At 39.9% G+C, this 109,688-nt stretch overlaps 6 protein-coding genes across 6 annotated transcripts; 3 read left to right on the forward strand and 3 right to left on the reverse strand.

Annotated features, from left to right (window-relative positions):
- The first annotated feature begins 3,699 nt into the window (after nt 1–3,699).
- Nucleotides 3,700–6,550, forward strand: LOC129092718 (amine sulfotransferase-like). The gene is made up of 6 exons (XM_054600737.1): nt 3,700–3,853; nt 5,052–5,260; nt 5,328–5,454; nt 5,790–5,884; nt 6,141–6,315; nt 6,432–6,550. Exons 1-6 carry the CDS (start codon nt 3,700–3,702, stop codon nt 6,548–6,550), a joined length of 879 nt encoding a protein of 292 aa, XP_054456712.1.
- A 22,686-nt stretch (nt 6,551–29,236) lies between these two features.
- On the reverse strand, nt 29,237–30,121 carry olig3 (oligodendrocyte transcription factor 3). Its single transcript, XM_054600678.1, has one exon. The coding sequence runs from the start codon at nt 30,119–30,121 to the stop codon at nt 29,237–29,239; it is 885 nt and encodes a 294-aa protein (XP_054456653.1).
- Nucleotides 30,122–46,545: 16,424 nt separating this feature from the next.
- On the reverse strand, nt 46,546–54,201 carry si:ch73-52p7.1 (uncharacterized protein LOC100321084 homolog). Its single transcript, XM_054600545.1, has 2 exons — nt 54,130–54,201; nt 46,546–49,018 (listed from the first exon to the last, which is right to left on the reverse strand). Exon 2 carries the CDS (start codon nt 48,926–48,928, stop codon nt 48,071–48,073), a length of 858 nt encoding a protein of 285 aa, XP_054456520.1. The 5' UTR covers nt 48,929–49,018; nt 54,130–54,201; the 3' UTR covers nt 46,546–48,070.
- Nucleotides 54,202–55,106: 905 nt separating this feature from the next.
- Nucleotides 55,107–70,291, forward strand: ifngr1l (interferon gamma receptor 1-like). Its single transcript, XM_054599979.1, has 7 exons — nt 55,107–55,300; nt 63,187–63,310; nt 63,941–64,122; nt 65,844–66,022; nt 66,271–66,439; nt 67,476–67,591; nt 67,765–70,291. The coding sequence occupies exons 1-7, from the start codon at nt 55,234–55,236 to the stop codon at nt 68,077–68,079; spliced, it is 1,152 nt and encodes a 383-aa protein (XP_054455954.1). The 5' UTR covers nt 55,107–55,233; the 3' UTR covers nt 68,080–70,291.
- Nucleotides 70,292–73,760: 3,469 nt separating this feature from the next.
- On the forward strand, nt 73,761–78,576 carry il22ra2 (interleukin 22 receptor, alpha 2). The gene is made up of 6 exons (XM_054600601.1): nt 73,761–73,843; nt 74,808–74,928; nt 75,508–75,689; nt 76,356–76,498; nt 77,017–77,174; nt 77,793–78,576. The coding sequence occupies exons 1-5, from the start codon at nt 73,780–73,782 to the stop codon at nt 77,164–77,166; spliced, it is 660 nt and encodes a 219-aa protein (XP_054456576.1). The 5' UTR covers nt 73,761–73,779; the 3' UTR covers nt 77,167–77,174; nt 77,793–78,576.
- A 4,576-nt stretch (nt 78,577–83,152) lies between these two features.
- Nucleotides 83,153–109,087, reverse strand: map3k21 (mitogen-activated protein kinase kinase kinase 21). Its single transcript, XM_054600242.1, has 10 exons — nt 107,467–109,087; nt 94,238–94,418; nt 93,924–94,072; nt 93,181–93,356; nt 91,646–91,886; nt 90,877–90,999; nt 88,749–88,899; nt 88,396–88,490; nt 87,202–88,029; nt 83,153–87,120 (listed from the first exon to the last, which is right to left on the reverse strand). Exons 1-10 carry the CDS (start codon nt 108,257–108,259, stop codon nt 86,750–86,752), a joined length of 3,108 nt encoding a protein of 1,035 aa, XP_054456217.1. The 5' UTR covers nt 108,260–109,087; the 3' UTR covers nt 83,153–86,749.
- Between the last annotated feature and the right edge of the window lie 601 nt (nt 109,088–109,688).

Here is a 109,688-nt window from a genome sequence, read left to right on the forward strand (position 1 = left end):
AAAATGGCTGCGGCCGGCCAGTCGTATATGGCTTGTTGCTGATAATCGGCGGCGTGGCGTGGTGCGGCGTGCGGCTGACAGATGCCTGCTCCAGCTGGTACAGGGGGGGTTTATCGCCCGGTTGGATCGCGGGTCCTCACACCCCTCCACTGTGCTGGCCACCGTCGCCGTGTTTAATGAGTCACGAATTGCCTGTTTGTCTTCTGCTCCCTGCTGTTTCTGCACTCCCGCTTCCAGAACAATCCCTGAAACACATGCTGCTGCGCTCCGCAGAGCAGCCAGACAGGCAGCCTCAGCCAAACTGTTGTAAAGAACAAAGTTGTCATTTTTTATATCTTCCCTTTTTTTGTCTTTTTCTTCTTCTTGGGTGTTCATCTAAGAGAGGGATGGCTTGTTCTGTAATAAAGCTGGCTTATTCAGATGCTGTGCCTGACCTCGCCAATATGGCTACCCCGAGAAACCAGTGCCCATTTGAAGCCCCTGACAAATACATAAATGGCTCTATAATTGGGCCGCTTTGTTGTGCGAGGTGCTGGCTCGCCTGAAAGTGCCGCTCAACACTTTGTGGTAAACGGAGTTACATTATGACAACACATGGCAGTTGCTAAAGGAGTAGAAACTGGCACACTGATAAGACATAAGCAGGTGGTGTTGACACAGAAATGGTTTGTTTTAAGTCACTAGAAAAACCACAATTTAAAAAAAATAGTTTTCTGAGACAGTTTAGCAGATCACAAATTCATCTCCAGGCCAGCGACAGAGCTGTGTGACTCTGCAAGAGAGGAAGGATCTGCAGTCCAAGTAAACACACGGAGACGCTTGGATGACCATCAAATGGACCAGAGCGTGCACAGACACACACACACACACACACACACACACACACACACACACACACACACACACACACACACACACACACACACACACACACACACGTACACATTCACAGAAGGGGTGTTTGTAGCCCTTGTTAGGGGATGTTCTGCAAGCTGCCCAGAGCTTTGCCTTAATCTCACCTGTTTAATCTGCAAGGTTGTGTGACAGCTTCTGTAGCAGGAACAGGTGGCTCAAACAACTGCTGCCGGACAAACTTAGAGAGCCCGTTCTGGAAAACATTGATTAAAGCCCGGATCTGATTTCTTTTTACGATTTTAATTGGAAATTTATACTTTTATAATCTTGAGGAGAAATACTTTGATGGGCAAGAAACTTCTTGCGCTTCTAAGTTATTTAATTGGAAGTTTGTCTCGGTTTCATTGTTGTGGAATACGTTTACGAACTGGGATTTGAGTGAGCTTGTGCATCAGCCACACTGTCCATTTGTTGACCTTAAAACCTATACATTTAAAGCATTTCTCCTTCTTCGTAAGATAAACAAACACACGCACATACACACACACACACACACACACACACATTTACTCAGATCGTCTGATGATCAGAAGAAGCGAGAACTATCCGTGGAATCTTGGCAGCGTCCGGATTCGGCCCAGTGCCGTGAAATCCTCATTTGGCGGGGCTGCTCTTTGTGGCCGGCTCTGGGTTTCTCGGAGCGGCATTCTTCTCATTGTACAGGTCACCGAGACAGAGGCGGGCCGGCCTGAAAAGATCCTCGGTGGGGGGAAGAAATGGCTTAAGGCAGCCCATAAATGTCTCCTGTTCGGCTTCGGCCCATTGACTCTTTGCCTCCCCGCCAAGCAGGGCCCTGTCAGACCAGCCCATCTCTCTAACAGCTTAATTAGCAGAAAGAACAACAATGTCGGAGCCTGTTTCGACTGAAATAAAAACAAGAAAAGACCCGAAAGCTGCTTGATCCGCCTCTCATTGTCCCCTTGCGGCCTGCGATAACAGAGCTCTGACTTTTCTGTTCAACTTAGTACAAATGAAACAACATTCCTGCACTGTTCCATGAGGAGCATGACGACCGACTGATGGTCCAGCAAATGGGGGGGGGTCTCGGCTCTGATCGTGTGAATTAAAAAGGATGTTTCGGATTTACTTTGACGCAGTATGTTAGGATTAAGTGTTAATATGAAAATAGTGTGTTTTCCCGTGAGTTTGCAACTCTTTGAGAGGTGAAAGAGATCACCTTCACATTCCAGAGGGGTGACTCCTTCATCTTGAGCTGTCCGTCTGAGTGCTTTTGCTGGAAACTCAATATCATTTTCATTTTTCATGACAATGGCGATGGCGATGATGATAATGCAGTTTGCATTGTGATGCTAATGCAAGCTCCTGGCGTCACAGGGAGAATGTTCGAGGAGACGCCGCACTTGTGTCCACCGTGCATGGCTTTGAGCCCTCGATGTGTGACTGACTGATGGATGATCGTGTCTGACTGAAACACTCTGTGTCCGTCTATCACTTTGTCCTCCTACGTGCATGTTTCTGTCAATCAGATGGTTTGATTTTTGTTTGTCTGCCTTTCAGCCTCTCTCCTCACTCGCGTGTTTCCATAGAATTATGTGTCATCTTTAAGTCTTGCCTGTCTGCTCTGGTTCCGATAGCGTATCCTAAACGTAGCGCTCTCTCGCAACTCTAAATACCTCTATATATATATATATATATATATTTTTTTTTATCGGTCTTATCCATTAATATCCTTGTCCGTTTGTGCCCCATCTTTCCATTTCTGGCCGCTGTCCTTCTTTGTTTCTTTTCTTTTATCTGCGGTTCACATCAAACACTGGCACCAGATTGATTCTCATGTGAACAAGGCTGCAGTGGGGGGCCAGGGACCTCTTCCCCGGTCTTTGAAGCTCCTTCCCATCCTGTGGACCCCCCCAATCCCGACACACACACACCCTCTTCCCACTCCTAACCCAGTCCACTGTGGAAACACATTGTCTTTTACTTTGCCATTTCAGAGGCAAACAGAAAAAACTTGCCTATCATCAGCTTGCACATGCACACACCTACAATAATTGCATGTGCAATTATCTGACAGTCTACAGCCAGCAGCTTTATTGGGCAGGTAGCAGGAAAAACTGGAAATCTGAGTTACATTGTAAAACATTGTTCAACCCACAATGTCCCCTTCAATAAATAGTTTCATGTCAAGCTCACGACTTCATTCAGCAGTGGAAGAAAGGCAGCAGTGGATCCCTTCAATTGCTTCTCTTGACGTGTTCACCTGCTGTAGAGGCATAAGTAGTAAAATATTAACTAATGGGCATGGATGTAACAGCCATGAGGAAACTCTACTGAGAACCAGTGACGTTCAAACACTTAGATGATTCCTGCATATTCTGGATTTCAGGGCCTTTCTGTTCTGGACACAATGTTAAATAATATACACATATTGTTTACACATCTGTGATTGACAGGACCTCAGAGGGGAAGTTGTGAAGCTGTGTGCTATCCTGGGAAGACATTTGACAGTTTGAACCGGTTTCCCACCACATGTCAAGTACCTGGTAAACCAGAACGTGTTCATCTTGCGTCACATACAGTAACATACATAAGTGACACTTTGATCAACCCACAATGTCCCAATAAATAGTTTCATGTCAAGCTCACGACTTCATTCAGCAGTGGAAGAAAGGCAGCAGTGGATCCCTTCAATTGCTTCTCTTGACGTGTTCACCTGCTGTAGAGGCGTAAGTAGTAAAATATTTCCAACTGAATACCCAATTTTATACGAGAATACTTTTATTTTGATGAATTCACTCTCATTTACGTTTAAGTTTAGCGCCCATGGATTCTCTGGACTTGGTGAGCCCTTACCTGTTCAAGCACAAAAGGAGGAACTTTCTGGTCAAGGAAAAAATGCGACCCACCGACCTCGATGCTCTGAGGCATTTTGAGATCCGTCCTACTGATATCTTCCTTGTCACGTACCCCAAGTCAGGTCAGTGGTTTGCTATAAATTTGAGCTAAGATTGAAACTTTTACAGCTTCTGTGTCACACAACTGATTACAAGCATATATTTATATATACATTAGTGGATAAGGTGAATGAAAACGCTGTAAAGCATGCATGCTTTGAAAAGTGGTCAATAGTAAAATAAAATATATACATTTATATCTAACAAATTATTTAAATATAGCAAATAAACTTTAAATAATATGTTAAAATTCTATGTAGGTATTCCACTCTCCCAGTTTCAATTTTTTTACTCAATTCTATTGTCCTTTTATGAGCTAGTAACAGTAATTCACAATATATATTCAATGCTATGCAGTGGTACAGTAGTACTTTTTTCAGCCCTGAGTAAAGTCTGCTGTTTTTTTCCGTCAGGCTAGGTCAACTTGTACCAATCTTCAGAGGCAATGCTCAGGGCTAAAAACTTGCAATGAGCATTTTTCTGCTGCTTGTAAAGCTCATTGCTGTGAGAGCGCATGAAGGAAAGAATCCAATAAATGTAAATCATGGCAGCTCAGATGAAACTTCAGAAGACAGGTTTCAGTGAGTCATTCAAACAAATATGTTACCTCTTTCCTTGGTGCAAATGATGCCTTTGGATAAAGTTAAGTTGACTACAACATGCAGCAAAAGCTTTTAAGATGAACAAAGTTAACGCTAGATAAACCACGCACATCCAAACTGTGTCTTTATTACATTATACGTGTAAACTATAAACAGGTTACAGAGCATCTAGTATTTTATTGCAGTGCAACAGAATGACACTTACAAACGTGTTTATCTGCAGGATGACATCTTCTGTCGGGACTTTCCAAACATGTTGTGAAGAATTGTTAAAGAATAAAAGTTATGAGTTGGTTTCCTCTAGTTGATCTCTGGTTTCTTGAGCCTTCAAGCGTGGCAAGCATGTTTTCTCAAGTCAACATCGCTAAGCCCTGCCCTCAAACACAGACTGGTCAATCATAGCGTAGCAACAGCTCTGCTCCATAGACTCTCATGCTGTTGTTTCAGATTTTTTTATCTTTTTATTTCAAACTGTTTTTTGGGATTTTGCAACTGACAGGTGTTTGTGTTATTCATTGTTTCCATCACATTTCTATCAATGATGGTAGACTGAATGACATAAACACAACTTACTCCTCTGTTGTATTTGAAACATCCTATACTTTATTTGACCCTGCAGGCACAGTCTGGATGCAGCAGATCCTGGTCCAGATCATGGATGCTGCACACCCTGACTGGGCAGAAGATGCTACCAACAGGACCAGAGTTCCTTGGCTGGAGGAGAGATCTGTGGACAACCCTACCAGAGAAAGAGCAGATCCTCAAATCTATGGCTCGCATCTCCCCCCCGACATGTTACCTCAGGGAGTGAAAGACAAACAAATCAAGGTAATTCACTATATGCAATATTCAGTTGTTGCCGAATTCACAAATAAACTCGTTTTTTTTGCTTTAGGTTGTGTATGTTTGGAGGAATCCCAAGGACATCCTGGTGTCCCTCTATCACTTTTCCAACAGTTGGATGTTACTGGAAACACCTAAGAGCTTTGAGGATTTCTTTCAGCAGTTCCTGGATGGCAATGGCAAGTTCAGTATAACGGAGTTAGTTAAATATATCATAGTAAGAATACAGAACAGAAAACAGAATCACCGTTTCACAACTCTGGTTTTGCATCTATTTGTGTAGGATCGTCCGATTTTATTGCAGGATACAACAAAGAGTTATATATATTATATTTGAAATGAGGTATTTCACTTTTCAAATAAAACATCTGCTTATGTATCTCACTTTAGTTTTGTAAGGTTGGTATATTTAGTTAAATGTTAGTAAACAAACTTCAACCCTGATGCAATACCAGCAGTAACACTCACCCTTTGTTTTTATTTTCACCGCTGACACAAATCATTTCTCCAACAGTTTACATGGGATCATGGTTTGATCACATCCAAGATTATCACAAAGTACGAGATCAACTGAACATCCATTTTGTGCAATATGAGGACATGTTGAAGGTTGGCAATCTTCTTTTTCTATTCTAGTTTCTAATAGAACATTTGACCATGATAAACATATATATAAATTAGTTGAGTACTGTAGCAATGATTAACTAATGGGCATGGATGTAACAGCCATGAGGAAACTCTACTGAGAACCAGTGACGTTCAAACACTTAGATGATTCCTGCATATTCTGGATTTCAGGGCCTTTCTGTTCTGGACACAATGTTAAATAATATACACATATTGTTTACACATCTGTGATTGACAGGACCTCAGAGGGGAAGTTGTGAAGCTGTGTGCTTTCCTGGGAAGACATTTGACAGATGAAGCCATCGATCATGTTGTGGACACGTCCACCTTCAAAAACATGAAGACCAACCCCAAAGCAAACTACAAGGACTTGGTTGAAACCAACCGCTACAAGACGGAAACCATGCGTAAAGGTTTGTTTACACTACTTTTACAGATTAGAAAATGCCTTGTATTGGTAGGAAATGACTTACTATTATACCATATACAGACAGGTACATCTCAGATTTGTTTTTCCGTGTCTGAACAGGTATAGCAGGTGACTGGAAAAATGTCTTCACAGTGGCCCAGAATGAACATTTTGACAGCGTGTTCAGGGAGAAGATGAGCAACATGCCGCTGAACTGCATCTGGGAGATTAAAGAATAGCTCCCAGCTCCGAAAAACAGATCTGTCCCCAATTGGAGAGAGTCTCTCTCGATATGTGTCTGGAAGTGAAAGTGAATGTGAATCACTCCCTAAGTTATTCTTTCTACATACTTGAACCTTTATATGCAGGGACTGGTGGAAACTTGCCAGAAATACTTAATTTTACATATTTTTCAGTTCAATTCTCTCCGTGCTGATCAGTGTGATTAGTTGAAAGGATTAAGCTAAAAGAAAACGCCCCTGTGAAATCATGCAAAATTGCTTTTCTGAAATTTGTGTGCACTTACCCTTTAACACAAAGGGTAAGTGCAAAATAATGATGAATTATCCATACAAGCAGTACAATAGATCACTATAGTAGTGTGTGTGCAGGGCCATAATCCTGTGTTTCTCCTTCTATCTAAGCCATGTAATGCTTGAACTATGTTAATGTTTTAACCATTGAGTTTCTTTTAGAGCAACATCTTTTCTTATTTTATTGTCACAGAAAGGTCAAGTTATCACTATAGTTTTGAGTTCAAAGAACTTGAAGATGAATATAAGTATTATATTGGCTTGGTCATTGTGTTGACTTCACACCTCTCGTCTAGCCGGGGCTTTGATGAGCCGTCAATAAATCCACCAGAAACAAGTGATGTTGTGACTCTTTTTTTCAATTGGACGGTCAAGCATGAAGTTCAGCCCTGGGACAGCCTTGTGCCTCACTGCACCAGTATTGTCAATTTCCTGACTGCATGAAGACATACAACCCACATAACTTATTTTTTTAACAGCAAGGCTCTTTGAGAGCGTCCGTGGCTGAACCATATTTAACCTTTCTGTGTCAGACCACCCGCTAGTGGCTGGGCCTCTGGCGGCCCATTCACCCCCCCACTGGCACCGACAAGCTAGCCGAATATGATATAGAGCCGGACCGCTGGACGGACGGCACAATTTATTCCCCACGAAACGCAAACATCTTTAGAAGATGTGTTGTGCGCTGCCTCACAATGGCTCCGTAGGCCACAATGTCACAGCAGCAGCATAAATTACCTTCAGTTTGAGGTGGTGGGTTTTATGTAGAGGACGTCCACACCCTGCTCTAGTTCCCATGATTTAAAAAAACCCCCACTTTTTCCCAGGTTATATCACACACAGGGGGTAAAGCAGAGTGATTAGGGACTAGTAGTAGCTATTGTAGAAAGAGATTTAAGTTTACACAAACCTACAAACATTTTAAAATATCTGGTAAAGTAAACTTGAATATATAAATGTTGCCAAGGACCAAAGTTTTGAGATTAATTAATCACATTTGGAACATTTAAGTGTTTGGAACCGCTAAAAAATATTTTCATAATCGATTAATCTGCAGATTGTATTTTCTCATTTGTTTTGTCTTTAAAATGTCAGGTAATAGGAAATAAAATGCCCGTCATCATTTTCTGAAGCCCAGTTCAACATGCTCTTAAATGAAGATAGGAAAAAAGCAATATTCAAAAAAAGGTAGTAAATAATTCATTTGTGAAAAAGGATAAGTAATAAAAAAATGGGTTCTGTAGATTTTAACAAACGTTACTCAAACAGGAGTAAATGGGGCATTATTTGGGGTAAACTCTCAGCCGGGGATTGATACACATTTGGAATTTTAGTGAGTATTTACAACAGATGTGTGGTGTGTGTGCAATTGACTCAAAACAAACCACAGTGTGTGTTCTCCTCAAAAAATCACACAAAAGCAAACTAATAAGTCGACTTATCGACTAAGAGGGGGCAGCACTACGTATTTACTAGTAAAAAAGTAATAACGTTACTTTACTAATAACTCAACAGCAAAATAAATAAGTTGCACAATTTGTTAATTTTCTTTGTTATACAGCACAAATTCTAGTCTAATTCTAATCTGTTTATATCCTTGACAATAAGAAAAATATAACCAGATTATCCTTTAAATGTCTGCACAGAGAAAAGAAGTGTGTAATCCATGATCCACGCCTCTTGTTGTGAAAGTGGTCAGATTTTCCAGTTGGATTTTAATTCATCAGTCAGTCTCTCTCTCAATGTTTCTATTTTCACTCTATAGCTCCTTCTTCACCACCGTGTTGCCTTGTCATGACCTTTGCAGATTGACACTCAGCAGTCCCAGATGACCAGAGGACTGCGGGACAATCCCAGTAGGTTAATAATTACTCCCAGTCCACAGCGAGGGAAGCCTGACCCCAAGCACGGCACAGCAAGGCACTGGGCAGCCCACGGCACGGCTGATAAATGAACGACAGCTACCGTGGCTTCTCTCGTTTGTGTGTTTTGAAAGGAGAGTGGGCAACATACCTTCACTGTGTCCCCATTTTTGCACAATTGTAGGAGTACAAAGACGTTGTGGGAATGAGTGGGCATGTCTGAATGAAGGTTCGTAAGCAAAGGTACATTGGGAAGGAATTTAAAGAAAACTGTACTTCTCTGCAGCATCACAGTTCTACAAGTTATTGTTGATATCAGTGTCCATCTGATATGTCTGTAGAGCTGATAATTGTAGCTTGGAAAAAGGGATATTTTTCCAGGAACTGACCCTTATAGAGACTTAAATTTTGTTTGGTGATTTGTGTGCGTGCATGTGTGTTTGATAGACAGAATACCGCATGGAGATGGCCAAGTTGCATGGAGATAAAAGTCCGACAGAGAGAAGAGAGAAAGTCCAGCAGAGAGAAAATGACAGAGCGAGGCAGAAGCAGCGAGGCAGAGGCCGTGGCTTTTCTCAGAGATGAACATTAATAATATGACGGGCCACAATGGAAGCACTGAGATCAGAGAGATCACCTCCATTGTCCTGCCATCTCCTACTGACAGCCACCGCTCTGGTGAGGGAAGAATAAGAAGAATAGAGGAGCATAACCTGGCCGCTCAGCATGCCCCTCTCTTTAAGATACATAATGGCCTGTGGTCCTCTGCTATTGCTTTTAAGATAGTGTTGGGTTAAGGAGTGATGTGCAGAGATGTGGAGGTATAGGCCATGTTTCAGCTCAAAGTCAGCACAGACTTTACTGTGATCTCCCTCTGTAGAGTCTGAAACATTCAGAGAGTAGTGCTTTAATTTATTTTTATGTTCAGTTTATTTGCACATATGCATGCCACTCTTCTACAACACTCAAAAAATGTACTTGAAGAAAACATGCAACATTAACGGTGACAAACAAACCAATGAGCTTCTCAAACATCTGCTAAATCAAATCAAATACAATAAGCATTTTGAGAATCCAAATATAGTGTATTTATGGAGTTCAGGGAATAAAATCCTGATTCTGAGAATGATTTAATTTAACTCGGACCATGAAACATTGAAGTTTCTCATGCATGACCAGTTTGAAAGCTTGTCATTTTTTTAATCAGCAACCCAAACTGCAATAAGTTGTAGAAATGTGTAAAGTGTCAGCAGTACACCTGCTTTAACACATCCTCAATGAGGTACCTTTACTATTCAATCACTGATAGTAGACTCTGCCTCCAGCCACGTTCTCCAAGCCTGTTCATTGCCGTTCTCCACCTGATCTAGTCACCTGACTCCTTTTGTCTGCATTTGAGCCCTTGGCACTCATCAACCACGATTTTGTGAGAATATTTTGAATCATTTTTTAAATTTAAATTAAGATGTTTTAAAAAAGTGTCTGTATCTTGAAACAAGCGATTACATAGGTGGTAACTGCACTACAATTATGAAAAAGTTTATATACACCAATTTTCTTAAAACTATCACACTGCATCTTTTAAGAAAATAAAACTTTGATTTAAGTGTTAAAGACTCAACATCTTTTTAAATCTCTGAACAATGCATCATGTTTCAGAAGCTGAAATGAATTTAACAGAATCTGTAAAATCTGCAAAATATTCCAATAGATAGCTGTCAGATAAATATAGTGCTATAAAAAGTGTAATATCACCTTTAGAAATGTGGTGGAGTACGAGTATAATATGATAATACTCAAGTAAAGTACCTAAAAACTGTACTTATGTATGGTACTAAAGAACTTCCCACTACAGCCACGTAGATGATTTGAATCAGCAGAAAGTAGAATTAGCTTTTATAAAGTGTCATCACAACAAAAACATACATGTAAACCCATAATAAAACATCTGAAACCATTAGTTAAATAAATAAAAGGTAACACTTTAGCTCTGATGCCTATCGTAACATGTTTAATTTGTAGGATGTCCATGGGGATCTGTACACTATTGAAGTCTCAGTGAGGCCCTGAGGTGCTGCAGAATATCACTAGTGAGAGGTGGACCAGTGTCAATAGAGCAGAGGTTCAGTGGTCATTAATCATCGGACCGGACAGCATCAGACACAGGTGGACAGGTCCGGGCCGCTGGACGACAACACGTCCTTGACCCTTATCCATGCTTTTATCTTCTTTATATTTTCGTGATTTGTTTTTAGACTTTATTTGTTACGTGATTTTAGCATTTTCTTGGTCGTTTTCTTGCATCTTCATGGCTGAAACATGTCGTGTGGATACATTTTGATTGATTGATTAACTGCTAAAATGAAGAAAGGTATGTCTTCTGTTGATAGGACCCCCGTATCACAGAGGGCAGCGTCCCAATTTAGCTTTTCTGATGTTATTGGCTGCTAAATCAGTGTGAGCCCTAAAGCAAAGTTGCTCTAAGATTGGGTCGTGACCTCAAGGTGGGTCACAGGAAGATTATTATAGATTATTTTAGAGGGGTTCCTATCTGAAGCTGTAACATAACAACATTTGCTATCTTGTCAAAAGATGCCCATTTGTGAAAAGAAAGTTTAAAAAGCAAAGAAAACCATTTAGACCACAGAGTTTGGAGCTTAAACGTGATAGGAACTTCCTGCCCCATTACTTTTCTCTGTCATCTTTCTTCCAGCCGTGTTTCCTCTCCTGATGCTTTCATGTTCATCTTCCTATCTTTCACGAGTGTTTATTCAACGCGTGATGGACCTTAAAGCCTTGCACACTCAAAGCTCAGCCTTCCGTCTAAGCATAGCCACTTTGGAAAAATAAAGAAGATGAATGTGTACAAATCTGAAAGCAAACAGCCGAGATTGTCAGCACCGCGGGAACACGATACGGGGCCAAGTGAATGATGATGTCGCTTAGCTCGCTGACAGATCACTTAGTGAGCTTCAGAAGGCTGCCTTCACACTCTCCTCTCCTCTCCAGGGACGGAGCTTTCGTCCAGAGCCATTTTTCAGCCAATTTATTTCTTGATGTGGTCTAACCTGGGGCATCTCCCGCTGGGGAGGCTTTATGCGGTGATTAATGACGGGTATTTAGCCCAGGTACCTGGGGGAGCTGGAGCCCATCTGCACAACACTGACAGGTACAACGCTGCACTCCAGGACCAGACAGGACAGGACAGGCCTGCAGCAGACTGGAGAGTGGCGGACAGGTGTGACGAGTGTCACTGTGCCACCACCGACCACGGTTACGGTTTATTGCTGTTGCCAAGTGGTTGCTGCCTTGTTTAACCTGCTAAACTTAGCAGAATTACACAAATTCCATCTCCATTTCTCCCTCCATCTCCCTTTATCTTGTGTGTTTTTCAGATAGTTTCCCATGCATACTTCCAGAGCATCTCATGAAAGAGCAAGTGGACCCGCTGGCTGAGGCCAGATGATTTAGACATCTATTATACGCTTGAACGCCTTGTCTTCTTCACTCCATCATAGACCATCCCTCAGCAGAACCGGCCCAGATGCCAGAAGGACCCTAATGAGATTAGTCCGCGGACAGGTTGGTGGCCAGTAGCTGTCACAACTGCTCTGTCTGTGTATGGAGCGATTAGTGTGTGTGTGTGTGTGTGTGTTTGCATACTTGTGCGAGCTCACATTAGTGCACGTATGCGATACACAAGCCTGTGTGAGCAAGTGCACGCAGGCTGCCACGTTGATGGTGATTAATGAGCGAGGTAATCCATAGTCTCGTTCTGTCAGTGATAGACACATCAGCAGACCCCCAGAGCCTGATGAACAGACTGTGCAGCTCCATCAGTCAGCGCACACACGCGCACACACACACACACACACACACACACACACACACACACACACACACACACACACACACACACACACACACACACACACACACACACACACACACACACACACACACACACATGCAGGTAACACAAATATGAAGTGCTCACTCCATGTCAGTGTTTGTGACAGACTCCTGGTTGTTCTCCAGTTTATTATTGGATCAGAAAAATCAAATTATGCCCAGATAATTGATGATTAATCTTAAACAGACAGCTAGTTTTACTTTTCTTCTGAAGCATTAATTGTCTTTAACCCTTTCACGCAACTTTGTGGACGTACACCTCAACACTAACAGCTAAGACCGCAGTAATACAATGCTAACGATAGGCCGTTCATAAAGCCAGCAGTCTGTGCACAATGCTTGAAACCCTGTGGCCTCCGACTCCTTTGAAGCCCACTGAGATCAAAAAGCAATGCTCCATGGAGCACAGAGTAGGTGAGGAGTATGGGCAGAACAAGAGACCAATGGTTGGGAGCAAAGAGGGAGGGACGGAGGACAATGCCTGGAGGACAGGGCTGCCGACTTCCGAAGATAAAATCATATTTCCAGGGCAGGCGTCCAAAACTCCCCGTCTGCCTTCGTCCGCCCTCCTGCCTTCCCTCCTTTCTTCTCTGAATATGGACAATGACTGTTTGCGTTTACAGAACCATAAATCAGAGGTGCCCATTGCCACAGAGCAGCTGGCACGTTTGCCAATAATTATAATTATTAATCATGCCAATTTCACGGTCTTCAGCGGGACGGCAGGAGCCTGCACGGGACAGGGTGCGGCTGGCGCCTCCGGGACTGCAAAGCAGGCTGGGAAGGGAAGGGAAGGCCTGCAGGAGAGTGGGGGAGGAGGAGGAGGAGGGAGGGAGGAAAAGGAGGAGGAGAGCGGTTAGAGATAGGGCTGGAATAGAAGCAGCCAGGATGAAGAATCAGTAGAGCAGGAACATAAATAAAGATAATCCGAGACTATGTTTCTTATAAACTTTTTTATTTCACAAGAGCATCCGTTGAAGTTTAAGTCATGATGAGGGAAGCAAAAGAAGGAGGTCAGGTGACTTTTTTATATGGCGACAAAGTCTTTGTAAGAGGGACGGATGGCTCAACAAAACCCTGAACATGGGAGAACGCTATTGTTTTAGTTATTATTAATAGTATTAATAATAATACATTTTATTGTATAGCGCTTTAAAAGGAACTCAAAGGCACTTTACATGGTAAAGACAGAAACAATAAAATAAATAACAATGTAAACAATGCAGAAAGTTGACATTATAACAGAAATAAACCAAACAACAACAAGAAAAAAGACATACATAGAGTAACTCGCAGCACAGGTTAAAGGCAGATTTAAATCTTTGTATGTACTGTATCCATGACGACGAAGGTTCCCTAAGTATTTATTTGATCCAAAACCTTTCCCCAAATCCCAAAAAGTAATTTTAAATGCTGTCAGATAATTTAAAAAATGGTTTTGTTTGTAACTTCAAACAGTTACAACCAATGTATTTTATTTGAATTTGTTTTAGAAACTCTTTTCCTCCCACGGCTCTCATTTCCATGTTAGTTTCTTCCTCGTGAAGGAATATAAAGCTTCAGGTGATTGCTCCCGAACACCGAGCCTCTGGAGGACTTGTGTTTAACTACTCGCATTCATTCCAACAGCTGTTGCCGGTTCCCTCCTCCTACTCAGGCCCTCTGCTAACCAGCTGCCCTGCAGAGCTCGGTAAAGCATTGTGAGGAACTGCCAGCTTGTGTCATCTGCTTTTCACTTCTACAATACTGTAAATACGCGGGCGACTGTATAATTAGACGGTTAATTAGTGGAATATGGTGTTTTCCTTGTTATGGTGTGTGCGTCTTGGGAAGCTTGCCACGTTTGTGTTCCTAAACTTGTGCGAGAATATGTTAATTTGCTTTTGTCTGTGTGTCTGTAGTCATACTTTATGTATTCATCAGTGTCCTTACATGTACAGCTCGAATCGCACGCCGGACAGATGGGCTCTGCATGGGTGTGATCAACGGAGACCTGAACCCTGTTGTCCTGATCTCCAGTACAAACCCAACAAATACCATGAGACCTGCAGGGTCCGGCTTTGGTCTGAGGTCAACACATGTCTGTGCTGGCACAAACACGCACTGAACAGATGTGTTATGCAAATCTGGGGAAACATAGCAGCTCAGAGAAAAATGCCTCGTTCTCTGTTTTAAAGCGGCGTCGCAGCTATTCGGGTTTGATTATTAAATCCTTCAAGGCAAACTGAAATTTGAATTCTCCTCCCTTTAGAGTAAGAAAACTTAAATAGCAACCTAATGCAGCTCATGTGCATAATTATCATTTATCAGAAGAGGATGAAATCCATTACATTATCACTGATACTTATATAGTTACTTCTGGTTCAATCGACTTTCTACACCTGCTTTGTCATCGGCAGCCCTCACACAATCATATATAATTCATAATTCAATAATTTCCCATTCACAATATATTTTATTTATTTCATTTTATAAATTTTAATTGGTAAATGAATCCATGATACAGTGCCCTAAAAAATAACAAACAGGGGGTTTATTTAACAACAAATGCAGGGAGCACCATAAAATAAATTAAATATCTTCTTTTTGGTCGAAATTGGTCAAAATAAACACAAAGGATTGTGTGCAGATTTCTATTACCAATGAAAACTGTTTTTAATTTTTTTCTAGTTTGAATCTAAACTGTTACTGTCTGTTTTTTATTTCCAGCTTTATTAAATCTCTCTCTGTCCTTCTCCCTGTGTCTCCGCAGGAGGGGAGAAAATTGACAGCAGGTTTGATGGATGACCTCCAGCTAACTCTCCTTCTCCATCTCCTCTGCTCTCCGTCCTTCCCTTCTCCTCCTCTCTCCGTCGCTCTCCTCTGGCTCTCCTTATCCTCTCCATGCATAACACAGCGTCCCCTGGGCAGGCCTCGGACAGGGGGCCGGTCTGGGAGGCCAGACCCAAAAAAACAAAGCACTCTCTGCCATTCGAATGCCCCCCCCCCAGGGCCCCTGTCCTCCAGGGAGAGTGCTCTCCGCTGGGCTGGGGCTGTTAATAAGCTGCTAATGAGGAAACAGACCTCCATTCTCTGCTAACATCAAGACAGATGGACACACACGACATGTTGGTTTTAAACTTCCTACTGATATGATGGATTAGACGGCAGAGAGGCTCTGATTGGGCCAAGTGGCTGGATCTGGAGGATTTTGAGTGCACTATTATCAATAATTAAAGTAACTTTAATTTTAATAAAGTAAAGTATAAAAGCAATGTTATTGTGTGTTTTTTGTGACTGTTTTCTAATTTCTCTAGCTGTGTTAAATAATTTAGAACTCAGGGCTACTGTTGCTCCAGGAGAAACTGGGAGAAAGTTTTTGTTACCACCTTACACACATTTCTTTTTTATACCATCAGCCAGTATAGATAAAGACCAGCGAAGCCGTAGCAGGAAACAACATGGATAGATGTAGGTGGCAGTGTGACTCTGAAACAAGACCCGTTTCAAGATTTAATTAAGAAAAGGCTGAATAGATATTCAGACAAAAATTGGTACGTGAATAATTGTTTCCAGAAAGCATATTGTGAATCACTGCATACTTTACAAACTCTTCAACAATACAGTTTGTTTCCATGTGTGTCTTTGCCCTCACACACTTTCTCTTCACCTCTGTGTAGCCTCCTTTCTCTCAGCGTGTTGGAGGAAGTGGCATGCTGTAAAACTCTGCAGGCCAGATGTGATCCAAAGAGACAACTGATGGTGTTAAAGACACCAACAGAACTAGGAAGTGTGCCTTTTCAAACTCTGCATTGTCTACTGAGGTCCATCAGTGCAACAGGAGGACTGACAGGAGGTCCGCGGTGAAGTGCCACGCTCGCATTGAAGCCCCATCCCCTCTCTGCCTCGACAGGAGGCCCATGCAGTGCTGTCTGTGCCAGGCAGGCAGCCTGGCTGTGTCTGGCGGTGGGAGGCATAACAGATAGGTATTGATATGGATTTCCCTCCAGTAGGCCCCAGCGGAGAGCCCAGGGACTGTTAATGGGCCTCTAACGGGATGACCAGCGCGTGGACGGCCCCCTCCGACCCCCCAGCACTTGTGGAGAAGGGGAGATGATAACAGATGGAGAGGGGGGGTGAAAGGCGCTCCTCCTGTTTGACGGACAGACGGAGAAAGGTGGTGATGAACTGGGGGTTCATTGGGGGTGAGTGACAGGTCCTGGTGGGGCGTCAGAAAGCGACAGTGCTCTTGTTTTGGTGTTTTTGCTGAGGGAAACTTTTCCTTTCTGTGGCACCTGTTGAAAGAGTTTGAATACATGTGTTGGGAAATATTTTGACAAGTTGAAGTTAGATTTCAGACTTTTGAAAGGTTTGCATGCTGGTTCTGCTGCAAATGGGGAAAATACACTTATTATGCCAGTGTTTACTGCTTGTGTTTTCGTTTGATCTCTTTAGGCCCCTTTTTCTTTTTTTTAAATGTGATTTTTCCCAACTAGATCAAGACAGAGCGAAAGCAGATCTCCACTGACATCAAAGTCTGTTTGCAGGTCTTAGTTATGTAACCAAACTTAACAAAACAGGTTAAAATAGAAAAGATTAATGTTTTTTGGGGGAGTTTCTTCTCATCCCACGTGAGGGTCAAAGAATAGAAGATGCCGTATGTTGTACAGATTGTAAAGCCCACTAAGGACAATTTCATGATTTTTTATATTTGGGCTTTACAAATAAAATTGAGTTGAAAATTGAATTGAAGTTATTAACTATTTAACTATTGACTTGGGTTTTTACTTAATGCTTTTATTTCTGTTATAAGACACTACAGTTGTGATAACTTTGTTAAACCTTTTGATTCAGCATACTAAAATCAACCGGAAGTTCTGCAGTGCCGTTTGCGAGCACGCAGGAAAAGACCGCGATGTCGGTCCCTCCAAGTTGCCATGTTGAGCAACAAGTAGTTTGCACCATGTAACAAAGTTGGTTTCACGAAAGAGCAATTAGGTCAAAACAGTTACAGAAGTTGAGCCGTGACCAGGAATCCACTAGACTGAAGAGCCTGATTAATCTGAATAAGTTTCAGTTCACCTGGCTCAAATATTTGCTATTTTCTATTTGACTAGTTGTGCTGTGAATTAGAAACTAGTTTTGTCCATATAAAGCCTATTAGAGCATTTTACAGTGGATTGTGAATATGAAGTGTCTAAAAGGGAAACATATTTGATGTTTAAAGTGTAAATTTCTTAGTGATATATACCATTAAAAGAGAAAAAGGAAAAGGGAATTTCTTCTCATGAGGATTTCTCAATCGCTTAATGTTAATCTACATGTTGCTAGAGATGATTAGTGGATTTTGTCAAGCAGTGTTTTGATAATAAATGGAAACTGTTACTGCTAAGTAAGAATATCTGTCAAAATGATTGTGATTACTCCATTGGCGAAACAGGAAGTGTGTAGGTTTAGTACGTTTAATGTGTGAACTATATGTTTTATTGCTTAGATCCGACGATCCCTGAAGATGGGGAGCCTCTCAGCTTGAGTTCCAGGAACCAGGATCTACATTACCACTGAAACACCATCTGCTTTGTGGTAGGATCCTGCCATACACCTACTCAAACATACAACATACTTAGAGAGTCTAACTCATCAAACCTCGATCTGATCTGAACGCAAACAAAGTCGACTGACATATATGGTCATCAGACGCTGACTTAATAGTTATTTCAAACTGTGGAGAACTCCCACATAAGGGCAAATACTCATGATGACTGTTTTCTTTGGTTTAAAAGGCCAAGTTTTTTAGTTTTCATTGTTTTTTTTATTTTAATATTTGTTTTGAATATATATATATATTTGAATTAAGAAAATGTGTTGGCAGCTGTACAACAAACCCTGTTTTTCTGCTTTCCATTAAGCCTTTTTGTTCAGCAAGTATAAACTGAGACTTTGCCTATGTGTTGCATTATCCCGAAAAACTGTGATGAAGTGTTGTGTACTGCTCCTCGACTGCAACAGGGTTGTGGATAGCTTGGCCATCCTCCCTGGTGGTAGTTAGTGTCATGGTTACCAGCTGCTAGATTCCAGTGCAGCATCCAGTGGCTATTAGCACAGCATCTGCTGCTGCTGACATTTTCAATATAGCAAATCAGAGCAGTGCTTCTTTATGACACTCTGTACTAGAGAGAAAGATATCTGCAAAAAGCTGTGTTTGTCTTTGTTTACCATATCTTCACACTGACTGTTCTGTTAAACAATTATGTAAACTTCATTATTTAGATCCACATGTAGAAACATTTCACACCCAAATAACAGTTACTTTCGGTTTCACCAAGAATAGGTTTTATTGATACTTTTTTTATTGTGGAATTGTTTTATTTGTATGTCCTACGTCTGGTAATTTAAAATCTAAATTAAAAATGTCTTTAAAATTAGAATGAAACTTCGTTCAGGGAGAGCTCACTCAAAAAATGTTCTTCAAGAAACAACAGAAAACCTTTTTTTTTTCGCCCCTCTATAAAATAATCGAGCTTGTCGTCGCTTTAATCATCTGTGAGTAGATTTGTAAATGTGTTTGTGTCCCGCCTTGTTTGGTTTGCTTTTATTTTACAGAACTTTTACTGTGATGTGCAGTAAAAATCTAGTTATTGTTTGAAATATGCTGTAGTCAAGCATGAAATTACTCTCGGGTAACAGAAGGGTTCCTCTCTCTCTCTCTCTGTCGCACGCACCCACACACACACACACACACACACACACACACACACACACACACACACACACACACACACACACACACACACAAAAACGCACAACATACACCATCCCACATTTTAAATGGTTTATCTGAAACCTCCGATTAAACTGAAACACAAAAGATTAAAATATTGCAGATGTTCAACAAGGTTTAATGACATGTATGAATTTGAAGATCATTGTTTCTAACAAACAACTACCTACTGCAGCACACACACACACACACACACACACACACACACACACACACACACACACACACACACACACACACACACACACACACACACACACACACACACACACACACATTCACACACACACACACACACATCCCCATGACTATCACTGTGTCCTGTCTGATTGGGTGAGGTCTCGAGGAGTCATTAAGTACAAAGCGTTAACATCTGCCAGACATTACTGAGCCAGAGCAGTTTTGATTTGTCCATATGATGACTCTGGCCCATACAGACATTTGTGTGTGTGTGTGTGTGTGTGTGTGTGTGTGTGTGTGTGTGTGTGTGTGTGTGTGTGTGTGTGTGTGTGTGTGTGTGTGTGTGTGTGTGTGCCTGGTTGCCCACTGCTGCTGTCACTTCTGGTTTCACACCCATGATAATGCCTGTTTATAATTAGAGCTGTGCTTTCCTCGTGTGTTTCCGTCTCCACGATGCTGCTGCGTTCACACCACTTAGCCTTGCCAAGCGGCCGGGGCTGGCCGTCTTCACGGCAACATGGTGAGATCATTGTTTTTTGCCAATGATCTTTGTGCCGAGATGCTTTTTGGTGAACCTAAATTTCTGTTTTTGCTTTGCATCTTGTAGCACAGATGCCTTTCCAGCTGCAGGGCTTCTGTTCTTTGATTGATCCCGCTCACTGACTCTCTGGCAGCAGCAAGAAACGTGCTTATTACAATTAAAATGTGAAAAAACTGTATGGTATATGTAGATGATGTGTAGTAGAGGAGACAGTCAGCTCTAAACCCAACGGCAGTTTCCAGATTGAAAGAAACCAGAAGGACGTTTCATAAACATGACTCAGAAAAGCAGCTGAACTAGTTCGCCAACTAGTCCTTTGAGTAGTTCAGGAGATGATTAGCTGAGCATAAACACTGGAAGCAGGGGAAACTATTATGTCAGTAGAAAAATTAAGGCCTGGACCTATCTTCATTGTTGTCCCCCTGGTGTTTTCACAGTCCGTCAACCTTTATTAAACGGTGAATTCAGTATTTTTGAAGCTGGACCCTTTATTCTCATGTTTTTTTGTGTCTAAGTGACTATTGGGGACGACAATTTTGGAAATTGATTATTTCCCTGTCTGACCTAAGAAATACTGGGAAGAAAATGGAAAATAAAATCATCGATTTTATCAGGTTTTTTAGTCTCTATAGTTCTGGCTTGTTTTTTTTTCATGGCCTTTGTGTTTATTTGTATTTTTTGCATTCATATACAATATTAAATGTCTCTTAGTGGTTTTTTTATGGGCTACTAAAAGGTGAGTTTCATTTAGAGAGACTATAACATGAAGTGAACTGACACTATTTTAATCAGAAGAGTATGGTGATGTACATGTTGCACACACACACACGCACATCTCTGAGGTGAAATAATGTGTGTCTCTCTTTGCCCTCTTTGACAAAAACGACCGCATCCAGAACGTCAGAACGTGTTGACGCATTAGTTACATGTTTGTTTGTTCTCCGACAAGCTGTCTGGGTGTTGTTAACATTGATATTGATCAAAATCACCAACTGCGATGGAGTCCGCCTGGCAGCTCCATCAATGAGGTCCCAACGTGCCAGCTGAATCACGGCCAGAGGGAGGAGGCTAATGTCTGCTTTAACATCACCGCCAGCTCACAGGGAGGGTTAGGTAGCGGGCTAACGCCTGGGTTAACAGCACCGCCGGATCACACGCTCAGAGGCAGACCTGAGGAAGTGTCATGAAAAGGTTTGAAATCCTCCGAGAAACCCTTAAAGGTGATTGAGTTTCTTTGTTGAAGACCTTTGCAGTTATACTTTTTATCGGGTCAGCTGGCAGGTGGAAGTGTAACATCTGGACAGAGAGAGTGATCTATACGTTACTTCTGCTGCCAACCGATGCACGATAGACAGGAAGGTTAGACCGGCTGTAGGGGGGGAAACGTGGGCCGATGCCAAACCACGTAGCTCCGGTTGGAGGGGTGTAATGTCTGTTTTTACACTGCTGCCAACAGAGATGTGTGAGTGCAATTCCCAAAGGCCTGTTTGAATCCCTCTTCTTTTCAGTTCAGTTACAAAAGAAAGAAAAAGCTAAAATGAAAGGTCACGTCAGCCAGTCTTTCACTTTTAATACAATGTTCTCTTTTGCTACAAGTGCGAGACGATTTGAAGTCAAAGAAGAAACGTGTTGGTGCTTTATATGCTGAAATTTATATTCACAACATTTTCTTGATTACATGATTGTCTTGCAGGTATATATTTAATTGTACTGCCATAGCAACAATCGTGCCTCCACTGCTTTACCAGCTAACTCCCGGCCACACTGTCTGTATGATCTGCTGGTAAAGCGTGCATCAGTGAATCTCTTGCTTGTCATTTGGGTGCCCATGTTAACAGGTTAGAGCAGCCACACCGTCTGCATTAGCGACGTGCGCACTGTTCACTGCCACAAATAGACACATCCTTTCAAAATTACATTTGACAGTTTATTGACATCATACCAGCAACATTACTACAGTTTCAATGTCTATATGTGCAGAACATGTCACAGACATAATATTTATTTTGACTACTTGCTCTTTCCGTTTCAAAATAAAATCCCTCTGGCTTCTTTCCCTTCATTTGTTGACAAAATACTTTTAATCTGAACAGTTTTGAGGAAAAATCTGTGACCTGCTCGGCTCTTTAAATTAATAGAGCACAGGATTTTAATTGTGGATTGTTGTTTACAAATGAGCACAGGCTTATTAACTTATTTTTTGTCTGAAATAAAAAATAAATGACATTCATAATGGAGAACGATGAATAACTTCTTGTAAGATATCATACAAACCGTTGAGACGAGCATACGTTGCCTGGCCCCAGCGGCGAGCGCAAACGACGTCCTGTGTGAAAGGTCATTAACGCTCCTCCTGGCTCTGATTGGATTCTTCCAATTGTCTAGAAGGACCCAGAGGAACTTGTTTTTTCATATATATAGTGACAAATATGACCTAAAGTGGTTTAGTGTACTGTATATAATCTGTTTTAATTGTTTGTATGTACACTATTATTAAAACAGAAAGAAATGATGACAAAAACTACAAAAAAGAGAAGCAGCTGAGCTGTAAATAAGCAGATTCATAATTAAACTCTCAGTGGTAGAACTGACTACAGACAAACTTTAAAGAGATTTGATCACAGCTTTCCTTTTTGCCTTGGCTGTGATATAATCCTGATAACACACTCTCTTAAATGTCCTGATATAGAAAATAATGGACTCTTCTCCTCTTTACTTCCTCCAGCTCATCACATATTATCACTTATGTGAAACCCAGATGGATAAATTCATTCTCAAGTTGTTTGAAAGTGTCGACTATTAAAGCATTTTGACGGCGGGCAAAGGCAGAGTGAGATTCGTCTGCTTTAATGACCATCAACCTCTAAAAAAACATTTAGTGCATCGACCACAGAAGGACGTCACGCTGCCTTCAAAGCCAAAACAACTTGGTCCACATTCAAACTCTCCTTCATTTCAGAAATGTTCCTTGTCCCCTGTTTTAATTTCCTCGTCAGTGAAGGGAACATAATCAAACACGTTTATTTATTTCATTCTGGACTGGACCGCACAAAGAGGTGGTCTGATCTCTCTATTTGTGTTGTCTGTTCTTGGCTTCAGTCATTGCTCTCTCTCTCCTCACGACCATGTTTCACTTTGTCGCCCCGACTCTCCCCCGCTGAGAGGGGACTGTCACCCAGCGCTGTGCCAGGCCCTGAGCTGGCTCTCTCACACACACGCAAACACACACACATACACACACAATTTTCTCTCCGTCTCCCTTATTTAAAAGTTCTCCTGCTCAGTTTTTTTCCGTGTCATCTTGCTGAGATCCTCGGCAGATTTGAAGCATGTGGTGGCCAGAGATTTAGAGAGATATATCTCTTCCATTAACATCTGCTCCCCTGGCCCTGCTCCGTTCCTTCCAGAAGGCCACCGCACACACACACATATACATATACATACACACAAACACACACACAAGCTGCGGTTCATCCATGGTTGACAATCAAGGACAGTTGGTTTTGAGCAGTGTCAGGACAGTTAGACTCTCACGGGGAGTCTCCAAACTACAGGCGACTGGCAGACAGACAAACACTCAGAGAGCACATTTATGGCCAAACACTGAACGCCATCTGTCAGTCACCGTAGGAGGACATTACTGCTCACACACACACACGCAGGCACTTTCTGTCTGGCTGAATCGGTGTTTATTACACATATTTTACACCAAAAACTGACTTGTGTGTGTGTGTGTGTGTTGACAAATGAAAGTGCGTGTGTGTGTGTATTTGTGTGTATTTGTCTTCTTGTGCATATTTTGCCTGCTGCGTAAACACAGCATGTCCATTTTGTCAGTGAGGTTGTCTGTGTGTCGTATTTTCTTTATTTTACAGGCCCATAATTAATAATATTGACAGTTATTGTGCTTACGTGTTTTTCACCGGAGGAAGAACTCAGATGTTTTACTTGGAAAAGTTTACTTTATTTTATTACAAGTAAAAGTCCTGCATTCAAAAAGTATTATCAGCACGATAATAAATGATTAAAAGTACGAGATGTAGGGATGCAACTAATTAATATATATTTTTTGATAAATCTTCTTTATTTCTCAATTAGTTGGTTCTTTTTTTTAGTACGTAAAAATGTTGCAAAATGCAAACATTCTGAAAAAATACATGAATGTGAATGTTTAAAATTCATAAAGCACCAGACTCTCAAATAAGAAGCTGAAACAAGTGTTAATAGTAATCAAATATAAAATACTCAACTAAAGTACCTCAGAATTGAACTTAAATACAGAACCTGAGTAAACATACTTGATTTTTTTTTTGTCTAAAATGACTTATTGTTTCATAAAAAAACTTTTACAGATGGGATCTTATTTTAATTTTATGGTCAGAATAACACCTTATTAAATCAACTTAATTTTTTTTTCTCCATTGTGTTTGAAAGTCCCATCATGACAGATGATGCAACCAGCCTGAAACAATAACGCACATGGACGTCATTCTGCAGCCCCATCCTCCCCAAAGGGAAGTGTCAACACCACCTCTCTAAATGCACAATTAACATGCAAATGAGCTCGGTCGCTAATGGCGATGGCAAAAGCGCTCTTATGATGGAAATATGCTTTCTGTTTTGGCAGTATGGGTTAAACATTAGTCTGTGGAATCAGCTGAGGACAGGAGGGCAGAGGGCCCCGAGGCTTCCCCGAGGGCAGGAAGGGAGAGAGAGAGTGATAGAGAGAGCTGCACACAGAGAGGGAACGGCCTCTGCACCTGCTTCACTGACTATGAAGCCACAACACACACACACAGAGCACGAGCAGGCAGCTATAATCAGCCTCGTTCAGGCTGTCAGCCCGGTCAATAACTTATCCCCTCAACTGCTTTTGTTCTAGCAGCAGCTCGGCTGACGCGGCCGCTGCCCCTTATTCAACTGAAATTGATTTTCAATTGCCGCCCTCGGGCTCCGGACCCTGCTGAAGCACTTTGACCGAGCAAATAAACAAACCAGCAGTTCACCGATACACACTTCAGGCAGGACTGTTCAGATTGAACGCAGTCTGCGAGTGCCAAATGGGATGTTTATCGAACCTCTGGCGTTATAAAAGCATCAAATGTCCCCTTCTGTTTGTACATATACCTGACTGAAAATCTTATGTTTGCAGCTTTGTAATGTGCAATGGAGCTGCAAACATATTAGTGTGTTTTAATTATAAATGACTTCTCAGTTTTTGAGGTCAGATTTTTTGGAAAAAGACAGCTCGGTCAGAAGGACACCGAGCGAGGCTGACAGCATTCGATGCCTTGTTAGCATCTGTGTCCAAAGGCCTGTTAGTGTGTGTGTGTGTGTGTGTGTGTGTGTGTGTGTGTGTGTGTGTGTGTGTGTGTGTGTGTGTGTGTGTGTGTGTGTGTGTGTGTGTGTGTGTGTGTGTGTGTGTGTGTGTGTTGCTCTAAGTGATGAACCTCGAGTGGCTCCCAGTAACAGGTGTGTGCTCTGTTAGAGGACCGGTCGTTTGTCAAACCTCATGAAAAGAGGAGCTGACGGCGACGAGTCCATTCAGTCATCGCTGACCAGTCTGAAAAACCAAAAACACACTGAATCTCTGGAGAAATGAAATCTGTCTGTCAGTATTATTTATAGATGGAGTATAGACAGATAAATCTGAATCTCAATTTGAAAGAAGCACATTCCCTGAGGCAAAAAACTCTTGAATGTCAAACCACTGACACTTTAAAGTATTGTATTTTTAGTTTATGGTTCTCTTTGTAATTATTTATGGTCTTTTGCATATTTTACTTCTTAATTGCAGACCCTTCACACTCTTAGGTATATTGTTTTCAACATATGCTACTGTATGTATTTCAATATGTTCTCATGTCTGTGCTGGTTTTGTTATCAGTATGCTGTGTTGTCTATTTGCAGAATGAGCTCACCGAGGCAGGTGTTGCAATGGCAATAAAAGTTAACTCAACTCATTTATTTTGGCTTATTTATTCATGTATTCACTCGTGATCCATCTTTGAGGTTTTGATGCTCGCTGCAGACTTTTACAAAGCAGAATAAGAAGAAAAAAGAAGACAGAGAAAAATCTAGAAGTGCCAAAGTACGTGGTGAAATGCTTCTTCTGTTAAACTGCCACTGGTAATAAAAGGTTGCTGAAATACCTGTCAAACAACAACATATTCCTCTATTTAATAGTTATTTTTCACAGCTCTTAGAATATATAAAAAAAGGGAAATAGAGGCTGTTTTTATACTTGGTTTAATTTGTTATGTTGCGTCATTACGATCAACTTTCTGTCTTTGCTTGGCATCCCTTTTGAAAAAGAATAATCTGAATCTCAGTGGGATTAGGTAAAAGTAAATAAGAGACTAATGAGTATACAATCTGTGAACCCTGCCTGGAAGATAATCCCCGTCATTATAATAAACACAGTGGCAGAAAACAAAAAATCTAATCATTGTTTGCAAGACTTTGATAACTTCTTCATTCACTTGTAGGCTTTTAGCTTAATTAGAGTAGAACAATCTTACATTTCAGAGCAGAGTGCAGTTCAGTAGCAACAAATACTCCTGTTACCATATGATCATCGACCAAACTGGAAGATTTACACTCCCAGAATAAAAACAGAAAAGAAAAGGCAGTGATTTACATTTGTCTCTTAAACATTCAATTGCCATTTGTCTTGTGCATGTTATTTGCATGTGCATGAGTGTTTTGTGCATTATGTTGTGTGGTTTACTTACAAATGCCCCCCCCCCACCACCATGAATGTATCTGTGCTGGATGGCAGCAGCAGCAGCAGCAGCAGCAGCAGTTGTCTCTGCTTCGCTCAGCTCCTAATTAGCCAGAATTAAGAAGTATTTCTCGGCCCATTGAAGGGTCCATTTCCTTTGAAATCAGAGCATAATAAACCTTAAGTAATTACCCCAACTCATGACTATTAACTCGCAAACCGCCGGCTTCCCTTGACAACATCCTCCTCAGTGTTGTGTGGTTAAAAGGCCATTGCAGCTACCCGGCTATTTACATCCCATCTGGCAGCCTGCAGCGGACAGACAGGCAGCACACTCATTCCTCAGGACAAAACCGAGACCTGCAAAATGTAAAACTCTTTCACTCTTTCACAGAACTTGTGTTTTTTCTTCCCTCCAAAATAAGTTACAAAAGGGGGGCTTCGTCTCTCTCTCTCTCTCTCTTTCTTTATTTTATTTTTTTTAATCCACACACTCATTTGCATGAGGAGGAGGAGGAGGAGGAGGAGGAGGAGGAGGAGGAGGAGGAGGAGGGGGGTCGTCTGAATGTATAATCTTCTTGCATTTAGTAGCCTGTAATCCCGACGCCTTTCTGTGATGTGATTTTCTCCTCTTGGTCCCCCATGAACAATTAACTTGTAATCTCCACAAACATACATTCTGTCGCTGCAGAGATGAGACGCAGAAACACCCAAGGGACCCGGCGGACAAACTGCTCTGCGCTCCCCGAGGCCGATCACTTTCCAGCGGGCTCCATTAGGCTGCAGCCATGTCCCCCTCATTTCATCCTCATTTCATTTCATCCTCATTTCATCCTCATTCCCCCCTCTCTCTTTAACATTCGTGCTATAGCTGCTAAGGAAATGTTGAATAAATGCAGCCTGGACATGTCTGTGTTTTCATTCATCAGCTGGTGTTTTTGTGCAACGTGGGGCCTTCAGGTGCACAGAGGAGAAATAGAATTACAAGTTGATATAATATCAGATTTTAAAATTGTTTTTAAGTGGCATATATGGTTGCAGGGAATTGACCTCTATTCCTTCCCTCTCTTAATTTTTTAGAACTGTGTCCAAAATGTTAATCCTAACAGACAAGCCAAACATCTTTTACAATTCTGCTATTTTCATTTATACCCAGGACAAATTATATTTCGATGAGAATGCTTTAAAGGAGGAAAGAAACAAGGGTCAATTCGGTCCATTCGCTTGTAGTTTTCCTTTTACATATTTTGTCAATAATCACCATATTTGACAGATTTCTTGCAAACTGATATTATATTGTGCTAAATTGAATTATCTTCGTTTATTCAAATAAGCATTCAGTAGAAATATAGAGTGTGTGAAAGTTAACACATCGTTGCTTTTTTTTTTTGAGGCCTTGCTATAGTTTGAAATACTACAAAATATATATTTTCAATTATTTGTACTAATGAAAAATGTGATGGAATTTATTATGTTTTGGCTGAAATAAAGGAATCCATTTTTGGGATAAAACGATTTATCTTAAAATAAACCAAGTTTGTATATGTGTGGAAGCTATAAGCATGCAGTGTGCATCTATTAAAAAAATAAGTACAATTTATCTTCACTAGACTTTAGGAAATGTGAATGATCGATATGAAATATGTGGTTAGTGGGTGATTCAGAGTGAGTTTTTAAGAAAAGAGGAGAAGACAGTGAGATAAGATCAATAATTTCAGTTTTATTGAAATTTCATCCAGGGACGCTGGGCGATAATAAATATTTCATCAATCATCCACAATGTACAAAAATAAAGACACGGGGTCTCTGGGCATAACAAATTCAGTTCAGCAAAAACAATCATGCTGTGATAATTTTACCATCATGCAAAAAAAAAAAAAAAAAAAAAAAAAGACAAGGAATAAAAAACAACAACAAATGGACATACAGTGAGCCACGAAATAAAAATAAATCTAAAGAATTTTAAAACAAATTTCCGCGGTGGCAGAGTCATTTAAGTCAGACACATGAATGTCATTATTTTCATTTTCAAACTAAAGTTTTTTTAAATCCTTGGTACAAGGCACAGAGAGCATTCTTCGTTTTCACAAAATTACGCCTGATACAAAAGAAAAAAAGTCAAACGAAACCTCCATGTCCATGCAGCCTCCTCCACCTTCACACTGCGGTGTCAAACTACAACTCAGTCTCTGGAGGATCGTGGATCATCTTGTTGCATGACACACAACTTTTAATTTTTAACCTTTAACTGGCAAATGAATCAGTCTTTATAAGTCCTTGTTACAAGGCAAAAAAAAAAAGAAAACAGACTAAACAACAACATGCACAAGTGAGGCCAAATCCACCCTCATGCCCTGAACTCTCTATTTACAACCACCGTCACATCTCTCAGTCTGCTCGTGTCTCTCTGACATCATTTCATCAGGTCTTTGCCCTCCACTGTGAGTCTCGTGAGGCCGGCGGTGCTGATGGGGATGTGTGGAGGAGGAGGAGGCACCTGGCAGATGGTGCATGGACACGGCAGTCCGGCCCAATGCTGGAAGCCGGGGCCCAGCTGCAGGTGCTGGGGAGCAGCCGAGGGGCCCTTCATCAGGGCGTGGGGAGCCCGGATGGAGGTGAGCCCCGGCAGTGCGCTCGACAGGGTGGAGGAGGTGGAGGTCGTCAGTGCGCTGCCGAGGAGAGGATGCACCTGGTGCGCTGCGGCTGCTGCTGCTGCTGCTGCGGCGATGGGGCCCCCGGAGTGACCTCCTCCCCCGGCTCCGTGCGCCATGGTGCCGCAGTGGAAAGCTGAGTTGTGCCCTCCGTAAATGTCCCCGACCAGCCGCTTCATCTCATCCAAGGAGCTGTTGAGCATCAGGATGTAGTTCCTGGCCAGAAGCAGGGTGGCGATTTTGGACAACTTGCGCACCGAGGGCCCGTGCGCATAGGGCATCACCTCGCGCAAACCATCCATGGCCAGGTTGAGGTCGTGCATGCGCTTGCGCTCCCGGCCGTTGATCTTGAGGCGGAGGTGGTACATGTCCTCCTCGCTGACTTGCTTCTTCAGCTTGAACTTGTTGCTGCTGCTGCTGCTGCTGCTGCTGCTGCTGCTGCTTCCTACTGACTTGGGGTCTCCGGACCTCAGGAGCTCGCTGGCGCTCAGCTTCTGACGCAGCTCTGCGCTCTGCGTGGAGGAGGACACGGAGGAGCCTACGAGGTGGTGGTGGTGGTGGTGGTGGTGCTGTTGGAGGTCTCGGAGTGACATGACGTCCATGTCCGGGGAAGAGGCTCTGCTGCTCTGGCTGGAGTCTGAATTCATTTTATGGGTTCGCTTCCGAGGTTGTTGGGTAGGAGGTCGCTGCTGGCTTCCTCCCTCTCTCTCTCTCTCTCTCTCTCTCTCTCTCTCTCTCTCTCTCTCTCTCTCACTCCCTCTTTTCTCTCTCTCTCTCTCTCTCTCTCTCTGGTCACCTGGTGTTGTCTGTATCCCTCCTGTCCCTCTCTTATCACATCGGTGTCCACTTTGCCTCTGCAGACTTGCTCTCCTTTCTTCTCTCTCTCTCTCTCTCTGTGTGTCTCTGTCTCTCCTCTCGGTGTCTCTGCGGTGAGGAGGACACTGATGGAGGCTATTTATACATGCGGGGGGAACAAAAGCGGCTCTCCTCTTCATAACGCCTCGTTAGGAGGATGACGTGCCCGGTAGAAAGGGGCGGTGTGCTTTGACTGTCCCGGTGACCGCGGTGCGCAACCATTCACTGCCATTGTCAGGACGCTGCTGGGGGGCACAGTGCCTCTTCTTCTTCTTCTTCTTCTTCTTCTTCTTCTTCTTCTTCTTCTTCTTCTTCTTCTTCTTCTTCTTCTTCTTTTTTCTTCCTTCTCTCCTCCTCTTCTCTCTCTCTTCTCTCCTCTTCTTCTCTCTCTTCTCTCTCTCTTCTTCTCTCCTCTTCTTCTCTCTTCTCCTCTCGTGGATCAGAAAGTTGCTCTTCCTTGGACAAACTGGTCAGTTTTAAAATTGCTTTCTTCTTTTATACTATTTTTTTTTAAAAACTTATTCATGTCATAGAAGTTGTCTCGAGAGCCTCCTGTGCAGTTTATATTTAATAAGTGAAACATTATATCGGTTGTGTCCTGCCTTGTCTGCTGAGATTTTTTTTCGAGCTGCGCAATTTTACGCACAAAATAATTTATGATAACATTGCGAAATATGTTTTTATTTCACATGTTTTTGACATAAATGTGTTGATTAAATGCACCATGAGTATTAGGAGGATGGACTGTGATCTCTAAACACGTCCAGTCTCTCACAGTTGAGTGTTTATCGGATGAATCTTTAACCACAGTCTCTCTCCGGCCCGTGGTTGCCTGAGGGGATGGGGAGGAATGGGAAGGGAGATTGCTTTCCTCCCCCAGAGGTAACATGCCCGCTCCAGCTCTCCGCACTCTGCTGCCCATATGGCGGCATGCGGGCCTCATGTCTGGACCTCATGTCTGGACCTCATGTCTGGACCTCCACACAACTTCTCATCGCCTCCGTGTCTTACAGAAGGATTTATTTATTTATTTATTTATTAGGATTCATTTCATTTCTTTCGTTATTATTAATATTTTATATGTCAGCCTATAACTTGTATTGTATCCCTTATTAGGAAATAAATATAGTCAAGCCTAAACACACTATATTCTGATTAATAACATTCAAAACTTTATTATTTACAAATGTAGATAACAAACAAAACGACTCACAAAACATTCATATCATTTCAAGAATTAAAAACTAAATACTTCATTTGTACCACAAGAGGAAATTTGGGGTAAACACAAATACAAACCCTTTTATTCACACTCATAAACTTAATGTGAAAATAAGGAGTATTATGTATTTAAACTTGAGAAACTAAAATTAAATCAGCCATTTTCTGCATTTTCACAATGCAATAAACCAATTTACAAAAATGTAGCTATCATAAAACATGTATTATTCATCCATTATGTGAACAGACAGATCTCAGAAGGGTTTTTTTTGTGTTTAAATATTAGGAGAATACATTTGATTCGGTCAGTATTGTCTATATTAAGCTGCTGAGTGCGCTCTCTCCACTCTGAAGAGTCTCTTCCAGATCTGTTTTGTGGAGGTGGAGTGGAGGAACGGGCCGCCAAACAATAACATGTGGAAGTAACTGAAGCACTCTTCCTCTGACCAGCACCTCAGCATCCCTCCATCCATCCATCCATCTGTCTATGCTTCCACCCATCCAGCCTGCACACACACACACACACACACACACACACACACACACACACACACACACACACACACACACACACACACACACACACACACACACACACACACACACAGTACTTCAAACTCGGATAATAAAGTCGGACTCAAACTCTGCTCGCTGCTCAATATCCTTCGCCAATGAGATCCCCCTGGTAGAACAGTAAAAATGTGTATTCATGGCCTCATTGTTGGCCCAGCAAAAGAGCCCTTCTCATAAAGGTGCTGCCAATGCAAAGAAAAGCGCCGGTCGGCTTTGCTCTCTCCTGGTGGCATTTGAAAGTGTAAAGCTTTGAATACCAATTGCTTGAACTGGACATATGTGAATCCGCTGTAAGCCTACTAATCCTGTCCCCAAGTGTTTCTTTGTGTTCGGGGGCAGCCTCGCACACCCAAGAGAAAGTGTTCCTAATCCGGCCAATGTGGAGAAATGTGAGAATGAGAGGTACAGAGGGGATCTCACACAGGAGGTATGTGTGCATGTGTGTGTGTGTGTGTGTGTGTGTGTGTGTGTGTGTGTGTGTGTGTGTGTGTGTGTGTGTGTGTGTGTGTGTGTGTGTGTGTGTGTGTGTGTGTGTGTGTGTGTGTCAGGTATCAGTTTGTGCAGGAACACATGCCTTTGAACGAGTTTCTTTTGCTTTATTTATTTATTTCTGCTGTTTTTTTCCGAGTGTGTGAGTCCATCTGAGGCCCCTGGCTCCACACCACCAGGACACTGGTCTAAGTGGAGGCAGTTATTCACCGTTCCCCACACTACTGTCGCAGCAGGTCGCCCCTAATGTGCTCTTTTCACTGCGTAAGCTCCTCGCTTTCCTTTTATTCCTCTATTCGTATCTTTTTTTTACCTCTTCCCCTCTTCCCATCTTCCCCTCTCTCGTCCTCTCACACTCTTTCTGGTTTACTGTCTCTTCTCTCCAGTTTCTGCTCGCTTCTTCTCTTCTCTCTTTTAATCTTTCTCTCTTTCATAAGTGGCTCGCTGCCCTCTCACATCAGTTTCCTGGGCAGCAAAAGGACAGCTAGTAAATGGGACAAAATTTGAGCCAAAACTGGGTTAACCTACCCATGGGAAGAAAACCTCCCAATACAATGGGTTGTTTTGACTCAGTTCACTGTTATAATCAAGCGTTTTTAAGACTTACATGTCACTCTTTGTTACTGATTGCTGATTATATGTTTGGGTGTCTCGTGCACATGGTTTTGTACAACTAACCGGATATTCTTTACAGTTTTATGGTAAAAATGGAGCTTGTTGTGTCTAAAATTGGATCAAAATAACCACATTGTTAGTTTGGGTAAATAACCCAACAGTAATATAAAATAATGGCACTAGGTAAAGTCTTGCACTGGTGCTATTTTCACCAAGTGATAATATAGCATGTAGCTATGCGGATGAAGAGCATCTCTCATTCTGTGTGAACACTGAAGTGTCAGAGTGAGCATTTATTGAGTGATGTGCTTTTCCCAAGATGTAATCAACTCTTAAAGGCTTAATACTTTATATTAGTTCAGGCCAAATACTGTAATTTATACCATTGGTTACAAGCATTTTGAACTTTTTGACCCACTTAAAGCAATGTCTACTTGCAACTCATCAGAGAGGGAGTCATGTTTCTTGTTTTATCAGGCATCATGCCCTATTCAGTTGAATAGGCAAAGATTATAGGCCAAATAAATTGTATTTGGGACAAAAATCTGTGTTTTTCACCACTTTCCTAACCTGTTTATCATCTCACAAGCCCTCAGATTTAACTAGTGACCCTTCGGGAGGTCCCGACTTCTTGAGGTACAGAGGGCGTTGGTTTGACTGATGCTAACACTTAAAGCGGCGTGAAGTTGTTTAGCTGACCGACGCACAACTTCAGCGCTCTCTGGCCGCAGCCAGCTTTTGTCAGTGAAAAAGCTCTAAAAAACAACTTTACCTACTCAGTTTTGTTGCTCTTGTCACTCGTAGTGTAGGCACATAGCATAAGTCAGTGTTCAACTTTTTTTCTGGCAACTCACGTTTTAAAAAAAGGCAAACCATCACAACTCAATTTACAATAGGCCTTTCTATGGTGGGAAGACAATAATTTCTGGTTGAATGAACGTTCCTGACCATTTTTACTGCCATATAAGCATATATTATATTATCTTGAATAGGTAAACCAGACATTTTGAAGAGATACATATACACACACACACACACACACACACACACACACACACACACACACACACACACACACACACACACACACACACACACACACACACACACACACACACGTAGCTCAAAGGTGAACTGCAGTTTTAAATTCATAAATATTTAATTGTCGAGCCTAATAAAATCTCCTGTGTGTCCTGACTGGTATTAGTGATTAGCTGGTGAACACAGCGAAGCATTTAGCAGGTAAAGAGACAGATATTTCCATCAGGAGTTGGTGGAGACCAAAAATTGAGCTAAACAAGGTTGAATATTAGAGCCGGAAAAACACAAGTCCCAATGTCACTCTGACTTAATATAATTTCTAGCTTAGTCCATATCACTTAAGTAACAGGACTCTAAAAAAGTATACACTTTTAGCAAAACATATATTTGAACAATATTTATTGTTTAAATACATCAGAGAAGTGAACCGACCTCTCCAGGAACAGCCAATCTCCTCTCCGTCTCTGTCTCCTGGGTGGGCCGCTAGACCCCCTCTAACAAGCTCTGAGCAGTAAACAGTCAATGGAGGCGTCCCTCCAGCAGTATGGGACGACAGTAGGCGGTTGTCTCGCCGTCACTCAGGGGGAGACACAAGGTCAAGGTCGCTGCTGAAGGTGTCAAGTTTGCTTTTAAGGTAAAATAATATTGGTTGCATTTATGCATATTATGATTGTAAAATCTTGAGGAAATTAGGTTAGTTTCAGTTACTCTTTTTGATTATCTTTGGCAATAAGGAGCCATTTAAATACTATTTTAAAAATAACTGTTCTTAATGTTCTGAAAGCCTTTAATTTAAACATCTTATCTCTGTTTTGGTCATCCTATTGGATTTGATTACGTTAGCGATTTGCCTTTATCACATTTGTGATGTCTCACTGAAAGTAGCTCCGGTTTGTAGCTCCGTCGAAAACATGCAGACACCTTCTTAATAACCAGCTGCTGCTCAGTATTTCATGGACTTCATTTGTCATCTTTTGTGTTTGAAGTTGTGCTCACCTGGTCTTGTGAGTTTGCTGTTATCACATCAAGATGTCAATCAAGATGTTTTGCTTTAGGGAATGTCGAACTGAAATATAAATAGTAACATTTAAAAGAAACCTGTTCAGTTATGAGAAACATTTTGTTCCAGCTTCAAAAAAGCTTGAGGCAGCAAAGCTTCACCTGAATCAAACCAGTGGGCTGAAAGCCAAGAATGTGTCATGTTGTCTCCCCCTAAAAGAGGAGAGAAATGTTATATTAGGCTACACAAACTAATGCTCTAACAGTGTAAATGCAAACAGACAGAACGGTCAGTCTTGCTTCTAAATCACCTGCAGGCAGTTTTGTTAAAAGTACATATAAATCATATAAAAAGGCAATGAGACATGTTTTCATCTGTTTTGACATTCAGAAAATTGCAGGGTGTTTTAGAGACAATAGGGTCCATATATACATATATATTCAATTCAGATTGATAAAATGTATTTTAATGACATCAGTATTGTAAAGATGATCTCATTAACTTATGAATAAAAACAAGTTGGTGTCATGATCGTAAAAGCAGAGAAACAGAAAAATTGTGTTACATATGAGGATTTGAGAAGACAAAATGCTGTTTATTTATTCTAATATTTCTTTATTGTATTGTATTTGTCCATTGTTGGACAGCAAGTGTTGCTGTCAAAGTATTTAATTTCAGTTTGTTTTGTTCTTTCTATTCGTATTAGTCATTATGGAATAAATAAAAAAATCCCAGCTCAGAAATATGCATATATATAAAAAAACACTTAAAGTTTTACAAATCTGTCAATTCAATATATGAAAAAAAGTTCTTGAGGACAAAAAACTCCTGAGGGACTTCAAAGGGAATTATCTGTTTCGCTTTGTCGGGATTGACTTACTGTATATTATCCAAGGAAAGAAGAAAAACAGTTTTTTGTTTGTTTTGTCATAAATTACTTTGTCTGGACTGTCCAGTAGGAATATTTGACTTTCATTTGGATGGAAGTTCTGTTGTTTATTTTAACATTATATAAAATATGAATATGAAGCTTTTTTTTTCTGATCAGGTCTGCAGTATATTTAGCCAAAAGCATGTGTAACCATTGATCTGTACTCTTTTCATTTTCCCCGTCAAAGATGCCATCAAACCACAGTTTGAAGTTTCACAAAAAGAGATTTCACAAAGGTTGATGCATTCTGACGGCAGATGGAAGACAGAAACACGAGTATTGAGATCTAAGAGTGAAACCCTCCAGCCTTCGTCAAAGCTCTGAGATTAATTTATTTTCAATTAAAGCAATAAAAATGTAAAAAGATGTACTGCACCTCTTACAAATGTTTGGGTAACTTTTAAAAGCCTTATTTTTCCTTCATCGGGTAAATTCTGCGTAAAGGAGAATATCAATAAGATTTCTGTCTTTCTTATTCTTTTTGTTTTGTGAAAAGTAAACAAACCTTCAAATTATAGCAAGCCTTTAATTAAGGAGACGATCAAACAATTAAAAGCTCATTAATTACAGACTTCACAACCGTCTCCACCAACATGAATATTGAGGTGCTAATTAATATTTGTGGGGCTGTTTTGTTCTTGGAAGACATTGGCGTTAATTAGGCAAAAACAAGTCAAATTAACATTTCTGTAATGAAGAAACATACCTTCATGTTCTTATCGCTCTCTGTCTGAATACGCTCTGAGACAAATTTGGCGTCTCAAAGCTTTCTGAAGCATGTTGATGATGAGTTTTATCAAACAGAAATGAGTTTTCTGTCTTGTTTTTCTTTTCATCTGGATGCACGATTTCTTAAATATCTCTTTTGAAATTAGAAATACTTTGTTTTTAATTTAGTTTTGAATCTTTTCTTTGTCACCTTTAGATTCAAGAGCTCTTAGATCCAGATTCAAGGTCAGATTTTACCTGCCTGACCTCACAGAAATACGCGAAAACCTGTTAAGAGGTTTTGGTCATTTTACGTAATTCGATCACGTTGGATTTTACACATTTACACCAAAATAAAGTCACTCTTCAGCTAAAATAGTTTTTCCACTTTTCATGATGTGAAATGTTTCAAGCACGCTTATTGATTTTCTGGTGGAGAGTAAGATTGACACCACTCTTGACTGTTAAATATGACGCCACTGCCAGCAGTTGGTTAGCTTAGCTTAGCACAAACACTGGAAAACAAAAGGAAATAGCTAGCTGGTGTCATGTTTGTTTAATCTGTACAATAACTTGAGTGTAAAAACGTTCTTTCACCATTTTACAGGAGGTTATGTCTCGGCCACGACTCGTAACTTCCTGGATTCTAAACTGGTTGCCCGGCAACTGCTCGGAGCCTCGAAATAGTTCTGAACTTAAACCCTGTAAAACGGCTTATTGATGTTTTTACACTTTTGTTGTCGTTTATATGCGAATTAAACACATAGGTTATAATAATGTTTAGGTCACTGAGCTTTACATTACATTACATTACATTACATTACAGTCATTTAGCAGACGCTTTTATCCAAAGCGACTTACAGGAAGTGTATTCAACAAAGGTATTCAAGAGAACTACTAGTCACCAGAAGTCATAAGTGCATCTCCTTTCTTAAACAAGCATCTTAAAGCATAAACCAGAGCAAAAGTATAGTGCAGAGGCAAATTACTACGAAAACAATAATTGCAACAGACTAATACGAATATAATAAGTGCTACAAACTACTACGAATAGGATAAGTGCAGTTTAGAGACAGATTTTGTTATCTTTCGGCCAGAATAGCTGTTTCCACCATGTTTCCAGTCTTTATGCTAAGCTAAGCTAACCAGCTGATTATTATCACATTAAACGGACAGATATGAGAGTGGTATCAATATTTTCGCAAAGTGTCAAACTATTCCTTTAGCATTTATAATCATCACCTTCAGTATCACTCTCACCTCGGTCATCAGTCACCCTCCTCCTCCTCATCGGACTCACTCAGACACAAGCAGACAAAGACGCACACACACAGTTACACACACCACCAGCACTTAACTAGCCTCCAGCCCGGCCCACCAGCTTTTGCAACAAGGTTCTCCTTTTAACTGTCCCATTCAGAACGGGACAATCGGACACCTCCCATCGCCTCCTTTCAGGCTGCAGCTCCGGCCTCCCCCCCAACTCTCCTCCCCATGCTGCTCCCTGTGTCACTTTGTGTCCGCTTCGCCCCCTCGCAATGGGTGCACATGACCAGAAAATGAAGCAGGGGTCTCTGCAAGCGGAGAACGAAAGCGAGTATGTTTGTGTGCGTTTGAGAGAAAGAGAGAGAGAGAAGGAGAGAGATTAACATGTAGGATTTAGGACGGGGTGATGGGGTGAGGGTGTGTGTGAGCGAGGTTACATGTAGAGAGGAAAGTTCGGATCAGGTCTGGCTTGTGCACGTGTGTGTGTGTCGTCCATCTCAATCTTAATGTAAAAACATCACACACACAGGGCTGTAACCAAGCACACATTCACAAATACAGTGCTCTCATGCAAAACAAGCAATGTATGTGTGACTGCAGACTCGCTACAGGAAAAAAATAAAAAACACACACACACACACACACTCCATTAGAGGAGTGTTTCAGCCTGCAGGGTGTGAGGCCTGCTTACTGTTAGAGAGATTATCACATCATTAACTGCTAATGAAAAACCAATTGAGGCAGCTCTCCTGCGCTCTGTGCTCGCTCTCCCTCGCTCACATTTTCTCACCGTTCATTTGCTTTCGTCTCTAAAGTTGTCCACAACCAACTTCTCAGCCATTATGAGAATGCATGATTTTGATACTATGTGTATTAAATACAAACATCTTAAACATCTGTAATTTTTGTCCACAACCAACTTACATGACAATTCCATGTCTTCAATTTTCCCCTTTGAAAGTTTTGCCTTATTTGTGGGGTAAGGACCGGATTATGAGAATGCATGATTAGAAGCTCGTAGATACTACGTGTATTAAATACAAACATAATTAAACATCTGTAATTTTTCAGAAAGTATCCATGCTGTAATTTTACTGTTAGTCTTTTTCGTACACATGACATCTATTGCATGTCTTCAATTTTCCCCTTTGAAAGTTTTGCCTTATTTGAATCAGGGGTCTAAGGACAGAGGGTGTCGGATTCTGTACAGATTGTAAAGCCTCTTGATGCAAATTTGTGGTTTGTGATACTGGGTTTTATGAATAAAAATGTAATTGATTTGACTTTTAAATCAAATGTGAAAAAGTATATTTGCTCTGCTTTTCTATGGTACCATTTAAATGATGTGTCATACTTTCTTGAATCAGTTTTTCAGGGGTTGACCTTGTGTTTTGATACGTTCAAAGGTCAACATCTTTCTTAATCGATGCAGGCCTGGTGCAGAGACTACAGGAGTTAGCCGTGTAAGTCAGATTGTTCATTGCGCTGGTCATCAAAGCTGAAACCAGACCTCCTTTTTTCCGGGGCCTGGAGGATGAATCGTCGATGAAATGAATCGTCTGCATATTTTAATGCTCTGAGAAACTTTATGGCATGAGAGAAAAAGAGAACAGAGAAACAACTTCATCAAACGCATCATCTGTCCTGTGACGCTTTGCTTCGTGACACCAGTTTGCTCCTGTGTACAGCAGTTTTATATTTATGTGTCTGCTCATGCACACTTTTTTTTTTTGTACGTGTTTGAAGGCATGTGTGGCATGTGTATGTGTGTTTTGACTGCACGCAGCAATAATAAAAACCACATCAGCACAGGCCACATTTTTCAAGTTTGTTTGACGCATTTAAAATGCTAATAACCAGTTTATTATGTGCTACATCAAATGCAAATGCTCTGTTTTACTACCGCGAAGTTGGGCCGACATTAGCATTTACATATCTTATGTCTGTCTCCTTAGCATGCATGGAGGAACTGGATAGCGGGCAGACTCTCAATAAATAACATTAACAGGCGCATTAGATAAACAAGCTCCAATAATGCTGCTATTAGGGAATGCAGAGCCGTAGCCCGCTTAAATGAAGGTGTTTGACACAGCAGCATATGGTGTGCAAATTCCCCCAAATCAACCTAACGCCAACGTTATCTGGAAGTGTCAGGGAGAGCAGACGGATTGAAAAAACATCGCTTTAACAGCAGACGCTTTACGATGTTGAGAAAATGCTGCGGAGGAATTTGCCTCTTTAAGACCAACTGGCGACTGGTGTTCCTCATGTGTGTGTGTGTGTGTGTGTGTGTGTGTGTGTGTGTGTGTGTGTGTGTGTGTGTGTGTGTGTGTGTGTGTGTGAATGAGGAAGACAGCAGTTAAGAAACACTAATTGTAAATGAGAAACTTTGTCTGGTTTAATGTTTGGTTCACTTTAAGTCTTAATCACCTTCAGGCTCCATTCAGAAAGCCACTAAGATGTGAAGTAAACATTCCATAAAGAAAGTTCATATTTTCTCATTAAAGCATCTCCGACTATCAAAGCAGCAATTCATTATGAAAATGAGATGGGACATGATGACACTTTAGGGTGTTCTTTTTTATTTATTTTTACAGCAACCGTGTGATGTGAAATGTTGACAGGTGTTTTCTGATGTGTTTCACATACTGAGGAAATTTATTAATATACAGCTGAAGGTTATAACTCTACAACTCACTCAGATATGAGAAGCATTAAACTACACAAGACACTAGAGGTTTATTTTGAATTTTTTAGTTCATTACAGTTTTGTACTTGCAATGAACTTTGTTTGGAATTATGTTTCTGTCTTAAGACAGACACCAGGTAAACCAGTTGTATTTCTAAATAAAGTTCACTACATGCAAGCGATTTTACTGGGTATTTTGGTGCATAACAGTTAGTAGTTACTATAGTTAATATTGTCAGAGAAAATAAATACAAATAGTACAGCAAAAGTCAAGAATCATAAATATGAAATTTACAGTAAAAATATGTAAAATATATCTGTTTTAAAATGAACAGCACTGTACATTGTTTAAAACCAAGAATTGGGAATATTAAAAGCATTGACTAGAAAATGTGCAATTGTTCAAAGGTTGAAAAATATGTGCAATGTGTGCAATTAATGTCCAACTCTGCCTGCACAGATGCACACACAGCTAACGGTGTGACCAGTAGATGATTGTTTGCAGCATTTCTGTGGCTTTGAATGTAGAATCAAAGCATAAAACATCAACAACATGCACAACTTAAGCCCAGCTTTTGTACATAAACTTATGTTTGCATAGAGTTAAGCTGACAGTTGGATGGAAACAATCGTATTTCCTCTTTTTTAAGAGTTGTGGTATAAATATGTAATTATAGCTGCGTTAGTATAGTCTCTCTTTAACCCTTTCACTCCTCTCTCTTCTCTTCAGACCTCCTCTCTTCTTTGTCAAAAGGCCACTTGTGATGAGATGCCAGCATTCACTTGTTCCTCCATTTGTACTCACTGTAAATCCCGGGCACTCCGGATGAGTGTCCGCTACATACCACAAACAAATGCTGAAGTGTAGATGCTAATTCCCTCTCTTTTTTGTGTCATTCTCTTCTTCCTCCTTCCAGCCTGCCCAATAATCTCTCCTCCTCTCTCTCCTCCTCCTCTCTCCCCGGCTCCTAATCCGCTCCACAGCCGTGAAAACTCTCCATGAGAGAGAGATGACCCGTTCTAATGGGTGGAGGCAACCACCCACACACACAGCCGTGGAGGGTCCACACACACACACACACACACACACAGACACACACACACACACACTAGACCTCGCTAAGCTCGCTTGGCTTAGCCTAGACAGACTGAATAAGACGCACTGAGCCGGGAACACGTTACATGATTCAAACCCCCATTATAACCCATTTCAAGGTTGTGGAGACTCTGCCCTGCATTGTCAGCGTGGACCGTCAAAACACTTGTCTGGTGCTGAAACAGTTAGTTGATTAATTGATGAGTCAATTGACAATTCAGTTGTTAAGTTGATTTTCAAGCAGAAATGCATAAAGTTCTCTGGTTCCAGCTTCTAAAATGTGAGGATTTGCAGTCTTGCTCTGATTCACAGCATGCAAATTAAATGTCTTTGAATTTTTGACAGAAAACATGCAATTTGAATATTCTTTTGATTATTTTCTGACATATTACAGATGGAAAATGACTGACAGATTCATCGGTAGTAAGGGTTATTGTTGCAACTCTAGTGTGCAAGGGTTTAAATCTATATATTCCCGTTGCATTTTATGCCATTTGAGAAAGTTTTTGTATGTTTTTAACAGAAATAAAATCATGAAATTTCTTGAGATGGATAGTCTGTTCAATGCAACAGCTATACTCACATGTTTCCATGCAAAGGCATTCAAATGTATCAGGTTTCTGAGCCCTACGGATTAATGAAGTCACATGGAGTAAACAAAGACCAGCAGATCTCCAAAACACCACAGCGTATCAGAGCAGCTGTTTCGGTGAGCTGAGTGTGTGCAGGTGTTGAGCTCTCAGTGGGATCGTTCAGCCGTTTTCCTGCTGGTTCCTGTGCACTTGTTTATTAGGCTGCTTAAAGGACAATGCAGCTGGTTTTGAATGTTGAGTTCAGATTGCAAATGTTGGTGTCCTCTTACTTGTGGTCACATGGTAATGCAGCTACGGGATGCTTCAGTATGTCAGATTTGAACATTTTTGATGCAAGTGATCACTAAATTCTTTTTCACAATGCCCAGATTTGCCTGTTCTTTGTCTAAAATGTTTCTTTTACTGAGAACAAAGCTTGTGATCGTGCTTCTTTTTCAGCATGTGACAGTTTTGCTCAGACCGTCCTTAAATGTGTGAAAAACAAGTATGAAAAATGTAAAGATTACTAAAACTCACTGTGATATATTAGCACAAGCAAGTTTCAGGTATCTGCAACAGATTTTCCCATGCGTGCACTGATTTGCATTTGCATATTTAACCTTGTTCTGCAGCGGCCTTTACGTTAATGTGACGGCATTCAATTCTTCAGACTTGCTTATCATGTAAAATTTCCGTCGGATTAACGTCACAAGCTGCATGCCTGAAAGAGACAACTAAATTCTCAGGGTAGTTCATTAAGATTGGTCCTTAATTGCTTATAAATTAGACTGTACATATATACAGACATATAATGTGCTGTTTTCTCATTAATAACTTATGAAGGCCCAGTTTTTAATGGTATGGTGCTTTATGACCGAACATAAAAGATGAAAGTCCCCCCAAAAATACACACCAATTTGTTTTTGTTGGACAAATATGCGAGTGAACATCTACCCTGGGATGCCTTGACACACTTCCTGCAACCAGCACATGTTCCATCTCATGCATACAAGCATGCACACACACACACACACACATACAATACCCCTGCTAGTTAGCGACAGCCAGGCTAGCCACATAGCCGTGCTACAGTATCACTCTGGACCAGCTCCTCTGGTCCTGCTTCAACAGATGGCCCGACTGGTCCCTGGACAGGCCTGCAAGGTGGAGGGAGGGGAGTGTGGGAGGATGGGGGAGTTAAAGGGGGACGAGGGAGGTTGCGGGGGGCTCGCACCCCGTTGTGAGAACTAGTGGGGGTTTTGGAGGGAGGGAGGGAGGAGACATATGTCCACAGCCCTGGTCCCTGCCGACGGACGGTCTCTGCTGGCTGCCTGGCTCGCTGTCTGTCTCACACACACACACACACACACATACAAAACCACACAATAACACAAGACAACATATTAAACCTAATCTTTATTGTAAGATAAAACCAAATCTTAGCCCTCAATTTTCGTTGTGGGGACCAGCTCTTTGAGTCCTAATGATGTGACTGCGTCCCAATGTTGTCAGTAATACAAGTCACACACACAGATACACAGATTTACTCCACTAAGCCTGGCAGGTCGCTGCAGCACAGCTCGTCTCCATCTGCACCTAAAAGACCCACGCGCCCCGACAATGAGGTGACCATGTCAGCGCCTGAGCCGAAGCAGAGGGATGGGAGGGGAGAGGGGGGATGCAAGAAGAGAGGGGAGAGAGGAGAGGGAGGGGACGAGGGAGGAGACCATTAACAAGCTATAATCTCAACTGCCTTATCCATAATGCATTGTGTGGGCCAATTTACATGGTGCTGGTCCCTCTGGGAGAAAGGAGATCATCCATCACATTACTTTATTAGCTCCCTCACACTCTTTCACAGATGCACACATAGGCGCTCGCACACACACACACACACACACACACACACACACACACACACACACACACACACACACACACACACACACACACACGCACACATCATTATTTGTCCGTGCCTGTCCCTCTCTCTCTCCCTCTGTTTTGGGGGCCTGTTTTGTCATGGTTGTTGTTTCAAACTGCTGCTGCCTCTATAAAACGACTCCACACCGTGTCGGGTTGTGCAGACGGTGACAAGCAGGGAGTTTTTTTTTTTTTTTTTTTTTTTAAATACAACAATTTATTTAAAAAAATGTCAAACTGATGCCGAGCTTTGTTTTCTGAAACTTTACTTTCTTTGTGTTTAAATGAATAAATCTCCCATCTGTAAATCTGCAAAGTATCATTAATCCCTGAGCGTTTTTGTTAAGATTAACATAAAATGACTCACTTTTCTTTTTAGGGGATCATTTGAGGAGATTTAAGACAAATGCATTTTTTAAACAGCAGAGTATTTAGGGTTTTCTCCATTAATATTTGTAAACTTTTCTTCAAAACTGGATAAAACTACGGAAAAAAGATATGTTTGAATTTGGCCATTTCAGAGCAGGAATATCAGGACTGGCTAAAGTACTTTTTGTGAGATTTTTAGATTTTATTGTATCAACAGTACTCGAAAGCCAACATTGAAGATCAAAATTGAACTGCAAATATCAAACCATCAATTAATTATCTGCATGATCAAAATGTTGATTTTCCCTCTTTGGAAGTAATTTAATTCACAGGGTTTTTTATTGCAGATTCCAGCTAAATGATATTGAACTATACTTTTAAAGGCATCCAGTTAACACACTTTTGTGAATAACTTAGATACGGAAATTCAAAAGTATTCAAAATGACATATCAAAACCTGTAATTTCAGTCATGGTCATTTATGAAGAAAGAAAAGGCATTTTGATCGTCCATTCTTTTTGCACACATCTTTGAGAACATCATTAAATTTTCTCATACTATTAATTAAATATTAATAAAATTACACTAAATTAACCATACAAAATGTGTTATCATGGCATATAGGCCTACACACAAATACATGTCTATTCTAATTGTTCAGATAACTTTATTTTTGTTTTTGTTCTATTCATTTCATAGGTGATATAATTACTGAATAACAAACAAAATTTAGGTTCAAGAAGTTCCAAGGGAGGAATAAAAAAAAAAAATCCTGTTTATTCAGAAGTCAGTCCAGATGATACAGAGAGCCTACATAAAAAAAAATAAAAAAAAAAATACATAAAATTGTCCATAAACCGTCCTGAGTTCAGTTTGTGTGTGATGTGCGTGTGTTGTGTTTGTGTCTAATGACTGGATCGACTGAAATCGTCCGTGCATGTGTCAGTGAAATGAATTGTTGTCACCTTAGCCACACACACACACACACGCACACACACACACACACGCACACGCACACGCAGCAGATCCATCAGACCCCGCAGTCACCCTGTGAATAAAAAAGAGCTGTAATTGCAATCATATATGTGGAGCTTCAGCACGAGGCGCCATACCGTACCATTAGTATCACAAATAAGTAATAATTTGCTAATGACAACATTATGTTGAGTCAGTTTAGGGGCAATTAAAGTGAGTGATATTTACATATGCCCCGTGAATCACCCAGCCTGGCAGTGGGCGCTCTCTAATGAATATTCATCCCGGCATTTCTCCCCTGCGCGCCGCAGTTTATAAACTGAATTATGGCTGATTTGCCCTTTTAAAAAATGAACATGGGCGCATCTCCCACAAGGAGGCGGCGAACAATAACGTCTGATTATAAAAATGTTTTACTGCTGAACTGCCGGTGAGGAGACGGCGGCAGCGTGGTGTAAAGGGGAGCGATGGAGGGAGAGCGCACCTTTACAATCAATCCCATTTACCTCCCCCTGCACTGACACCAGCATTAACAGTGTGCATCAGTACATCAGGAGGATCACACTGGACATGATGTAATTGATTTGTTTTTTACAGCTGGTAGTTCTGTCTTCCGATCAGATCCAAAGTAGAGGTCACGGTTCAAGCCCGACCTTCAGGGTTTCCATAAGGAGAGCGGCCGGCGGTGCTGATTCCTCCGGTAATTGCCCCACCACCACCACCCCCCCCCGTCAGTGTGCGTCGGGCTGGGTGCAGTGACCTCTCAGGTGCAGGATCAACAGGCGACATCAGTTGTGCATTCACGGGGCGCTTAACAAGATGCGCAGCGCCGTTTATCATGCAAATAAGCGGCCCTCTAGCAGGTGTCAGCACACACACACACACACACACACACACACACACACACACACACACACACACACACACACACACACACACACACACACACATAAACAGGACTCATTATCAGACTGAAGAGACACACGAGGCTTTAACCTGACAAATGCAGCTGTACCTCACAATGGTCAGTGATTGTAAAAAAAAAAACAATTCAAATTGTTTCTGGTCACACTTATAAAATGTGATTTTTAGGTGGATGTCCCTCTATTATGCAAAGCATTTATACCTCATATTGTAAACATTAAATCCATTCTAAGATATGGGTTTAACTTGCAACTTTGGACTAATCAAATTTTGGACAATATCCATCATGTTATATTCCGATGAGCGATGAGTAAATCATTTATTTCTGTTTTAAACAAATGCAAGTGATGACATTGTTCAGTTCATTTTTTTTTGTAAACAAATAAATATCATGCCATAATTTATAACCTTGTAAACCTCTATTCTGACAACAGTATTCCTCACAGGCTTTTAAAGTGCTGAGATACGTCATGACACATTAGCTGAATTTAAGGTTTGCTGGATTCTTTAAGAGTTGTAGACTTTAAAAACAAAATAAAGAAAACTATGTTTTTCCTCCTGCTGTCATTCAGCTCAGTCTGTCCTTATCACTTCAGTTTGTCTTCCTATTTGATTTAAATGTATCTGCTGCCATCTTGTGGTTTAATCCTGGAACCAAACATGTAATTTCACATTTAAGATGATTCATTGATCCCAGAGGAGAAAGTCTTTCTTTTCTTTCACACAGAGGTCAGAGGTCAGCTGTAGGAATGCCAGGGCAGAGCTCAGTGGGATTTATGCTGCACAAAGTCCATAATAGCTCAATGTCCTCCCTCTAGTGATGTCATTTTGGCCTTCAAGTTAACTCGTCACAACATTTGACAAGCACATTATGAAAAGCTGAAAAAAACAGACAGCAGCTTTATATTCATTGTGAATTCAGCAACCGGTCAGTGCTTCAGTGGGATGCACATCATGGTGGAAGTTCACATTTTCTGTCTTTGTAGTGGAGCAGAAAAACAAGGGGCGAATTTTAAAAAAAAGGACAGGTCAGCTGGAGAGGGTTGGCAGGCTATTCTGGTCCCTCAGAGGGTCTCATATTAACAGACATATTTTGATTTCACATGCTGATAAACAGCTGTGCAAAGTTTTAAGGCCACTTGGGAAAATTAAGATTGAAGCTATTGGATGAGAAAAATCGAAATTAGTTTTGCTTGGGTTTACGTGAGTGTCCAAAAATGCAAAAAACGGAGGCCTGCAACAAAAAAGACCCAATGATTATCCAAAATTGAGGATCCCTGGTGAGCATGAAAGTGATTATTTGCAGGTTCCTGAACACTAGATCATCTTCCTCCTATAAAAGTAAAGCATCAGTACACAAAGCTGACATATATGACAGATGTCTCCGGTAATTTTGGCAGGTGGAGATCAGGGAATGGCAGCACGCCGTCATTGTCTATGTGCGTCTGAACCGTGTAGGCTTTGACCACTGCTCCCCACTCCAGCACAGAGCTGTGGATGATTCCCAGTCTGGCCTGTTCATAAAACTCCGCTCCCAGCTCCCTGCCCAGGAAGATGTCTTGGGTCTGGCTCTGGGTTGAGTACAAAGCCGAAGAATCTCTCATGTCCAAGTTTGTGTCTTTATCCTTCTTGTATCTATTTGTGTCAAAGTGAGCACCGTTATCTCTGTCAGGGTCGCTGTTTGAGTCTGTGTTCTTGGCTCTGTTCGCCTCCGGATAGTTGTTAACCGGCCACTTCTCCAAGTTCACCACCGTCAGCCTCTCAAGGTGCTGCACAGCAAAATGTCCCTCCAGGGAAGAAGAAGAAGAAGAAGAAGAAGAAGAAGAAGAAGAAGAAGAAGAAGAAGAAGAAGAAGGCGTCTCTCTAGATCCTCCAGGGCCACAGTGAATCAGAGTGAGGTGTCTGACCTCCGAGTTGTTGAGCAGACGAGCCGTGTTTAATGGCGACGTGAACCAAACAGTCAAACGTCTCATCCGGAAGACGGGGGACGAGTGCGACTGCGGGTGGTGCAGTGCGGAAAGCTGGATGTCCTTGCATCTGCAGTCTGTGAGTGATGAGACGCTGCAGGGCTGCGGCTCCTGGCTGCAGGAGTAGTAAAAGAAGCTGTTGTGGGTCACGTAGGCGAGACGCAGGTCAGAGCGCTGCAGAGCCACCGACACACAGAGCAGCACACAGAGGAGAGGGGCGGGGGGGCTGACGGCAGGCATCACTGCTGGAGGAGAGTCTCAGGAAGCATGTTGATTGGTGTTCATGCGATGATACGAAGATATGAAGTGTTCAGATACATAAACCTGAGCCTAAAGGAAAGAAAACATTCAATATTAGAAAAAAGTATAGTTAAGAAAAACAACACACACACACACACACACACACACACACACACACACACACACACACACACACACACACACACACACACACACACACACACACACACACACACACACAATCTACAACTGACTTTTATCACACTGTGTGTACGGCATATTAAGTTGTGAAAATGAAACGAGTGGTGGAAGAAGTACTCAGACCTTCTACATAAGTAAAAGTAATGCCACAATGTAAACATACTCTGTTTCAACTAAAAGTCCTGCATTTAGATTTATACTTAGTTAAAAGTAAAAATGTGTTGAGTTACATCTTCAGTTCTCCATCACTCTTATTTTCACTGTAACTTTATTATATAGGAGACTACTTTTATCATTTGTCATTTTTTGTTGTGTCGGCACATTAAGATTGATGTTGTTGACGCCAATGTGGATTAATGTGCACTGTCCCATATAAATAAATAAGAATAAAAATATATATTGTGAAGGAATTTTCCTTATTGTATGTTAAACTTCCCTCTTGTAGGTTAAAGGTAACTGTCTGTAGGACAGGTCAACTGTCTGTCTCTCTTCGCCTGTCTCACTCTATGTGCCTGATAAGGCCGAGCTGACTAGGGCAGCTGGTAGGCCACGGTCAGCTAGAAACCTTTAGTATTCGGTTAAGACTCAACAGGCTGCTTGGAGACGCTGGATAAGAGAGACTGTACAGAGGCTATGTTGTTGCTAGCACAGCAACGGTAGACGTATTTCCTTGTTTAGATCTTATATCCAACACATGAATCCTTAGAATCCTCACACATGCCAGGCTGATGAAGAACTAACCCTATTTGGATATAGCGGAACTTAGCTGGTCTGGGGAAGGTTAAATACTGTGCTCAAGGACACCATCTTCAGGATTGGGTAGTAGTAGTGAATTGTGATTCACACGTGGTGTTTCCCTGTTCTCCTCGATCGAGAAACAATAAATGTTATTGCTTAAGACATCCGGGTCTGCCGAAACTTCTTCTGTCACGAAGGAAGTAGCTCTAAGATTTATTATTAGATTATACTTCATTCATGTGTTAGTGGCATTTGAATGTCATAGAGGTGGAACTGATTTTACATACTTTATATCCAGTTGGGTTGTTTATTCTATTACTATGCATGAGATTTCTTTAGATTATCATATTTTATATGTTAGCATTTCACTCCTATAACATGGTGGAACTCACAGATAAAAAGCAAGGATCAAAATCAATCCTGCAGAATCAAAGATATTGCTTTTTTTGTTCCATGCATTCTTCAGTCCGCGTCTAAACCTGCCGCCTACATTACCCACAAAGCATGTCAACCATCACATCTTTCCAACTCTACAACCCCTATTTTGTTTTTTAATTTCCAAACTTGTAATCCTCAGCCCCAGCCACCGCTGATTTGAATGACATCACTTAAGGCTAAATATCAGATGACGCACAACTCGCTTTGGAGTCCCAAAAGGCTTTACACAACTTTTTTCACATATGCTGTCTGCTTCCAATGAACTGTAAACAGACTTTGAAGGGTAAAATCGGTGGAGTTCCCCTTCAAGTTAAGGATCTTAATATGTTTTCCATTGTTTATTGCATTCTATTAGTGATTTTATGTAATTTATCATCCGGTAACACATTTGTCCTCTCCATGTCTCAGCTTCTCTACTTCAGTAAACCCCAATACAACTTCTGACCAACCTCACAGAGCGGATATGAACGTTATCCATTTTGCTGAGGGTTGTTTGTACATCAACAGACAAGAAAATTAACTATGACATTAGTTCATATTATTGACATTGTTGAGGCAAAAGTCCATTTGCCGCTTAATTCAAGCACGACTGAGGGAAATGTTTTCATGAAAATAAAATTCTTGGGCCATCTAGACAAACCTAGCCCTCTTTCAGTCCAGGTCAACTTTCATAAAGGAGATGCTTGTTATTGGATACTAGAGTGAAATGTTCTGAGGTCACAACCCTGTGTGTTGCTAATCATTTAAGTATTGTCTTACTAACACGTGACGAGCGGGGGTGTGGACATACCGACAGCTGGTTTGGATCAGTACTTTGTCACACACACACATTAACACACTTGAGCCCCACATTGAATTTCACATAACACGCAGACACACATTTAGAAAATTATAACTGTGGAGGTCGCTTCGAGGTTCCAGGGAAAACATTGTTTTGAAATCTTGGCCTTTACAAAGGTCTGGGTAGGTTTTCTGGTTTGGCAATAATAACATCGGGGCAGGAATAAGACTTTCGGCCTCACTTTGAAGCCAGCGCAGACTTGACCGCTACATTCTTCCTTTGGCCTTTTGTGACATTCAATATTTGTGAATTATCATCTACAATATATTTCACATCAAGATAACCCCCCCCTTTTATTTCACCTTTAAGTAGAAAAAAATAATCCTCTTATTCCACACTGAAAGTAATATATATATTAAGTATCTGTTTGTTTCAGCTCATCATTGAAGCTATATAATGTTAACACTGAGTGAAATATTTAAAACCAATACGGCAGCACTATTTAATATAATGGAAATATTGTCAATGGTTTGTGCATCGTTTTTTTGCACGAAATTCGGCATAAAATATTTGGAAACTTTGGGATTTCCAATTTAAAACACAGTTTTGTGGGTTTGAACATTGTTTGGCTGTACAACATGAGTTTGTACTTACTGACCCACCGACAGGTCACTGACGTTTATGTTGGCTTTTTAAGTTTCTTAACTTTTCTGAGTTCTGCTTGCTACCAAAAAATTGCAAATTTGTTTTTAATGATGAAAAAGAGGCTGTTAAGCTAATAACATTTGATGATGGCAGTGTTATGTGCATTCGGTGATCAGCTGTGCTTAAATTAATGCGTAAGTATTTTCTATGTAAAGATATAGTGGAGTAATGTTTACCTGAGTAGAAAGGGAAGTCGCTCTCCCTCTGTGTGTGTGTTGAAGTCTGAGCTTCTCTGTGATTTGTTTACATAGCCGGGCCGGCCCTGCGTGACTTTCAGTGCATGCGAGCGCACCCCCGCTAGTTAGTAACAATTCTATGAAAACACCAAATCATCAATGAATTGATCTTACTAACAAATACTGTCTGTGTAGCCAAAGCTAATCTCTGTGCCATAGACCTCCATTGTTCCCAAAAGGTTTAAACCATGACACGTTATTTAATACGATGAACACTGTTGTTTATTTTGAGTAAATGCCACATCCACCAGAATGCTGCTTAAATACTCACTAGATTAACAAATATGAATACAAATTAAATATTCACTATTGTTTGAGTAACATTTGTGACCCATATTTAAAGATCTTTACCAGGAATGAATAGGCTTGAGTCAAAGTGCCTAACATGTTGTTTTTCCCTCTTTGTGTGAATTAATTGCACTCCAGTTGCAATCCACTGTGGAAAAAAAAGTGACACCTTCCAGGCGTATAGACAGGAAGCGTTTCATTCTCAAAAGATACATTTTTGGTGGCAAACCCTTTTAAATTCAATGTACAGTACTAGTTGAGGCCTTCCACACAAGAAGAACAGCAACATCAGATGTTTCAGTGGATCAAAAACAACATGAGTTTAAGCAGAGGAGAAAACGCCCTCTAGTAGCCGTAGTAATTATGACGGGAGGTTCACAAGTCAATGTTTTGAAAAGCATGACCACGGCCGTCCCTTGACCTTAACCATGCGTGTTTCCTGCGTCTATAACGAGGTATTCATTTTTACTCAAACATAATCTCACTTTCAACCATATTGTCAAACCCCAAAACATGTTTTTCAACGCTGAATAATGTGTCGTGGGCATGAACAAACTGCATATTTTTGTTGTCAGAAGACTTGTCCTACAAGTTAAATGGGGCTTAGCTTAGCACAAAGACTGGAAGCAGGGGGAAACTGCTAGCCTGACTCTGTCCTCTGTCCTACCATCACCTCTGAAGCTCACTAATAACAGATATTTAATCTGTAAACAAAGTGTAGAAAATGTAAAGAGAATTCCTGAAGTTACCGCTACCAGACAAAAAAAAAACAGTCTGGCACACGAAACCCAGTAATGCTAAGCTAAGATAACTGGCTGCTGCCTGTGGATACAAAAGACAGCTCTGAGAGTGGAATCGATCTTCTCTCATCCTGGCAAGAACGCAAATGAGCATATTTCCCCCAATGTCTGGCTTTTCCTTTAAAAACATATGTGTTTTTACTATGTAGCCTACTTTAACCACCGCCTCCTCATACTCAGTTGGATTATGCACTTAACCTCAAACAAACCGAAGCTTACTGATCACACTTTTTCTTCACACCGTAGTATTGGCTGTAAGAGGAAAGACATGATGACAAATAAAGTAGAAAGAAATCCAAGATGAATACTGATATATATATATATATATATATATCAAAGGGTGGACAGGAAGATGAGGAAGATGATGTCCAGCGTCAAAACACAGTGAGTGACAACATCCAGTACAATAGTCCAGTCTTTCTGTCACAACCATATTGCTCAGCCCAGCTTGGAGGAAATTGTATGAAGATGGAATTTCAGAGTGCCGCTTTTTGCTTTTCCCTCAGGACCCAAAAATTGTTAACGCCACATTTCCTTTTGTCACGAGTACATACTTTCTGTGTCCTGGCTGTAAGATAAAAATGTACGAGTGTCTGACCACATATCTGGCTATGAACCACTGACTTGAACCTGAGGTGACTGAACCCTCAAACATTCGGCTTAAGAATCAGTTTTGTAGGTCAGGGGTTAAAAAGTCCACTTTCTTTTTATTCTCAGAAGAAAACATGTTCACAGGATGCGGGCAACATCCATCATCTTTTGCAATTTCAGTTTTTATCTGTGAAACATTTAACAGATTCCAGAGAATGTTTCTGTTGCATAACACAGACACAGGAATGTAATGTAACATGAGAATATACTGTTAAGAAAGGCTCGGCTTTCGGGTTCCTTTTACGGACTAACTACAGGACACAAACATACAATGTAACAGCTGTTACAGAAGCCCACACTAAATGGTCAGCAGTGCTATACATGCATAGTAAAGTTCCCATTTTTTTTAGATGTGTGACTTACCTCGAGTTGCTGCTGAAGAGCTGCTATGTGAATGCGTCAGTTTGAGGCTAGGATGGGGAGGAAAAATCACACATCCAGCTTACGTCAGGGTGGGGGAAGTATCCTTACAGAGGAAGCTGTAACTCACTTAAAGTGCAGGCTGAGTTCAACCTTAAGTACTGCAGGCAAATGTTTCATTACAACAGACTTGAACCAAAGATAATACCACAGATCATTTTTTTGTCAGGCCATTTTTTACATATCTTGTTCTATTGCAATAAAGGCACACTTAGAGGTATACTAATATATATATATATTTTTTAATCTCATATAGATATGATCAGTCTCACAGCCAGAAGTAGGCTTTTAATAGCGTTTTTTTTAAAACTTTAAAAAAGTTCTGTAGGACTATGAGAAAATCTGATTTATTTATCAGTAAACTTCATCTTCTGCCATAAAGAATGGTCTTTCCCAACAGGAAATAAGGAGGTACTCTAGAAAACAGGTCATTTCCCAGTAATGTGACAAAAAACACCAGCCAATTTTTTGCTGCATTCAAATCAGTCGGAAATAGCACAATTATAAATTGAAAAACATTTTTGGGGGAATTTAAGATTTGTTAGAGCAACGTTGACCGTAATTGATGTCAAACCCTATGTTGTGCTATGCTATATCTTGTCATTTCTGTATGTGTTTTTTATTTTTTTTACTTTGTATCCTATGCCAAAGTATAAGTTTTTTCTCCTTCAAAGTTAACTAGTTTTACTCTCTTTTAAGTTGGATTTCGCGGATATATATATGTATATGTATAAATATATTTGAGGGAGGGGTTCATTTAATAATAAACGTATACATATGTTTAAATATTATTTAAGGTAACAAAAAACTGAAAGCAAAAAAAACAACAACAACAAAAAAAAAAAGGAAGCTTTGATTTCCGAGGTTCGGAAAGGCAGCAATAAGGGGCGAAATGGGACGTCGCTTCCGGTTATGGATTCAGCCTCAGGATCTCAGCGAGGCTGGTTGAACGTGGGAGACGTGTTCCTCTGCAGCGTCCTAATGAAACGATAGATTAGATAGTTAATGTCTCTATTGCATATACTTTGAAGACGTCAAACAACGAGCATGTTGATGTGTTTTCCTGCAGCCGCGGTCCTTCTCTTCGGCTCTTTACACGCTGCGTTAATGGGCGGTAAGTTGCGTTCACTGCTCTGCCGCATCACCTATTATCTACCTCACGTGGGATGTGTTTAAACACTTTATGTGAGCACCAATGTGGAGCCGAATTAACACGACATGTTCACTTAATTCAGGAAAGTGCTATTCAATTTGAAAGGCTTTCTTTATGGGGCATGTTATGGCTGTTTTGTGTGAATAGGTTGAATCTGGGACGTAACGCTGGTATCACTGCAAAACACGGGAAGTCCCTGAACTCGCCTGATGTTTATTCCTGTAAAACACACACACACACACACACACACACACACACACATGGGTTGGGTCTTTGTGTGTTCACATATATATATTGTTTGAACAAAGGAGGACTGCGTAGTTCTTGTCTTTTGGGGGTTTTCTTTATTTCCTCTTTGTGCTTTTCCGTATTACCAAAGACTCTTTGTTTGTGTAATGTATTTCTGCACAGTTGTCAAGATGTTGTCACTGAATAATCATACATACACACACTCAGGTTCCACATTTATGAAGAAGTATGCAATTATTGGGCTTCATTTGCCATTTAAGTAACACAGGAGAAGTCTCTAAAAATGCTGAAGTTTAGAAACAGGATTTGAAACTTGGGCTGCTGAAGGTTCACATAGATTGTGCTGCAAGATGTTCAGTCAGTATCTTTTGATTTCACCTTACATCTGCTCTTTCCTCCCATTACATGATGTTGTGCACAGGCTAGTGTACTAATGCCTCTAATTATGGTCATTGCTGATGGAGATAAGGTGGGAAAACCTCTTATGGCCATTTCACCATTACCAAACACCATTAAAAGAGGCATCAAGTACATTTGCATCGATCCTCTGAAGTCTGTGGGAATTGAACACACTTGACTCTTAAATGCATTTCTGGTGATGCTATCAGCAGCAAACGGCTCTAAATACAAACGTTACTACACCCTGACTGCATTAAGATACATTGATATGCGGATCACACATTTGGTTTTTTCTTGACTTCCAGGAAGGGCCGCTTGCCATCTTTGTAACAATAACTATTTAGGTCATTTGTTAAGCAGTAAAGTTAATCTTCAACTATCCAAACACTCCCTTATTCCAGCTTCTCAGTTGTCTGTATTTTCTGCTTGTCTATGTCTTATTAATGAATATGAATAACTATTACTTACATTACATTACATTACAGTCATTTAGCAGACGCTTTTATCCAAAGCGACTTACAGGAAGTGTATTCAACATAGGTATTCAAGAGAACTACTAGTCACCAGAAGTCATAAGTGCATCTCCTTTCTTAAACAAGCATCTCAAAGCATAAACCAGAGCAAAAGTATAGTGCAGAGGGAGATTACTACGAAAACAATAATTGCAACAGACTAATCCGAATATAGTAAGTGCTACAAACTACTACGAATAGGATAAGTGCAGTAAACAAATACAAATTCAATAAGTGCAGCGAACTGATACGAATACAGTAAGTGCAGCAACTAATACGAGTGCAATAAGTGCTACGAGGAAGGCTCAGGGTAGTGCTTCTTGAAGAGGTGAGTTTTCAGCCTGCGCCTAAAGATGGGCAGCGACTCTGCTGTCCTGACGTCAGTACTTGCAGCCCTTTTAATAGCACAGGCAATAATGACAACACTTTTTTAATAGAACATGATTGTGTTGACACATACTTTTCTCCATTCAACAACAATCATGTATTTTTCTACTAACGTATATCTGTCTCTGTACATTTCTGTTATCCAAATCACTTACTATCTATTATTACTATTTTTCCAGTTTACCATCGAAGCGGTCAGACACAACTTGCGAGGGGAAATTAAATCGTTTAAAAAGTAGCCACTCAGAAAGCATTTTAATTATTTTGCCCGCTTTGAAGTGCCGTGAATCAGGTTAACATGTGACTAAACAAACTCAAATTATGACTTGAGAGTGATTTATGAAGTCTCCTACACCAACTTGTATTTTGTATTATCATGTAGGATTTATTAAACAGTGGTCACATTCGTAGTGCAGAAAATGGCACCACTGTGTAGATTGCATGTGTACAGGCAAATAACTTACCATGGTTATGCAAAAATAATATTACCAAAAATGAATTGCAATTTACGACTATGCCCTTTACACTGTAAATGTTACCTGTAGTAATTACGGTGAGGCATTAGGACAGGTTAGGACACCTCTGGAGCTCTCCTAAAGTTTTGCTTGGATAGGAGTGAAAAATATACATTGCTTTTACTCAACATAATCTTAGAAATATGAACAAAATGTTTCACAATTTTTGGCCGTTTATAAGTGATTTCCTGCTCTGAAAGCTACATATTCTTGCATACATTGGGTAAAATAAGTCTTGAACACGTCACCATTTTTCTCAGTAAATATATTTCTAAAGGTGCTATTGACATGAAATGTTCACCAGATGTCGGTAACAACCCAAGTAATCCATACATACAAAGAAATCCAAACAAATAAATTTAGAAATTAAGTTATGTGTAATAAAATGGAATGACACAGGGAAAAAGTATTGAACACATGAAGAAAGGGAGGTGCAAAAAGGCGTGGAAAGCCAAGACACTAGCTGAAATCTCTCAGTAATTTGAAAGCAATCCTGCCCCTTGTCAGTGAAAATAATATCAGCTGGTTCAATCCCAACTGATGGCCTGTAAAAAGGTGTCTCATTACCAAGGTGTCACACAAGAAGCATCTCATGATGGGTAAAAGCAAAGAGCTCTCTCAAGACCTTCGCAACCTTATTGTTGAAAAACATACTGATGGCATTGGTTACAGAAGGATTTCTAAATTTATGAATGTTCTAGCACTGTTGGGGCCATAATCCGGAAGTGGAAAGAACATAATTTCACCATAAACCGGCCACGACAAGGTGCTCCTCGCAAGATTTCTGACAGAGGAGTGAAAAGAATTATCAGAAGAGTTGTCCAAGAGCCAAGGACCGCCAAGGAGAGCTTCAGAAAGACCTGGAATTAGCAGGTACAATTGTTTCCAAAGAAAACGATAAGTAATGCACTCAAACGCCGTAGCCTGTATGCACGCTCACCACACAAGACTCCATTGCTGAAGAAAAAGCATGTTGAAGCTTGTTTAAAGTTTGCTGCACAACATTTAGACAAGCCTGTGAAATACTGGGAGGATATAGTCTGGTCAGATGAGACATCTTTGGATGCCATAATACACACCATGTTTGGAGGTCAAATGGCACTGCACATCACCCCAAAAACACCATACCAACAGTGAAAGTTGGAGGTGGGAACATCATGGTGTGGGGCTGTTTTGCAGCATACAGCACTGGCAAACTTCATATAATTGAAGGAAGGATGAATGGAAAAATGTACCGAGACATTCTTGATAAAAATCTGCTGCCATCTACCAGGATGATGAAGATGAAACGAGGGTGGACATTTCAGCAAGACAATGATCCCAAACACACAGCCAAGGAAACTCTCAATTGGTTTCAGAGAAGGAAAATAAAGCTGCTAGAATGGCCCAGCCAATCACCTGACTTGAATCCAATAGAAAATCTATGGAAAGAACTAAAGATCAGAGTTCATAGAAGAGGCCCACGGAACCTTCAAGATTTGAAGACTGTTTGTGTGGAAGAATGGGCCAAAATCACACCTGAGCAATGCATGCGACTAGTTTCTCCATACAGGAGGCGTCTTGAAGCTGTCATTACCAACAAAGGCTTTTGTACGAAGTATTAAATACATTTCAGTAAGCGTGTTCAATACTTTTTCCCTGTGTCATTCCATTTTATTACACATAACTTCATTTCTGAACTTATTTGTTTTGTTTTCTTTGCATGTATGAATTACTTGGGTTGTCACCGACATCTGGTGAAAATTTCATGTCAATAGCACCTTTTTAGAAATATATTTCAATAGCACCTTTTTAGAAATATATTTACTGAGAGAAATGGTGACGTGTTCAATACTTATTTTACCCGCTGTACATAACTGGTGAGGCTACATTGTTTGAAACTACAAACTGTTTACGTCAGTGAGAGTTCATTTACATCCTGTCATTCGGAGACATTAGGCTGTGTATTGAGGTCATGGTGTACAACAGCGGTCTATAATGAAGTAAGACTTACTCCGACAAAAAATTGGCACAAGAGAAAATAAGTCTTCTAGCAGCTGTATATGTGACTGAAATCTGTTTCTCGTACTGACTGACTGAATGCATGAAAGGTTAGAGGCGACTCTCTTTTCCTATTTGTGTGTGTAAGTGTGGTAACAGTATATACATGTATTATGTGTGAGAGAGATTGTTGCTCGTGATGAGTCACCGAAAACAACAGCACAACTTCTCGCACTATGAGTGGGGCTTTTCCAGAAAGCTTACATTTCTGTTTTTTGAGTCGGTGCTTTCATTGATACCTTGGAATATATTTTCCCATTAAAGTGTGTGGACAATGAAAAAAGAACTAACAACTTATTGAGAAGTAATCAGTTCATCAGCCTGATCAAACTTTAATTATTATTATTATTATTAAGGCTCGGTATCAAACATCTATATGTTTTTAGTAAAGACACAGAGTAGAAAATGGAAATGGTTAAGTGGAGCTGAAAACATAAGTCGATTGACAGAAAATTAAACGGCAACTTTAATGATAACTGATTAATTGATGTGCCTCTCTCCTCTATCATTTGATTTAGAATAGTATTAAACAAGAAATAAGATGTCAGCTTGGGTGTTAGGAAAAGGTGATGGACACTTTTATTTTTTGCATTTCTAGACCAAAGATTATCTGGAAAATATTCGTCAAATTGACTGATTAGAAAAAATGAACGGTAGTTGCAGCCCTCGTGTAAATGACTGGGTTCATAATCTCGTTGCTGCTCCGACTCTTTGATAACAGAGTTCCTGATTTAAATAAAAATGTAAATCTGTCTTCGAGAACTTTGGGCTTCATCTGTTACATGAAAAAAACTAAAACAAAACAAGTATAGAGTTTTTATCGAAAAACACCATATACTTTATTTAACAGCTTTCAGTTGAGGATAGCTTTGCTCACACCCACCAGGTGACTCCTGCTGACGCTATGTACATTGGGTAGTCTGTTGTCATTTGCAGACAATAAGACAAAATGGAAGAAGATCAATTACTAACAAGTCCGCCTAAACATGTCAATACACGCCTTGTTACTTAACATTGCATTCAAATCTGAGCAGTGGTGGAGTTGCTTGTTGAATCTTTGCCCTCATCAGCCCAACCAGTCTAGTATTTATACACTTAAATGGAATGCAGCCATTATTGATGTTAGTAGTTACACTTGTGCTTTTCTTAAGTCCAAATGTCTGCAGGGAGACCTATCCTTGTCTCTCTCGTTTAATGAGACACTGCAGGAAGCCATGTCGGTTGTGCAGATCACTATCATCAAGCGATATGTTCAAATTTCCGCCCTAACCCTTTAGCTTATTTATGGTGTAAATAATTGATGCATGGATGTACTTTGTCAGTGATGTTTTGACGTTTTCTTGATGCATGTGATTATATTTGTGCTATTTGTGTCCTTCTCTATTTTTCCCTGTCCACCTCAGCTGTTTTTCTTCAGTACTTCTGCATATGTTTGATGCCAGTGTGGTTAAACTGAATGCTTATTCTGACTGCAAGCAGCAAGAGAGCTTTACTGTCATCTCACCAAAACCCCCAATTAGTTGCAAAATCAGTAAGCAATATAAAGATAACAATAAAAAAAACACCAAAATATGCAGTAATAGAATTTTAATATACAGTACCAGTCAAAAGTTTGGACACACCTTCTCATTCAACTACTTTGAAGAATCTAAAATCTAAAACATATTCTGGTTTGTTGAGCATTTGTTTGTTTACCACATAATTCCATATGTGTTCCTTCATAGTTTGGATGTCTTCAATATTAATCTACAATGTAGAAAAAATAAAAGGTGTGTCCAAACTTTTGACTGGTACTGTATATGAAGATATCATATGTATATTTTGCAACAACAAATGTAACAATGAAGCATGATTTAAAAACAAGGAAATATTACAATTATTATTAAGTTTCAATATCAAGAAGTAACATATTTTAATTGAATGCTCATATTTTTGCAATTGTTGCACATAATTCGTTTCACATTGTTTGACTTCCTCCATCACCAGTGACCTCCTTTTTAACATCCGATAGCATTTGCTCCCTCTTCCTGCTTCTGAAAAAGGTTTGCGCACACAAAGCAAAAACCTATCAGCCATGTCTGTTACTGTTGCTTCTGTTTTCTGTCCTCGTTAGGTGACTCTTACTTACTGTTTAACTCCTATATACTATAAACATGCTCAGTGTTTAGTAAATCATTTCTACTTTTCCTCAGCTCGGGGTTGTCATTCCCAAAGTTAACATTCTGACCTTTTTGTATTTGGTTCATTGAAATCTGTTTCCCAAATCTAATTTTGACCATGCCTGTAACTGTTTTCTCTAGTATTGATAAATCCAATGGGATTTAACAGGTAAAACGTATTTGTTAAAATAATACTTGAAGTTCAGAGTGATTCATTTGCTTAGTCAAACTGCAAGAAGGTAAAACGGAAGTTCAATTTATGAACTGAAACGCTGTGGTTTCGCTGCTGTGGGTCTCACGCTCCGTTGTGGCGACCGCCCTCAGCAACCAACGTGACAGTTGCGGTTAACGCTTCTTCTACAGTGCACATGCCTTCATCTGTGATTTGTCTTTCACTCTTGTCACGTCTCAATTTGTGCGGCTGCATGTTATCACGTGCATGCATGTAAATGTTAGTTCACAGAGGAAATGAAACTGAAATTAAACTTTTTTTTTAATCCCGTACTCTGTATGATAACAGGTGACTCATAAAGGTGTTCACTAAATTGTCCAAAAAGTTTGATTGAAACCTTCACAGAAAGAAAATCCAAAACACGTTATTTTTACGTTCATTTTAGTGTCTTCATTTCTCCCCTTCTCTCTCTCTTTCTTTCTTTCCCTGCATGCACTTGGAGAGTGTTAACTTGAAACATGTCCAGTGTGATTTTTTTTTAATAAATTTATTGATTTTTTTTTTAAACCAACCATTTATGTTGACAGATGTTTGAAAAGAGCATGTCCCAGCATGAAAACAAGTATTTCAGAGAGAGAGAGAGAGATGCTACAAGGCATGGCTGCTTCCTGTAGCATGACGTAAATCGTCAGGCTTGTGTAAACATGCTCTGGATGCAAATAAAACGGGTTTCCAGAACTGATTACTGCTATTGAAATCATTTAGTTCTCTTGAGAAAAAGTGGAAAAACACTGTCTGTTTTGTTTGTACTCTGCTATTGCTATTTTGAATTTGAGAAGTATGTGCAGGATTTTTGGAAGTGTCCTTTTTCTGGGTTCCTCGATGTCAGAAGGATCATTGCACAATGTTTCTGGTAGAGTAGTTTGAAAGAACCCTGTATATTGAGTGAAGTTGTAGTTCTACCACCAAGAAATATATGTAGGCCATCTGCAATTTGTCTGTCACTGAAAGCCATGCTGTATTTTAGAATGGTATGTAGGCTTCTGTGTCTGTCTAAGTTTGGAACATGTAGACCCTCAAAAGAGGTTCACCAGGACTGTATTGTGTGGCAGTATTCATGCAGCGCCCTCTAGTGGGAAGTTCTAAGAGATACCAAGCCTCCCCGACTCTTACAGACTAATGGAGAAGAAGGGAGGTGGAAGGGTTGAGCTGAGAGTCTGTAAGTGACTTAAATGTTGTTAAAGTGTTTCTGTAAAGAGGCAGATTTTCTGTCTCTACTCATTTAAAGGCCTCGTACCAAAGAGTTCTTTAAGTGAAAGTGATCTACAGTTATGACTGGTTTTGTTTTGGGGTTTTGAAGACTGAAATGCCTTGTGATTCTGCAGTCTGACATTTTGTCTCTCTGTTTCCACAGTGGCGCCGCCGACCAACGTGGAGCTGAACTGCCACAATATGAGCAATGTTCTAACGTGGACTTACGAACAACTCTCACCAGATCTTAGATTCAAAATCACCATCGGCGTAACCGGTAAAAACAGGTTTGTGTTTTCCTTTTTTTCTTTTTTTTTTTTTTTTTTTTTTACACATAACTTGCTAAAACTCAGTTTCCTGTTAGAAGTAATTTTTTCAAGATGATTTCTGCTTTAAACCGCACCAACAAACAGTGTAACCATTTATTTTAAAAACTTTTATCTAGATAACTCCGTAGCCTAATACTGGCTCAGGCCATGTTTCTAAATAAACACATTATGCTCGCCAGGAAATATACACTGACTTTGTTGTATAGATAACTGGATGTTAAACACCGTTGTACTGGAATGTAGATCATAGTTGCAGGAGGTGGACAATCAGTACTCTGCATACTAAAGGTATCCTTACATTAGCTTATCACAATGTTGATCATGTCCATGTACTATTTTTAAGGTTAGGGCTTGAACATAGAAATAACTGATATTTAACAAGATATTTATTAACAGACCCCAACAATTTACAGTGTGTTATTAAGCATATATTGACTGTTTACATACATGTACAGCAGGCAGATAACTATTTTAGATGCGTCTTAAAAAGACATACAGTATGATTATAGTTAGTGCTTTTTACTCTTTCAGTTATTTGCTCATTATTTTCTCTTGACAATGTCACCTTTGTCTTATTTGTTTCCCCAGTTATCCTAAAGAGATTTGGGTGAACTCATCAGCACGACAAGCAGACGTGTCATTTCTCTCTGATTACAATAATGCATACTTACTTCACATATTTGCCGTGAATGGCCAGAATGAGTCTGTTCGTGCACCTCCTGATGGAATCATTTTCACCTATTTCTGGGACAATCCATTGGGGAGGAAGTGTGAGTATTAATGTCAGTATTCACTGAGCTTGCAATAAATATTTAACTTTTTAGTATGATAAACCTGAAATAATGATTCAATGCTTCTCCTGAAAACAGAAAATAGCTAGGGCTAGAAAATGATGGTAAAAATTCATGACAACAATACCAGTTACTTTTGGAGTCAATACAAGAATAACATGAATTTGTGTACCAAATTTCAGGCAATCCATCCAATAGCGACTGAGACATTTCACTCAAAACCACAAATGTCAACCTCATGGTGTCGCTGGAGAAAAAATATGTGATCACTAAAGTTATTCAAGATGCATTATCTGGGAAGAGTTACTGAAATAGTAGTAAAGGATTTAATTTATTAATCCCAAATTTTACTATAGAAATAGGCATTGACGCATTTGTTTGCAATATCATTTTTAAATCTATGAATGAATCGACGAAGTAATTAAATATTTGACATTAAAAAAAAAGAGGAGCTTTAAAAAGAATTTGCAAATATAATATAAACGATCCAATGTTTATGTTCACCAATAAATAGTTCAGATTAAAACGGGACACAGAAAAACGCCATAAAACAGTCACTAAGTACATAATTTAAAGTTAAATTAAAAATAATCTGTTGGAAAATAATTGTTTTTTATAAACAAAAATAATTAAATAACTGGATTCAAATATTGAATTTAAAATATAGCTTATAACTTCCCTTCCCATATTCATGTGAATTTCCCTGCTTTACTTTACCTGCTAGCTATTGGATGTGCTGTGCCGTTTAACTTCTCCTTTTAGCCTCTGCATTTAGCCATCCCGTAACACTTTGGCCTTGTGATGGTAAAACAACATAAAACTATGCAAATTAGCCACATGGCATGTCATACACAGACGGACACTGATGTGTGAAGGAAAAGGTGGTAGAGGTCGCACACTCCTCGGTACCGCCACAGTTACAATCTGAACACAGTTTTACATCCACCAACATCTCTATCGCAAATAACTGTTTAATTAAAGGTGCTGTCAGTAGCATTTATAAACATGAATACATCCTTGTAGAAAGAATTCTTATACCTTGGGATGCGTGACACAAATTTGACACATGCCGGCGCTGATGTTAGTGCTAAGATGACACAGAGATCAAATAAAGTAAGGAATCCGTTAAACTTATTTCTTCTAGGATTTATGTGGCCTCCTTCTCTACATTTGTCTTATAAACAATGGATTCATGGTGGAATAATTACAAAGACTGGTGTGCCTTTGTGTTTTTAAAACAACCCAACCCGAATTTGTTCATACATATTTATTCCAGTGTCCCAAAAATAGTGCGGAAATTATTGTCAAAAATGCGCATGAAACACCTTTTTGAAGAAGAGCTTATTTGTTTTTTGATTTTAATGCAAGAATGCAATACCCAAAGCGTAAAGGAACCATCAGGGACTTCATGGTGCATTCAGGTGCACCACGCAAACTCTGAAATTTATACCCGAATGACCATCATTTTCGTGTTAAATACAGTATTTTAATGAATATATATATATAAAAATCGAAACAATATCCCATTAATTTCTTCACAGATTAAAAAAATTCTATTAAAACATATTTTCTTTGTTGTAAACAAATAGTTCTTCAGCAAACAAACAACATGATATACATTCCTGTTGACAGTTTCACACTAAAATGTCAGTCTGTAACATGAAGTTGAGATTACGATTATGACATTTTCTTGTTTCCAGGTAATTTGGATTTCCCATCAGTTAGCATCTCTGCCCATGATGACACCCTCCTGTTACGCTTCGAGCATCCCTGGGTGGTGTACCTCCAGAAGTTGCCAAGCAGTCCAAATACAGAAAACGGGAGAAAGAAAAGCCCTAAACCATTGATTTTTAAATACGACGTTGTGATCATCAGCCAGGTCAGACTGCACACAGTTTAAACATCTTCTCCACTTCTCCACCGTCATTTAATGATAACTAGTCAAACAATGATAGTTAGTTTAGCAGTGGGGGAAGCTGGAAATACCTTTGAATATTTCTATTGTTGTAGTAGTGTATTTATTAATAGTAGGTCAACTGCTTACCGGTATATGGGTGGTACTCAATGACCTCTCTGTATCACTGTGTAGTATTTTTTTGAAAAGGTCACTGTTTGTTATTTGTGCAGGGGGAAGAACACCACAGCTTTTACTGTGAGAAGAGTGTTTGTGAGGAAAGGCTGTCAGTGGATCCTGCACAGAAGAAACACTGTCTGAAGATGAAGGGAGAGCTGGAGAAAATATCAGTTCAAGCCAAACAAGACTACTGCTTGTCACCAGAAGCACCACCACCGAACTGTTGAGTAACATTTTTATTCCTCCTGCGGAAGCATCGTGTTTTCTGGTTGTCGGTCAGTCTGGTTTTTATTCCAAGAATGCGGTATCTAAGGAATGTCTGGATGGAAATTTGGCACAAACTGTGACCTTGCATGCATCCTGTTCTCGTGATATCCTGGTAACGCCTTTAGCAGATTTTTTAAAACTTGTCACACATGCCCAGTTGGACTCAAGGTCAAAATAAATAGATGTAGAAGTAATAGAAGGTCAGTGTGACGTCAAAAAACATTAGTTTAGAAGAACAGTACTGCTTTTTGAGGTCAAGGGATACCAAAACCTTAAATGATGACTTTATTTTTGATGACCTAAAACTAGGGCATGCCGAATACCATCTTCTGGGCTCTGGATAATCGTACATTAAAGTCATGTTTGCAGGCTTTTTCCCCCCTAAACTTTTTGAAGCTGCTGTCTCCGGGCGTGACGCATTACGTTTGTCATCCAGAGGAGTTAAACAAAAAAAACTAGAAAATCCGATTGGCAAAATTGAAAACCAAATAGCTACCCAATGAATGAATCACTAAGGCAGCCATTGCACGCACGTAAAGGGCGGTATGGAAAAAAAGCAGTTACTTTTTTTGAAAGTGTGATCTCAGACTCAAACTCCGAGACCAGGCTAAAGGTTCGATCTTTAAAAGCTGCACCGCTTTTTTTTTTATTCTACATAGTCCGTATCGAGCCTCATTACTTGTCGGTTTAACTCACAGTCCTTTCACAAACTCGTTAATGCTTTTATTTTCATATAATAACAAAGCACCTCTTGGGTAAACCACTGTGGGTCAGAGCTACGGCTGGTCTCTGTGTGGTTGTGTGTGTGTGTGTGTGTGTGTGTGTGTGTGTGTGTGTGTGTGTGTGTGTGTGTGTGTGTGTGTGTGTGTGTGTGTGTGTGTGTGTGTGTGTGTGTGTGTGTGTGTGTGTGTGTGTGTGTGTGTGTGTGTGTGTGTGTGTGTGACTATGAGTCCTTCTGTTAATGTATAAACTTAACATCCGTTTCATCTAGATGTCCTCTACATCACCGCCGGGATCCTGATTACCCTTGCTGTAGTTGTTGTTTTAGTTCTCGTCATGTTGTACCGAAAATGGACCGCACCCAATGCTGCCTTGCCAAACTCTGTGGTAAGTTCATCTTCCCATTTCTGCTTTGATGTGATCATTTAAGTGGAAACATTTCTGTTTTAAATATGCTAGAAGAATTTATCCCTGCTGAAGGAACAGTTGTTTTTTTTTTTTTTTTTTTTTTTTTTTATAATTTCAACCCTTCTCTAAGAATTCCTCTTTGTGTCTTAAAGATGTTCCCATGGAAACTGAAGCATGTTTTTGCGGAAACGGTTCAAGAGCGGATCTTTGTGCCAGAAGAACCTAGCTCACCCACGCCTCTGCTGCCGGAAGAGGAGACAGAATCGACAACTTTTGCTCCTCCCTCTACTGAGCCCGAGCTCCGTATGGCCATCGGGCTGTTAAGAGAGGATGAAGGTGTGTCTGACCACGTGGAGGGAGGGATTGATGAGGAAGCCGGGTACACCCAAGGCAAAGACCTGGATCGAGATGAGGTGCTATACTTCAAAGACGACACTGGTTATGAGAAACGTCCCGTGTTGGATTAGTGAGCACAAGATGAACTGACTGAGGGTTACCGTGGCTACAGGTGGAACCTCTGAACGTTTTGCCACATTGACTGTTCAGCGTTAGGTCAATTCAAAACTGAACAGCGCCTTGCAGACTTGGTTACAAATTTCAGGTGGTTTGGTTTGTGTTTGTGAATGCCAAGTGAAAGGAGAATAAGAGATGTCCCTCTTGTCAGTTCAGCTTAACATCGGTTACATATTGCTTCGCATTTACGTTAACATGTCAAAGCAGCGCAACAGTAAGCCTATGTGAAATATATTCCTGCAAAGCAATTTCTATCAATTTCTGGATATTCTTGAGGTTGTAAGATACAATAGATCAAATAATTCCCAAATTGGATCACTCACCAAAATGTCAGCAGTATAACAATAGACAGTTATGTTGTCCGTTTATTATCTTTTTAATATGTGATATTTGATCGATTCTGCTGCCATCACAATCCGTGCGTTCCTATTAGCGCTAGGAGCTGAGAAAGCCCCTCCTATTAAAGTGATTGATCACGATACTATACAAAACATTCATGTGGCGGACACATCAGCAAGTACTCATGGTTAGTTCCAGTTATTACAGGATTTTTAAACAAAAAAACTACAACTTCAATGTTTATACATCAGCTTTATCATGTACAGAATCCCACCCAATGATATAAAGGGTCTCTCATTATGGCTCCTTCTCCCCGTGTCAGTGTGGGTTCTCTCCGGGTTCTCCGGCTTCCTCCCACAGTCCAAAGACATGCAGCTTAGGTGCATTGAAGACTCTAAAATTGCCAGTATGTGTGAATGTGAGTGTGAGTGGTTGTCTGTCTCTATATGTCTGCCCTGTGATAGGCTGGCGACCTGTCCAGGGTGTATCGTACTCTGCCTTCGCCCATTGACAGCTGAAATCGGCTCCAGCACCCCCGCGACCCTTAACTGGATAAGCGGTTATGGATGGATGGATGCCTTTGATGAATGCACATAAGCATTACTATACAATACTGTTATCTCTGTGGAATAGTACATATATGAATACTGAGAATTTCCTTTATGCTTGTTTGCACTTTTGCTTTTTCCACCTAAATCGAATCCTTTTGTTTGTCATTAGGCTCGTAGCACCTTAAAGTGACACTGAACCCTACAAGTTAAATCATCTTTAACTTCTATAATGTGACTTTTTTTCTGAGTGAAATTTAATATTTGTGTGGATGTAGTTGATACAGTGTTTCAGGTGTGAATTGATCGCTCAAAAAAAGTGAGTGTGGCTGAGCAGATACAGAGAAATACAGATCTGTAGGAGATCGTTTGCCTCGTTTTACACCTCCTTTTCCTGCTGGTAGATCAGGAAGAGGAGAACGAGGGAGAAATTAATAAATAACAAGATCACTAAAAGCCAAACATGTAAACTCCCGTTGGGTATCGCTCTGCTAGCTGCCATGACCCACAAGCTAACAGTCAAGTGCTGTTTGAAAGGTTCAACTTTTGTCCTAAAGTACATGTCCTTATATGAATGTAAGAAGAAACCCTGCAGTGGAAGATAAGTGGTCAAAAAAAATTGAACAAAATATTTTGTGAATAATAAAGAGGGACAGAGGGAAGAATTTTTATTTTTTTATTTTGTCACTCAATTTATGCAGTTTGAAAACGATTGCACTAGTGAAGTGATGAAAGTTACATTACACAACCTGTAAGACTTTGTTTTGTGCCTTTTTTATGTCCGTGCTTTTATTCAGTTTTTGAGTCACTTGTTGTTTTGTTTGTAACTTTCTTTGTGTTTTGAAACTTAACCTACATATGCTAAGTTGCAGGGCGGATCGGTTTAAACTCAGTGCCGAATACATGAATACCGAGTCTGGCTGAAGTGAACTAGCAACACATTTTAAGTGACACTGACTGAAAAAGGGAATTGGTGCTTTTATTTGTACATTTTTCCATTCAACAATTTCAAATTGGAAAGGACGGATTTAATTTCCAATCAGAGTGATTGACCGGGCGTGATGAGTTTTGTATTTGGGGAAAAATGGCAGACTGGTTCAATTTGAGCAAATTATTGTCTAATTTATCTAGCTGCTCGTTATCCTCGGTATCTATCTGGTCTGTCTCTGCATCTGTCCAAATAATGTTTCCTTTTTGACTGTAAACTACTGTTTTTATTTGTTTATCTTCTGTCATTTTTTTTAGCATTACATACTTTCAATAAAAATGAACATAAATCTATTTTTTGAGCCCTTTTCTTTTTGTATCCTGTTCTAATGACGTGAAAGGCAGTGGTATAATGGAACTTAGTACATCTACTCAAGCACTGCACTTGAGTACAAATTCCAGGTTATTGAACTTTACTTAAGTATTTTCATTTTAGGCAGCTTTATACTTCTCCATTACCTCTAAGAGGCAAAGTATTGTACTTTTTACTAGAGGACAATATTGTACTAGAAATTTTTGGGGTGTGCGTGCTCGCGCCAGAGCGTGAGCTGTAGATTGAACTACCCAACATTATATAAAGGAGTTCAAATTAGCCCCGCTGTTAACATATACAGCAATAAAATGCAACAGCATTATTAACTATATAATCTTAAATTACTGACAGGAACCATTTGATTGAATAATAGTAAATCTAGCTCATAATAGTTTTACTAAAGTAAGTTTTTAAATGAAGGACTTCTACTTTCAGTGTAGTTTTTTCACAATGTGGTGTTAATACTTTTTCTTAAGTGCAGGAACTGAAAACTTCTCCCCCCCCGCTGGTGTTGGATGTTGTACGCAAACTTCAGTTTACATCTATATCTTAAATCTTATGCTGTCATCTCCAAATGACTATGTGAAATGCAAACCATAAAGGAAGGGAAGTTAGTATTTACGCTCAGTGAAGCAGCCAAATTACAGCTGAGCTATTGCTGTTACCATGTAAATCACTACATCGGATGCTGTCATGTTTCTATGTAAAGGAAGAAGCACGTATGTCATGACGTTTCATGACATTTGCGAAACCACGTTGTTCCTTCTTCTGAAAGCAGTAATGTGAGTGACAGGGGAGACCTCTTTGTGTGTGTGTGTGTGTGTGTGTGTGTGTGTGTTGTGTGTGATGTGTGTGTGTGTGTGTGTGTGTGTGTGTGTGTGTGTGTGTGTTAGAAATGTTTCCTTCCGCTTTTGCTGTGTGTGTGTGTGTGTGTGTGTGTGTGTGTGTGTGTGTGTGTGTGTGTGTGTGTGTGTGTGTGTGTGTGGGAGTAGGGAGACCTATTTTGTTTCCAGTAACAGACTTCTATTAGGTGTGTAAATCCTCAAATCTTTCTTGCTTTCTGGTTTGCAGATAGAAGGGTTTCTGGTAATCTACACCAGGTAAACTTTATTACAGTTGTCATTTATATATATATATATAAATGGAATTTAGCCATGATTTGTTTTATTATATATATTTTTAATTATATATATATATATACATGTATATATACATACTTTCAAAGTTTTGTCCAATATACTCCCACAGCTTTGTCACATCAAGAACAACACCATCAACACCACTCCTCATGTTCAACATGTGTTCAACAGAACTGAATTTAACCTGGACGTGATTTAACATTATAATTATAAAAAGGTGGATATTATTAAAATACATATTTACACAGTTGAACTGTAATGTTCAGGTCAGTTCAGCTGTTATGTTTAGCTTTTTTTTTAGCTTTACTCTTCATGTGTACAACCAACATTTAAAATTATTTATCCATTATACAAGCTAGCAGTTTCACCACTTTTAGCTGTTTCGATGTCCCTGCTCACTTGCACGCTCAATTCTTTTTTTAAGACTATGTTTTGGAATTTTGCCTTTATTCTAAAAAGTTGGTGAGAAGAGAGGTGCATAATGTGCAATAAAGGTCCAATCGGGCCGAGAGTTGAACTTCAATATGTGGATATATTTCTTAATCCAATTGTAATTTCTATTTTTTGAAAATATGTTTAAGTAATCTTTCCAAGTACCCTTTGGCTGCTCTACTGCGTTGCCTCTGGCTAGGAATCACTTATCATAGTGTTGTGCTGATTCTTTGGGTGATCAAAAGTCACCGAAGCTGTAGGACAAGGACATAGAAGTTTTACTAACACGGTATAAAAGTTTTGCAAAGTTACGCTAAATTAACATTCTAGACAAGAATAGAAATAAATCTGTCAAACTGTAATGAAAAAAAAATCAGATTTTTTATTTGCTCAGTCATGATTTACAGGACAATGATTATATAATCTCATCCTCTTCCGTAGATATTTAAAACCCATTAACAAGATAAATAATAATTAACATGAAGCGGAAGCATGATGCGCGAGAAAAGAAGTAGATTAAATGTCAGCCCGCCTCCTTTCTCTCCTCTCTCTGTTGCCACTGATAAACATTATGCAACGCATTTCCAGTAAACTGCTAGTGTTTCCAGTAAAAAATTTGGACAGTTGATGGTTATCGTTCAACCAGCACATACTTGTGTCAACCTCAAATAGGACAGTGTGGCATTTCTTCTAATCTGCAGAGAACAAACAAATGACTGTTAAGAGGAATACTTCCTCCCAGAACTCACAGAGCTTCATTTGAAGAATGTATTAATGGGATTTTTTCATGAAATAAAAAGAATTATGGCTGAATTCCATTTAGCTGCTTCAGTTTCAGGGTCCTGGTATTGTGCAGGTGGCTCACTGTCGAACTGCCATGACTTAATGGACATTTGAATAGTTTAAAATGAATACTTTTTCTACTATAACAAGTCAAAATGTTTGCTTTGAAAAAGGACTATTAAAGTGGAACATTCATGCCTGATTTTACATTTTTTTAAATGTAAACTTGAGAAAAGATGTCAGTCAAATCCGAAATTTTAAGACGCATATTTTGCTCTCTGGTGTAATATCAGCGAAGCAGTACAGCTTTGTGTCTATTGTGTGCAAAAATTCTTGCAATTTGGGGCAAATTTAAACAATTTTCATTTGCACATTACAGAAAAATATGAGATATATGCATGAAAAGAAACATGCATATTTTATTTTAACAGGATAACAAGTGGGCTTGTTTTGTTAGTAGTTTTACTGATAAATTGTTCAAATGGTATTGTTTTGTCAGTAGTGGTGGCGGTGGGAGAAATGCATTTATTTCAGCCTTTAGATAGGGCTGACAGAACAGAAGAGAAGAACCACTGTGTTGAGCAATGAATTGGAACATTTTTTACTTGCCAATTTCTTTTTTAGCTATGCCATTGTGTGTCACGTGTCAGTGCTCTTTATTTTCTACAAAGATAATGTCCACAGCCTGAGGATTCAAACACCTGATGCCGAGCAGAAACAAACATTCAGCTCCCAGACCTCTAAACCATCTCATTGAGAGTGATTCCAAGAAAACTGAGGTGGGGTCTTCTATTCAGTCAGTGAATGCATCATTACCGTTTATGGTTTTAGGTTCACTGAGTTACTTATAGACAAACAAAATCTCAGCACTGATAAGGCTAGAACATTGGTAAGCGATCCGTCACTGTTCTGTAATGAAACCTGTCACGTGTATTGCACAAAAATGTACTTCTGTGTCGAACTATGTAACATCGTCGTTATGTCAGATGTGCCATAAATGGTCCATGCATAATGGAATTTAGAAAACGGGAAGTTGACGGCATGTTAAAGGGCAGCTGTGTCGTCAGCAGCATCAGTCCAGTGAGTCCGTAGTCTTCAAACTGCCTCAACACCATGACTGATCTGCTGCTCAGAGCCGTGCTGCTGGGGAACCTGGGCATCTGTGTCACAGCTCAAGGTAACCTCAGATATATATATATATATATATATATCATTTTATTTTATATATTTTTTTTTTATGTTTTATGACATATGGATTGTTCTTGTCTGACTGATTTGATTTCAACCTGACACAGATTTCTTTAAAACATCAGCCCTCAGCTGAGAGGAACTTTAAATGTATTGTTCAGAACAAAATTTGTGAACCCTAAATTCTACACAATCTCATAAAGTATAATAAGGCCACAGAACAATGTGAGAAGCAACAGAATAAGACTTTATTAACACTGAATTAAATTGATCACAAATTATGTAAGATATTATGAGGGTTAAAACAAAAAGTAAGTTTTCTTTCTAAGAAATCAGTTAGAATTTAGAAAGAATGTCAGTAATTATCAACCGCCAACAAGACAAGAACAAATAACTAAAAAGATAGAAATTTGACTTTAAGTAACTTGAAACTGAAGTATTTTAATGTGGACAAAACTGTTTTATTCTTCCTCAAATCTGCTTTATTGTTTTAATGACCAGGACCACTGTTAGTTTTTTGCTAAAAAGGTGAAAGGCATCTTTTTAAAACAAATCTTTCAAGAATCATAACAAGGCTCAGGAAATCTCTTTTGTCCAACCAAACATTTCATTTTTTACATTATTTCAGAGTCCATACAGAAGCTATTTGGAATGAATGCAGCTTCCTGAGTAACTGTCATGCAACCCCCCTCATTAATGTACTACTACTCCTGTATACTAATACTACTAATGATAATTAAGTAAATCAGTTTTTGTCCTTTACTTAAAAACTGCTGCCATTGTGGTTTTACTAACCAACTGATCGATCGATCAATCAATCAATCAATCAATCAATCAATCAATCAATCAATCAGTCAGTCAGTCAGTCAGTCCAGTCATCTTTAAAAAAATAAATAATGTAATTGATGGTCCCATCTCCTCATAAACCATCATGTCATCAATAACTTCCTCAGGTCCAGTGATGCTCGCTCCACCCACCAAGGTGATGTTTGACTCTGTGGACTATAAAAACATTGTGCACTGGACTCCACCGACCAACAGCAGCCCACTGCAGTTCTACGTCCAGTGGAAGATGTGAGCCATCACACACACACACACACACACACACACACACACACACACACACACACACACACACACACACACACACACACACACACACACACACAGACATACAGACACACACACTCAAACACATTATTGTATTACATTTTGAGAGAAGATTTTAGTTGTTCATCCAAAGAAGAATATATCAAACAAATAAAAAAAATGTGAGAAAGTTTTTTCTTCATCAACAATGTTACCACTGCAAAAACAAACAAAAATAAAAACCTTTAGATTAGTAAATAAGTCTATTTTTGAATCCTTAGCTCATCCTCCAGTGGAGTTGTATGTATTCTCATTCATACTTCTAACGTATACTTTTTACTCCACTACATGTACTTAAGTTACTTTGCTAATTCATCTCTACATATATCTTTATATATATAATCCTTTTGAATGCATGGCTTTTACTTGTTACAGAGTATTCCTACATTGAGGTTTTGCTGCTATTCATTAAGTAGAAGCCTGAGTATTTCCTCCACCACTGCCAGTAAGACATGTTACTATGATCCATGATGCACAGAGTGAAATAAGCCATCTGCTCCTCAGTTATGGCGAGCCTGAGTGGTTGGACGTGAACGGCTGTCAGGGTATCAAGAAGCCTCAGTGTGACCTCAGCGTCGTGACCTCTGACCTCAGAGAGTGGTATTACGCCAGAGTGCACGCTTCCTCCCTGCCCTCCAGGAAATCGGCCTGGACTCTCTCCCCGAGGTTCAGCCCACGCTGGGACAGTGAGTGTTTACTCTCCTCCTCCTCCTCCGCATCGTCTGCATCTTCTTCTTCTCTGTCGCTCTGATGCCACGACCGATAAAACCTGAAACAGACGCTGGCGTAGTGCTTTAATAAGAACTACCAGGAGTGGAGACATAGTAGAGTATTTCATTCAAGGAGAGCTATTAGTAAAAAAAAATACACAAGAGTTCAGGTATTAGATCTGCATAGAGAGTGACTTAATAAATACACTTTTTTTAAATGAAGAAATGTAATTTACTAACTAAAAAAAGTACAATTTGCTTAACTATACATACAATACAGTCATTATAAACTCAATCGATCCTGGTCCCAGGCTACGGTATATTAACTGTTTTTATTTACCCTTTTCCAGTAAAATTCAAGACATTTTTAAAGGGTGAAAAAAATCTTTGATAATTCTATGAAGTTGCTGGTACCCTAACCCGCAAGACAAAGTCACATACAAGGTGTTCTGTTCAAAATGTGTTTAAAGTGAAAGATGTCAAGTTGCTTTCTTACAAAACAAAACACTAAAACAACAACAACAACAACAACAACAAGAAATGGCTTCTCCTTCTTCTTTTATGTTGTACTCTTTGATTTGTTGTGTCATCATTGTGGGGAAAAAAAATTAAATCATCGAAATTCTTATGTTGCATCTGCAGCTAAAATCAGCTATCCTGTCTTGAGGCTGAACCCCACAGAGCAAGGCATTGTGGTCCGTGTGAAGACGCCCAGGCAGCTGGTCCGTAAGATGCACAGCAGTCTGAACTACAAGATCTACCTCATACACAGCAATGGACAGGAGGTACACACACACACACACACACACACACACACACACACACACACACACACACACACACACACACACACACACACACACACACACACACACACACACACACACGTAAACACACACTTTGGACAATAACTTCAGCAAAATAAATGTACTGTAATATAATGCTATAGATGAGTATGTAAAATAAAGGGCTGCAACAAGCAATTACTTTAATTATCAGTTAATGGATTTACTCGACCGAGTCAAGTCTCAGCGCTAAAAGAATCATCAGCATGGTAAATGAGCCTGAAACTAATAAAACGTCATAATTAAATGTGTACACTATGAACATATTACATTTAAACTACCACATACTACTCTAACAAAATAGAAGAGGAAGTAGAAGAGGCAGAGTAGGAGGTAGAGGAAGAGCAGAAGAAGAACAACAAAAACAAGAACAATAACAACAATAAATTAGAAAGTACAGCATAAAGAAAAACACGCAGTCTCCCTCACTGTCTCCTCTCTTATTCTCTCCTCTTCAGGAGATGTTTGAGATGAACTGCTGCTCAAACAAGCTGACTCTGAGAAAGCTGAAGCCCAAGACGAAGTACTGCCTCCAAGCCCAGACCATAATCCCCCAGCAGGCCAAGAGTAGCCCTCGAAGTGCTGTGGAATGTGTCACTACGCTCTGATCACAAAGGTATGACACACACACACACACACACACACACACACACACACACACACACACACACACACACACACACACACACACACACACACACACACACACACACACACACACACTCTCAAATCCACACCTGGTAGTGTTAAGATCCCCTACAGAAACTCATCTTTCTCATTATTTCTACACATTATCAGTTTTTTTTTCAATATAAATTTAGTCAGGATCACAGCAGTGCAGTTGTCAGTAGTAAAAGGTTATTTGATCCGTGAGAATGTGCTAAAAGTGTCTGCGTGGTGTGATTGTGTCTGAGCTGGACAGCATTGTTTGAGAGTGAAAGGTAACCTCTCCGCTGTAATAAAAGAGTACCGAATGAGAAGTCAAGTATCAGCTGTCGCACAACATTGGCCTGAGGCGGTGAGACGGAGAGAGGGAGGGAAAATGAAACTCCTGGAGGAGAGTTTCCCCATAATGTCTATAATTACCTCTGCTCACCCCACCCTTTGCACTATTTTTAGATTTGCAACTGATGTACATGTATAACGACTGAAAATGTAATTATTGACAGTTATTCCTTTGTGTGATTCATTCATCTTTTCTTCCCCTCTTCTCGTTGTCTTTTTTTTTCTCTAGACAAACGGGACAAGCTGGACTTTTCATCCATCAGTTCAGCTTTCATTATCCTTTGCTACCTCGACGGCTTCAGCCACAAATAACCGTGCCATTAAAAGTGCTGCACTTTATTCTCAAAAAAGCATAAAGGATCTGACATGTTGAATTGTGTAGGTAAACTCAAGGTCTACTTTCCAGTTTATTTTCCTCAGTGAATCACTCAGGTGATGTGAATTGTGGTTCAAAGCTCTGGAAAAAGCGAGAAAGTAGACCGTGAGTTAAGATCATTTTGTTGATATTAAGATATAATACATGTTAATATTTGTTGTTTTAATGAAGGCCAGCTTATCTTTCACTATAGACACACTACAAGCACAATAAAGTAGATCCATTTATGTAAACCCATTCTTTCCAGTGACTTCAGTAACCTGAAATGATATGACATGACATCAGTGAATCCCAAATTTAGCAAATTTGTGTGGTTTTTTTTGTCTTAAGATTTCTTTATTTTTCCTTTGAATGGAGAAAAAAAAATTGTTCAGGGATGGGAAGGATGAAGTTTATACTTTCTCTATACTGTGACCACAATTTCAACTTGTTTGCCCTCTGTACAGCAATGCTCAATGAATGTCATCTAAACTTTTAGCAGAGACCTGTGCCAAAATATCACGGGAGCTTTACTATGTAGCAATGACTTTAATGACTTTACACTTCAACTCGATTCAGACGCAAAACTTTGAGATGTGTTGTGTGTTCGTTGTATGTATCATGTTACAAATAAAAGCCACAATAATTGATTATACTGTCATACTATACTCTGCGTTTATTGACTATTTTCGACATAATATATCATCACTTTTTTCAACATACTATTCTATGCATTTTTTGTGACATGCTATGCTATGAATTTAATAACTATTGTTTGTACTATTATATTAGTTTTTATGCATCTTTTTTCAACATTCAATACTATGACTAAGAAATCAAAAAAAAGTCATAGTATAGTGTATTAAAAAAAGTAATACAATAGTATGTCGAAAATAAGTCCAAAAAACGGTAAAGTGTAATATGTTGAAAAAGGTTTTGGACATACCATACTATGATTTTATTTATTGTTTTTACACCCTGTACAACAACTTTTTATTTACATTTTTTCGACATACTATACTATGACTTTTGTAAACAAATTATACTTTGAATTTTTTCAACATATTTTACTCTGGGCTCTTTGTACATACTATACTAAGAATTTTTAAGACTTTTTTAAACATACTAAACTTTGACTTTTTTTGTCTCATTTTCGTTATACTATACTATGAGTTTTTTAAATATACTTTACTATGACTTTTTTTTTTACTTTGTCATCATACTATACTATGACCCTTTTTTCAACACATTCTATACTATGACATTTAATGGGTTTTTTCATCATTGTTTTTACGTACTTTTTAACTTTTTTTACATACCATACTTTGACTTTTTATGACTTTTTTGACATGCTATATTATGACTTTTTTGAACATTCTTTAAACATACTTTTTTAGAGATACTAACACCTTTTTCGACACACTGTACATTTACATGACTTTCTTTGAGACGATTTGACAATTTAAGAGAACACATACTGAAATTTATTTTGACAATTAAACGGGTCACATAACAGGATTTGAAACCAGGTTTTCTGGGTGACAGACTGATCTCCTAACCACTAGACCATGGTGGACATATACTACATCATAAAACTTTTTCGAGATACTTTACTATGACTTTTTCCTATCACACTATATAATCACACTATGACTTTTTATGACTTTTTTATGACCTTTTTTAACTTTCTACACTATGACTTTTTTCATGACTTTGTTCATGACTTTGTTCAGCATTTTATATTATGACTTTTTATTCACTTTTTCAACATGCTATACTATGACTTTTTTCATGACCTTTTTTAACTTTCTACACTATAACTTTTTTCAGCATTTTATATTATGACTTTTTATGACTTTTTTCGACATGCTATACTATGACTTTATTCATAACTTTTTTCAACTTTCTACACTATGACTTCTTTCATGACTTTTTTCTCATGACTTTTTTCAACATGCTATACTATGACTTTTTTCGACATGCTATATTATGACTTTTTTCATGACTTTTTTGGACATTCTATAACATGACTTTTTCAACATATTATACTATGCCTTGGTTTCTAAAATACTTTTCTATGACTTTTTGTATGACTTTTTTCAACATACTATACTATGACTTTTTAAAAAATACTATAGTATGTCTTTTTTCAGGACTTTTTCGACATACTATACTATGACTTTTTTGAAGCCACGGCCTCTGCCTCGCTGCTTCTGCCTCGCTCTGTCTCTCTTCTCTCTGTCGTACTTTTATCTCCATGCAGCTCGGCCATCTCCATGCGGTATTCTGTCTATCAAACACACATGCACGCACACAGATCAAAAAAGGAAATTTAATTCTCTATCAGGGTCAGTTCCTGGAAAAATAACCCCTTTTTCCAAGCCACATTCATCAGTTGTTATAAGGGAAATAAGACGGACACTGATATCAACAATAACTTGTAGAACTGTGATGCTGCAGAGAAGTACAGTTTTCTTTAAATTCCTTCCCAATGTACCTTTGCTTACGAACCTTCATTCAGACATGCCCACTCATTCCCACAACGTCTTTGTACTCCTACAATTGTGCAAAAATGGGGACACAGTGAAGGTATGTTGCCCACTCTCCTTTCAAAACACACAAACGAGAGAAGCCACGGTAGCTGTCGTTCATTTATCAGCCGTGCCGTGGGCTGCCCAGTGCCTTGCTGTGCCGTGCTTGGGGTCAGGCTTCCCTCGCTGTGGACTGGGAGTAATTATTAACCTACTGGGATTGTCCCGCAGTCCTCTGGTCATCTGGGACTGCTGAGTGTCAATCTGCAAAGGTCATGACAAGGCAACACGGTGGTGAAGAAGGAGCTGGAGAGTGAAAATAGAAACATTGAGAGAGAGACTGACTGATGAATTAAAATCCAACTGGAAAATTTGACCACTTTCACAACAAGAGGCGTGGATCATGGATTACACACTTCTTTTCTCTGTGCAGACATTTAAAGGATAATCTGGTTATATTTTTCTTATTGTCAAGGATATAAACAGATTAGAATTTGTGCTGTATAACAAAGTAAACTAACAAATTGTGTAACTTATTTATTTTGCTGTTGAGTTATTAGTAAAGTAACGTTATTACTTTTTCACTAGGAAATATGCAGTGCTGCCCCCTCTTAGTCGATAAGTCGACTAATTAGTTCGCTTTTGTGTGATTCTTTTTAAGGAGAAACACATATGAGTGAACACATACACGCACACACTGAAGTTTGTTTGAGTCAATTGCACACACACCACACATCTGTTACTAAAATTCCAAATGTGTATCAATCCCCGGCTGAAACTTTCCCCAAACAAATGCCCCATTTACTCCTGTTTGAGTAACATTTGTTAAAATCTACAGAACCCAATTTTTTATTATTTTGCCTTTTTCACAAATGAATTATTTACAACCTTCTTTTGAATGTTGCTTTTTTTATATCTTCATTCAAGAGCATGTAGAACTGTGCTTCAGAAAATTATGACAGCCATTTTTTACTATTACCTGACGTTTTAAAGACAAAACAAATGAGAAAATACAATCTACAGATTAATCGATTATGAAAATATTTTTTAGCGGTTCCAAACACTTAAATGTTCCAAATGTGATTAATTAATCTCAAAACTTTGGTCCTTGGCAACATTTATATATTCAAGTTTACTTTACCAGATATTTTAAAATGTTTGTAGGTTTGTGTAAACTTAAATCTCTTTCTACAATAGCTACTACTAGTCCCTAATCACTCTGCTTTACCCCCTGTGTGTGATATAACCTTTTTAAATCATGGGAACTAGAGCAGGGTGTGGACGTTTTTATGACAGACTGTGTTCTGCATAATTCTATTATGACTTTCAACAACATACTATACTATGTTGTTTTTTTTTTTAAATACTATACTATGACTTTTTTCATGACTTTCTTTGACATACTTTGCTATGATGTTTTCATGATACTATATATCTCACATACTATACTATGACCTTTTTCAACATTTTATACTATGACTTTTCATGATTTTCTCTGACATGCTATACTATGCCTTATTTTTTAACATAAATTTCCATGACTTTTTTTATGATTTTTTTCCAAATGCTTTACTATGACTTTCTTTTTTAACTTTTTCAACATACTATACTATACTATGAATGTTTTCGACATTATATACCATGACTTTTCTGGACTTACTATGCCATGACTTTTTATTAATTATGTATTTTCATAATTTTATGACTTTCAACAACATACTATACTATGACTTTTTTCATTACTTTCTTTGACATATTTTGCTATGATGTTTTCATGACTTTTTTGAAAACGATAAGTTTTCAAAACCTTTTCAGACGTACTATACTACGACTTTTTCTAGACATTTTTCGACATACATTACTTTTTTTACGACTTTCTTTGAAACCGTGGCTTTTGTAAAAATTGAATATGACAATTTTCAAACTTTTTTGAGATTTTTTACAATTGAACAATTAGTTGCTTATTGGGATTCGAACCCGGGCCTACTGGGTGATAGACAGAAATCCTAACCACTTTTTGGACATTTATCACTATCATTCTGTTTTCATGTGTTTTTTTTTGATATCATACACTATGATTTTTTTGATATTTTATACTATGACTTGTTTATGACTCTTTAACATGCTCTAAGATGACTTACTTAAACATATTCTACTGTTAACTTTTCATTACTTTTTCGACATATTATAAAACAACTCTTGTGACTTTTTTTCAACATGCCATACTATGACTTTTTCACAACATGCTATACAATGCTTTTTTGTATCATACTGTACTATAACGTTTTATTACTTTAAACAACTTACTACACTATTGCTTTTTTAAAGTTACTACATTTTACAGTACTACCTTTTATGGCATATTACCCTAGGACTGTTTTATGACATTCAATAATATGATTTTTTTAATATACTACACTTTTGGTTTTACGACATACTTTTTATTACTTTTTTTCCATGTCATGATGTATTGTGACTTGTTTTATTACTTTTTAATGATAAAAGGATCAATATTTTCCTAAGACAGCTGGGCGTGCCAACAAACCTTACTCAATCAGGCATTATTTTTAGCAGTGGATTAAAACACATTTGCTGCGCTAGCTTGAAATTTAAGAAAACAGCGTCAAATAATTGTAGTAACTCTACAAAAGACCTTATTATATCAAAAGAAAAACAAAAAGTCAACATAAGTCTTGATTTAGACTTTATTCAAAATGTTGATAAACTTGATACTCTTGATCAATTAGGCGTGAAATAACCAATACTGTAATGATAACAAAAACGTTCACTGAAACAGGTCAAATTCTGACACATTCAGTGTGACGGAGACATCCAGTGATTTAAAGGAAGGGTTGCATCTAACAGAGGGTGACGGGTCTCTCAGCAACAGCGCTGCACTGCGCCTCTGAGGTCGTTTGTGAAGTGTTCGTACGGAATAGCTTTATTTTGTAAGAGCTCCTCACTAGCAGCTAGTTCATTGAGTGGTTTTGGTCCTGAGGACATAGAGGCCTTAGTGCTGGTAGAGTTGAATTTGGTCCGAAGCCTGAATGCACCTTATTGATAACCAGTATCACCAATATTCCATTTTCTCAAACATAGTGGAATGTTTTGGGGTATGTCGAGTCATTGTTAACCTTGAAAGACAAAACCTTTTTGTCAGCTGCTAGCGAACAAAGTTTTGTAACTGTGGAAGACAAATTGCAGACTTCAACTTCGAACAAAATACAATATTTTAAAGGGGAATATACAGCACCAGTGCATTATGGTATTTACAGATAACCTTAATTCAAAAAAAAAAAAAAAAAAAAAAAAGAGTAAATCCAGTGATATCTTGGCTTGTAAACTGCCCCTTTAACAGTTTGATTATTAGTAAGGCTTTTGCAGTGTTGTTTGACAGTCAGTGGTCATAAAATACAGAACATAGGATACTTCCCATTCTAAATCTTCAGAAAATGCCACAGTGATGCACACATCAGGAATTACAATTATATTTACACCATTTGAGAATTCACATCTCACTGTAAATGAGCTTTGTTTTGTCCCTCAAAAGTGGGACACAATTTCTAACGAACTTCTCAAAAACAAACTGAAGTGACACAGCGATAAAGAGTTGGGGGAATAAAATCAGTCAAAAATAACAAAATGAAGTTATTTTTTTTCAACTTTTAGAGAAGGCCTGGGAGTGACCACGGCACTAGGTACTGTATGTGTGTGTGTATATATATATGTATGTGTGTGTATATATATATATATCCTGCATAGTCAGACCTCCATACTGTCAAGTTCACAGAGATCCGGAGAAAAAAATAAAATCAGGTTAACAAACTTTTTCAATTTAAAGGAAGCCATTCACCTGGCTCAAATTTTACATTCTGATATTGAAACTGTGTCTTCACTCTATTTAACTAAATTCTGTCCTATAATGTCTCTAGACCTTCCTGACCTTTACCAGGTGGAAATTGGCTATGCCGGGAAACTGTTTGCTTTATGCTACATAAAAAGTTTAGCTTAGAAATAAACCAAAACTGAAAAACCTTACTCATCAAAACCAATTCAATTAGGTGTGCAATTAGGTAAACTAATAATGGCCATGAGGGGTGAAATCTGAGATGTAGAGTACTCATGTCAAAGTGGAGCTTTAAACAAACAAAAAAGGGAGAAAAACTCTAATTTGTTTCGAATTAATTACAAACTTGTGTGCACATGATAAAGAGGAGTATATGAATTCTAAAAAGTGAGAAACTTTAGTATTGAAGGCACAGGGTCTGTTTTGGAGTAAGAATTGCTATTTTCTTCACTCAAATGTTCTAAACAAGATTCTCCCATGTGGCCACTCCCAGCTGTGTAAATAATCTTTCACCAGTTTAAATCTTAAGATTCTGCCTTGTCATTGCATTTGCGGGCAATCAGATATCATCTCAGGGATTAGATTATAAATTCATTCATTTGGGGCAGGTTTTTTCTGACATGAACATTCGTGGCTGAAGTGTTCCTCCATCCTGCTGCAGTACAGGAAAGATTAACCGGAAAAAAAGAAATTCTATAAATATGTTCAACACATGACTACATTTCAACAAGTGAAACCAATCAATGTTTGCTTTGTAGGTCTTTTTGTACTTGCTTGTCTAAAATCATAATGACATTCTGGGAGAATACATAGTTGCATCCCTGCTACGATCCAGTATGTAACCTGTCTCTGGAACACAAACGGTACAGCAGCATCGCTGACTTTTAAAACAGTCACAAATCAGCATATATGCAATAAAAAACTGCCGTCAGCATTAGGCTGATAATGGGATAAAAAGAAATATTTACAAACAAGACATAGGGATTTTTTTTTTTGTTCAACATTTTAAGGGTACATGCATGCATGATTCTCAAGTCAAAAAATCTAAAAGCGTGATCGCACAACTTTGAAACTGACATGGAATGTATGTCCTGCTGGTTGCTAAGGTAAGGTCAAGTCTCTTCATATTAAATTACCTATAAAAATATATATATAAATAAAAAGGTGAGGGTATTGTGTTGCGAAAAGCTGCAGCAGCGGTCAACGTTTAGCTGCACCGACAGAACGAGAAAGGAAGAAGGTAACAAAAAGGGGAGGGGGAGATGAGCATTGAGAGACCAGAGAAGAGGCTGCTGATTCAATGGGTTCTGCTCAGGTTTCAGAACCGTTTGTAAATGTGGGTTCTAGTATGAGTCGAGGCAGTGTGGAAATCACAGTCTAGACCAAAGATTTGCAAGGAGACAAAACTGTTGCGAGGAGAAGTTGCAGCGGTGAGAACTTGACATCTCAGCGCGATTCAAGCCGGCCGATAGTGTCGTCTGCTACTCAGCTGGTCAAGACGGTTAAAAACGCTCAGTTTGTCAAAATGGCCGAGTTTCGGGACAGAGGAAAGAGCGGATATCCTCATCAGTTGTTTTTCAAATCTGTTTGAGAAACGGCCGTGTCGGTTCCATCATATCCATTCTGTCTGCCAACTCTCATACATTTACCATTTCAGACGCCCTCAGCAGGCAAATCTGAAACTTGCGTGGGAATATTATGACAGCAGGATAAACAATATGATCCAATGATCGAGGATATTTAAACCTGTAACACTGTAAAACTAAAAAGAAAACATATTTTTGAACATAGAGACAACTACAGGCTGGTTACTAGGCTAAATTGTGGTGTATCCTGTCTGAATCAGCAGCTGTCAGTATCTTCTCTGCACAGAACGTTTATTTTTTTTATCTCTTTACCTCAACAAGAAATTAGTTTCTGCCGTCATGCCCAAAAGGAAATCGCAGGCTCGTGAACGCAGCAGCGCAACCAGATCAAAGTCCTACCAAGGTGCCGAACACGCTTTTGGTATTTCCTTTGCTTCCCACTCTCTGGTGCACTTGGGCACGAGGTGGGATCAGAAAAGAGCAGTCCTGTTTAGTCGCATTGGTCTAAACTGGCAGGTTTTTAGAATATTGCAGACTGGCGCATTGCAAGTAGTTGCGAGTTTCACATTATTGCAAATCTTTGGTCTGAACTGAGCTTATGACTGCCCTCGAATTGAGATGAGGGTGCACATTCTACAACTCCTGTGACACAGGTGTCTGGTAGACGTCTCAGAACACTGACATCACTATGTTCTAGAACTAAGGCAATGCTGGATTCTATGTTCTAGAACTTTAAATGGGGAAAGAAAGGCAGCCTTGTTCTAAACCCTCCAGGAGTTTTAGGCCAAATATTCTGTCTGAATGTTCTGAAGCACTCTAGGTTGTATGGGATGAACTATGACCTCAGCAGATCACTTTTTAAGGCTCCTAAGAGAGAAACTCTTTCTCCAGCTCAAAGACGGAGGTCCGTCCCGGGGAACTCTGAATGCGGCAGAGCGGCACAGTGCAGTCTCGTTTTTGTCCCTCTGTGTCCATGTCCAGCAGGGAGCAGCCCATCCCCACCTCCGAGGACAGAACCACGCTGAGGTTCTGGGCCGTCTTCTCTCCGGAGTAGTGGCCCAGGGAGTAGCTCTTGTTGCGTCCTCGCAGCAGGGCCCAGGTGTGCGGCTTGTTCCGGAACGACACTGGCCGTGGTCTGGAGAAGGCCTCCCCACCAGGAGGCTTCTCTGACAGTCCGTCCTGCTCCTTTTCTTGCTTCTTCTGTGAGGCCGGAGGAGGCAGAGTGGTTGGGCCGTTGGCTGGAAACAGATGGGGAAGATACATTTTTTTAGACCAAACATATGTTTACACCCTTTAAGCCTTTTGCTTGAGTTACTCACTATTGTGGTTGGTGGTGTATTTCTTCCTGCGTAGACGTGTTCCTGTGTTGCTCTGCTCAGGGGGCTCACTTTGGGTTTGCAGCGGCGTCTGTGTGTTTGCTGCAGTCCTGTTATTCTGGACTTCTGTAGAAGCTGCTTGGCCGGGCCTGGATGACTCTGTGTGATGATTGGCTGCCGAAAGCTCCACCTTCCCAGGCCTAGAGTGTAACACATCCGCCTCAGACTGTATGAGGCACTTGGTGGAGTTGCATTCCATAATAGCTGACATGGAGATGAGATTGACAGGCTGGGTAGCGGTGGGGTTTGTTGATGCCTCCTCTTTACGGGGGCGACCACCACTCGGTGGCGAGGTGCTTCGGCGGAATCGGGTCGCGCGCTGAAAGAGGCCCTCCTTCTTCTTCTTTTCTTTCTCCTCACGCTGGGGCTCGCAATCCTCCCCAGGCGCTGAGTTTTTGAGAGCCTCCCTAATGTCATACCCGAGCACAACTGAAGCCAGCAGCGAGCCGCAGCCGTACAGCACGGAGTCGGTCTTTCGGCGAGCTGACGTCCGCTTCAGGCTGTTGGTGGGGGTGACCTGTGGGGTGGTGGAGGTGGACGAGGTGGATGTGGTGGTGTAGGGGTCTTCTGGGGTCTCTGGTTGGCCACCCTGACCTGCTGCCCCAACCCCGCCATCTCCAGACCCACAATGCCCACCGGGGCTCTGAGGCTGCTGCTCGTCCCTCCACAGAGGTAGATCGATGTACACCTGGTTGGGGAACTTGAGCTGCTTTGGCTTGGAGCTGCTGTCAGGACATTCATGGGAGAATGTTTCATCTTTACCGGACCCCGCTGGAAAAACACAGAAGCGGAAATAAAATAAATGAACCAAACAAGCAGCCTTTACCCTGCCTATTATTAGCATCACTAGATATTTAAAAGTACCTGCCACTTGACAAAAATGTACTTAATTGTGTTCGTCTGATAGACATGAAAGGAAAATTAGGGGTATTAAAACCTATTTCAGATCTGACACGTAAACAAGCAGTCAAAACATTTTAAAATCTGCTTAGCAAAACAACATTTCTAGTCAAAGAAAATTATAAAAACTGACAAAAAGTAAACAAAAACTGCTCAGTTAAATAATGACTAAAATATACAAATTCAAAAGATCTTTATGTTTATTCAAATGTTAAATGCACAGGATTTTCAGCTCACTTTGTTCAACAAACAGGGAGGACAGGGGGACAGACTTCTGGGATTTGACCAGGCTGGTGGACCAGGGGTTACTGCCGTCTGACAGAGGACGCACTCTGAAAACGATGCACAGGAACAGAGGCAATAGAAAAGAAAACATTGTTATTTCAAGTAGAAATAGTGTGGTATTTTTTGTAGTAATTTAATTTATGTTGAATAGTACTGTATAAAACATAGAGACGAGTCAAGAACATCATGAACACTTAGATATGAGGATGTGGTTATGTGGATTAGGAACAGGAACCGAATGGTCTCTAAAATACTTTCTTTTGTGTGTTTTTGTGTGTGTGTGTGTGTGTATGTACACAATCTACCTCTCAGCAGCAGCAGGCCTCTCTTTGCCCTGTACTGAACTGGGACCCCACGTTCTTCCTTTCTTCTTGATTCCCTTTTTCACATCATCGAACTCTTCTGGCCTGAAGGGGGTGCTACGGCCCCATGTACGGTTGCTCTCGTCTTGGGTAACTGTTAAGACATCGACCAATAAGTGTCACCAAAGACTGATAACAACTGCAAGAGGGTGTTGTCAGCGAAACCACAACCACGACGGGGAATCTGGTGTAGACATGTTAGTAAGATTATTTAAAAAGGTATTATGCCATCTGTAGAATCCCAGTAATTATCTTTGTCTAGAAATGTTCTCTGATGTCTCTGTCTCCAACTATGTAGACAAAGAGTAGTTTAAAAAGTCTAAATAACCAAAGAATAACTCATGGGTGTTCAGTCTTAAAAAAATATTTCAAGGCCATTATACATCAGATTGATATAAAACTTTAATTACTTTAATAACTGCATTTGATTGAGGAAGATTCAAAGTGCCTTTTTTTTTTTTTAAATACTAGAAAATACCACCAACGTAAATTTATTTCTGAAAGTGAAATCAAAGAGCCAGAAAGCAGAAATTTAGAAGCTGTTATAAAAGCTTCTTATAGCTGTAGGTTAGTCATTGTAAGGTCATTGTGAAGTTGTCAGGGCAACAGACGAGGGCCAAACTCGTAAAAAGTGCTCATTAGAAGCAGTACCATTTTTTTTCTTTTTTTTAATTACTTAATTCAAACCAGATAATATGATAATAATATGATGATTGAAAATAGAAATATGAACAGAGGACTGGCCCAGGTCTGTGACATAAACCTCAGAATCGTTATCAAGATTACCTGTGAAACAACCAGCAAACCAGCAAACACCAAAGTCTTGTTAAAATCCACACCTTGTAAATCATCAAATATTATCCCCCTTGATGGGAAGCTGTTAGGTATCAAACCCCTTTTTTAATTTGTCAAAAGTATCCAAACATCCCATGCAGCGCTTGGTGCTGTTAGCAACACACGCTGCACGTAGGAAGCCAATAGCTTGCCTTTCTTCTTGAGCCCATATGAGGTTGTGAGCTCGCTGGTCAGATCAACATCCTGTTGGTAAACATACAAACTGTCCCTCGGCATGTGGGACGTCACTGAGGAGGGAAACATACACGTTACCTCTGACCAACACCAGCTTTATGACACACGTTACGTTGACTTGCTCCTATCTTATATTCCACTCAACTTTATCTGAGACACGTCAGTATACAAATGATAAAATGAATACAACACGTGGACAACAAAGCAACTTTATTTTGACTTTTCTTTTTATGACATACTATGCTATGACATTTTTGGGACTTTTTGTCATGCTATAATAAGACGTTTTTACGACTTTTTTATGACATACTATAAGTTTATTTTATGATATACTACACTATAACATTTGTCTTATAATACATTGCATCTATCCATTTCAAGTTAGACACTTCAATGTGCAGGCTGGGGAAACTAAATGTTTTCCTGGCGTTCTCTATCCAAGAACGTCGGAGTGCATTTTTTTTCGTATTTAGTGCAGATATTTTCCTTTCATTTAATGTAATGTTTTGTGTATATCTGCATGTTTCTGTTTGGAAAAAAACCATACATGTCATGAAATCTTCCTCTTGGACAATAAACCCCATCAATCTTAAATTGTAAATCAGAGCAAGACGAAGACAGTTGGGTCCATATATAAATGGGCCATTTTGCAGAATACTGATCCTTATTAATCATCTCCATTTGGGTTAATCATAACAAACCCAGTGATTCTGAGCAACAATCTGCGCTCTATGTTTGAATATCAGCATTTACCGTTAATGCTCTGGAGGAATTTGTTCCAGTTATTGCGAGGGCGTTAGTGCGTGGCTAACAACATCATCAAACTGTTCAAACAACTGTCTGACTGCTTGTGGCTCTGGAGCGCTCGTTCATACGGCTCTTGTCATTGCAACACTCTTCCCATGTTCCCCCTCCCATGAAATACTCAGACATTTGATGTCATTTCAGAACCACAACTACAAGAACACTGACACAGAGGTGGAGGAGACGGTCAGACTTCCCACTAAGGAAAACTTGAAAAACAAAAACAGACAGAACTTACGCTGAATGGCTCGTAGCCGGGGGATGGGTGTGGGGCTGCTGGGAGGGGAGGAGCTAGTGCTATGAAGGCTCCGCCTCTTGTCCATGGAGGGTGACGCCTGCACGGTGATCTTATGCTGGAAATCTACAAAATGCAACATGCAGATACAGTCATTACAGTCTGATAATAGTAGGGGTGTCACAAATTTAGATTTTAAATAGAAAAATATCTTTATATATTTTTTTTGCCCTATTGCACGCGTCCAAAGAGAGGAAAGAAAAACACTTCAAAGACAACACAACGCAGCCTACCGGTAGTCAGAAAAGGCGGCACTTTTTCTGACACCATGGCCACTGCCAAAGCCGGAGGTAACAGAGGAACAACAGAACTGTAAAATCTCCTGTTTCCCTGAATTCACTACTGTTTGTAGGCTGCAGAAGATTTACAGACTGGGGCAAACAGTGGAGCCCCATCCCCAAGCAGAAGAAAAAAACAGCTTCAGCAAACTGTTTGGCGATCTTAGCTGTAGACACACTATATCAACTTAAAATTGATTGCAGGTCTACATCGCTTTGTACGGTAAAGCATAAAAGCATCACAATGTCATAGCCGTCAGTGATGAAAAAAATCGGTTTAAATCAAATTAAATTGTGGATTTGGAGAAACCGGACACCCCTTTTTGCAGATATTGCTTTGTCTTTGAAGATCTCAATAACCCAAAGTTGGTTGCAGTAACAACCAGTTTAAATATTAAACCAAGTCAAGACAACTGTTCCGTATGTTCACTCACCTGAGGGCAGGCTGATGCGGTTTCCATCCTTCAGTTTAAGGCGGGAGCGTTTGAATTTGCCTTTCCTCTTCTTCACGTTGGGCTTGTCTTTGTTGAGCTGGAAAATGAGGATGTTGAGCTCTCTCTCCAGCACGTTGATCTCCCGCTCGGCCAGCTGCTGCTCCCGGCGCTTCAGCAGCTCCTCCTGAGACTTCTGCTGGAGGGCGGCCCGTGTCAGCTCCTCTTCTCTGGAACGTAGCTCCTGGAGGAACCAGGTATAAAGAAACATATGTGGTTAAATTGGCAGACAGATTTCTGTCGCCATAATGTCCTGGGAACGCTGACACACCGTCAAGGCTAGACTGAAGACTGTTTTTTTTTTTTTTTTTTTTTTTTTAGCTCAGAGATGATGAGCAGCAGTTTTATCTTTAATTGAACACCTACTTTAGCCAAGCAGAGAAAGACAGGTTATAGCAGACAGCGTCATTAAAACACAAGGAATCTCTGAAAAGCTCTTGCAGACAGACAAAAATAAGGAGACGGGAGTGTTAGCCGTCTATTAAATAACAAGTTGGTATCAGGAGATTACTGCCTGCTGTTTCAGGCCGTATTACAAAGCTAACCAGTCATCCCCCCCCTATTTTCTCTTTAATTGCTCTCAGCTGAATAATAATAATCCTTACTGGATGACTTACATAAAGCAGCTTTACAGTCAAGCCACTTCAGCCACCCACCTAGACACAGATTACTGTGGGACGTTTACAGGAAATCTTGTGAAATTTGCGATGGGAAAATGTTGGATAAAGGTCAAAGCTATTTCTTTCTTTCTTTATGTGATTTATGAAAACTTTACACACCAAACAATCTTAATAGGGCTTTAATGTCACGGTGAGTCGGTGAAGGTTGTATCAGCTGAGTGTTTAAGTGATTGATTGGGATCATTGGAAGTTACATAACACAGGGGTACATGTTAAAAATGTGGTTTAACATAACTTAACGGTTATATTACATTCATATATACAATAAAAAATATATATTGTTATCAAATAAAAGCCACAAATGAAGTATCTTAAAACGTTTCAGTATCTGTGTCGTTCAGTTCACCATTCGTTGACTCAGCTCTTTGTGCTGATCCTGCTGTTTCTACAAACACTAATTAACCCCCCTCTTTAAGCCACCAGTGGGAGACTTAAACAGGAAGCAGATTAAGGTCTTAACAAGGGGAAGTACGCTAAAGCACCTCGGCATTAATGACACTTATTGTCTAACGTGCGAATCGTTTTTCCACTGAAAGTGACCAATTAAGCCTTTTAGTCCATAAAACGCTGCCCCAAGCGATTCAGCATGGTTAGATTAATCTCAATAATAGTTCAGTCAACACGTATCATTACTGGGGGAGAAAATACGAGAATAGTACAAGAAGGATAGAAGGTCTGCTTCATAAACTGTATGTCAGGTTTCTAACTTCTCCCCTGCCAGCCCTCATATTGTGAGGTTGTTGTTGTTGTGTCAGCGGCTCCACATATCGATGCTTGTGTTTCGTCACTCTGCCCTACCTTCTCTTTGGTCCTGAGCTCATCAAACATCTCCTGGATCTCCACACGCCAGTCGTCCTGCATGCTGTGGAAAGAGTCCTGGGGCATGGTGGCCATCACCGCCTCCTCGATGGCCGACAGCTGCTCCAGGATGCAGGAGAAGGAGGGACGCACGTGGGGGTCCTGGTCCCAGCACTCTGGACACACACACACATGACAAGGCAAAGATTACAGATACATCCACCACCGCACATGTATTGTAACTGAAACACAAAGATCCCTGTGTTTAGAGTTAGTCTAGTTATAGAACAGGCAAGTTTAATGGTAGTCCTATATTATTTAGACTGAAGACTAATTCCATCTTATGTTTCATTGGAAATGATATGGTTATTTAAGGGTTAAACTTGTTTAGTACAATGAACACAATGTCTGATGAATTGCTCTGAATGAATGACTATAAAAAACTTGAGTTGTCTCTAAGGGTGAGAACCTTTTCTGTGATAAATGTTATTATTGAGTGTAAACTGTTTTGTCTATAGCACTGTGGCTTCACTGTACTAAGATTTCATTATGGAACTTTAAGTAACTTACAACTCCTATATTGTCATTATTTTATAACAATAAAATGCATTTAACTCCCCAAGGATTTTTGTCATATTGTAAAGGTCAAATGAAACAAATAATGAAAAAGAAATGACTTGCTATTCTTGAAATGCGTTCCTACATCCTGCAGTATTATTATTATTATTATGTTACACATTTACCTTCCATGAGCTTGGCGAAGGGTTCGGGGCAGGTGGAGGGGATCGGTAGAGTTAATTTATTGACCGCCACGCCGTAGGCAACAGCCAGGCCGTCTATCCCACGATATGGCACCTCCCCTGTTAACAGCTCCCACAGCAAGACGCCATAGCTGGTGTTTGACGCACATACAAAGAAAATAAAAGGAAAGGAAATGGAAAGTAAAGGAGAGAGGGAAGAATAGTTAACAAAGGGATGAGTAATTATGTTAGACAAATGAGTAAGAGTCGATAATATTTTATCATTGGGTCTTTGTCTGGTGTGTAATTTGTCTTACCTCCAGACGTCACTGCCTTTGGAGAAGAGAGAGGACTTGATCACCTCGGGGGCCATCCAGGAGTAGGTGCCTGCAGCTGACATTTTTGTGGTTTTGTGCCACTCCCTGGCCAGGCCGAAATCTGTGATCTTCAAGGTCTTCCTCCCGATGTCGTCATTCTCAATGGTTTCAAGTAATAAAACTGAGAAGAGAGAGAAGAAACATTAGAGAGGGTGCCACAGAAGAGACTGGGGGTGGAATGAAGGAAAATAGATACATGAGGGAAAGGGCACAACAAGCGCTGAGTGATTGAGAGAAAGGGGGAAAGTGGAAGGACAGGATTGGGATGAAAGTGACAGATGGGAGGTGGGAATAGAGGAGGAAGGAGAAAGACGACGAGAGAAAGAGAAAGGGAGACACAAAGAGTGGGGGACAGAGAGAAAGACGGCCGTGCATGTGAGTGGATGATAGTCGATATTCGACAGGGCCAACGGAGGTATGCAGGTCATTTATTAGTGTAGGAACAGAAGGTTGACAGCGCCACAAAGCACCTGTCCTCAAGTCCTAAAGCTGTTTAACACATTAAAGACAGCCGGAACCCTCCAGACCCGCCGGTAACACTATACCTGGCCTGAGAGCCTCGCAACAGTGAAGCCACAACCCACTGACGTGCAAAGTCATGTTTATTCCCCCATTTATTATTAGTGCCCCTATTATTTACCGCCTTTATGCTCTTATGTAAACGGATGTATATCATTTTGAACAAGTTTAAACTCGGTATGATACATGTAACTCCAATTCCATTTTGACGTTTTCGAGTGTCTTGTTTTGTCCGACCAACAGTCCAAAACTTAGAACACCCAGATTAAAAATGACTAACAACAGTAAACAGAAAATTGTCAATATAGGGAAGAAGACACCAAGGAATGCTTATTTTTCCTTAAAAAAAGAAAAGAAAGAAAAACAATCGATTATTAAATTCAGATAGATTTTCTGTTCATCGACTTATCAATTGTTTGAACACATCTGAGTGAAAAATATAGAAATGTTACGAAAAAGAAATTAAGAGTTAAACATTCTTAAGTAGAATGCACAATAATAGCATTAAACAATTAAATAAAGTGGGAGGTAAGTCATTTTCAGTTCAGTAGAGCAAACAGGGATTAACACTTGTCCAAATATTATTAATATACACAAGGAGTCAACAAGACTTTGAACATTTAAGCTTTTTGAACCTGTGCCACCCATGACCAGGAGACAACTGGGGGAGTAGAAACAGTTTCCTGCTGTCTAATGTTTACTTTCAATAAAAACAACTCTCTATGTGCTGACACAACAACTAACGAATATTCCTGTCTTCTCTTTGACTAGAAGAAGCAGCCTTTTCCATGAAGTGGTGTGTATCAACAGCAAAAAGCCAAGACTCTCTGATCCTTTTGATCCTCTTGGTATTATCTTCAAAATGTGTTTTTGCCTCTGCCAAGATCTCCTCACATTACAAACTGTCCCATTTCATCATTTGCATGCAGTCCCAACGCTGCAGGTCAATGTGAACATGTCCTATCAGCTGTGTTGATCTTACAGAATGCCAAAGCCAGCAAAGAAACTTCAACTTGAGTCTAAATGTCACTTAAAAAGGTTCGACCTCTTAGGTGTTAGGATAAAATAAACAAATAAAAAAACACTTGAGTGTACTGCTGACACATAAACTCTGTGGTAATATTCCCACGAGAAGATAACAGAGTGGAAGTGTTTGAGTTTCTGCACCTACTGTATCACAATGTACACAATGTATTAAGTTTGAAGGCTACTTGTTAAACGTTTTCAACAGAGGCTCTGAGATCCCTGTGTGCAAGTATCACTTGAACGGAGTAGCTGCACTGTGTTTGCTGTATTATCACACACTGACCTTGGACTTCCTCAGTCCAACAGCGCCAAACTAAAATCTGCCAATACATATTTGCACACACAATTCTCAACCACAGTCATGGGCAAACATGGAACTATATTACATTTAATGTACTTTTAACCTTCTGAGACCCAGGTGGCATGGTTTACCTACAATACATATAGTTATCTCCAACTCTTGCTAAAAATATACTGCGATTAATTACATTACAAATGTGTTAAGATTGGAACAGATCTACTGAAAGATGTAGGAGGGGAAGAAAGGAGGGAGGCTTTTGACTTTTAGATATTGTGGCCTTGACACCGATCCACAAAACTCAAAATACTCTACTGAAAATCTGTGTATGAGGAAAAGTGAAACATACGCAGAATTACCTTATAATATAGCACTATGCCTACTCCCATAACTGGACAAAAAGTGTGCACTTTTTCAGTGTGATACTGATACCAAATACAGAACTGATATCATATCACTACTCTTTTTTTCAACTTTAAACGTACTCCCACTGTGTATAAGTTATTGGTAAATATAGCATTCTATCAAGGCTTACGTAAATGTAATCAAATTGATTACACAAGAAGTTTTATGAAATGGTGCTGTTAAAATTCGTCAGTGTTTAGGAAGATACCAGAGCTGAAAAGATTTGTTGATTCATTTTGGATGGAAGGAGCAACATGTGAGATCTAGCCAGAACGTAACTAAAAATTAACTAATATTATCAAAAAGGAACAGTTTTGACTTAACTCCAAATAGGTCAATGTTTCGTGCTAGAGAGTTGTGTACTGCAAACCAGCAAGCCGGTACTCTCTTATGATACTTGTTCCTCAAAGCACAAAAGGGAATCACTGTAGCGCTGGTCTGCCATCAGTCCAGAGAATAATACATCCATGATCCGTGTACGTTTGTTTATTAAATTAAATCCAAAGTAGAAAAAATGAGAAAACGACCCACAGTTGGCAGTTAACTTGAATTCAGCCAATGCAAACCCCAGCACAAAAGGGTCTGATCCTGGCAGCCAGCCCCGAAAGAAAACCTTCTGTTGCTGCCAATACAGATGTTAGACCCAACGTTTGTGCTGGCTGAGCTTGAGTTGCTGCAGCCGCAGACTGGGCTCAACTATCAAACTGTCAAAGCATACAAGGACCGTTCACAAAGATGGTTTACATTAACTAAAAGGCCGACGCCACACATGATGATTATAAGATAGCAGTAATATGTTGACCAGCTCTAAGAATTTCACCAGTTTGGTCCTATTTTGCATATTCTTTTCTTTTTTAATAAGCCCAGTAGAAGAGGTCAATGCACCCTAAATCTTTGGAGCCGTTGGATAAGCATTACACTTTGCACCTTTAAACTTTAATTTCTCCAGCTTCTAAATTATGAGTTTTTTGTTGTTAGTCTTTTAGGTGTCTTATGATTGTCAGACAAAACAAGCCATTTGATGACGTTAACTTGGGTTTAGGAACCTTTCACAATTGTATGGCATCTTATAGGACAAACAATTGATTGCCAATTAACAAATAGTCAACAGTTACTTGCAACCCCAGATGCAACACAACACAAGCCTACTATTTCACACAGCTATATCATATGTTGCCTTACTATACTGTAAATCATTGACTAGTCTGATCCCAAAATTCTGCTTGATTTTTTATTTAATGAACTCTTGTATGATTCAAAGAGCACATTGTAAACATTAATGTTAAACGTAAAATGTGTCCATGAATGTGCATTTCTTTTTCATACTTATTATAGTCTGCTATCCTCCATCACAAGTTTGTCATAATTTACACATACTGCACTTTGTCCTGTGTACTGCAAACACAACTGCATTTTACTGCATTAACAGAAAATTGTTGGGCATTTTTCTTTTCACTTATTGAAGTCATTTTCAGAGGGTGAAATGATTTGGTATTTTATCCGTAGTGTGACTCCTATGGGTCTCCACTAATAACACGGGTATTGGTGCCATTACTAGCCGTAGGCACAGATGGGATCCTCTACCGCGGCTGCAACAATAGGAATTCCATTACAAACAGGTTTCACTGGACCAATGATATACTCCTACTTCCTGTTGTCAAGTGCTCTCTCAGTGATTCCATGGATTCCTCCCAGCGAGCTCTGTAGGTTCATAATGACTTATGATGGGTTAGTTACACAACCTAGAAGAACAGTGGTTTGGGGATAACCCCGTCTGCATTGATTGGCCTATAGAGTATCATGCCAAAGACTTTCTTTGTAGCGCCATGATACTTTAGTGTCAGCCCTCTAGAAATGTATGATAAAAGAGCTAGCTCCTGTCTACATGACTCCGAGCTGACGTGATGCTACAAAAACACCTTTACACCGCGGTCAGCCAGCCATTTTGTTTGGCTAGTAGAGTGTATTAGCAGCAAAGCTAACAAAACAACCACACTACATAGCCACTGCTGGTAAACCGGCGGCTTGTGATTTATTGTGTTACACATCATCATCCATTGAACATTCTCTGAACCCATCGGCTGTTGGTTTGACGACGGATCAGCAGATATCCGCATCAAGACTTTTCTTTTCCGAGCACTGCTCGTTAACTATTAGCTACTTTAGATTCGAGACCTTAGTTCGAGTTGAGAGACAACGTGTACAACCGTATTGTTTCACGAGTAGCCAGATTGCATGCTAATTTTAAACCAATAAAAAGCTAAATCATTGGAGATTGCATTTCGGCCAACGTGTTGTTCCGCCTCTTTTGCTCTCCAGACGGACTATTTAATTGTATTCAACCAAAAACTGCTCTAAGGCGATTAATCACTTATACCCGGACAACAAACAGAAACCAGAACACTTCTGATGATAGGATTTTGTCCTCTTAACTACCGACGCATATGAATGCAAAATCTGCTTGCGAGATTCTCCATTGTGTGTGCAAGAATACAGTGCAGTCCATGGAAATCTAGACTCTATGCCAATCTATTGTTTCTGCTCTGTACTTCTATCAAAGAATGAACTATGAAATTAATAGATATCAAATGAAATAAACTCTCACTAAATTAAATAGATAAAATAGGCAATTGGGGCTGCAACTGAAAATCACGTACAATATTGATGACAGTTATTTTCTCAATTAATCATTGATTATAAAAAACCCAAAGTCCTAGACTAAAGTGTTCGACCGAGCTAATAAGTGTTTCATTATATGCATGAATTGTGCTATAGAAATAAAGTTTATTATTATTTACATGTTTAAGTAACTCTCACAATCTGCATCTATGCTCATGTTTTCTGGACATAAAATAATGTTGCCGATGTTGTTTCTCCTTCATCCAGTGACATGACAGTGACGTCTTTCGAGGCAAGGAAGAACTACAAAGTGCTACTTTATATTTGGTGGCTGTGGTGTTCTGGATACCTTCTTCATGATCCCAAAAATAAAGGAAAAGACAACAGAGACTAGAGGGTGATTTTGAGGCGATTTCTGTGATTGTATTTGGTTAATTAAATGTTCTGCCTCCGAAAGATGAGTGAGAGTCGCCAACGAGTCCCTGCAGTGGGTCAGCTGCCCAGAAGCATGGCAGACAGATACAGCTGTGGAAACAGCATGGAGCAGGCAATCATAATTATTATTATTATTAAGTTAATCTTTAAACGTGTCACCGGTTTCAGAGAATTTTTAGATTATATTTCTGTATCAAAACACTTGAATTTAGTCTACACCTAACCAGATTCCTATTTAAATACTCAAGTGTAATTTTTTCAATTAACTAGAACAAGATGTTCTGATTGAATGCTATTTGGGGAACTCCACCCTAAAGTTGGCACATATTAAAGACGTCACACCTGTAACAATGCACAAACAAAGGGTTTGGCTAAGTAGTCCTGGGTATTGTTTTGAATGTTAGAGGACATGTTGAGCAAGTGGAGTTGGGGCTTTTATAACCTAAGTATTGCTTCTGCATCTCATGTCTAAATATAGACCATGTTACTACATTTTAAGAACTGCACACTCACAAGGTTACATTATTCAAATGAGCTGGTATACTAAAGACATTTATTTGGGCCAAATAATCTCACCAATCAATCCACAAAAAAAGCTTGTAACATGTACTCGCCCAAATATTTGAAAAAGCTACTAAATGGAATAAAAGGATTTAAGTACTCAGAAGAGGGTCAATGCTTATGATAGGTATAAATACCCTGCTTGAAGTAAACTTTTGTTCACATAAGTAAATGTAGCTGTGTAGTCTATTATGTTATCATCACTGTTGGATTATTAGGTTTGCCAGTTGCATAATCTACAGGTGATGTGTGAAACTCGTTTGGTGTAAATTAATTAGTTGCTCTAATTATCGCAGAATTCCTTGTGATACTTTGCCATCACATTCCTATAAACCTGACATGTCAGAAAAAGGTTATCACTCAGTATGTTGTTTTCCGTGCTTTCTTTCAGTCTATATTTTCTTGCTCTTTTGAAAAGAAAATGTTTAGAAGTGGACAACAGTGTAACGCAATTGGAGATGGATATGCCCCCAAGGCGGACCCCACCCTCAGTCCAACCCCCATTTAATTCCCCTTTCCAACAGTGGATCTTGAGGCAGACCCATCGTTCATGGTGGAGCAGTGGGCAGATCAGAAGCAGAGCTGCTGCCTTCAAAGCAGGTCCCACGCTTCTTCCCATTGCTTTTTCCCCCTCAAGGTAAAAAAGAAAAAAAAAAAAACTTCTGGGGCAAACATAACCATGTATTATCTCTTCAGTAAACTAAAATTACCTCAATTATAACTCCCTGCAACTCTGCAGCAGTTGAAATTTCACAAACCAGTGATTAATTAAAAAATGTCAAACTTAAAGCCAGTTTTTAGAAAGTTTTGGAATGCTCTGCATATTTGCAGTATCCCCATGCAGTAGACATTAAATGTCTTAAATTGGGTTAATTTGTGTGTTAAGTACTTTCCCTGTATCAAAGACAATTTAGCTAAATTCCCACCTAAAGTATTCCATGCATGACACATAGATCAAATATGCACAGCCAAGAAGAGTCTTGAATCAGGATTGAGCAATGAATTTGAAAACCACCACAAAGCCTGTTAGGTTTGTAAATCTCTTTGTCTATCTAGCAACAGATAGTGCTGTCTCAAAATGTTCTCCAATATGATACAACTTATTAAAAAAACAACTATGAAATGGTATATTCATCGACTACTAGAGGGGTTTCAAATCAAACATTATCTGAGCATAATCCTCAGCTTCTTTTTTTTTTTTTTTTTTTGTGGCATAACTAAGCGTTGATGCAACATGGTTGCTGTAAAGATTCGGAGTGCAGCCTCCTAACTTGTAGTGGCAGTATTTTCATAACTGTGCCAACAGACTTAACATGAGAGTAAGAGGGCTTCCCGTAGTAAGCAGAAACAAGGCTGCGAAACATTCCCCGACTGGTCTGTCTCTTCTGGCTGAAATGAGAGTGCCCCCAGGCATTCTGGTTGATGGGAAAAAGGATCAGGGTCTAATGGCTGGGTAAATCCATCTATCATGGTCACATCTCTCCGGGCCACTTGCGCTTTGTCTGTCCTCTTCCTCTCCTCGTCTGTGTCTGTTTAAAGCTTGAATTAACCCATAACGAGGCTGATTAAAACATGACAAATGTTAAAAGGTGTTCAACCAGTACCTTCGGCCGTATTTGCATCTATCAATGTTCTAAGGAGCTACGGAGGGGATTGGTTTATTCGGAAGGCAGCTCTTCTCAGCTGTGGGCCCTTTTCCTTTTCACCCTGCCCTCCAACAATAGGTGCAGTCAGGGAGAGGTCATAAAAAACACAGTGAAAGCATCTCCACTCCTCCTCTCTCCCCTCTGCCCATTCTCTCGTCAGAGAAAAGACAGGCAGTAACTGTCTGTGTGTCACCAGGGGTAATTGTGGGAAGCCTGAGAAAAGTTGCCCTGCAACACCTAGTCAAGCTCTGGTAACTTTTCCTCTTAGATTCTACTTATTACAGAAAAATTACAGGAGTTAAAAAAATGAGTCTATACAAATACTTTTTTGAGCTACAGCAAGACTAACTAACTCTCCTGTGGTGAGCTTGTTATGACCCAGTAATGAAAAACAGGGTTTAAGAGGTGTCTTTTGCAATGCCGTTCCCACAGCAGTAAGGTTGTTCAAACAAACCTATAGACCAACAGCTATGTCGAGTCTTCCCATACTCAACGGTGCAGCAGTGGGAAGACGGGCAAGAGTAAATGAAATATGAATGGAAATAAGATGGCACTGGTATTGAACTGGTAGTGAGTGTCTGGCTATTCTCTTAATTGGGTTTGTGGAAAGAAAATGTGTGATAGTTGTATCCCTAATTTCTATCTTTAAAATGCATATTTTTTTTATTGCAAACGGAGCAAAACCATGGCTGTGTGACGGTTAAGTCAACCATGGCAAGAAAGAAAACAATAAAAGCACCGGACAAACCAAAATATAACTCAGCTACTTGAATAATCCGGTCTGGACGGTCCTTCTCATGTGGCCCATTTTCATCAGCTAATTAAAATAACTGTTGCTTAAACGCGATTTGACAATGAAGGCGATTCGTTTAAAAGACTTTGATTCATTTCAACAACCCTCCTATTTACATTTGAAATTAAACCTTAACTTTGTGCAGTGTACTACACATATAGAGATGGAAATAACAGGTGTAATTGTCATCTGCACATGCCTAAGCAGCTGCAACAAATAGGTCACAGTATCCTTCAACGGTGCGATGGTTTGCACAAGCTCTCAACACTTATTATTCTTCTTCATCTGTACTTATTTCCGTGTATAAAAGGAAATCCTTTCTGTTATTCTATGAGTTTTGGCATAAAATTCTCCAGTACGGCGGGTGAGTGAATAAAGACACAGGGAGGAGGGAGGGGAACACGGATGCAGCGTGATGATGAAGTCTAACAATAGCTCAGGATTGATGGGAGAATGCTGCTGCACACGCTCCAAACTAAACTCAATCAGTTTCAGTGGCGTTCAAGCACACATTCCTGGCATACTATCGCTCGCACCAAGACGTGAAACTCCAAAGTTGATGTAGGCTATGCATGCTGGCTCAGGGCCAGGTTTCAGTGTTTAAATCAAAAGTGTAGATTGAGATGAGAGTAAACAACAAAGCCTGTATATTAATACCCTCATGAATTATGCATCCACACACCATAGGACTCTGCTGATATGCTGTTGTATTTAGGGGGCATATCCCTTCATAACAATGTAAGAATATTGCGTGTGTAGTTTTATTTTTCTGAGCTTATCAAGTTAGCAAAGCGTTTTTAAAACATAGAATCGCAACTCTGAGAATGCACAGTGAAGTCTGCCACAGAAAATTTAAAATGCTAGGTTAGTAATTTCCGAATTAATAATACTGTCCATACTTATTTTAATGAATGACTTTATCTATACAACAATGCAGCAGTATTAGTAAAGAGTAGTTTATGGATGATAATGGATCTCTGTGGCACAAAGGCTGCAGCTCTACAGATAAATACTTAGCAGTATGAAAACAATTCATTGTTGGTTCTGATGCGTTTTCTTGATTCATATTTTTATTTTTTTAAAAGAAAAAATAACTCCAGTATTTAAAGTTTCAAAATTGTGCCGGCTAAGAAGTAGACATGCAAAATAACAAGGAGCAAGAGGGGGCAGAAAGGAACAAGAGAGGGAAGGTAAGTAAGGAGAAAAATAACGAAGTAAGAAGAGAAACCCCCTCAGTTTGTGGCAATAAAAGAGTACCGCTGCTCTCTGGGAGATTAAATATGAACTGAACAAAACAAAACGAGGGCTTTGAGACCCTCCGAGTCCTAGCCATTCTTCTGGCCACAGTAGCCTAGCAACCGCTGCTTGACCAGTCCATTGTGCAAACGTATGTTAAGCTTTTATCCCTCATTAGCAACATTCCTCCCTGCAGGCCGGGATTTTACAGATTAGGTTGAAAAACACAAAAGAGATTGGACAAATCTTGCTGACTTCCAACATATTACTTTACAGGCTAATCATTGATCAAATAGCTGTATGTTTGTCTGTGTGGAGCATGTGTACACTGCAAGTTGATAAATGGCAGTATGAGTAGTTGAGTGAAGGTGGAAAAAGTTTAGTTGTGTACCTGTCTGTGCCCTTGTTTGGGAAAAATACTGATGTGAAACAATTTAGCAGTATATACCAAAATAGAAAAGACACAGCCACGCCAACAGACATTTTGCTTATTAATTATTTAAAAAGTGACAGATTGTAACCTTGTTTTTACCCCCCGTGTGGATAATTCTCACATCTTTTATCCTCATAGACGAGTAGATGCACACCCAACGCCAAGATAAAACAGACAACAGGCCCTCAGCAGCAGATGCAACATTTTCTCTTAGCTGCATTGTTCTGGGTTTTTACTGGGAAAACAACCCAACACACCACAGGATGCCATTCGTGTGTTTATGTGCAGGAGAGTCTTTTGTGAACTCACTGAACTGCCTCAAAGCAAACACATAGAGCTTCTTTCATTCCCTCTTTATTTAGATAAGACCGTATATTGACGACAGATGTTCAGACTTCTGACCCCGAGATGAGCAACTACCTGAAACTAGTAACAGTGTTGTTGAGTTTATCGTCTTTCTTGGTGTCATTCTTGTGGTTAACAGCTTAGCGGTGGGCTCTGGTGCAGCGGAAATCAAGACTGAATCCAGAAATACTGATATATATATATATATATTCAACTAGCCTACAATCTTCAGGTACAAATATCCAACAACCCAGGCATCACCTGAGCCTAGAAATGCAATAAGCACAGTATGAATGATCTTTCATGAGTTTAATTTAAACTTTCCCCTCTTTACTTAAAGCTTATGCTGTCTCTATGTCACAGTGAAGTGGCAGGACAAACACAAAGACTTGTGTTCGCAGCACTGTGCCTGTTCGGGGGAGTTTGTTTGTGTATGTTCACCAAACATCCGATTAGCTTAAATGGTCTAGATGGCAGTTAAATCCTTTCTCTCCATCTGCCCTGTAATTAACACACATCTTTCAACTAGAATAAGACTACTTTCAGGGTTGGGCTCGTCTACACTGTTAATCATAGGCACATACAATGCATTGTTTCAAAGTTGTGTTTAGAAATTGTTTGAAAAAAAGAAATCAACTTCTCCAAAAACAATGGCTGATTGTCGACACATTCAAAATGATGTGATAGTTTAATCTTAGAGAGTGAGTCTGTTTTATTCAAATGTTTACTCACTGAATTACAAACGTGTTTTAAATGATCTGTGTTGGGTCTGGAAGGAGATTTATGCACCATTTACTTTGACTAATTCTTGTAAATATACAGTAAGTGAACCGTAAAATGAGTCATGCTTTCACTGTCCCTAGCCTTTTATTAATTATAACTACAACAATGTATACAGGTCAATCTTTGTAGCGCAAAATGTTGTGATCACTGGGTGTTGAAATGTCTTCATCTGGTGATGATGGAGGGTCTTGTCTGTGTGCATTTGCCATGGTAAATCTCAAAATTCACACATTGATTCTCACAGTTGGGAGATATTCAGGCATCAGACCAGAGCTGCTCCCTACATGGCCCCAGGATGATAAGTCTCTGATCACAAAGGGGGAAATAGTGTTTGGAGTCGTATTACTCACATAAACACACCTGAGATGAAGTGGGTAGCCTGTGTCAGTGGGTATATGACTCAGACGCTTTTTCTCACCCAGTCCGGCCCATTCATTATTCAGTCCTGGGAAACTAAAGTTTGCCGGCTTAATGTCTATTACCAGTCCATGAAGGCACTAGCACAGGACCAGGTTCTAACAACATGACCCCACTCAAAAGTCAGACCTGCTAATACTGAATACTGATGTTCTATTTTTACACCTGCAGCAATTTTGAAACTATTTTTCTCAACATTTACTCCAGTTCACTACTACATTCCCTGATGAATAAACAAACATTCCTGCACTACATGAAACCCTGAAGTGAAGGGTGTTCTTCTTTTTACCCTACGACCTCTGGCATTAGCTCTGGTTGGTCAAGAACATGGCCTGACAGTGTGGACTGAGTGTGTCTGGTTATGTGTTTGGTAAATCACTGACTTTATTTGAACAACATTTCGGCTTGGATTGGAGAGGGGGCTGGGAAAGTGTGTGTGAGAGTGTTTTAAGGGATGAGGAGGGTGAGTGGAGGGGGAGGTGGGGCTGGGTGGGTGGGGGCTGCCCAGCTGAGCAAACTCTTTATTTCACATCCTCTTGATGGTATCCCCCACCACTTCATACACCCACAGACCTTTTACACCTCCTTAAATCCATCCAGAGTAAAAGGGCAGCGCTGCAGCAGGGGTGTTGTGGGTAGAATATAAGTGAATTATCAGTTTTCAGCAAACCTCAATTTAGGCTGTAATGACGAAACTATGTTTTCTTAAAACCTATACGCATGTAATAAACACTCCCCAACGCCCCATGTCATTAAGGACATAAAACAATCACTATATGTGCAACAGGTCCACGTGTGGATATGTCTGGTGTAGATGGGTCTTAACATAGTTGCTTTAGGAGAAGATAAAGAGCTTCACCAACAGTTACTGAAGCCCTGCGTCCAACACTTAACTATGAATAACTAGAGGCGGATGGGCTGCATGAATCAGTAATCTCTTTTAAATCACTTCTTAAAACACATTTTTACAGAATGGCTTTTATGTGATGTCGTCGTTTTCATTTGGATTTGGTTTTAGTATTTTATCTTATATTCGTTTACTATTTTATGTTTACCTATTTCACTTGATTTTATTTATTTTGTTCGTTTATTTGATTGTCACTTGTTATTTCATTTTGTTTCTTAGTTTAGTTTTATCCTAATGATTGTTCTAATGTTTCTTCTATTGCACTGTTTTGCTGCCTTGTCTGTCAAAGCACTTTGTAAACCTTGTTTTTTTAAAAGGTGCTATATAAATAAAGTTATTATTATTATTATTATTAAGATAAGATAAAATAATCCTTTTTTAGACCCACAGCGGGGAAATTTACAGGATTACAGCAGCAGAGAGGATAGTGCAAACAAGAGACATAGTAAATTTAAAAAAACAAGATCAAAATAAGTATTATAAATAAGCAAATGAGCAATAAAAACACAGTAAAAATCAGTAAAGAATCCACAGTAACTGAAATATTACATATACACAGACAGACACTATTATAACTATTGTATTGCACAGTGTATTAGTGTTTTGTGCAACAGGTGGATGTTCCCCCAGTGAGGACTTTCTCCTAAAGTTTGGTTAATTGCCTTAATGTATCTCTCTCTCACACACACACACACACACACACACACACACACACACACACACACATGGATCAATCTTTTGCTTACTGTTGCTAGACTTCAGGTCACGGTGGATAATGGGCACCACGGCCTCCTCGTGCAGATACAGCATCCCTCGTGCAATCTGCACGGCCCAGTTGACCAGGATGTGTGGAGGGATGCGCCTTCCGGTCAACGCCCGGTTCAGCGTCCCTCCTCGGGCGTACTCCATCACCAGGCACAGGTTGGGCTCCTCCAGACACACTCCCTCCAGCTTGATGATGTTGGGGTGCTGCAGCATGGAGAACAGCTTCGCCTCCTGCTTCACCCCTCCTGCAGTGGCTGTGATGTCCTCATCTGGGTCTTGCCTTGCCGCCTTCACGGCCACCTCCTGGTCTTTCCACGCACCCCGGTACACCTTCCCAAACCCCCCCACGCCTATGATCTCCTCCAGCACCAGCTCGCTGAAGGGGATCCGTATGGGGGAGCTGGGGGCTTGCTCCTGCTCCCCCACGGCCCCACCGGCTGCAGGGAGACGGTAAATAGCTGGCTGATAGGTGACATAATTGGAGGGGAAGATCCCGACCCGGTGGTGGATCTTCCCGGTCCACCAGCCCTCATCCCCGGAGATGGCTGCGTCTTTGGAGAGCACCTCCACCACGTCTCCGCGCCGGAGGCTGAGCTCGTCCTCCCCGCTCGCCTCGTAGTCGTACGCGGCTGTCCAGAGAGACCTGGTCGGACACAGCGGGGCGGAGTGAGCCCACGCCCGCGCCGTGGGGGAGTCCGTCCAGCCATGCTCCCCGGTCCCATCGCCGCCCGGCCGCGCTTCACCGTTTGGGAAAGCGGCCTGCGAGACATCCATTTCTCGGTGGCCGTAGCGGCACCATATGCTGCAAGATATAAGAATAAACTTTAAAACTGTATAATGTAAGTTGTTGGGATCCTCATGCTGTCACACCAACGCGGGGAGCAGAGGGGGAGGATCACAGCGCGTCCGTGCGTCCCGTGTCCAAAGTCCTGCGCAAGAAGAGCGTCCACTGCGCGGCGGCGGTATCCACGTCGCCACTCCGGGACAAGTGGATGGGGAGGGGTTAAATACGAGCTATGGAGGCTGTGTGTCCCTTTAAATGCTTTTAAACTAACCTCACCTCTTTATGGGTAACGCTTAAACATCACTATGCAGTTTAAAGTCTCGTATACTCCCTGCCACGAGAGGGGAAAGCGGCTCCACGGCTCTTGTCTCCGCTTCGTAAATGCTAACGCGAACTAGCCACGGTTAGCTCCCAAGCGAAGTTTGTTCGCAGGTGCCGCAAGAGGTGCACCTGCACTCTGTCCACTCCAAAACCCGGGATAAAGCTATAAAGTTATGAAGTTACACTCCGGAGGGCAGAGTCTCCGCCAGTGAAGCTCATATAGTCACCAAATATAACAGTTTACTTTCTTATTTGTGGAGTTTTATAAAGTTGTGGCTGAATTAGCTAGCGGGTTAGCTTAGCATCGCTGCGCGTACTGGACTCTCTGCTCATTCATAAATCTGCGTCCTCCTCCGGGGGACGCAACGAAAAGCCGGCGGTGTGACACTCTGAAAGCACATCACACATCCTGGATTCAAACGTAGCAATGCAAGGATTTAAAAAATGTAAAAATCCAGCAACTTTAATCAAAACAACCCCCCCCTCTCTCCAGTCGAAGTCGGACGCAGCAGTGAGGCTGTGAGGACCTGCGGGGCGCTGCGCTCTGCCGCTGCCGCCGCCGCCGCTGCTGCTGCGCTCTGATTGGCGGATTGGGAGACACGTGATCGACGCGGCAGTGGAGGGGGAGGGGGAGGAGGGGGAGGAGCTACTATAGGAATGTGTGAGGAGTGCGCGCCTTCAGGGAGATTATGGGAATAGTGGAGCACATAACAGGACACACACGTGTGGACTAGAAAATACATTTTAGTTAAAAAATAAAGAAAAATAGATAATTGGCACACTACTGCTATTTTATATTAACTCTGCTCCCAGCAGACCACATGACAATAATAACATGACAATAAAAACATTACACATTAGACTGTGCAATAATAGTTAAAAAGTTAAAATAGTTAAAATAGTTTTCTTTCTGTCTGTAAATATAATATTTCAGTTATTGTTGTTTTTCTACTTTTTTTTATTGCTTATTTATAATACTTTTTATTTTTTTATTTTTCATTTTTTTTTTTATCTTGTCTTCTTCTACTATGTCTCTTGTGTGCACTTTACTCTACGCTGCTGTAAACCTGCAAATGTTGCTGCGGGACTAATAAAGGA

The sequence above is a fragment of the Anoplopoma fimbria genome, chromosome 6, assembly GCF_027596085.1.
Source record: "Anoplopoma fimbria isolate UVic2021 breed Golden Eagle Sablefish chromosome 6, Afim_UVic_2022, whole genome shotgun sequence".
Taxonomy (NCBI): Eukaryota; Metazoa; Chordata; class Actinopteri; order Perciformes; family Anoplopomatidae; genus Anoplopoma; species Anoplopoma fimbria.

Excerpts from the sequence above, each read along its gene's own strand:
- LOC129092718 (XM_054600737.1), top strand. The coding sequence starts at position 3,700 with ATGGATTCTCTGGACTTGGTGAGCCCTTACCTGTTCAAGCACAAAAGG. Across the intron at positions 5,455-5,789 it reads GCAGTTCCTGGATGGCAATG|TTTACATGGGATCATGGTTT; the intron begins GCAAGTTCAGTA and ends TTTCTCCAACAG. Across the intron at positions 6,316-6,431 it reads GACGGAAACCATGCGTAAAG|GTATAGCAGGTGACTGGAAA; the intron begins GTTTGTTTACAC and ends GTGTCTGAACAG.
- olig3 (XM_054600678.1), bottom strand. The coding sequence starts at position 30,121 with ATGAATTCAGACTCCAGCCAGAGCAGCAGAGCCTCTTCCCCGGACATG.
- si:ch73-52p7.1 (XM_054600545.1), bottom strand. The coding sequence starts at position 48,928 with ATGCCTGCCGTCAGCCCCCCCGCCCCTCTCCTCTGTGTGCTGCTCTGT.
- ifngr1l (XM_054599979.1), top strand. The coding sequence starts at position 55,234 with ATGTTGATGTGTTTTCCTGCAGCCGCGGTCCTTCTCTTCGGCTCTTTA. Across the intron at positions 66,023-66,270 it reads ACGTTGTGATCATCAGCCAG|GGGGAAGAACACCACAGCTT; the intron begins GTCAGACTGCAC and ends TTATTTGTGCAG. Across the intron at positions 67,592-67,764 it reads CTGCCTTGCCAAACTCTGTG|ATGTTCCCATGGAAACTGAA; the intron begins GTAAGTTCATCT and ends TGTGTCTTAAAG.
- il22ra2 (XM_054600601.1), top strand. The coding sequence starts at position 73,780 with ATGACTGATCTGCTGCTCAGAGCCGTGCTGCTGGGGAACCTGGGCATC. Across the intron at positions 74,929-75,507 it reads TTCTACGTCCAGTGGAAGAT|TTATGGCGAGCCTGAGTGGT; the intron begins GTGAGCCATCAC and ends TCTGCTCCTCAG. Across the intron at positions 75,690-76,355 it reads GTTCAGCCCACGCTGGGACA|CTAAAATCAGCTATCCTGTC; the intron begins GTGAGTGTTTAC and ends TTGCATCTGCAG.
- map3k21 (XM_054600242.1), bottom strand. The coding sequence starts at position 108,259 with ATGGATGTCTCGCAGGCCGCTTTCCCAAACGGTGAAGCGCGGCCGGGC. Across the intron at positions 94,419-107,466 it reads TGACCTGAAGTCTAGCAACA|TTTTATTACTTGAAACCATT; the intron begins GTAAGCAAAAGA and ends CTCTCTTCTCAG. Across the intron at positions 91,887-93,180 it reads AGCTCAGGACCAAAGAGAAG|GAGCTACGTTCCAGAGAAGA; the intron begins GTAGGGCAGAGT and ends TGGTTCCTCCAG.